This window comes from Amaranthus tricolor, chromosome 14 (genome assembly GCF_026212465.1).
Source record: "Amaranthus tricolor cultivar Red isolate AtriRed21 chromosome 14, ASM2621246v1, whole genome shotgun sequence".
Taxonomy (NCBI): domain Eukaryota; kingdom Viridiplantae; phylum Streptophyta; class Magnoliopsida; order Caryophyllales; family Amaranthaceae; genus Amaranthus; species Amaranthus tricolor.
Genome location: NC_080060.1, coordinates 4,344,420 through 4,455,822, shown reverse-complemented (window position 1 = coordinate 4,455,822; position 111,403 = coordinate 4,344,420). Strand labels below are relative to the sequence as shown.

The 111,403-nt window shown below is 33.0% G+C and overlaps 10 protein-coding genes, 3 non-coding genes and 1 pseudogene across 20 annotated transcripts; 7 read left to right on the top strand and 7 right to left on the bottom strand.

The window, feature by feature from the left end:
• The first annotated feature begins 3,891 nt into the window (after positions 1 to 3,891).
• Positions 3,892 to 8,729, top strand: LOC130800410 (heparanase-like protein 1). 2 transcript variants are annotated; one of them, XM_057663923.1, is made up of 10 exons: positions 3,892 to 4,148; positions 5,172 to 5,434; positions 5,531 to 5,567; positions 5,672 to 5,855; positions 6,090 to 6,238; positions 6,316 to 6,549; positions 6,941 to 7,130; positions 7,226 to 7,351; positions 7,435 to 7,534; positions 8,292 to 8,729. In XM_057663923.1, the coding sequence occupies exons 2-10, from the start codon at positions 5,222 to 5,224 to the stop codon at positions 8,682 to 8,684; spliced, it is 1,626 nt and encodes a 541-aa protein (XP_057519906.1). In that variant the 5' UTR covers positions 3,892 to 4,148; positions 5,172 to 5,221; the 3' UTR covers positions 8,685 to 8,729. The 2 variants fall into 2 exon arrangements, with proteins under 2 accessions (XP_057519906.1, XP_057519907.1); XM_057663924.1 differs by lacking the exon at positions 3,892 to 4,148 and adding an exon at positions 4,751 to 5,078.
• Positions 8,730 to 9,533: 804 nt separating this feature from the next.
• Positions 9,534 to 12,967, bottom strand: LOC130800409 (U3 small nucleolar RNA-associated protein 18 homolog). Its single transcript, XM_057663922.1, has 2 exons — positions 12,763 to 12,967; positions 9,534 to 11,575 (listed from the first exon to the last, which is right to left on the bottom strand). Exon 2 carries the CDS (start codon positions 11,544 to 11,546, stop codon positions 9,828 to 9,830), a length of 1,719 nt encoding a protein of 572 aa, XP_057519905.1. The 5' UTR covers positions 11,547 to 11,575; positions 12,763 to 12,967; the 3' UTR covers positions 9,534 to 9,827.
• A 460-nt stretch (positions 12,968 to 13,427) lies between these two features.
• LOC130800411 (SNAP25 homologous protein SNAP33-like) lies at positions 13,428 to 18,497 on the bottom strand (annotated as a pseudogene).
• Positions 18,498 to 18,641: 144 nt separating this feature from the next.
• Positions 18,642 to 25,627, bottom strand: LOC130800413 (uncharacterized). The gene is made up of 5 exons (XM_057663925.1): positions 25,346 to 25,627; positions 23,477 to 23,563; positions 21,261 to 21,320; positions 20,401 to 20,503; positions 18,642 to 19,556 (listed from the first exon to the last, which is right to left on the bottom strand). Exons 2-5 carry the CDS (start codon positions 23,561 to 23,563, stop codon positions 18,904 to 18,906), a joined length of 903 nt encoding a protein of 300 aa, XP_057519908.1. The 5' UTR covers positions 25,346 to 25,627; the 3' UTR covers positions 18,642 to 18,903.
• A 2,142-nt stretch (positions 25,628 to 27,769) lies between these two features.
• On the top strand, positions 27,770 to 32,309 carry LOC130800408 (uncharacterized). The gene is made up of 2 exons (XM_057663921.1): positions 27,770 to 27,909; positions 31,057 to 32,309. Exon 2 carries the CDS (start codon positions 31,140 to 31,142, stop codon positions 31,887 to 31,889), a length of 750 nt encoding a protein of 249 aa, XP_057519904.1. The 5' UTR covers positions 27,770 to 27,909; positions 31,057 to 31,139; the 3' UTR covers positions 31,890 to 32,309.
• Positions 32,310 to 33,408: 1,099 nt separating this feature from the next.
• LOC130799204 (uncharacterized) lies at positions 33,409 to 34,095 on the top strand. The gene has a single exon (XM_057662311.1). It carries the CDS (start codon positions 33,409 to 33,411, stop codon positions 34,093 to 34,095), a length of 687 nt encoding a protein of 228 aa, XP_057518294.1.
• Positions 34,096 to 40,609: 6,514 nt separating this feature from the next.
• Positions 40,610 to 44,792, top strand: LOC130800407 (uncharacterized). The gene is made up of 2 exons (XM_057663920.1): positions 40,610 to 40,886; positions 43,235 to 44,792. The coding sequence occupies exon 2, from the start codon at positions 43,238 to 43,240 to the stop codon at positions 44,243 to 44,245; it is 1,008 nt and encodes a 335-aa protein (XP_057519903.1). The 5' UTR covers positions 40,610 to 40,886; positions 43,235 to 43,237; the 3' UTR covers positions 44,246 to 44,792.
• A 5,891-nt stretch (positions 44,793 to 50,683) lies between these two features.
• Positions 50,684 to 67,241, top strand: LOC130800406 (iron-sulfur cluster assembly protein 1-like). 4 transcript variants are annotated; one of them, XM_057663916.1, is made up of 5 exons: positions 50,684 to 50,965; positions 57,386 to 57,516; positions 58,505 to 58,832; positions 66,463 to 66,517; positions 66,738 to 67,241. In XM_057663916.1, exons 3-5 carry the CDS (start codon positions 58,547 to 58,549, stop codon positions 66,898 to 66,900), a joined length of 504 nt encoding a protein of 167 aa, XP_057519899.1. In that variant the 5' UTR covers positions 50,684 to 50,965; positions 57,386 to 57,516; positions 58,505 to 58,546; the 3' UTR covers positions 66,901 to 67,241. The 4 variants fall into 4 exon arrangements, with proteins under 4 accessions (XP_057519899.1, XP_057519901.1, XP_057519902.1 ...); XM_057663918.1 differs by having other exon boundaries at positions 50,737 to 50,965; positions 58,508 to 58,832; XM_057663919.1 differs by lacking the exon at positions 57,386 to 57,516 and having other exon boundaries at positions 50,737 to 50,965; positions 58,508 to 58,832.
• Positions 53,779 to 53,868, bottom strand: LOC130800582 (small nucleolar RNA snoR128). The gene has a single exon (XR_009039458.1). It is a non-coding gene; the product is annotated as a small nucleolar RNA snoR128 (small nucleolar RNA).
• On the top strand, positions 56,101 to 56,194 carry LOC130800581 (small nucleolar RNA snoR128). Its single transcript, XR_009039457.1, has one exon. It is a non-coding gene; the product is annotated as a small nucleolar RNA snoR128 (small nucleolar RNA).
• An 8,381-nt stretch (positions 67,242 to 75,622) lies between the features above and the next one.
• LOC130800580 (small nucleolar RNA snoR128) lies at positions 75,623 to 75,716 on the bottom strand. Its single transcript, XR_009039456.1, has one exon. It is a non-coding gene; the product is annotated as a small nucleolar RNA snoR128 (small nucleolar RNA).
• Positions 75,717 to 80,224: 4,508 nt separating this feature from the next.
• Positions 80,225 to 89,237, top strand: LOC130800404 (uncharacterized). 4 transcript variants are annotated; one of them, XM_057663912.1, is made up of 10 exons: positions 80,225 to 80,557; positions 81,629 to 81,706; positions 83,783 to 84,093; positions 84,461 to 84,545; positions 85,439 to 85,480; positions 85,731 to 85,899; positions 86,736 to 86,788; positions 86,879 to 87,103; positions 88,232 to 88,278; positions 88,715 to 89,234. In XM_057663912.1, exons 3-10 carry the CDS (start codon positions 83,792 to 83,794, stop codon positions 88,767 to 88,769), a joined length of 978 nt encoding a protein of 325 aa, XP_057519895.1. In that variant the 5' UTR covers positions 80,225 to 80,557; positions 81,629 to 81,706; positions 83,783 to 83,791; the 3' UTR covers positions 88,770 to 89,234. The 4 variants fall into 4 exon arrangements, with proteins under 4 accessions (XP_057519895.1, XP_057519896.1, XP_057519894.1 ...); XM_057663913.1 differs by lacking the exon at positions 81,629 to 81,706 and having other exon boundaries at positions 80,231 to 80,557; XM_057663911.1 differs by lacking the exon at positions 81,629 to 81,706 and having other exon boundaries at positions 80,231 to 80,557; positions 83,674 to 84,093; positions 88,715 to 89,232.
• Positions 89,238 to 90,203: 966 nt separating this feature from the next.
• On the bottom strand, positions 90,204 to 103,389 carry LOC130800403 (uncharacterized). The gene is made up of 9 exons (XM_057663910.1): positions 103,212 to 103,389; positions 98,856 to 99,104; positions 96,219 to 98,722; positions 95,927 to 96,069; positions 93,329 to 95,182; positions 92,749 to 92,797; positions 92,419 to 92,660; positions 92,180 to 92,287; positions 90,204 to 91,036 (listed from the first exon to the last, which is right to left on the bottom strand). The coding sequence occupies exons 2-9, from the start codon at positions 99,046 to 99,048 to the stop codon at positions 90,802 to 90,804; spliced, it is 5,328 nt and encodes a 1,775-aa protein (XP_057519893.1). The 5' UTR covers positions 99,049 to 99,104; positions 103,212 to 103,389; the 3' UTR covers positions 90,204 to 90,801.
• A 1,524-nt stretch (positions 103,390 to 104,913) lies between these two features.
• LOC130799203 (uncharacterized) lies at positions 104,914 to 111,105 on the bottom strand. The gene is made up of 10 exons (XM_057662310.1): positions 111,066 to 111,105; positions 109,585 to 109,644; positions 109,061 to 109,180; positions 108,346 to 108,491; positions 107,672 to 107,819; positions 107,258 to 107,338; positions 106,721 to 106,833; positions 106,303 to 106,361; positions 105,785 to 105,875; positions 104,914 to 105,307 (listed from the first exon to the last, which is right to left on the bottom strand). The coding sequence occupies exons 1-10, from the start codon at positions 111,103 to 111,105 to the stop codon at positions 105,080 to 105,082; spliced, it is 1,086 nt and encodes a 361-aa protein (XP_057518293.1). The 3' UTR covers positions 104,914 to 105,079.
• Between the last annotated feature and the right edge of the window lie 298 nt (positions 111,106 to 111,403).

Genomic DNA, 111,403 nt, shown 5'->3' with positions numbered 1-111,403 from the left:
GACTCAATGTATATATTTTTTTAAAATGTTGTAAGTATGTATTAAGAATGATATAAGTAGACATTTAAGATATTGAAAAAAGACATTAAGAATACGATTGTAGGTGTTAATCCTTAGTGGGTTGGCTTGAGATACGTCTTTCAAAGAAACGGTCTCTCAAGAGAGTAGTTGATGATAAAATGGATGAATTTATAGAATTTGGGATGGATATTGAGACAAAAAACAGTTAAAATGAAGAGACAATATAAATTTATGGATAAAATTAAAAGGCGAAGAGTAAGATCGTTGCAACAAAATGGTGCAAAATCAATAGAATAAAATGAAATGAAGAGTGATGCAAAATAAGAGGAGGAGAGGGAGTATTTGTTATGTAAACACAGAAATATGAGAAAAATAAATAAAAATATACTATAATTTACAAAGACATGAGAAAAAGGTAAAAACATACTTTATTTTATGGGTAAATGGAAAAAATGTTATTATGAAATGAAAAATAAATAAATATAAGAATACGAATTGAAGAAATAGTGTGGATCTTAGTCAAAAATAGTAATATAATAAAACTCATAGGACAACCAAAAAAAAAATAATCTTAGAAAGGACTGCTCTTAGTGAGATAACTGTAAAATAAAGTTGATCTATATAATTCGAATATAAGGGTATGAGCTTATCTCATAATTACACCATCTCATAGGACATTTGTGAAAAGAATATTGCAAAACTCAAAATGTATAGAGAATAATTATTGTCGTGTGAAGTTTATCCAAATATATAGTACTCTCTCTGTCAAGGGGCAATTTTAATTTGTTTACCTATATTAAAAATATTTGTCATTTTAAAAAATACTCCTATTTTACCTAAAATATTTTTGGTTGGTTTTGAAAATTACAATTTTATTTTTAATTAATTTTTATAAATGTCATAATTCTTATTTGGTTTTAAATGTCCTCATCCTTTTTAAGGAAGTTTTGAAACTTTCTTTTCCTCTTCATCTCTCTTCAACTTTTCTACTTTTTATCATTCTAATATGTCTCTTCTTTATTAGTGCCATAATCATATGTCTCTAATTTTTTTAACGTTCTTAATAAAGTTCACATTTTTGTCTTTATTATTAAAAATTCTCATTAGTAATTGTTATATATTTAAATAATGAATTTCAAAAAAATTTCAAAAGCTAAATCTTTAAATTGTTTTATAATTTTTCAATTTCAAAAAACACCAAAAAAAGTAGTATTTTTAGCAACTGTACATTTAAAAAACGCACAGTTTATATTCTACATTTATAAAAACAAATATATCAAGTTATCTAGCCATATGAACCCGAACGTGATCGTAATGGAATAACTAGCACATTGTTATTAGTGTTTTACTCAACAGGTAAATAAATGAGTGTTTACAACATACTTATACAGTGACGAAATTTGAATAAAAATTTAGAAAACGGAATTAAAAAAAATATGAATTCAACTAAAAGATTGACTATATTAACACAACCAAAAATTATAATTAAATTTTAAATTAAAGTAAAACTTGACATTTTTTTTAGTTTTTTAAGACCATTTATAATCTCATTAAAACTATATTTTTGCTATTTATCTCTTAATTTATACTACAAAACTATCAGCAAGAAAATTACCACTTTCATTACCCAAAAGGCCCATTCGTTGAACTAATGATGATAACATTTTAGGTCAATCAAAACGCACAAACAATAAATAAGTATTTGAATATTAGATGATTATAGTAACTATATTATCTTTTGTACTCTCTTTGTCTAAAGATATAGCTCAAATATAAATGAGTGAAAATAAAAAATTTGGGTAAATAATCTAAATATAAATGAGTTAAAATTAGAAAAAGTGGTTTAAATGTTAAACTACGCATTTTTTTTATAAAAAAGTAAAAAAAATACGTCTTCTATTTTTTTATTTGCATCCAAACACCTTTTTACGTAGTTTAATACGTTTGTCGGGTTGCTATATTTAAAATTGCACTAAACTAAAAATTATAAAAAAATTTGATATTATAAAAGTATCCGACTAGACGAATAAATAATATCCCATATAATTGTTTTTTCTCATTTAACAGCCGCAATATATAAAATATTATTGAATGATGAATACTGTAAAAAATAATTTTGATGCAACTACATAAAAACGGAGAAAGTATGTAGATGGATAAAAAACTATTAAAAATATAAATTTAATGTATAAATGAAAATAAAAAAAAAAAAAATAACAGTCATAACTAAAAAATAGAACAGTCAGTAAATTAAATAAAGAAGTATATAAAGTAGATGAAACTAACATAAAATAATAAAAATGGTGGACCCAAGTGAATTTTACACGGCTCGTGGATTTCCGCATACTTGTTGGAAGTTGCTAAGCTAATCAAATCTCTCGAATTGCCAATTGGGTATGTCCGTATGTGTATTTCCATGTGCCCACCACCTTGGAATTTCTAAAGTTTTGGTAAGACATCAAGCATATCAGCATGTATGAAAACGTCTCACTGTGAGTTGAGATACAAATTAAAAATAATAAAATTTAAATTATACAAATAGTAGTTTTTATTTAAAAGACTTTTGGCCTACTAACAAAAAATTAGTGAATTATTATTTATTATCTTTACTATTTTTTTAATCTCAAACACTAATTTAATTTTTTTTATTTTTTATATAATTTATTTTCTTTCTTTATCTCTTATCATATTTCTCACAGTTTTACATACTTTTTCCAAAAAATTTACTCATTATTTTTTGATTCAATCTAAGTGTAAAAAAGGGAGTGAAAAAACTTTTCATTTACTATGCTCGAATATTTTTAAATAAACTAAATGATATGCAACTTTTAGTTATTTTGTGTTTTTTTGTTGGTTAAATTTTAATTTTTTTCTTTTATTTAAAGTTTTCTAATTAGTTAAGAAAATTAAGAAAGTATTTGCAAACACTTTAATGCCATATTTGATAACGATGATTTCATTTGTAAATTTAAAATTGACTCAAATTTATTGTTTAGTAACTCAAAATTATTCAAAAATTTGAATTTGAATCAAATTCCACAATTATTTTAAAAGTAGTTAAAGTTGAAAATTTGAGAATGACTAAACCTTATTATTTTCAAATTTTTCATTTATAATTTCATAATTAAAATCTGTAATTTAAAATAAAATACTTATTCCCAAACAATATTAAAAAACTTATTAAACAAAGAGTTGATAACGGTAAATGGAAAATCAGTAGACAGTACACTGACAACCAAAAACGTCGGCAGATAATTTTTAAAAAGATAAATAAAATAATAAAAAAAAGGATTGCCTCCAAACCCAATAAAAAGCAAAGAACCTAAAAAAGCAAAACACGAATCATCTGTCTGAACTTCCTTCCAAATAAGACTACTTTCTTTTTAAAGCTTATTTGATAGACTTAACTTGCGATCTTCAGCTGTATATAAATTAGACGATTTAAAGAACATCTCATTTAATTATATGTTTTTAACACATTATTCGCAAATCATAATATGGAGTACTAATAAGATTAAACGATAAATAGTATTAATAATTATAACGTAACAAGTATTTCAAAATGGATGAAGTATATATTTCTTTATTCATTTCAAAATAGTCGTAATTTGACTTTTTCATGCAATTCAATCTACTAATATAATCTTTAATATCTTTAATTATGTATCTTAAAAAATTATATTTCTTAAATTTAATATTTATAATCTTTCCAATAAGACAAATTAAACAATATTCCGCTTAATCATATTTAAAGTTATAAAGAAAAAACTAATCAAATTTTAAAAGTAATGAATAAATAATACAATATTTCTAATATTTCTAATAAATAATGCAATAAGATAATTCGTTCAAACTTTCGAACATCCGAATGTGTACCTCTACTGTCAATAGTTGTTACAGCTAGCTAGCTGCTCACAACAACCCTCTTCTAACTAAAACACTTGTGACTTGTGACTTTACTGTCACTCTCACTCCAATATCTGACACTCAGATCTATAAACCTCGCCATCATACAGCTGATTTACACTTTAATTTCCCAATTATAGAAAAGTTTCCATTTTTTTCATTCATGTACAGTTTTTTCTTAAGGAAAAATTATTGGTTTTGGAGAATAATGATGCAAAAGTGTAAGTTTTCTAAACCTTTTTGGCTGAATTTTTCATCTGGGTACCTTTTAATGTTGTTAAACTCAATTGGGTATAACCCCCATTTTTTAAATTTCTTCATTAGTAATTGAAAATTGTAAATTTTGAAGGTATAAGCAAAGTCAAGTTTTTTCTTAGTATTTTGTCTTGTTTATCTAAAATGAAGATTTATTGGTTTTTTTCCCAATGAATAATTTGCAGGGTTAATGAGAAAAAAGTTTAGCTTTATTGGTATAAGCACCGTCTGTTTTTTTGAATTTGCTATATTCTCACTTTGATTTCCGAAGTGTAACAAATTCGAATGGACAGAAGGAGTATAATATAGATCATGGGTTTTGGTTATGTGAAAACATTTTTCTTTGATTGATCATTATAGGATAAAGCTTTTAGAAAATGTTTGTTGAAGATTATGTTGTATTTGCTTCAAAGGAAAACAATGGAAAAAGAAATTTCTTTTTTGATGAATATGGTTCCTTAATAGGAAAGTTAGAGACAAGGAATAATAAAAATGGAGGCTAGGTGGAAATAGTGGTATTTGTTCCTTATAAAGGTATAATTCCAAACTTGTGTAGACATTTCCACCCTTTAGGCCTTTACAAATCAAAGTAAGAACAATGGAAATACAATTCTCCTACAAAAGTGATTGTCTTATTAGTTTGTATTGATCCTTACTTATAGTTCATTGTAGGATGTGCCTAAAAGATTAAATCTTTGAACTACTTTTGTGAGAGACTGTTTTTAGGTGAGACGATCTCAAAATAAGAAGCCCATATGCTATTTATTATAGTATTAATCGGGCTATTCAACCCATGTTTAAGGAACGTCTCTGGTGAGACTGTCTCACACAACAATTTGCGTAAATCTTTTGCTTATTCTATCTTGGTGGGTATTAGATCAAAATTCAGGATAGTAGTAAGAAACAATACTAAGCTTTCTCTGATTCAATTGAGTGAGGAATCCTTATGAAGTTTCTTTTTCTAATAATTTGATTCCTATATATTGCAGAAACTCTAAATCTTGTAGTATAAGGGGTGAGGTGAATCTCTAATTCACTAATGGGAGTACATAAGCTGGTTTTGTGTTTATTGCTGTTATGTTTTCCATCAATTTTGGCACAAGAAATCACCAGGGCCATTTTAGGTGTCCATGGGGGTCATATTGTAGCCGAGACAGACGAAAATTATGTTTGTGCTACTATCGATTGGTGGCCTCACAATAAGTGTGACTATAACCAATGTCCATGGGGATACTCTTCGATAATGAACTTGGTATAATATCACTACGATTCTTATCGTTGATGGAGTTTTGTTTTGATTGTTATGTGTAAATTACTCTTCTAATGAATAATGTGTTTACTTATGCAGAATTTATCACATTCACTTCTTGCAAAAGCAGTGCAAGGTTTGTGATCTGAACTCTAAACATGGTCGTACAATTCTTCATTCGTTGTTATACCTTTTGAACTGAAGCCTATTGGCATGACAATAATATTAATGACTTGATAGCGTTCACGCATTTGAGATTGAGACTTGGAGGTTCCTTGGAAGATCAAGTACTTTATGGTGTTCCAAGTTTGAAACATTCTTGTCATCCATTTTGGAAAGGAAATTATGGATTATTCGGCTTTTCAACCGGATGCTTGCGCTTGGGACGTTGGGATGCTCTTAATAACTTTTTTAGTAAGACGGGGTAAGCATTGAATATGTTTAGAGGTGTTTATTCGGGTTATCGAGTCGAAATCTGGTCAGGTGTTTAGGGTCTGTACAAAATTAGGTCTTGCATCTACATTAATTTTTACATTATTGCAAATTCATTTTTAAGTCGAATGAATATTGGGATATCGGGTCTGTTCTAAACACCTCCGAAGAATATTATGTGCAATGGATTCTCTAATTACATTATTGGATATTCCGTCTATTGCAGTGCAGTTATTACCTTTGGCATAAATGCGCTCTACGGAAGACAAAAATCCAAAGATGGTGCTTGGATCGGACCTTGGGACTCTAGCAATGCTTATGATTTTATCAAGTACACCGTCTCAAAGGGTTACAAGATTGATTCGTGGGAATTCGGTATGCATCTTGAAACAACTTTGTCTATCATACTATTGTTGTACATTATGCAGGTGAGCTAACCTTTGGCCTTTTAGGTAATGAACTGAGTGGAAGTGGGGTCGGTGCAAGGGTGGATGCTGCACGGTATGGGAATGACTTGAAAAAACTTAAGGGAATCATCGATGAATTGTACAAAAGCTCGCCCTCAAAACCTTCACTTCTAGCACCGGGAGGATTTTTCAGTGAGGATTGGTTTACTCGGCTTCTCCAGGTTACCGGGCCAGGAGTACTTAACGCTTTGACCCATCATATTTACAATTTGGGTGCAGGTGACTTCTTGTGTTCCATGTATTTGCAGCCTATTTTTTCCATGCTGCATTGAGATTTGATTGTCTAAAGATCAGCTTATTGAGTCATTAACTTAGTGAGTTGCTTTTCCACGAGGAAAAATATGTGAATGTGATAATCGGAGTTTTCTCCAAATCGAATATGATCACTTTTGAAATACGCCTACTTGATATAAACCTACTGCAGCCGAGAGTCTGATTGCCGCAACCTTATAAAAGGGTACGGTCTGCCGTCATTCAATCCTCTCTGGACCCTAATCATAACTTTTATCAGTGGGATATGTTGGGTATGATGATAATGACAATGATGTCTGCAGCATTTTCGTGTTGGTTTCTATCTTTACGGGATTTTAATTTCTTATGGTGGTTTCAGGTAATGATCCGAATCTTCCAAGTAAGATATTGGATCCTACTTTCTTGAGTAAAATATCAAAAACATTCGACGTTCTCAACAAAACAATCCATGAGTACGGTCCTTGGACTCATGCTTGGGTCGGTGAAGCTGGTGGTGCTTTCAACAGCGGAGGCCATCTTGTATCCGATGCCTTCATCGATGGATTTTGGTAATTTTACTAGTCCTCGACTCCTCGTACGTTTCTAACTTCTAACAACAACGATTAGAGATGTCTTATCAGTTTGTTTCACTTGTGATATTTAGGTACTTGGATCAGCTTGGACTAGCTGCTACATATAATACTAAAGTGTACTGTCGACAGACGTTGATCGGTGGCAATTATGGCCTCCTCGACAAAACTACCTTTGTGCCTAACCCTGACTACTATGGGCAAGAGATTCTACAACCTTCCTTTCGTTTAATCGACTATTATGTTCAAATGCTTATGTTTGATAAATGTTTCGTTTCTTCAGCGCACTTTTGTGGAATCGACTGATGGGGCGGAAGGTCCTTCAAGTTGATAATGTCGCTTCACCTTACTTGCGCTCGTATGCTCATTGCACTAAAGGAAGAGTATGTATTTCCTTTATTTAGTCTTTGTAGGTTTCATATGACCTGATTGCTTCTAACTTCAATCATTCGTGGTTAACTTTCTGTAAAAAAATGGGATACGGCTGCCTATTTATGCTCTAGGGCGTTTTCTGTCAGTCGGAACTTAGTTTTAAACCCAAATGAGAATAGCATTGTACGTTCCTTATGAGTTCTCCGGTTGACACTCGACTGATCCTAGACCTTTTGAACCCATAAGGATGAATCCAAGATAAAGGATTTAACACAAAAATAAAAATGTTTGAAAACGGATTGATAAATATTTGGAGTTAATCTACGCGAGTTAGCTAAGAGTTTATCATGTAGATCATTATAGTTAAATCTATGTTACTTGGACTCGGGTAGTGATGTTGGATACTGGTACGTGTCCAAGTGTCGGATACGTCTAAATATTCAATTTTACACCTAATGAAGTGTCTAAGTGCCATACCAATGTCCGAGCATCAAGGATTGGATACAGGTACATGAAGCAAAATGAAGAGTCCGAGTAACATAAGTTACAATTAAAAGGTGGGTGAGGCTTTAACTGTCGTGATTGAGAATTCAAGATTAGTATCAAGCATATTCTAACCAACGGAAATCTTAAGTAATGTTAGTCGGAAAAATATGAATCCAAAACGAAAAGAACATTAGATCTTGATGCTTTCGTGTCTTACGTACATTGTTTAAGATGTTAAAGCCAACTATTAGGCGTGCTCAATCGTGTGTCCTCTCTTAACAGGCGGGCATAACTCTACTACTGATCAATCTAAGCAAGCAGACCCGTTTCATAGTGAAACTGCAAAACACGATGAACAAAGACGTGCATATATCAAACGGTATTAACTCCGAAGGTTCATTCATGCGTGGCCTTAAGAAGACGGTATCTTGGGTTGGAAGCAAAGCCTCGGACGGACAATTGCATCGCGAGGAATACCATTTGACACCGAAAGAAGGGAACCTACAGAGCCAAACGATGGTACTAAATGGGATACCGTTACAGATAACAGAAGACGGAAACATTCCAAATATGGAACCTGTGCTTGTTCCTGTAAATTCTCCTCTATATATATCCCCCTTGTCTATTTCCTTCATTGTGTTTCCTAACTTTGATGCTCCAGTGTGTAAGTTATGATTCTTTGTTTAGTCTGGTCAATTAAGTGGCCTGATTTTAGCTGTATGATTCAGATTAGATCCTCTCTGATCTATTTCTGAACTGTTGTAATTTGTAATTATGGGTGAGCACATATACATTTTCAATCATAGCCGAGGGGCACTTAGGCTGCCTTCTCCTTTATGGGTATGGCGACTGTCTTCCTTCCCTTTCCGGACTTTGATCATAATTTATATGGGCGGGATACACTGGGTGGATATGATGATAATGACGACATATTAAATTTCAATAAGCACATTTTAGTATGGTGAAGGATCCTAATGATGTTTTCCATTTTTCATTTTTAATTAGTGTTATAAGAATAATGATAGAATATAGAAAAATAATAGTAACAAAGAATGAAAGAAATGATTTCTGGCTTCTCAACCTAAACTGTAATACAAACTATTTCTCCCAAAGTAGTGCTTTGGGATCAATTATGATGTGGCACCTATAAAAAAGAACAAAAAAGCGGTTATTTTCTTGTAAATGAACAATATGAAGCATGAACACTAATAACAAATACAAATGAGTAGCTAAATCTTCGGATTAACACGTCCTAAGTTCGAATATGCATCATTTGCATTAACCTGTGCGTATTTCAACTGAAAAATTGCATCAGAGTGTCCGTTCGAATTGGTCAAACTATATCGCTCGATCGAGTGGTCAAACTATATCGCTCGATCGAGCTAGTACCTATGCACTTTTTTGGAAATTCACGGAGCAAAAACTTGGGCAAACATGACTTTGTGCTCGGTTGAGCCTACGACACCTTAATATGTTGCAGAAAGCCAAGAATTACCAGCATGCTACATAGTGAACTGATACATAGCAAAATACAGTGTCATAAAATGATTATCATAAAGCTTTATCTTCAAAGCACTAAAGAAATACAAATACAAAGATGGAAAAAAATATGAATTGGAAATCATTCATCAATAGGTAGATATATTGTTTTAAGCTAATAATACACTGATAAGTCAACAGCCGAAGTTCTAGAGACTGCAACCAAAAAAGTCTAGAAAACTAAACATATAAAATTCTCACAATGACTATTTTTCTCTGTTCATCACCAGAGTTCCTATTACTTCAAACAAAATTGGTAACACAGCACATTCTATGATCTTATGCTTGCTGATAATGATGCAGCTTGTAGAGCAAAACGTTTCCCGATGCATTCCCCGCAGCCATGAAACCTCCAGCGGGACTAAAATCCAAACATCGAGGATATTGTAGAGTTCTGTTTCCTGGCGGCCAGTTAGAAAAGACGGTAAATGATGGAACATGAACCAGCTTTAGGCTGCTCTTCTGCATTCTCGAACAGATGGCTAATATTTGGGCATCGTGGTTGAACTTCATGAAATCTACTTCAGTGCGTAGATGCTCGAGAGTTTTAATGGGTTTTCTTTTGCCACCCAAAAACTCATCCCGGTTGTAAACATTTACTAATCCACTAGCTGATCCAGCTGCAAACAGATTCCCGATTGGTGCAGTACAAAGAGCAGTACCATTAATGGAGCCTTCGTCAATACCCTTATGGAGACATGTTCTCGTTCTTAAATCCCAGTGATATACATGTCCATCACCACCGGAACTTAACAATTGTTGTCCATCATCTGTAAAAGCTAGTGATCGAACTGTTCCGTTCATTTTAAGGGTGCCAATCAGTTCCTTAGTTTTCGCAGACACCAGTAAGATGTAACCTTCGTTTCCCAAAAAAGCTATAGTACGAGAATCAGGGGAAACCTCAAAAACTTCTAAGCTTTTTTCCTCTCTTCCAGTTAGTGGCCCGATTTTATCAACATTACCCTTGGATATGTCAATGCTATAAAAGAACTTTCTTCTTCCAGCAACGATAACTTGTGACCCATCAGGCAAGAAAGAAGCATTTCTAATAGGGCAATCTTCAATGAATATGGCATCCATCATTTTATTCCTCTTGCCATCGATTTGGAAAAATCTCAGCTTTCGATCTAGTCCAGCAGCAAGGAGCAACTGATGGTTTCGGTGAAACTGGACGGAGTTTATTGGACCATTAGAAGGATCTTCAGCATTGGCATCTACTAATTTTGAGTATTCGAGAATTCCGGGCAAAAGTTTTGCTCCTTTTTTCACAACAAGCTCTTCGTTTGTTTTAAGAATATCATCAACATTTTTATATCCAGACGCAACAACCGACCCATTTTCTACCTCAAACTCATCATCAGAATCATACCTTTTGATTTTCGAGTCAAAATTGGCCCAATCTGTTCCCGGGTACAACTTAGCATGATGAGCCCTCAACCTTGACACATACGCAGACCCTGATATAACAGTCTCATCTTCTTCCTTCCTTAACTTCCTCAACCTATTAACCTTTGAAATGTCAACGGTAGTCTCTTCTTCCTCGTCATCCAACCAAACAGGCTTCCGTTGCTTATCGCCATCTTCATCCATATTTTCAACATGATACCCTGAATTATCTTCATACACCGACATGGTATCATTACCAGACCGGTCCATTATAAACAATTCAGAGTCATCCAAAACTACTCCACCTAGCCCTTCCTCATCATGCTCCTTTCCAAATTCAACTGGAGAATGCAAAGAGCCAAACAAAAAGTTCCCCAACTTCTGCATTTCCATTTCTTCCTCAAGTAACATCTTCTTCACCTCTGTATCACTCCTTTTCTTTTTCTTCTTATAAGTTACACTCGCTTCAATATCTGAATCTTCCTTTTCTATAACCTCCTCTACACCTTCCAACAAGGAAGACTCTTCATCCTCATTATCCACACGCTTAGACTTCTTATTCTTCTTCTTGGCATTATCCTTAATAACCGCATTCTGAGAAATTAAACTCATCTCTACTGTGCAAGAATGTACTCTTCCAACTGCAAATAAAACTAAAAACATAAATATTCCGCTAAAAATGGAACACAACAAAATAAAACCCTAACAGCCCGTTTGATTAACGGTACTAATTGGTGGTAATGGGAATGACTTGTAGTATAAATTTTCATATGTATCATTTCATTCCCATGGTAATGAAAGTTTGATCATAAAAAAGTATTTTGTTCACAATTTTTCCATTACCACCTAATAACATATGTTCAAATGGTAATGTAATGAAATGAATTTTGTGAAGAAATAAGATTGTTAAAGGACAAAAAGCATGGCTTTAAATTTTGCCAACAGATATTCCTACCAAAATTAAGCTAATTTTCCCATTACCATTCCCACCATTTAGTATCGATTACCAAACAAGCCGTAAAAGCTTACAACAATCCAAGCTGAAAAAGCACATTGTCTACCTCAAGTGGTGTTTAGAAACATGTGCTTCATATCGAATGGCAATAAATTCAATTACAAAATCTTTAAAACTGCATTTATTTCCAAATTTGATACTTTCTCAATCACCAATTCATCCTAGACGTTGATTAATCCCCATCAACACAACAAATCAGCTTCAAATAATTGTAGGATAGAAACCATTGAAACATAGCTTTAAACTATACAATCAGCTTCAAATTTGATCTTTTTCAATCACAATCAATCAGTATTATAATGGGCAAGATTTACAAGGCATAAAAAAACTAAATTTGATTATCAGACAAAACCCTGAAAGTGGGGTGCAAAGTTTGAAAATCATAATAGGAAAACATGATTATAGAAGTAATAAGTAAACTGAAAAGCAATATGTCAAATTGAATGTTAAAATGAAGGAATGACCAAAGCAGTAAGAAGAATAAAAGGTTGAAAGAGAGAGGGAATTACCAATTCAATTGCTAATTGCTATTTACTAGAATCATCAAAAATCTCAAAAAATTGTTACTTGCTATTTGCTAGAATCATCAAAAACCCGAACAATAAGTTATCCTAATAAAATTGATATCTGCTAGAATTATCAAAAACCCCAAAAATCAATTGACCTAACACAATTGCTATTTACTAGAATCAACAAAAAAACAAAATAAAACAATGAAATATGACTCAAAAATAATGAATATCAGACAATAAATAAAAATTAAAGAAGAAAAAAACCCTAGATTCAAGATTGGTAGAACCGTAGAAATAGTACCTTCAATGAAGAAGCCGGTGTGGCGGCCGCAGACCGAAGCTGTGGAGGAATTGAGCCGGTGGGAGACTGGAGAGGGAGGCGGCACACTGCACAGTGGAGGACTTCTGTGTCTCCTTTTTAGGGTTGAAGGTTTGAGGTTTTTGCTTTGCTTGGTTAGTTCTTACAATGACAACATAATCAAACTAATGAAAAATAATACAACGATTTTCAAGAGGAAACCTATGATCTCTTATATTTTAAAGTAAATGTAAAAACATTAATTGATTTTAATTCTATATAAATATAAAATAAATACAAATATGATTTTGGGATTTTTATTAAGGAGTTTATTATTATACTACAATTTAGTAGCCCGCTCAGGCCGAAGGTTTGGAGTGTATTATGTCCAAGAAACGGAGATGTTTACGTGGACTCGACCGATCCTCACAGGCGCCTAGGTCCTAAGCTAACCCAACAATTGTTGAGATGAACGATCTTTTTAAAGGACAATTTCTTAGATCGACCCAAAAAGTAATTAGATTCAATTTACATGAAAAAACTTTAAACAATTTTTGCTTTATTTTTTCAGTTGTTTGTTTATCCTTCAACCTAAATTTGCATGTGATTTTTATTTTGTTCATTTTTGAATATTTTTTGTTTTGTCATAGTGCTTGAAGTTGGTGTCTATAAAGAGTGTAGGTTTTTTTATGAGTTAAAGTACGTGTTTATGGTATACATAAGTAGGAGTTTATGTACTATTAAGTAAGAGTTTATGGTATGAAGTAGGTGATTATGGTATATAAAGTAAGAGTTTTAAGGTATATGAATTAGGTGTTTATGGTATGAAAAGTAAGTGTTTAAGATATTTACAGTGTGTGGTTATAGTGTGATAAGTTGTTACTTGTTGGTTATAATACGTGAAGTAGGAGTTTATGGTATGTAAAAATAGGTATTTGTGATATGTAAAGTAGATGTTAATGATATTCAATAAAAATACATTTCTGGTCAACCACATTGAAAGGAAAGATATATAAAACCCAATTGAAAGGGAAGATATATAATAATTTTTATTTTGTACTCAATTAGAGAGGAAGAAATAGAGATTTTTGACTGTTTTTGAGAAATTAACTTATTAAAAGCATTAGTCCTTTCATCTTATTCATTCTTGATAATTTGGTTAGTTTTTTAGGAAATTTGACATATCATTGTGCGAAACATATATGTAAATGGGGATTTAATGTCGATAACTTTCATTTAGAGGAGTTTTAGGAATCAGTTATGCGTGAGGAAGGAAACCGTTTTCTTGAAAAATCGTGTATCATTTTCATTTAGTTGTTCAAATGGTCATCAACACTACAAACTTTACTTATTTTTGATTATTTAGCGCAAAAATAATACATCCTATGTTCCCTAGTATGTGCTAAACTTTCGTTTTTAATTTTTTTTTTACAATATTTGATTATTTGCTACGTAATTATATATGTAATAAAGTAATTTATAAATTATCTTATTTATCTTATTATTCCTACTACAAGTATGCATACATATTAACTTTTAAACTTTTGTCGTTATTATTATTATTATTATTTTGAAAATCTTTTGTCATTATTTAAGAACAAGTATTTTGCTATCAATCAATCATTTATTTAATACTTGTGTCAAGCTAAAATGGTACAAGTATTATAAAACTGAATATTATTTTCAATTGTCTAACCTTCAGTTGATTCAAAGTCAATAATCAATTTGCGGTAAGAATATGAAAAGAACAGAATACACTTAAAGAATACCCAAACCGATTTATGGGACTCGCAGATGAATGATCGAACACCCGAAAAACCAACTACAAACCTAGTTAACATCATCTTTGCCGAATTACTTTCATGGTGAACCTGACTATACATTACATTTTATAGACGAAAACAATTACATCTACCGAATTTGGCAATGAGATCTGTTTCCGAGTATTATTTGTTTGGTAACATCGAATACGTTACTCGGTGTAATACAACCCGCTCTTTCTCCTCCTAATTTACCAACTTTTAACTAACCCAATTACTCAAACATACATTCGATAACAGTAAATCTCATGTTAAATGGCTTGCCAAATACTTCAATCAGCAGTTATAACATTGTCATTTATTACAAGGGCGTATCAAGACTCGGGCAGGCATGGCCATGGCCCGGGTTATGAAAAATAAAGTAGTATTCGAAATCCATGACGTTCTATGCGCTTTGACAAAGGCGTTTCCAACTAATATTAGCCCATATAATAAATTTATTCTGGATTCGCTTCTGTACAGGAATAAATAGTAGTATAAGAAGATGAAAGGCTGGAAAAGGAAAAACTAACCGTTCGATCTCAGATCCTATATCCTGAGCCATAACCTTTAGCTCGCCTAAAAGATCACTCAAGTCTGACAGGGTAGTGTCTTGCTTCTCCTTTTCAACCTGTTACAGGAAATATAGCAATTAAACGCATCCATAAATCATATTCTCATGTATGCAGCTCGAAAGAAACTACAGAAAGTACCTGTCAACGACTAAAGGATGTGAATTTAGGGGTGTTTAATGGGCCGGATAAGGCCGGATTGGACTTAAGTAAATATGAGGCGAGTTGGATAAAGGCCTTTTAACTTAATATGGGGTTTAGTGGGCTGAGCTTTGAAAGCCCGGTCAGGCCCATTTTTATTTCTAAAAAAATATTTTAATCCCCATTTATCAATTTATAACAATTAAAATATCATCTATAATAATTAAATTGAAAAATTATTAATAATCCTTATTGACATTGTTATTTATAATATTTAAATTCTATGTTAATTATACTATTTACAAAGGCCCGTTTCCGACCCTTATTGAGCCCTTTTATAGCCCGCTTCATTTTAATTATAGTAAAGTCTATTTTCGGCATGGCCCATTTTCGGTCCTTACAAAACCCTTCTAAAAACGGGCAAGATAAGGGCTTAAAATGAGGGTCCGGCCCATTGAACAGCACTACACGTGATCAACAGTTTAAGCATGATTACAATGGCAAGGGAACAACCTTAAAGGGTGCTAGTAAGTTTTGTATCTGATAAAGATATACATACCTCGACTTTTTGCAGTGCATTAGTGGGTTCAGGTGGTGGAGTCCGAGATTTTGAGCACCCATTCGGCATAGACAACACAAGCCTCTCCCTCTGTTCCATATGATTACTCTTGCTCCAAACAGGATCATCTGTAGAAATTCAGATCTGAAACTGTAAGCGACTGATTCAAGTGTGTAGCTATCATTAGCTAAGAAGAAAAATCATACAAACCTCTCAACATAAAAGGACCTCTAACCGGAGCTGTCTTCTTTGGCTTCCAAGTCTTAGAAAAGAATCCCCCAAGACTTCCTAAAAGCTTCTCCCCCTGCAATAACAATTATACACTCTATTACTCATTGCTCCTTAAACTAAAGGAAATAGTAAATTCAAGGGAATTAGAGATAATTGAACCTACTACATAAATTTAGTAAAGAAGATATGCACGTTTTTCGACAATGATCAGATGAGCTTCCAAGTGAAGTTCATATGGGTGTGCAAATCACTACCTAATTTTCAAGTGTAACACCACAAAGAATGTAGGATAGTCAAGTGGGGTCATTTGATCCCTTCACAAAGAATATGCCTCAACTCACCCTTCCCCTCCCTTTCCCAACCACAACCAACAACAAGCTCACCCTTTCTATGCCCACCCTGCTGAAAACCTTTTGCCCATCCCATGCACATGGTCCCAACTCCCAACCAGCCCAAAAGCCTCCCCAACCCCTGTAATACCACACACCACCTACATGGTCATAACCAACCAAAAAATCCCCCCATCCCTTAACACCATCACCACCACGCCCATCAAATCACCCCTCCCCATATAACCACTTTTCTTCCCAAAAAACTACCCCCCCTTCATGCAAAACCCACCCTGCTTTGGTGAAGAAACAAACCTCTGGCCACAAAAAAGTCCCTTGAGCCCATAGTGTAAAAATAAGGCCGCATCGCATTGCATCAGTTGCGTCGTAAAGGTTTTTAAATAAACGAATTGATATTTTCCGCATTGCAAAGGTGTAAAAACCGCGTTTTGAGGTGTATCAAGGAATATCTTATGATTCAACAGATATTTCGGCGTTACGATAATCGCATCACTCCCCTTACCACATCACCGTTCCGTTACCACGATCGCGACTATTACTGCATTTTTACACCATGCTTGAGCCTCACAAAAACGCCCCAAAACAAGTAACAAATCAGCGGTGAGCGCAGGGGAGAGGAATAAGAATGAAGCTGTGATTTTCAGGGAAGGGGAAGTGTTTTTAGGAGAGGAGTAAGGTTGTCAGAGGAGGGAAAGGAGTGGCAGGCAGTTTCACAGTTGGAGAATGGTTATGATCACCAGGGAGAATAGGAGCTACGTTTCTCATAATCATAAATTTAAGCTGCCAAAAGCATGGCCAAGTAGCATTATGAGCTACGTTTCTGATAATCACGACATCAAAATGACAGTACCTACCTTACATCAAAAATTGTACTTGATGGTAAATTGATAAAGTAAAAGAACCATACCCGACATAGATCATATTCTATATTTACAGCCTCCTCATGGGTTCTTCTAATTTGTTCACCTTGCTGATGGAGAGTAACTAGCGTCTTAGTAGCATCTTGTCTTATACCCTCAGCAATCCTCAAACAGTTATCAACAGTCTTTGTCGTCTCCTCAGCTTTGTACGCAGCATAATTTCCTAATTTCTCCACACTTTGACTGTCCACACCTCCTGAGTCATAGAAATCGTTCTTGTACTTGTTCCTTTGCGCATAAGAGAAATTATACTTAGATGTGGATGAAGTCACTTCGGTTTCTCAATTCTCAATTTCATCATCAAAAGGGTTGGTCATCCTAAAATTAGGCAAATTCTTCGATGGTGCAGAAGAAGGCTTTGGAAGGGATCCTTGAGTAGGCTTCTTATCAGACTCATCATCAGAATCAAACGGAATATTGTTTGCCTTACTATAAACCTTCGGGCCAGCAGAGCTAGGCTTATGCAACGGTGAGTTCTTGGTACCAATCATTTTCAAAAATAAGCACACAATGGAAAAATTCTAAATTCACTACGCAAAACAACGGTACAACAGCTGCAAATTATCCGACAACAAATACGAAACCACATCTGCAAACTGCATAAGATGAACTAAGTGAACAATGAAATGACATATAAATCATAAATTCTTAATTACAAAGCATTAACATACAATTCCATAATCATAATACGAGTGACGAAAGCATTGACGGTTGTGCAAAAGATTGATAAATAACATATTCTTAACAAGATATCAATCACAAGAATAAGTAAGAATCTTCCAAGTTGGTCAAGACAAGATTTAAGGTTGAAAGGGGGCAAAAGCAATCAAGAAAAGATGAAACATAAAAGTATTCACTTTAAACTTCATTTTGAGTTTTGACAATTATATGTATTCCTCCTTGATTAATACTCCTTTTGTCCCTTTTATTTTGCACCGGTTTTCATTTTAATTTGTCACACTGATTTTGCACCCTTTTCTTTAATAATCCACTCTCATTCTTTATCTAATCTGATAATAAAAAAATTTTCACTTCAAGATTAATATTAATTAATTTTAGATAAGGTTATTATATGTGGGTTCATATTAGACAAATTTCATAGCGCGTTTACTTGATATCTAGTTCGTGCACTATGAGTAGGGGTACAATCGTACAAGTTATTAAGGAAAAATAGAAAGTTAATCCAAATCAAATTAAATTCGATATCAGATCAAGTCATTTGTAAATTGTAGGTCAAGTTTATGGTAATTCACATTAAATGCATAATGAATTGATATCGGGTCGGATCAACCAAACATGCCAAAAAAATATCACAAAACTGATCACTTTTCTTTCTAAAATCACAACTTTACATAAGCCCATCTAAATATTTGTCATCTCAAATGAGCTTTTACTCTTTCAAACTTACTACAATGGATATACGCAGCCTTACTCCAACCAAAGGACATAAGAGCACACTATACATCGTGCAAAAGAGGGGGATCGCACAAGATTTTCAAAACCCGGTTCGATTCCATCCTATGCGTCCACAAAATCTTACAAAGCAACATAGTAAAAAACTCAACAAAACTATTATGCTTCACAAATACTATACACATGACCAACATATCTCCTTTTCTCTTCCCGAAGCTGCGCTTCTAGCTTGGATATTCTCTGCAAAGACACTTGTTCGATGCAAGAACGACGTTTACGCTCTTCTTCTAGCAACTCCGTCAATTGGTATCTCAATTCCGCCATCTCTTGAGTGAGGTCTTCCGCTTCTTCTTTCGATCTTAATTTCTCTTTCTTAAGTTCTTCTTTAAGTTGTTTAACGAGTTCTTCGTATTTAACGAGTTCAGATGACATATCTTCTCCACTTCCCGGGAAAATTTTATATTCTTGACAATACTCGTTGGATTCCTTAGTCTTGAAGCAGCTCGGGTGTAAGTCCATCATTTCCAGCCTCATGCTCTCGATTTCACATTGGTACTCCAACGCAGAAGAAGCGATGGACTCTTCTAGTTTTTCTATTTGTAATCTTGATTGTTCTAGTTGTGTTTCCTTAGAGATTAGCTCCTCGCTCAAGAAATCACACGCGGAGTTTGATTTTTTCAGTTCCTCGCTTAATCTGACAACCTCCTCCTGCAGAAGGTTTAATTCATTCATGTTCATTTCTAAGGTTCCGACACGCTCTTCCAAATAATTAACGGTTGTATTCCTCGAGTTTAACTCGTCCTGCAAAAAGTCTGGAGTTGACACAATAATTTACTGAATGACTCAAAGATGATTTAAAAGCAGGCATAGCATTTAGCATAAATGTTCGGGCAATTGGAGGCAAGTTCTCGTAAGTGCAAAACATATAATTGAGTGAACTGATGAAGGACAGGTTAAACAAACTTAGTATTGAAGTAAGATTGCCACCTTAAACCACAAGCAAAGAAAAGCTTCTTGAAAAGGGTGATATAAAATCACTCGGTTATAGGAGTAGTTATTAGTTACCAAAGTAAGCATGTAAAAATCATTTCTACATCTTAGCATGCAAGAAAAAATATGGAGAAAGGAGATCATATTACGACTCGTCATAAAACAATCTAAGATCATATTCATGGCATAGGGACTTGTATATTCATGACATGAGCTCATCATAAAAGTACAACATTCCATTGCCCTAATAATACAAGTGGCTCCACTTAGGCAGAGTTTACAGGGTTAGATGTAAGCAATCTTATTCTTGTAATCATAGTGTAAAAATAACACGATCCCTGTAATGGAATGGTGATGCGTAAACGGGAGTGATGTGTTTATCGTAACACCTAAATATCGGTTGAAACCATAAAATATCCTTGATACGACTTAAAACGCGGTTTTTATTACCTAAATATCGTAACCCCACCAAAAGATCCTCTTAAAGACACTGATATGATGTTTTAATTAATGTTATAGGGTCAATATCTTAGTTCCTTTGAGCGGATAACCCATCACCAATCAAAACAAATAATATAGAAGAAACCTAAAATGCAGAAACAATGGAGATTAAAGAAAGACTAGTAAGCAAATCAAAACAATGACAGAAATCATAAAATTTATTACCTATTTCCTGATGGCAGTTATTCAATTCTTTCTTCAACTCCTGAATTTGCCTCTTATCATCTAAGCGGGCCTCATTCAATCTCCTTACATGCAGTTCCAGTCTCTGCATTGCACGAAACGTGATAAGAACATAATCAAGCATCACAATAACAGGTGGACTCATTGGATAACCGCATGCAGGAAACTTTATGTACAAAATGGTAAAAAAAATTAAAAAAATTAAAAAAAAAAACAGTATCCTTCCTGAAAGAAGAAATTCTTGTAAAATGATTTCATACAATGCAAGTGTCCTTGTAATTTGAAGTTTCGACACATACTGTATATCAACTACTGATATTGTCTAGTTCAATTCATCAAAGCATCTCGTTTTACTGTACTATTATAAAACAGGAAAAATAGAGGTGATAAATTTCTGTTGCAAAACATAATGACTGAGCTAAATAAACACAGGTATAAGGGTACAGTTGAAATAGCCATCTAAGATTCCTAGATATGCCTTGAACATTTTCGCCACTAGGCACACACTTTTCAATTTATTCATATTTTAATTAGAGGTGTTCATTCGAGTCATCGGTTGGGTTAGATGTTTCGGGTCGGTTTAAAATCGGGTCTTGTGTCTACATTGACTTTTACATAATTGTAAATCATTTTTTAAGTCAGGTCAAATCCGAGTTATAAGGTCAGGTAAATATCGAATCATCCGGTCTATTTTGAACACCTCTAATTTTAATCCATGCTTTAGGTTGAAAATGTGAGGAGTTTAGGATGGTAAAGAGCAAGAAACTACAGAAGTGCTGAAAAAATAAACAATGACATAGAAAATGTAAAATTAGATAGATCAGGTAAAAATAAGATATTACTTTGATCAGGTCAAAGCTTTGTGATTGCGTTTCTTTCAACAAATCCTTCTCTTTTCTTAACTGCAATTAAAAAAAAAGACAAGGAAGAAATCTATGAGTAACTTAGTATTGCAAAAGTAACCGCTGAATTATATGATAGACTGAACAATAGAATAAGGCAGAAACGGCCAGACAGATAATTAATATCAGATGACAACAAAACAAAAAGCTTTTTATTCCCTTCTGTTCTTCAATTCATGAAGATTCTAATGCAAGTTTGAATGCCAATTTGATCCCTCAACAGCTCATGACTAGAGCTAGAAAATGAACCAACACATTATTGAACTTGAAAGTATATTGAAGTTTTATTTATATAAATGAACAATTATATTTTGAACTCAGTAGTCTCAGTGAATAAACACACGTACAGAATCTGCAAACCCATAATGTTACAGTTACATTACATTCATGCAATCAAGTGACTCTAATAGGCTTCATACCTTGTAGTGGTCTAATCCATGATTTTAAATTACAGGTTACATTACAAGGTTTTGCGGAACGATAAGCTTAAAATCCGTCATTAAACTTCCATTATTTAACAAACCAATTTCATATTTAAACCATGTTGCGACCTTCCCTTTATAATAAGAAAAAGATTGTTTTTGATTGATCCTTAATTACAAACATCTTTTGCATTGCACATAAATAATAAGTGCATATGGTTTAAGGAGCCATTTACTATATTCCATTACAAGATTTCATACAATATAATATCTTTTATAAAAAAGTATGTAATCATTAGGAAATATAGTTAATGTTTTTCCATACTTGGTGAATAAAACTACAACTTTGTTGATTCAGACTCATGTATTTCGTATATTTGCAAATTTATTTTGAAAATCAGCAAATACTTTCTGATTTGAACTTTTTATAAAGAATTCCTAATAGCACCTGAACAAACAAGAGCTCAAACAGAGCTTAACAAAAGAGTCAAGAGCTTCACTAGGGTTTGACTCGACTTTAGTTCAATAAAATATAACGAAAACAAATATAAATGCTTCACCTCTCAATCCAACCCAAGTCTTTTCCAACATGGTCGTATTTCTTATTCAAAGTCCTAAGGCTAAATGCTCCCATTTTTCAAAGGAGCTTTTGTTCAGACCAAAAGCTATTAGTATTAAGGAAGAAAGCCAGCACCAGCAGGGGGATGTGTAAATTTGGAGAACCTAATGGTAAAATGCTGGTAACCGGTTGATCTTAATGCATAACAGGTTAATGCAATAAAGGAAAACGGTTATAGGTTACTCTTATAGCACCTCAACTGCACGAACACCTGTACTGCCAACAAAATGCTTATATTGATAGAAGGTAATGGAAATGAAGTAGCATGGACACATCTATGGACAATTTCAACACATCTACATCATCCATCTATATTACCTTTTTAGAAAAAAAGAAGCTTATAAGTAACAAACCGATTCTGCAAGCTGGTCGATAACAATGCTAATAGATATAGACAAATTTCGCTAGCCAACGGGAAGGTTGCATAGCTTCTTTCACAACCGTAGGCGTGGCAAATAGAAAATTAATACAAAAGACAGGCCAATGCAAGGATAACACATTGACAAATATCGTATGCCATAATTATATTAACACAAATTTCCTATGATCAAAGAAGCACCCATCATCATTGCAAAGCACAATCCAAATTGTTGCATCAAGTTCAACCAAAAAGTGTTGTGTCAATACAAACCTTTGATTCAAAATGATTTTACCACAAGCCTGAAGGGGCCAGTGCATAAGGTAGCAGGTAAAGCAATGAGAAGCATATAATAAGATATAATTTGATTTCAGGACATGCATAAACATTACATATTGTTTTGCTACTCTACCACAATTAAATCAATGAATCACTTTTTGTCAGAATACATTTCCATTAGATAGTTTCTTGAGAAGGGATCTTTTATCTTGACGGAAGGATGGTGTTAACTACTACTAGAATCCCTTGAATAGTACAGGTTACAACAAACAAGTTTGCAAAGACCAATAAGTCCACTGATTGAGTGAGATGAGATACTTGTCGCTACACTGTTGCTCAACTCACTAAAAGGCCCAAAGGCAACATATTATGTGCTTAATAGCTCAAACACAACACTTCAGGCATCATCTTTTTCTACGTCTATGTTGACATATGTTTCCATGACAAGAAAACCACAAAAAATAGTACTTAAAGGTACCTCTCTACATCTTGCTTCAATTTGTAATAGTTCCTCCACATCAAAAATGGAGTCATCAGTAGTATCACTCCTGGAACTCGTGGACATCTAAAACAACACAAAATGAAGAGTAAGAATTTAACCCATGGTAAATTTACCAAAAACATTACAAAATGTGTTGATACAAAGTTTTCAGTACGTTAAAAATGAAAACCTTACATAAGTAGATATAAAACTTTATACTCTGTCTGTACAAACAAAGAAAAAACTAGAAATGACGTCTTATTGGGTTGAATGATGGGCACACTCTTCAAATACGCATACCTCAACTTCAAGGGTAACATATTTATCGAAGTTCATTCCTATCTAACATGATCGTGATGCCTATGTTGAAATCATAGATGGAGGTACATTATGTCGAAGATAGGCCACAACCCACCCTCAAAAATCACCAGAAGTATAGTTTATATGGCGTAGTTGACCCAAAAATTACTTTAACTCTATGGTATAAGTCAAACTACCACTTCCTGTCAACATTAAAAAAAATGATCCATCCAAAATCTTCTTTGTGATGGTAATATAAAACTTTTTGCAAATATCACAAAATGACTCTCACCTCAACTTCCACTTAGGCAGGTCTTTGGGAATTGGATGTAAGCAATATTACCCTTGGAAAACAAATAGGTTGTTGCAAATATCATGTGCAACTTCACATTAATAGAATTGCACATACTTTAACGAGTCAATTTTACGGTACTCCATCAAACCAAAGAATTAAAAATCTTCAGCTCCATCAAGAATTAAAATTTACAACTGAAGTTAGGCGTTACTAAAATTGTTGGTAAGATAAATGAGAACCGACTTAGTTGCTTCAGGCATGTACAACAACGTCCGAAAGATGCTTATGCTAAATAATTGAGTTGGACAACTGATGATTACAAAATGTGGAGGTAGACTTAACTTGGATATAGGGAGTGGATAAGGATATGACTAAATTACATGCGTTGGAACATTAAATGTCCATGTAGCATTGAATGAACAGAAAAGAGATTTGTTATACACAATCTCTTAAAATCATAATATCTTGAGATTAAGAATTTAGCATTTTTTGTCTCGAGGCTGCCTCAAACTACTGATTACCAATTGGATACATCTCTTAGATATATCTAACAGAGGAACATCTGACATAGCACTCCCAGCCAACAATACCCAAATCATTTTGTAACACATAGACAACTCAAAACTCTACATCAAAGTTCTTCAGAAATAAGCTAACATAGCATAGATGTTAAAATATGAGTACTCTACGATTGGTTAAGAACAAGTATAAAGAGTTCTTATCATACAATTGAACATGTCCCTTATTTCCATGAGTCAGATTTATATGGTTCTTTGGTTCCCATTATAATGAAGTAAACTAAAACCACTCACTAATGTTGTACGCTTCTTATTTATGTGATGTTGATGGTATTTGCTACAAGGGTCAATCAAAATCAACCTATTTATCATCACTAGGCTAAGATTCTGTACATCCAAACCCAAAACCCACCATGTCCAGAGCCACTCAATGGCACTGGGTAATAGATGATGTGATGGAATGTTGTAATTGAAGGGAAAATCATAATATTCCATGCCGTCTGTGAAATGAACAATTTAAATCTCATCATATTGAGTAATAGAAGAAAATCCAACTATTTAATTCAATCTTAAACCTTTGAACTCGATGTAACAAAAGCCCAGCAATTAATTAAGCCAAAAATTTCCTATTTATGCAAAATCCAAAACCCACAACTCAAAAATCTAAAAATTAAATTCTTTTACCCAAAATACTCTTTCTTAAAACAAAAAGATAATCTAGAGCATAGTAATAGATGAATGATGAAAAAGTACCTTTGCTTGAATGATAAATTGCCCCCGTCAGTGATAAAGAAACGAACAGTTACCCCCAAATTGGAAAAGTTCTCGAATATTTGATTTTGATAATAACTGAAGATTTCAATTTCTTTGATCTGACAGTTAAATTCAAATATTTAAGGAATGAATTATTGAAAAGGGAGAGGAAAAGAAAAAAAAAAGGGGGAGATTGGTACCCTAGAAATAATTTGAAAGGATGAAGAAGAAAAAGGTATTTCTTCAGTACCCTAGAATGGGAGAATCTTGCAAGTCAAAAATGAGGGTCAAATTTACTGTTTTTATTAATGATCTAATATTCAAAAATAAATAATCAGCGAATTATGTACTCCATGATAATTCAACTCAAAAAAAAATGTACTCCATGATAATTCTTTTAAAAATAATTTCTAAAGAATGATCAATTAATAATAAAATATTAGTTTAATTTTTGAATTACATTGAATTTATTACTTTTTAAAATTACAGCCTTAATGCTTATTTTTTTTTTAATTATAGCAACCAAAGTATTACTAAAATCTATGGGTTCAAGCCAAAACACAATAATTCGACTATCAAGAATGGTGGAGTTCTGTGTTTTTGTCTCGAACTTGTAAACTGTAATACTTAGGTGACCGTAATTCGCAAAGATAAACATTAATACTGTAATTCACAAAAATACTTAACTTTAAAGTGATAATTCGCAAATAATCTAATATAATAATAATAATAATAATAATAATAATAATAATAATTCGTAAAAGTGCCTCCCGTGAGATCGCAATTTGGTTTGGGACATGCTTTTTGGACATCTATTGTAAAGTCGGGATCTCAGTCCGTAAGGAGACACCAATGGGATTTTCCTTGGATACAAGGAAAGATCTTAGGCCAACGGATATCCTATTGTTTAATTGACTCCATGGCAAAGATGTTTGTCTGGATGTAATTGGAAATTCACCACTTGCGAGCACATGGGTCTCCTCATGGACCCCTGATGTCTTAGCCAATGTTGAAGAAAGAAAGAGGAAGAAATACATTACTAAATGTGAGAAGAATGATTACAAATTTATCCCCTTTACTTTCTCCACTTTTTGAGAGCTAGACGACAATGCGCTCGATATCTTACAAATAGAGTTGTTCATGGGCGGGTAGCGGACCGGGTATTTGCTATAAAATCTACCCGCGGGCACAAATATACAAAACCGCGCCCGCATTTGAAGGCATAATTTTTTGTCGCTACCCGCCCATTTTTAAAGCGGGCGGGACCCGCAGGTAGGCGGGTATTTATTACATAAATATCAAAAATATAATACAAAATATAAAGTTGGGTTTTGATAATAATTAAAATACAATACATCGTCCAAAATACTCCAAATATATAAAAAGTCTCAAAATACTCGAATTACATGTATATAAACATACATAAAAAGTTTCAAAAAAACTTAGTCAATAGTAACACAATCGTCATCTTCATCCTCCTCTTTATCTTCTTCTAATTATGAGAGTGTCCGTTCGAATTGGTCAAACTATATTGCTCGATCGAGTGGTCAAACTATATCGCTCGATCGAGCCAGTATCTATGCACTTTTTTGGAAATTCACGGAGCAAAAACTTGGGCAAACATGACTTTGTGCTCGGTTGAGCCTACGACACCTTAATATGTTGCAGAAAGCCAAGAATTACCAGCATGCTACATTGTGAACTGATACATAGCAAAATACAGTGTCATAAAATGATTATCATAAAGCTTTATCTTCAAATCACTAAAAAAATACAAATACAAACATGGAAAAAAATATGAATTGGAAATCATTCATCAATAGGTAGATATATTTCTAAACATGGCTCACCATAATTAAACATATTCGATGTACCTTGAGAAAGTACCCATATAATAATAATAATTAATAATAATAATAATAATAATAATAATATTTAAAATATATTCAACTTTTGATAATAAAGAATAACAAAAAGTATTTTTTCTTTTGGGTAACTTAATATAATTGATTATTAAAAATTTAATATATATTAAACTAAGCGGGCGGGCGGGTATACCCGCGGGTATTTTTTTGTGTCGCTACCCGCCCATTTATCTTGGCGGGTGGATATTACCCGTCCAAACTTAAATTTTTTTTAAAAAACGTTGCCCATGCCCGCCCGTTTTTCGAGCCGGGTGGATCGGGCCTGGCGGATCGGGTCTAGCGGATCGGGCCTGGCGGGTAGCCCGCCAATAAACAGCTCTACTTACAAATCATAATTATTAAAAACAAAATAATAATAATAAATAAAAACATAAAAAGAAAAAAAAATTCCCTAACCTAAAAGATTGAGAAGGGGAAACGCAAAAGAGAGGAAGAGAATGAAAGAAGAGAGAGAAAACCAAATCATCCCACGCACCGCCTGAGACAGCCCCCTCCTAACGCCAGATTCAGCTCCGGTCCAGCCACGAACGCCAGAGGATAGCCGTGCGCCACCGTGTCTCCGTATTGCAGTTAGTCTTCTTCACGCAGCAGCCGCCCTGAGTGAGCCAACCACCACCTTGGCCGCCACCATTTAAATGGGTAACATTCAATTACTTTCCTCCTTGTGATACCTCAATTATTTTGGTTTAATACATGTTGATTTTATTAGCCCCGTGTCACGTAATCTTACCGTGGCTTAGCCGTGTGGGCTCAGATTCAAACCCACGGTCAAGAGCGTTTGACTTGCACATAAGTTCATTGTTTCTTAAAAACATATGGCAGTAGAAAAGCTCAACCAATATACATGTAAGTCGACAACCTACTTATCTATGTTAAGTATTTCTAACACTCCCCCTCACATGTGAGCCGCATCATATCAAGAACCACCTTTGGCCGTGATAATTTGTAGCATAATCTCACCGTGGCCCAGTAGACACGGGACACCAGTGGGTTTGGGCCCACAAATCTACGGGTCAAGAGCGTTGACTTGCACATACACTTGGTGAGGTCCATTGTTTCTAAAATAATATGGTATTAGGAAGGTTAGCTTGACCATTATATATATGCAAGTCAACAACCCACTATTTTATCAATATGAGATCTTGTCTCACATGTGAAGTATTTCCAACAAATTTAGTTTGCTTTGTACTCACATTGAAGATGAATAGATGATTTAGTTGAAGATGCAAATGAAACTATCCATTGCTGCTAAATTTAAAGATCGAATAGTTTGAGGTACACGTCTTATAATTAAATTTCTTTTTACCTAACTTAGAAGTACGGGAAATGTGATCTTGACTTGGTTTTCTTTTGATTTTAGAGACATTCTTGAAATTAGGTTTTGAATATGAATTGTTAAATTGTGTTGTTACATGTGGAGTTCATGAGAAATGATTGTAGATCTTAGTGTAATGGTGATAATTCTTGTTGTATGTTCGTTGATTGCTATGAATCAAAGTACGGGGTACTTTGGTTAGTTCTTGATTAATTGAGGATTTGATAATTCTAGTTAACTATTAGTATAGTTGTGGGAAGTTCCTGTTTTGAAATGGGTATGAAATGCAAGGGTTTTGAGGGTTTGATGAAGAACAAATGGGTTAGAAAGACACAAAAACAGAGCAACAACTATATAGAACAAACAACAAAGATTAATGAGGTATCTAAGGATACCTCCCCCCAAATCAAGTTTTCTTTCATTAATGAATCAACATACATCAATGACTAAACTCACGCAAGCCTTGAGAACACTCTCTCAAGGTAAAAGACCTCACCTTCAATGGTGATCTCTCACAAACACACTAATACAAGGAAGAAGAAACTATAATGGTGATAATCCTGGTTGCCTCTATTGTATTAGTCTCTCTACTGATTTTCGAAACCTATTTGCGCCTTTATATAGCTCACAATATATTAGGTAAACCCTAGGACAAATAACCTTGATGCCCAAGTATACGTCGCAAAGAACATAAAACTGCAAATGGGACTGCTGCCCAGCCGCTCGAACAAGCTCCTTGACTACTCGAACGAGTGGTTGCCACAGTGAGTTACCATTTGCTTGTGCTGCTGCCTTGTTTGAGCAATGTCTTCCTTGAGCCTTGCCTCATTCTAGGCACAACTCCAACCCTTTCGTGAGTACTCCCTTGCCTTGTTCAAGGCACACCAAGTCATCTCCAATGATCACTTCATCAATGGTCCAAAGCTTATCCTCCCATACCCCATTGCATACACATCATCACTCTCAAGTGTGCATACCATTGAGTATGCTACTAGGTGATAAAAGTCACCTCCAATATTATGGGAGTTGGCTCTTGCTCTAACAATGTAAATTATGTGGTCTCCCTAAAAGTATATACGGGATAGAAATAAGTGGATCTTTAAGGAGGGAGAGTGGAGCATTGGAGGCGTCACGTAATTGCCGCTGGTCAACATTTGGGCATTTGGGGCAGCTGGCTTGTTTGTTTTTGAGTTTACAGGCATGATTACTATTTCGGGTCGAATTTGGATGTGGGAATTAGTTTAAGTATTGTAATTATGGTTTTTTGATGAATAGATTATGAAATTGGTATTTTAAGTATAATTATGAGAATAGCATTACAAAGTGATTGTAATCTTAGCGGTATAGGTTGACTTTAGGATGAAAATAAAGCTTTTTTTAAATTCACTTGGTAGATGGATATTTCCACATGTGTGTGGCATCGAACGGCTTTGGATACCGACGCTTGTGTTGTTGGATAGTTGTGGAAGCTTTTTGTTTGAAATTTCTAGTTGACTTTTAAGTCTTTAAATTTTAGAGATGTTTGTTTGACAAAGGAAATTTTGCTGAAATTTCCGCGGAAACTTATTTATTTTTAAATGTTTAACTCTATTAAACTAAATTCTTTTGAATTATTTCTCTCTGCTAGTGCCTAGTAATGTTCTTAGTAGTTCTTTACTGATAATATAGTGTTAGGTGATTTGTCTATTTTATCGAAGTAATAGTTTGCAATTTGTATTTGACTTCTGCATTAGTTAAATTAAGATAAGCACTTGAAATTTTCAGCTGTTACAGGTGTAGTTTAGTTGGTACTTGGTTAGGTCTAATTTTATTAAGTCTGGACTTGATTTTGCTGCTAGCTTAGACTTCATGGGTGATGGGTGTAATGAGGTACCTCTTGGTTTCATAAGTTTTTGCTCTGTTCATTATGACAAATACATGATTACCAAATAAAAGAAGAGAAAATGATTGTGAATGGTAAATATAGTGGGTAGTGAAAGGCTAAAACATAGAAGATGAACAAAGTGGTTGTAAATCTAACTATAGTTGAACTATGGCATTGGACTTTGTGTTTGTAATTGGCCCATTTTGAATTTTGTATTTGATTTAGAATTAGTCCGCCTTTTCATATTCTAAACAATGTTTTTTTGCTTGAGGAGTATTTTTTTCCTGAGGTCTTTCTACCATTGGCTGGCACTACTACATGCTCTAGCTGAAGCTTGTTGCCTCTAGCTACCTCTAGATTTTATTTTTAGATTTAGGCAAAACTATTATGAGTGTTACAATGGGCCAGTAGATTAACATGCTTTATCCATCCATAAATTGTTCTTTGGCTTGGCTGTTTGCTGCTCATTGTCCAGCCAAACTCTTTTTTTTTTCAAGTTTTAAGATATCCCTTGATTACGATTTTTTTGGCGTAACTATGTTACAGTTCTCTTTAGATATTATCATATAATAGTCTGATTATGTAAAACTATCTGGCTACTTTATAGGAAACAGTAAAATCAAAGAAGAATCGCTTTGCAGCCTTAGATGTGAAAATCGACATTAATGTTATTGGAAAAGCTCTTCCAAAATGACAGTTGATTCAGATTCGCCTTCACGTGATACATGGGTTATAGTCAAGAAGCAGAGAGTTAACATTTTGATTCCTCGTCTTTCCTGTACTGAGCAGTCTATAGTGCCTGATCTTGAAGGTCAGGTGGATAAAGATATGTCTATCCATACGATTAATACTCATGAGGTTCTGCAGGAGACAACCTCAAAGGCTCATTTTAGTGAGAATATAAACAATGTGTCGACGCATTGCTCTCCAAAATCATATACTCGATCTAGTCCCGATGCTTGTCCTTCCCGTGCAGATGATACAACTCCAGAGCCAAGGAAGTCAACTTCAAAAAGAATGGCTGCAGAAGATCTGGCAGGTACTTCCAAACCCTTGCTTAGGAAAACCAAATTTCTGAAATTCCATAAAGAATCTCAGAACCTTCTGAGGCCTTCATATCATAACTTGTCATCTTCTACCGTAACTCTCAATCTCACTTATAAGATGCGGGCGTTAAATCTCGAGAAAACCATAGTAAGTGCTGGTGGATTGGGTAAGTGGCTATTCTCTCTTGGACTGGGGCGATTTGAGGGGATTTTTCGTACAAAAAATGTGAATAAATTTGAGTTGGTAAACATGTCTATGAAGAAGCTTAAGGAAATGGGTGCTCATGCTGTTGGCCCAAGAAGAAAGTTAATTCATGCAATAGAGTGTGCTTGTTGTAAGCCATATTGTTTTGAACCCCATATGATCTTCAGCATCAAACATAGTGAATCATAATCCTTGTCTTGTACTTGTGTTATGTGTATGGTCTTCAAGTGGAGAAAGATGTAGTTGTAGTAGAAGCATGAAATATAGTGCATGTTATATATGATAATATATGTAGAGAATTATTGACATTGATTTTCTTAATTGTAGATTAGTATTGGATAAGGTAAAATAAAGGTATAGGGTTTTTATGATACTAAATGTTAGTTGAAGCTATTGACTGAGTTGGTCAGTTGAAAGTTTTGACTGATAAGTCAACTGTTAAGGAAATGTTTGGTAAAAATTGTTAAAAAGCTCAATGTTTGGTAAAAATTGTTAAAAAGCTCAAAGTCTACCCAAAAAAACTACAAATTGTAGAGTAGCTTTGAAAGACATTTTTCCACATCAATTGTCTTGCTTTGTGTAATTGGCCATTATTGTTTAGATTAATGCGTTTATTTACATTATTGTGTTTTGTGTTATGATCTAGTATATTTTTATTTTCTTCACATAATACTGTTTATTTTACTTATCCTAAAAATAGACATTATATTGTGAATATCAATTTTTAGATGTTACCATAATTTTCATCTTGCTTCACATAATTCAAATACCTTGTAAAATCCTATTTCTTTTTTTCTCTCTTAATAACTTTAGATTTTTTCCTTAAATTTCAACTTCCCACAAGCTAATTAGTGAGAGAAACATTAATATTTAGAGAGAACAAATACTTCATTCGTTTGTTCATTTCAAATATATTTTAAACCTAAAAATTATAAAAGTTGTAAATTAAAATTCTTTAAATTGAGATGGATGTAACAAAATTGTATATAAATACTTTAAATTTCAAATTCATACATATTCACAAAAAATCACATTTAAATTTTTTAAAAAATTGTTCTGAATAATCCACTTATTGCCTAAATGTTGTGTATAACTTATACTATTGATGTTTTCTATATTTCTTTTTGACGCATTTTAACCTACCACTAAAGAGGAGTATTATTCACATTAAATGTGCAATAGGTGAGATTATTAAGGATATTTTTTCTTAAATTTTTTTTTCTAATATGGGAAAATCTTTAAAGACGGGAGTAGAAGTGTTCAAAACAGACTTGATGACCCGATATTCACCCAACCTTATAAACAAACCCTATTTAACTCGACATAAAAATGAATTTATAATAATTATGTAAAAATTAATAAAGACACAAAACTCAATTTTAAAATGAACCTAAATATTTGATTTAAAGTCGACCCATAACTCGAATAAACACGTCTAGACTGCACTATAAATTTTTACTAATAAAAAAAAGCTTTTTTTTAATAGGTAGTTGATAATTACTCTGTACTTAACCTTGCTCAAAAACAGCAACTTCCCACTCCTACTTTCACCTTTTCCAAAGTACAAACCCTCAACTTTATTTTAAAAACAATAGGAGTATATTTCACTTCTTTCATCATTTCCCCTGTTTCTTCTAACAATCTTTAATCTACTATCAATCCTCCAATAATCTCCTTTTTGCAAAACACAATTCCAAGTTCTTCATCAATGGAAGTGAAAGCTTTCAAGCATGTTTGCAAGTTTTGCAACAAAAGATTCCCTTGTGGAAGATCACTTGGAGGTCATATAAGGTCCCATTTGCCTAAACCAGGGTATGAACTTAAAGAAAATCTAAAGAAGACATCTTTGGATTCGTCATTAACTGAAACTGAAAACCCAAAATTGAGTAAAATGGATCAAAATCAGTGCAAAAAATCCAGTTTTGTTAGAAATAATGAAGATTCATACTCATACTCCTCTGTTTCTGAAGTAGTTGAGGAAGAACAGAAAGAAGTTGTTGCAATGTGTTTGATCATGCTTTCTCAAGATGTGGGATCTTGGGGAAATGAAATTTCTTCTTCTTTTGTTAATGATTCTGAATTTATTGAGAATGATTCATTTTTAATGGGTAAAAACTACAAGAAAATAAGGAAAAGGAAAATTCAGGGGAATGACTCTGTTTCTGGTGCAAAAATCAAAGAAATCAAAGTTTCTGGTAATGGGTTTTTACTAAATGATGAAAAAACACAATTTACTGATAGTAAGAGAAAAATTGGTCAAATTACAGCTTCTGGGTATTTCAAAATGAATGAATTTGAAGATTCAGAAAATGGGTTATCATTAAATGATGAAAAAAAAAGCAATTTACTAAGTGTAAGAGAAAAAATGGTCAAATTACAGCTTCTGGGTATGTAAAAATGGATGAAATTATAGATTCAGAAAATGGGTTATTTTTAAATGATGAAAAAAGACTATTTACTGATTGTAAGAGAAAAAATGGGTATGTCAAAGTGGATGAATTTGAAGATTTAGAAAATGGGTTATTATTAAATAATGATAAAAAGGAATTTACTGATTGTAAGGGAAAAATTGGTGAAATTACAGCTTCTGGGTATGTCAAAATGGATGGATTTGAAGTATTAGAAGATGGGATTTGTTCCTGTTTGGTTTTGTAAGATAATTAATTAAGAACTTAATTTTCTGATTTATGATTAATCAAGAGTCTATACAATATACTAATGAAGAAACGATTAGGACACATGTCGACTTCACAATTAAAATTTTTCCGTTCTTTTCATGTTCTTATTATCAGGCAAATATTTTTGTTAGCATATCATGTAGTATCTTTCTGATTAGATTTGTTTAATAGATTAGTAAAAAAGATTTTAAAACTATCTCTTATTTACTAATTTTTACCATATACAATCAATTAAGATATGTAGTATCTTTTGATTACAATGGGTAATTATCGGATAACATATTTATTATTTATGTAAAAAATTTATTTTCACTAAAATATTTTTGTAATAAATTAAGAAAAGAAATAATTATGAAATAGTTTTTTTATAGATAATCATATACACTACTTACAAGGCTATATTTAAAAAACTACACAAATTAAATAGATTATACATTAGTTATTTAAGTAAATAATAAGAAAAAGATGTTGGTGAAATAAATTTCATATGATAATTCTATCACCTATGTTTGACAAAGTTATAACACATAAATAAATAAATAAATTAGGGCATAAGTTGATTATTATAGTAAAATAATACTCCCTTCGTTTCTTAATGAAGTTCACACAAGGAATGTTCACGGGAATTAAGAAAAATAGAATCTTTTAAATATTAATAGACATAATATTTTATTAAATAATAAATTTAATGGAGGAAAAGTGAAGATCATAAACATTAAAAAACATTAAATAAAAGTTAGTGGAAAAAATATGGGAATCATAACTAATAAAAATATTTTTATAAAGTTAGTGAAAAATATATAGGGACCATAAAAAATATAAAAGTGTTAATGTGAAGTTAATGGAAAATATGTGGGGACTATAGTATTATTGAAACATTAAATTAGACTGAATAAAATTATTTTTGTTCAAAATTTGTGACATATACAAAAAGATTCTTTATGGGAACAACTAATGAAACACCTAAAATGGCAAATGGTGGGAACTTCTTTAAGGATTGGAGGGAGTATGTTCTTTAGGCCGAAAACTTATTTTAAGGTTTTACAAATACATTAAACATTTAAATTATTATTTATATTATTTTTTTATGTGTTGAAATTTTCCATTATTTTTATGTAATTACTTATAATCTACATTGTTTAGTGCATGATCTTATGATTATGTTTTATATATATTAGTAATATATATCTCAATTTAATAGTAATACTTTTACAGCTTTTTAAAACAAATCAATTTATAATTTCTTTAGGATTCAAGAGTCATTTAATAACTTAGTTACTTATATAAAATTAGTAACTTTTTATTTAAATAATTCATAAACCGTGCTTAGCACGGGAATCTATCTAGTTAAATACTGATGGAAGTTTGTCTTAGCTATCTAACCATACTATGCAGTAAGATCACCTCTGAGAAGATGGTTGTGCCTGTAAAATGCAACACGGAATTAGAAGGGCCCAGAATTTTTTTTCGGGGACCCACTCCGACGGGTTAACAAGACTTAGAATGTTTTTTGGGACCCACTCTGACGCCCAAGTCAGTATCCGTCTAAGACAAATTGCTTAATAAGTCATTCCAGAAGCACTGTGGCTACACGGTGGAATGCTACTTAGAACTTATTTAGACGTGAGGTCTTGGTGATTAATGTCTGACAAATGTTCTTTTGAAGATTAATTAGCACAATTGTAATTACTCTCTTAGATTTATGATTGTGCTATCAATATTCTTCTGAAAATCAATACGGGTCCTTAAAATTCAGTTGTAATAACTCTTTAGCAATAAATTACTTAGAATTCTTTGTATCTCTCTCTATAGTAGAATTTAGTTACCTCATTCATGTGCTCCTTGGTGTGTATTTATAATCCATTGTGCATGTAAAACATTCCTTCTGTTATTTCATCAATCCCTAAAATTCTCTTGCATGTCATTGTTATTGTCCTTGACGTGTCAAGTTCTCCTTTACTTAAGTTATTCTTCCTTTATTTTATATAGTGCTCTTTACTTCTTCTATTAACACATATCCTACTAATTTGTAATGATCATCAACAATGGACAAGTGTCTTCCAATCGCACATAACCTCCCTATACACTAATACTCCTAAAGCATGTTCAATGCTTATTCAATTCTCTCAGATAAATGCTACCAGATCTCCTTCTAACCTTATTAATTTCTCCCAGATTAACGTTAATTTGATCCCCCAAATTACTTCATGGCTGAATTATTTATGACTAATATTTTACATATACAAGATTTTTTCATATAATCAAAAGAATTATGATCAAGATCAAATTATTTTGAATTAGTCAATAATATCTGCAAAATAAATTCCAATAAAAAGAGAAAATTTGAGTGCAATTACATGTAACAAGGTATTTCATTCTTATCAAGCTCTAGGAGGCCATAAAGCTAGTCATAAGAAGTTGATTAGTGTGAATAATCATACTCATATGATACAAGATGATCAAAAAAAACTTCCATTACTAGTAACATCTAAAACTGATCTTAATTTCGAAAGATTGAGATCAGCTAGTAAAATTGTTCCTGAATTGAAGATCGGCTTATCATCATCTAAGAAAGTAATACAAAGACATGAGTGTCTAATTTCTTTTAGAGTTTTTCCATCAGGGCAAGCACTTGAAGGGCCCAAGAGATCACATTTACTAGTAATATCTAAAATTAATATTAATCCTGAAAGATTGAGATTGTCTAGTATAACTGTTGAAGTGTTCGAAAGATTATCAAGTTTTGACACTCAAAACATGTTTGATCTCAATTTTCCTCTTGCACCTAATCAAGATGAGACTACTATAGTCTACAACTACTCTTGTTGAATTCATTAAGCCATATTGGTGCCATTATTGGGTTTAATCTCCAATCGATTGGTAAAAATTCATATAGTATCAAAAGTTTTAATGACTTATATTCATGATTATACAGATTTCTGATATATTTTTGTCATTCTGGTTCATTTATTTTTCATGTTTCAACTACAAAAAAATATTCCAAGGATGCCTTAGTGTTATACTTTTTGTTTTTGATTTAATCTATGTTGTCCTTGTACTTGTTGATCATGTGAAAATGACTATGAATTGCAATTAATGATATTTTTAGCTACTTGTGAGTGTGATACAATAAGAAATGTGTTTTATGTTATTTAATTAATTTTACATAGTAATATGTAAATGTCCTTATTAATGTAAAGAGTTTAGATCCTTTACATCTAAAGTTTCTAACATCTACTACACCACGTACTAAGGACCTTACACTTAGGTGGGATAGCAGGTAGTATTCAATTTAAGTTTTTAGTTACTTTACTTTGTATCAAATTCTCGCTTAATAATGTAAGGGAAGTTACATAGTTTAATAAAGAGGATTTAAACTCGATATAACGGTCATGGATTACTTAATGCATTAGATATATACTTGGTGAATGAATAAGTATAGGTGTTATGAGTTCATTGAAGATGCTTGTTGAGGTAATAATACAAACTTAGCATAAAAGATAATTGAGTCAAATCCTTAAAGTTGTATAAGATGGATAAAACATGAGAAAAAGAAAACAAAGAAAAAGTAGGAGTAGATGTAATGGTAGAGAAAGGGAGAAGATGAGAAGCAAGAAGCAAAGTACTCCTATTTTCCAATAGTTATCGGAGTAGTTTAGTAGTGTACACAAAGATTGCATGTAAGTTTAGGGTTAGTTGTCTAGTCATTACCTACCTTATACATGACAATCCATCTCACTTGATCCTCCTTATTCCTTTCCCCTCTTTAACTTACTCATCTTTTTAAGAAACTATGTTTATATTCCGTTGTTTTTTTAATTAGTGGGAGTAAGTGGGAGAAAAAGACAAAAAATGAGCAGGTAAAAGAATAAATGAAAAAAGTTTTGAAATTTGTGGATAAAATGAAAAGAAATTATTAAATTATTAAATTACTGTAATTTATCTAAAACAAATTCTTTTAATAAATAAAATAAATTTAGTGAGACAGAAAGAGTAACAGTTTTAACATGTAAAGTATGCTAAGAGTTTTTGTTAACCAAGATTAGGGAAAGATCTCTTTTCCTTAGAGGAGCACTACTCTTACACTTATGAGCTCTTGATCACTTATAATGAGGTTTGACAAGCTAACACCTAATCACACTTAATCATATTCAACTTCTTCTCTCTTATAATTGATTAGTCTCCCAATCCAAGTTAACCTCCTTTAGCTATGAACTAGATTGCAAGTTATGTGATCACATTGGATGGGAAGTTTTAACTTTATTAATGACAATTTGCTTGGTGTCCGATTAAGGATATTAATAATTGTAAGTCTTAAGATTAGTTCTAGTGTAATAAAAGATGTGATTAAGGACTCATAACTCGGGAATCATATAACTAAGGTTTTTTCTTTCACCCTTGTGATATGAGTTTGATTTCAATCCTTCATAAATGATTAATTATCCCGCCCCTTGCTTATAGAGATTTTCTAACCTTACTTAGAATAAAAACGACTAATCGCTACTACAAGTACTAAGTATACTATATTTTATTATTAATTAGCATAGATTTATTGTTTAGTAATACCATTGTCCTTAAATCCTTAAAATCAGATAAGCAAATAGAATTTCCAACCAAAGTTAGATGGCAATTAGGCAAAGTGGTTGCTTCACTTGCTCTCTATTTGCTAGTAGAATTGGATAGTGGTTTCTAATTTCAATCTTTATTTATGGCTCTATTTATGTTTGCTTTTGTTTAAAAAAGTTTATAAAGAAGAGTAAGAGAGTTGTTTAAATGGAATCTCATAGATCTAAGATCAAGAACACAATCTAAGTTACGAAATTGAGATATTGCGGTTGAGGTATTGGGTTAAAGTAAAGTTATAATTTTATAAATAGTATTTTATATTTTATGTGACAATATCGTGAGTTCAGGTAATGGGTCCTTTCTAGCTTCAAACACTAGATAAATGCCTACTTTGCCTAGGATTAGTGACGACCATAATTGTTAATAAAAAATGCAATTCGAAGACACATAAAAAGCTTTTTAATATTCGATATATAAATTTTGTTCACAAATTCTTGTGAGAGACGATCTCTTTGAGAGATCATCTCTAATTGGACCGGCCCATTGTACATTTTAAAAATTTTATAAGTAGACAGTAAAAATGATGTAATTAGACATTTAATATATTAAAAGTAGGCATTAAGGATATGATAAGTAAGCATTAAGAATGATGTAAGTAGACATTAAGAATACCATAAACATACATTAATTTTTAATGAGTTGAGCTTGAGATACGTCTCTCAAGAGACTAACTGAATTTTGTTTAATTAAGTTTAGCACAATGTAGACAAAATATTAAATGTTGATCAATTTAATTTCAATTTGATTATAAAAAATAAATTAATTTCCTTTAAATCAACGTAAGCATATTGTTGATAAAGCTAAAATCAATCAATTACTTTTAATTATTTTAGAAGATAATATTAATTTTATTTTAATTAACGTAACCACTATGTAGGCACAAGCTCATTTTATTATCTATATATCATTTGTTTTTTATTCCCTAGTTTAATTTTCCCTTTTCACTAATTTGCCCCCGAAAAAAACCATGTGGAGGGTGAAATGTGAAGCAACAACCAGAAGAGACCCAAATTGTACTTTTCAAAAGCCGTTCAACGACAGTCGTCTTTGGCTTTGCTATACCCTTCTCCCACCTTCCTTTCTCGGGTAAATTCTCCAATGCTAATTCTTAATTTCATGTTTCGATTATTTTTAATTTTACAATCTCAACTTGTATTTCTATTGTATCTATTTGAATTTTTTGATTTAGGTTTTCAATTGACCCCTAATTTTATTTTGAAATTGTTAAGATAAATTAGGGTGAAAGCTAGGAGTGGTGGAAAATTTAATTGTTTGTTTCGGTTTGTAATTGTCGTCACAATTTCTGCCTAAATTTGAAAATCTAATTCTCAGCAAACTTGTTAAATTGATGTTGATGCTCATGTTTAATTTACATTTTTTTTATTTTTAAGTATATATTTTTTGATAATTTGTTTTTTAAAATGGTATTGCATTGAATTTGACATTGCTCTTTTGGTATAAATTCGATTATGGATTTTGATGAATTGATTTGTGCATACTTATCGGGGGCGGATCTACATATGGGCCTTCTCGGGCACTTGCCCCGGGCGAATTTTAAAAAAAAATTAAAAGAAAATTATTTTCTTCGAATTCTAGGGAGTCAAAACACGATTTTCAAAATAGCAATGAACTTCAAAACACTACATTACTCCCCTGCCGCTAAAAAAATTCTACTCTACAGCTGTCATTCGGCCCCTGCCGCCTGCCACCCTCACCGTCACTGCCTGCCGCCGGTGGTTCAGACGCTGCTGTCTGGCGCTGCTCATGCTCGCTCCTGCTTACGCCTCACTTCCTTAGTCGAAAGTCGAGGGTCGACTGTCCTCTACTCCTCTTCTACTCCTCTTTACAAAAACCCTAAAAATCAAATTTTTGATTTTTTTAGGTATTTCACTGTTAATCGTAATCTTAATCATAATCTTAAATTCTTAATCTTGTTGTTCGAATCTTTATTCTTAATTTTGATTCTTGAATTTTATTAGAATGTTGTTTCTTGATTTTTTTTTGTTTATGTTTTTTGAGTGATTGTATCTTTGTTATTGTTAATGTGTTTGTTAATGTATTTGTTTATCTTGAATAGTTGAATTATTGAATATTTCTTGATTTTAGATATATGTGCTTCGAGCCATATCCAGAAGATAATTTGGAGTTTATTGAGAATAATGAAATTAAGCATTACTAATTAAGAATTTCTAAACCATTGTTGTACTGTTGTTGTTTCTTAATGGAAAAAGATCATATGCTTTTTTTTTTTGAGTGGAAGATCATATGCTTAAGTTAATAAATGTAAGGAGTGCTTGATAATCTGAGAAGTTGGAGTGCTTCATAATCAAGACAGAAATCATTCACAATCAATTAATAATTAATAATCATCCACAATCAAGCACTCCTTACATTTATAATCAAGAAAAAATTTCTAAACCATTATCTTGATTTATGATTTCCAAATGCTCAGTTCTGTTTTCGTTAAGAGGTTGGAGTGATTGTGGATGATTGGCCTAAGTCCTGGTTTTGATTCAGAGATGTGATTTACATAAGTAATAAAGGCAATTCGATTTTCAAGCTGGTTCTTGGATCTTGGTTTACAAAATGACAATAATAATGTGATCTTGAGTTATGATCTGTCCTTGTGATCTTGATTTATGATTTTTGAGGAATCATTGAAATATTTTATTAGTGATGTGAGGAAACGACGAGCGATTCTTAGATATAAAGACTCTTAATGAACTTTCCATAAAACTTTTTGAGACAAGGACATTTTGTCAATTTTACAACTAAAATTCTATAGAAATTTCGTCCATTTGTTAGTGGTCCCCAGGGGACTTTGAATCCTAGATCCGCCACTGATACTTGTATAAATAGTTTCTACTAATCCATTATTAGTTTACTAGTGAAGTGTATGTAACTTGTGAGTATATTGGTAATTTTCTGAATTTGAGGCTATGATAGGCATTAAGATGATTGGTAACCTGTGAATTCTTTAGTAGGTGTGTGAATTTGTGGATGAGAGTTTAACATACAACTTTTTTGAGTTGGTGGATTAGGGTTTAGGGAATGATCTCCCAAACTTCTTTGAAGTATGTCTCTTATTTCCATGGAGCCAATGATTTTTAGTTATTTGCTTTCAGATTATAATGGACTAAAGTATAATGAATCAATTCACGTGCACTTTTATTTATGTGAAGGTGTACATTATATTTGCTACCAACGATAAATGAAAACAACTTCTGTGTTAGTCTTGTCACTAACAAGGGTAAAGTTACATACATCCGACCCGCAAATGGCATTCTAGGTGTGGCATCTTAGGTGGGAGTCCCTTAATGGCATTGGGTTTTGTAATGTTGTTATGTTGTGATTAGAATTTATTAGAAGTCTAAAGTAAAACTAAATTGCATTAAACTTAATAGAAATCATTCGATAGTGGTGATGTCGGCATTAAACTTATGAGCAAAACTTTAGTGTACTTATTAAAACTGAACTGAGCTTGTTAGAATTGAAATCAGCTTTAGTTAACTTTATTAAAACTTGTTGGGTAGTTAAAAAAAGTGATTGAAGGTGATGCGTAAAACTTATTGGAGGTAAGCTGAATTTAACTTGCTGGAACATATTAGAACTGAATTGGATCAAACTTGATGACTTGAAACTAGGTTTAGGAATACATAGGACATTTGGATCATGCATGCGTCCTGAATTTTATCTCTACTGGCTCAAAGTGATGGTCTTCGACTAGGGTTGGACCAAGATTTAGGAGCATCTCTAGCAAAAAGTTTTTTAAATATTTAAGGTTAATGAGGGGAATGTTGTCATAAACTAATATAAACTTACCAATTTCAGATTGTGTTGAAAGTAACTGAGAACACCTATACATGGAAACTGTTGCATTCATTTAAGACCGGAGGAAGTATGTTAACATGTCGTACGAACAGTGATTGTAAAACTATGTTGCAAATAAGTTCTAAAAGCAAAACAACTCTATCTGCATCCTTACTTACAGGAACTTTTTTATTGCCTTTTTAATATTGTTTTGGTGTTCTTCCGGTATTGGGGGAAATGCATGTTGCTTAATCTGGAGGAGAAAATTGATTACTATTTGTGTTGTTTCTCATTTTGATAGGTTGTGGTGAAATACTTGTATTTGGTTTTAACTCTTATGATTTTTCACTAATTCTCTTAGTTGGCTGCCAGCCTTTTGTGATTACATCTCTTGAATGTTTTCTACCTCCTCTGTCCCAGAAAATGAAGCAAGAAGAAGTAAATTGTTGCCAGATTCAAGAATGGTATCCAAAGTTTAAAGCTGTCTCTATAAAGACGGTTATCCATGAACTTCCAGAACCTTTTATTCAGTATCTAGTTGAAGATGCTGGCCCCTTTCTTCTCCCTGTTTCTGTCTCAAATGAGGATGCATTTCCCAATAGGATTCATAAGCCTGAAGACGAGGAGGACTATCAAGTGTCTGAAGGATCCGAAGATGAATCAGAGCAACCACTTCCACCCCCTTCTTTCCCAGAACTTGAATTGAAGATCAAGGAATCAATTGAAACCCTTGGTGGTGCCGTATTTCCTAAGCTAAACTGGAGTTCACCGAAAGACAGTGCTTGGATTAGCCCCACAGGAACCCTTAAATGTACGTCTTTCAGCGACATAGCGCTTTTACTCAAATCGTCTGATTCTGTGATCCATGATTTATGCCATGCATATGATTCATGTAGTGATAAGAGTTTGTTAAGACCGTCTCATTTCTATCTCGCCCTTCGGAAATGGTACCCCTCCCTTAGACCAGAGATGGAATTCCGTTGCTTTGTCTACGCTCAACAACTTGTGGGAATTTCTCAACGTGAAGTCACAACTCTATATCCTACTCTACAGGACAGGAAAAACGAGCTTAAAGATCTTATCCATGATTTTTTCATGGATAATATTCATGGGAGATTCATTTCTGAAAATTTCACGTTTGATGTTTATGTTACAAAAGATACGAGGATCAAGTTAATTGATTTTAACCCTTGGTGTGCGTCTACATTGCCACTACTGTTTACTTGGGAGGAATTAGAGCGAGATGGAATGGCTGGCCAAGACGTTGATTTCAGAATAGTAGAAAGCCAGCTTACAGTGCGGCCAGGTTTGAAAACTGCAGTTCCATACGATTATATAGATATGAGACCTGGGAGTGGTTGGGATCAATTTTTAAGAAATGCAGACGAGGAGTTGCAGCAGCAGACGAGATCTTCAGAAGCCAGTGTATGAGCAACTGGTGCGTTGATGTGATAATTTTTGGAGCTTCAGTGCAATATTTTTCCAATCCGTTCATCGGTTGATAGAAAGTCGTTTTTTCTTCGTTATTTTGGCACCGAGATGGTCATTTGCTATTGAGAGTTGAGACGAACCATATAGGCTTGTAACTTGGAAGAAGCAGTACCTAAATAGAAGCCTCCTTGTGATAGTACTGGTAACTAAAGGATTCTAGAGGAAAATGTACTTTCAAAGGTATGGTGTGGATGTATAAGTTATGAAAGATTATATTAGCATTTCACCTAGATGGTACCCACCCATGCAGTGCTAATTGGTACCTGTGTGATGTACGATTTTATTATTGTTTAAAAATAAATCAATTTTAAGTATAAATTGTTATGCTATTAAAATTTTCTTGATCCAACAAATATATCTTGTTTCTGTAAATGTATTAAATGTATTGATGTCCTAGGGTTTTGATAAAAGGAATGTATTTTGTTATTTCTATACTATATAGGTCGATGATGATGTCATCATATCAATTTGAAGGCAATAGCACCATGAGCGATGGACCTATTTTAAAAAGAGTTATAATATTTTTACATAGACGAAATAAGTGATCATATAATCAATGGTAATGATTTTTTTATAATTGATGGTTATTTGTGATCTTGTGAATGATTAGTTGTTTGATTTTGGTTTATTGATTGGTGGATATAATTGGGTATTTTTTTCGTTGATAACCATTGTATTTAAGTTAGTAATAACATTTTTAATTTAGTATTTTTTAGGTTAATAGGTTAATTGACCATATTAATTTTATCTAATCGATAAAACTATAAAAAATCAGAATTCAGTGTAGAATGAAATGCGTTACATTTCAAAAAAAAAAGTGAGACATTTGCCTCCTTTAGAAAATCAGAATTATCTCTCTTTCGCTGTAAAAGATAAAACCCTAAAAAACAAGAACCTAAAACTGCCGCCACCACAACCCTGCCATTACCGTCTGCCGCCTTCACCTGCCCCATCATTAAACCGCCTGTCCGATTTCCAGCTTCTGTGTCGCTTCTTATCTCATAAAACAAAAATCCTAAAAGTTTTGCAATGAATTTGAGATTTTAAATTTTCAACTATTGATGTTCTCCATTCTCACATCTCATCTATTACGTTTTTTTTTTTTTTTTGATGTTCTTGTATTTCTAGTGTTTTTCCTTGTCTTCTCACCTTTTCCTAGTCTTGCCAACCTTCTTCGGTTGACTGTTCTTGAGGGCTAGGCTACCCTCATCACACATATGCCCGAGGACCTGGCATATTAATACTTAGCCCATTTTACACTGTCATTGGAATTCTATGTAACAGATCCAATTCCCCATTTTCAAATTCAATATTTGCCAAACATAGTATTTTGGTCAATTCATCATTTGAAAATGACTTTCAAGTTGCCAAATATGCCATAAGTTCATATTGTCGATGGAATTTTTTCTTATAGTTTGATCATGCGAGTTGATTTTGTTAATCAAAGTAAATCATTGCGTGTCAGTTTAGGCTTGGCCTATCTCATCTGCACCTAGGAATAGGATCATGTTTGATTAACTTTGGTGAACATAAGTAGAGGAGGAGAAACTACAATAATATTGTTATTTAATGTTTGGTTTGTATTATTAATATGCATTCAACTATTGCACTGATTTTACATCATTTAGGAGTAATAGCTTTCACATCGTAATTCGAAATGATTCAAAATGAGTGCATCAGAGGACTTGCTTATGTTGAAGGGAACCAACTAAACTGGTTAGTGTCCTATTTTTCCAGAGCTATGTGATGGTAGAGATGGAGGCAAATAGTTCATCAGTGGGTATGATTTCACAATGTCCCTCCTCCTACTCAACTTCCAATTCCAGTCCTACTCCAACCCCTACACATTTGCATTCTTGTCTTCATCCTCAAACACCCAAGACCCCAAAAGTGTTTATGCCAATGCTAAGACTTTGGAGGCCACAAGCTCAGAGAAATGTCCGAAATCAGTGGTCCAAATTATCTTCTTTGAGACAACAATGGTACCCTTCTTATTCTTCCGGCCGATCTCACGCTACCTCTCTTGTTAACTCTTACCTCTCTCACAGGTAGTGTAATTCCCCTCTTTTCCCTCCCTTTTCAATTTACTTTTTGGAAGCTACATTTTACTGAATTGAATTGAATTCTAAATGTGTTTTAAATAGGTACATGGATGCTATGGATTTGGGTGTTTTCAGTGATATGCCAAATATTTGAAAATAAGCCTGTGTTAAATTGCTTAAGCAGCTGGTTAGTAGGTTAAACAATATTTATCCTTGCTTTCTTTCAGAAAAAGAAAAAAAATTTCTTGTTGATAAGTTGAGCTTTTTCATGGGTTAAATAATATATTTTTTTTGTTTCTCCTTGAAGACACATGAGTTTGAGTATCAAAGGAGAAAATTATTATTCCCAAGTCCTTTGAGTTTTGTATTTCATTGAGACATGATATATCATTCATACATAAATCGCTAACTTTATATTAAAGTGGATAGTTAAAGAATAATCATCATAAACAAATTTGCGTGTTAAGGGCCTAAAGATTGATTCGAGGGAGCACTATTGAGTTAAGACTGATAATTTTGTCTTATTAAATGTTTATATGGAGTGATAAATGTTTTAATCGGATGATAATGTGAAGAAAAATCGTGACGATTTTAAAGCGTTAGCTAGATAGAATGATATTTGAAATTAAAAAGGAATCAATGATATTATAATTTTTTTTTTCTCATGGCCTTCTGGGCAGTTACAAGACATAAGGATAAAATAATTTGATGATGAGGTGAAATGAGCAATTTTGTGCACATAAGATACAGTTAAATATTTTGAGTATTTTAGAGTATCTCATTGATCACCAATTTAATAATTCTGCCAGTGTATTGAAATGATAAGACTTAGATTAGATTCCAAATGAAGCTGACTTTACATAGGTTACTGTTTTAATAATGATTGACGTGATACGTGATAAATTAAGTTTGGAGAGTTATTGAAGATAATGTGGTCCTAATAAAAGTCAAAAGGAGTTTTAAAATCTAAACATTGAAGAAACGACAATGAATATGCAAATAGGTATAATTTGAGAGATGAATCGAGATAATGTGTAACATCCAGAAATATCGGGGTGTTACATAATGGATTATGTCTTAAAAGATTATTATACAAAATCATTATTATGCGATAAATAGAGTTAAATAATATTAGCACTTGTGTTAAGAAGAGTTTTGATTTGATGTTACTAAATCATTGGATCGTAATAAGCATTTGATGAAAAGAGTTTTGAAATTTTGACGTGTTTTTGATACAAACATTTATGTTATAGTTGTTAGTTCTAAGTTTCGCATCTTAAGTCGAAGGGTGATTGAATCCCACTTGATTGCGAAGGAATAATTGTGATGCATAATCTCAAGTGTTGCGTTATCTTGTTAGCTTTGTGTTGTTGTACTTTAGTATAGTGTTAGGATTGTTAATGTAACAGTCATATGGTTGCGATAACGGTGTTATAGTTAGTTAAAGGTAGTGTTGTGATGAAAATGTTATGGTGTAGATTAGATATTGTGAAATTTGTGTTGGTATCACAACTTTATAAAAATGTATGATATGACTACTTTGCTATTGATATTGGAAATTGTGGTGATGTAGGTGTGTTTCATCAGTTATTTTTCATTTTGCATATTTTTATGTATACATAAAATGTCATCTTTGTTGATCATCACTATTATTATTACTCTATTAGTACCATTAGTACTGTTGTTATTTATGTACATGATGCATTACTTTAGTCATATATTAGTTCGTGATCTTAATTGATATAAATTCTATACTTTTAACATATCTAGTTGTATGGTAAATGAATAGCTGAAAATTGTTGGTGACCTTTGACATTGCCCTCCATGATTCTAAATCATCCTCATATTGTCGTTATTAGAAGTTGATGTTATAATGGATAAAAGATGTTATTGTTAAACAACTACGATATGTGTATTAGTATCATGGCTGTGAACGTATAATTAATAACTACAGTAACTTGCTAAAATGTGGTATATTGTAACGTCCCGAGATTTTCTGACATCATTAATTAATATTTTAATAACTTTTGTGGATTTTATAATTATGTTAAACTAATTTAGAAGTAAAAAAAGTTTTAAAAGGCTAAAAAACGTAAATTCGCACGTAATTTCAAGTACATGTCTATTTTTGTAATTATAAACATTTTAATACAATAATATATTCCAAATAGTGTTGTGTGTTAAGTTTTATGCCTAAGAAACCAAGTTTGAACTACTTAAGCGAGTAAGTGACAAAAAAGTTTTAAAAGGCTAAAAAACGCAACTACGCACGTAATTTCAAGTACATGTTTTTTTTTCAATTCTAACCATTTCAAAACAATAATATATACCATATAGTGTTCTGTGCTAAGTTTAATTCCAAAAAAATAAGTTTACTTTAAGCGAGTAAGTGCCAAAAAAAATTTTAAAACGCTAATAAACGCAATTACGCACGTAATTTCAAGTATATGACTATTGTTTTCAATTCTAACAATTTCAAAAAAATAATATATACCAAATAGTTTTTGTGCCAAGTTTTAGGTGTTTTGAAGTTGTTTCCTGCATTTTTTTCTCTCTATTGTTGTATTTATTGCACTACAATTTGTTGTTAGACTTAGAATGGTAATGCAATTTCTCCCTGCGTAAGATTCATCAACATATATTTTTTTTCTTTTTTCCATATATTATATATATTAATTTAGTTATTTTCATGGGTTAAATTTGGAGATTTAAGCCATGGATGAAAAAAAAATGGAAAGAAGACAAGGGTTAAAACGAAATTTCACAACTTAGCGTATAATTTAACGTTTTTTTAGGCATTGGTGTTACGGCAGTTTAAATTCCCAAAGTACAATACTCTTTTATGGAATTTATTTAAGATTAGCTAACACTAGCTTTTCACAAAAGTTCGTCGCTACCATGTAGGATATCTCTTAATTTTAGTTAGTTGGGAGTGTAAAATTATATTAGTTAGAAAAGAAAAATAAATATAGAGTGATTATTAAAATAGACATTTAGATGATTGTCTTATTGCTAAAAATAGAATTATAGCAAGTACTATAAAATTGACAAAAATAGAAAATGTAACAAGTAATATGAAACAGAAGAAATAATAAACAATAAGAAACAATTTACCACGTAATTTAAATTTAAAAATCCTTCTAAAGAATCAAATTTAACCTCACTGACAACATGTACTATATTCTTTAATGTCGTATTTGGGAACTAAGATTTTATTTGGATATTTAAAATTGGCAAAATTTAGTGTTTGATAAATAAATAAAAATTTAAATTTAAATTTGAACCAATTTCATCTTTACCTAGTTATAGTTGAGAATCAAAAACAACTATCTAAACCATGTATTTTTAAATTCTTCATTTCTTATTTTTTATTAAAATTTATAATCTATGATTTAAAATAAATTAATTATCTCCCAATAAAAGGTAGAAGAAATTTGAGATTAATAGTTGTTATCAACTGATTTTCTATCCTATAACCGAAAAAAGTAATAATAATAAAAAAATTTCTATCTATAATCTATAAAAATTACTAATGAAAAAACAGGACTGACATGTGTCAGACTCTCAGCGAAAATTTTCCCGCTCATTTTTATATTGATGTAATAGGCGAATTTGTAGTGAAAACCATTTCCTAATATAGTACAATTTAACGTGCATAAGAAGATTTGGTGAGTAGTATTATTTCCAAGGTATTTACCTTGGTAAAAGAGAATAACTTCTTGATATGACAAAATGAAACATGACTAAATTTGTAAACCAATATTATTTTCCAATATTATTTCTAATATTACTTCCATAATAAAAGAGAATAATATATTAATATAGGAAAATTATTAATCAAGATTATTTACGAGCTGTAGAATAATTATATCCTCATAATTGTACTGACACACAAATTCATGTAAATGCTACTTATCAACTTCATGATTCTATTTGTTTAACAAATTACTTTTATTTATAAATGGGTCTTTTCACCTATAAAATTAATTTTTTTAAGAAAATAATTAGACGAATAGTAATATTTTTTCAAAATCTTTAAAATGAGACTAGATTTTTAATATTTTAAACTCTTTTTAAAAAAAATTCAAAAAAACATTCGGTTATTCAATAAAATTAAGCTTTAATATAAAAAAAATAAATTTATATTAATTTATAAAAAACTTTAAAGCAAATTTTATTCATAGAAAATATATTTATGAAAAAAATAAATATAACCTTCTTCAAAACACTAACAAATAACCTTCTTTATAATCTTTAAAATATATATAATTTTTAAAACAAATATTATACAAATATAAAATTAACTCAAAATTTTTTTTTTCAATCTTCGTGTTCACGAAAATCTATTTAGTTCCGATTATATGGGCAACACAATGACATGTGCAAAATTTCTATCCATAAACCGACTTACAAGACTCTTTTCCCGTTTCGCATTTCCCAATTTCTAATTTCTTTATGTACACAAACCCTAGAAACTTTCGAAGGTGAGGTTCTCTCTTGCTGGCCATTTTCATTTTGCCCCAGCGTTACGGGTATTAGTGCTGAACACCGAGTGCTCGCCGCCATCAACCTTGCTCTCCGCCAGCCTCCTTCTCTGCCATCAACCGCTAGGCATCAGGTATGTTTACTTTGTTCTCTTTTCTTCTTCCCTTCTCTCTCAATCTCTTTCCTTGCTCTAATTTTTATCTTTTTTCCTTCACTTGAAGTATGTAATTACGAGTATATTATATTTCTCTTATAGAATTTGTATCTTTTGTGAATGATTGATCTTTTTTATTGTTGTTGAACTTTAGAGCTGATTAGCTTTGAAATATTGGAATCTTTGGTGTCTACAAATCAATTCTGCAGTTCATTAATAAGCGCAGATTGTAAATTACTGGTCTTTTATAAATTTTATCATAAGTGAGATTTAATTGGTACTTTGTGTCATTCAGTTTATATTGTTGGTTGGTGAAGGAATCATGAAAGGGATAGAAGTTATTTTATCATAAGTTACCCGACCCGTCGACCCGCCATTCTGCATCTTAAATGGCGGGTCAAAAAATAAAAAATATTATAAATTACGGGTTGGTTTCCCGACCCGCTTTAAACGGTTCGGGTCGGGTCAAAATATTATAAAAATCTTATATTAATACAATTATTACTCTATAAAATAAGTAGCACTAGCAATTTTCTGTACAAAAAGTCCAACAATTCCTTAAAACAATAAAGCACACCATAGTTCGCATGTGAGAATTTGTCTTCAAAAATCCTATCCTTTCGTTGATAAAGTTCCTATAAGAAATGTTCGCGGAATTAAGAAAAATAGAATCTTTTAGGTTGTGGAGATATTATTTTATTAAATGATAAATTTGATGGAAGAAAAAAGGAAACCGTAAATATTAAAAAAATTAAAAGAAAGTTGGTGGAAAAAAATGGGGACTACAACTAAAAAAATGTTTTTATAAGTTAATGAAAAACATAAGGGGACCATAAGGTTTTATAAAATGTTAAAATAAAGTTAGTGGAAGATATATGGGGACCTTAAGCATTATTAAAATATGAAAGTGAGGATGAGTAAGACTATATTTGTCCAAAATTGATAATATAAGTGAAAGAATTTGTTATGAGAACAACAAATAAAAGGCCTGAAAATGAAAAGTGAAAACTTTTTTAAGGGACTACTTCTTTTTTGCTCGCTATTCGTGGCCTAAATTCTTTCCGGGTTAAGATACCAACTGCACTGCAACTCTTTGGCTTTAACATCTGCCGCACACGAACTTCATCACAGACAAAACTCCATAGCTCAACACAAACTCGAGAAATTCATAAGATTCTTTGTTACATCTCTCTGTATTCTCGTTAGTCCTTCTGCATAATCCACTGCTAAAACTAAAAGGTTAGTATTTTTATTTTTGATTAAAAATTTGCTGTTCGATATCGAGTTTTTCCCTTAAAATTTTAGTTGATTTGCTCTTGCTAGTATTTTAATGACTGCCAATATCTATTAATTTGTATTTTGATTAGTCTAGATTAGGTGAAATTCAGGATTACATTTGTTAAATTGTAAGTATTTTATGAAGCTTGCTCGTATCGGTAAAACCAAATTTAACCTATTTATGCGTCGATTTTGGTCTTCGACTGTCAATTTGTTTTTGAATCGAACATTTCTTTCGGTTAGGCTATGTGTTGGATGAATGGTTTTTCCGAGGGCGGATCCAAGGAGTATCTGGCTAGGCTAATGACAACATGTTACAAATGGAGAGAGTACAACTGAGAATGAATAGAATTATTCTTATTATTGAATCGATTAAATTATCTGATACAACAGGACATATATATGTAAGAGGTGCATCACAATCATCAGGCATCTCTTAGGCTTTTACCACATAAAAACCAACAAGAAAAACTAATTTATGTATAGAACATCTTCAACAAGTCCTAGGCATACTCCTAATCAGATCAAGCAATGGTATGTTCGCTTCACATTTCCTAAATACCTAAGGATTCGAAAAACGGAGGTGGCTTTGGAAGTTCTAGTCCAAAAGGCGAACCAAGAGGAACACTTAAGCATCGTTAACGTGCCTGCACATTCATCATTAAGAACAAAAGGTGCGCGCCCTAGCACAGTAGAAGATTTGGAGATTTCTGTAGATGCGCATCCTCTATCCGGTTGGGCACCCACACACCTATTGGTTGCTGAATCTTTGTTTTCCTCGATTTTAGTACAAATATCTTCAATGTACATAGAGATGTTCAAAACAGATTTGACGTCCTGATGTTTATCCGACCTTGTAACCAACCCGACTTAAGACCCAACTTCAAAATGAGGTTAAAACTATATAAACAACAATGTAGACGCAAATCCTAATTTCAAAACACGACTCGAAAATAACCTAATGACCAAAATGAACACCTATAGTACAGATAATCAAAATTTCCTGAATAAAATTTAGAATTTTGATTATCAAAATCACAATTTATGTTTAGTTGAATTTCTCTACTTAATATTTCTCTACTGAAAGCAACCACAAAGAAACAAGTACCACCACTCCACCACCATATAGAAGAAATGACTGTATTTCAACATCAAACAGCAAAAAAATTTGGACAATTTCTTGATTATCAGAAAACACAAGTTCATGCTACACGTTTTAGCAATGTTTATGCTTAAAAGTTGGCCATTGAATAATTCAAAACAGACCCAAGCAACGATTCGAAATTTACCCGACCTTATAACCAATTCGACTTTGACCCAACTTCAAAATAGATTCACAATTATGTAAAAAAAAATAAATAAAAAATAAATAAAAAAAATAAAAATTATACACAACACCTGACTCGAAATCGACTAATTCGCTCGAATGAAACGGAGAGGGGCAAAGTGCCAAGCATACGATAGAAAATGGGGTGAAATTATTACATCCCAGACAAAGAAAAATTACACCTATGCTGCTCAGTTGACCGCTCAGGATTGACATCATTGTTAATCGAACATCAAGCATTAGGTGCTTTCATTAATGTATCAATGAATCTCGGCAGCATCCAACTCAAGAACGAGAAAGCTCAACGCTTTGCTTGGATTAAGAGGAATTGGAGATACGGGGTTGGAAAAAGGAAAGGGGAGGAGATGGAAGGATCCATAAGCCTCCATTTATTTCTACTCTTTCTCTCACACTCTTCATATCCCTTTGATCCAAACAAAGTGTAAATCCAAAGTAACACCAAGCATTTTGAATTTGGAAGGATGTGAAGATTTGTTCATTAGAAAGGTGATTATCAATTTTGAGGAAAAAAGAGCCTTATGGGCACCATAATTAGAGCCAAATCAATAAGGGTGTATAATCTACTTTATGCCCCCATACTTTCATACAACATGATGAAGAAAACAAGATTTAGACAAACAAGATCACATGATACAAAATACTTTAAAAAAAGGCACAATGTTGCTCAAATAACCGCTCAAATTTGGAAGAAAAACACTCAATAAGCTGTGCAGACAGCATAGCAACAAAACTGTGTGTAATGAACTATCCCAATGAAGAAAGGTTTGAAAAAGAATAGAGCAAGGAAACTGCATATGCTAAAATTGTAAAAGCTATACACATGAGAATTATGTTGCTTCTCTAAATATAAGAATATATAAAGAATAATTTGTAAATTACAGCGTTTAGCATTTTTGCAAACTACAGCCACTCAAGTATCAAAGTCTATCGCGTTCAGGCTAAATCACAGAATTCCGACCATTTTGGTGGTCAGAGTTTTATGTTAAGTGGTCGAAATTCTATGTTTTGGCCTGAACGCTATAGACATTGATATTTTGGTCTATATTAAGGTTTTAACTCGTAAAAATACTTGGGCTTGAAATGCGTCTCTCAAGAGACTAGCTGTTATGAGAATATACACTCCTTACTTGAGATTTATGAATAGTTCTAACTAAAAGTCCTTTTTAGTAGGCCAAACTGGTCACAAACTAGCCCATTCTCTCATCCCATCATTTCGAGAATATTCTCAATATCCAATTCAAAGCCCAAGTAACTTCACATAAACAATCGAAGTTGAAATAGAAACCCTAATACGTTCTCTTTGCCACCTTCCTTAATATAATACCACCATTTCATTCTACCTCCTCAAAAGCTTTCCAATTTCTCAGGTTCGCTTCTTTTCTCTTTTTATTTTATTTACTTTTCATTCTTTATATGTTCCAATTTATCTTATTATTATTGGAGCTTGCATTTCCATAAACTTGTTTTATTTTTATTTTTATGATTATGTATTTTGTATAATAAATATAAATATACTTTCTTGAGGATCTTGGGTGAAATAATTTTCAATTTTTAATGTAATGGGTATTTTTTAATTTCATTTCGTTGCTGAATATTGTTGGTTAAAAGTTTTCTTTTCATGATTGTTTATGATGTTGGAATTATAAATTCACTTTGAATTTGATTTTTCATTTGCCAAATTTCCAAAATAATGCTATAATTGGAACTTGGATTTCAATTGAATTGAAAAAACTGAAAAAATTTACAATTTTATCGTAATGGGTTTATTTTTGAGGTTTTGTTTCTAATGAGCTTATTCAACTTTTTCTAGGCATCTTTTGCCATGATTTATCATAACATGAACATATTACATACAACAGATCAAGTTAGGTTCTGATTTTTGATCCAATTTACTAAACGGGTTATGTTCGGGTCAAGGTTTTTGTGATCCGTTTATATATAACTCGAACATGAACCCGACCTGATCTAGCTACCTAGGTGGGAGCCACTTTTGGCATTGTTGGACAGACATTGACATTGTCTTGTTTTGTTGATGCTGTCTGATGTTGTTGCCTATCTTTTTCTCTCGATTTTTCATTTGGATACTTTATTTTTTAGAAAAATTGTCGAAAATAATCCTTTTTTTACTTATCCGCTATTGGTTATTTTCTATTAATCTCTTCTTTAACATGTATTTGCTCTCTACATACTCTATGGGCTAGGGTAGGGGTGCGGTTGTGGTGGATGAGGGATGAGGTTATGGTGGTTTAGGCACTGGGTATGCTAGGAGAAAAAACATAGCAAAGGTTGAATTATTAGAATATAATTCAAAGGTGATATTATTTGTAGCGGATGAGTTAAGGTTGGATTATTTTCGATACTTTCTTATTTTTTAGTTCTTAATTATTAAACAACTGTATTTTTAGCACTTTATCTCAATTATCATATGCTGCTGGTTTTTAACTTTCCTTCCTTCTTTTATTTACTTCTTTCATTTGCTAAGATGATGTTGCCATGATGATAATGAAAGTGATGAAAAGCTTTGTACAAATGCTTCATGATAATTCGGCTTAAAAGGCCGACCTGAGCGGTTACCTGAGCAACATGGCTTTTCTTTCTCCATCATTATTGTTTATATATGAATAATTTGCGAATTACATCTTTAAGTTTTTGATTTTTACGAGTTAAAACCTTAATGTACACCAAAATATCAATGTCTATAGCGTTCAGGCCAAAACATAGAATTTCGACCACTTAACATAAAACTCTGACCACCAAAATGGTCGGAATTCTGTGATTTAGCCTGAACGCGATAGACTTTGATACTTGAGTGGCTGTAGTTTGCAAAAATGCTAAACGCTGTAATTTATAAATTATTCTTTGTTTATTCTTATATTTAGAGAAGCAACATAATTCTCATGTGGATAGCTTTTACAATTTTAGCATATGCAGTTTCCTTGCTCTATTCTTTTTCAAATCTTTCTTCATTGTGATAGTTCATTACACACAGTTTTGTTGCTATGCTGTCTGCACAGCTTATTGTGTGTTTTTCTTCCAAATCTGAGCGATTACTTGAGCAACATTGTGCCTTTTTTTTAAAGTATTTTGTATCATGTGATCTTGTTTGTCTAAATCTTGTTTTCTTCATCATGTTGTATGAAAGTATGGGGGCATAAAGTTGATTATACACCCTTATTGATTTGGCTCTAATTATGGTGCCCATAAGGCTCTTTTTTCCTTAAAATTGATAATCACCTTTCAATAATTACCTTATTGATTATACACCCTTAGCTAAATTTAATTTTTTTAGGATATATATATATATATATATATATATATATATATATTAAATTAGGGCGTTTGAAATTTGTGTTATTTTGATGATTATAGATAGAGAATATATATATATATATATATATATATATATATATATATATATATATATATATATATATATATATATATTAGGGGTGTCCAAAAATATCCGGTTTGAAAAACCCAATTTGGATTACCCGGTATTCGATTTTTAAAACCGGGTAAATTACCCGATTTACTAAATTCGGATTATTTGGGTCGGGTACCCGGTTTTAAAACCGGGTATTCGGGTCGGATACGGATCGCAAACTTTGGGAAACTGGGTTCCCGGTATCCGGTTTGTATTATTATTATTTTTTTTTAATTTATTTTCAAAACCCTAAATTGGCTAAATGACCTTGGGCCTTTTGAAATACCGTCTTCATTGATTCATTCTTGCTCGCTGCTGCTTCCTGCTTGCTTCTTCAAATTAATTCCAGACGGTGAGACGTCATCTTCTTCAATCTTCAGTTCTTCACACCGTCATCTTGCTTCTTCTTCACCATTCACGTTGAGACGTCGACAGGAATCCAGACCACTGCCATTCTTCTTCTTCACCGTTTTTAACTGGGTAAGTTTCTTTCAGTTCATCACCATTCTTTTAGTCTATCACCATTCTTCTTCTTCTCAAGATCTTCTTAATCCGAAACAAACCTGATTTTTGGTACTTAGTCAATTTTTTTTTGCCATTTTCGAATTTGTTAGCCATTTTCGCATTTTCACCATTTTTTCATAGATTTAGCCATTTTGGTACTTATTTAATTTAAGTTGGATTTTCTTCATTAGTTAGATTTTCTCAAGTCTGTATGTTCTCAAGTCAATATCTTCTCAAGTCTGTATGTTCTTCATTAGTTAGATTTTCCCCGTTTTTTGGATTTTGCCATTGAATCTGTTTGAATGGATGATATATATTGAATATTGATATATAAATTATGCAAAAAAGGAAGTCTGTATTAGTTTGCAAGGTGATTGATGAAAGTGAACTCCTATTGCTTGTAATCTTGATTGAATTCTGATATTTATGTTTAATGTTTTGAAGTTGAATTTTGATATTTATGTTTAATATTTTGAAGTTAAAATCTTGATGAAAGTATGATATTTGTTAAAGAAGTTTTTAACAAAATCAGGTATCCGGTTTCCGATCCGGTTTAAACCAGATCGGAACCGGATCAGAATTTTAAGTATCCGAAAATTCGGGTATTTCGGATCCGGGTCGACCCGGTATTCGGTTTTGAACACCCCTAATATATATATATATATATATATATATATATATATATATATATATATATATATATATATATATATATATATATATATATATATATATATATATATATATATATATATATATATATAATAGAATTATTATACAAATTAGATGATGTAATGATTAAATAATATTCAATTAATTTTTGAATGGTGATTAATTGGTTTGATGGTTCAAAAGTAGTATTATAGTTGTATTCAAATTTTTTTAGGGTAAATTTAATTTTTTCACGCACTTGAATGTATTTTTTCGACATAACTTATTATTTTTATGGTTTCACCCCTGCTAGAAGTACTCGTCTTTTCTCCATACATCTATCTGATTGACAACAATGTTGCGTCAAAGCTGTAAGAAGTTAATCGGTCAAACCCAATTTCAATTTCAAGGATCACTGACTCGTCTTTACCACGAGAGGGTAGTAGACCATTATGATAACCCAAGAAATGTGGGCTCTTTTGATAAGAATGATCCAGATGTGGGAACGGGGCTTGTAGGTGCTCCAGCTTGTGGGGATGTGATGAAACTTCAGATTAAAGTTGATGATAAAACTGGAAAGATTGTTGATGCTCGTTTTAAAACCTTTGGTTGTGGTTCTGCTATTGCTTCTTCTTCTGTTGGTAAGTTAATCTTTTTTTTTCTTTTATTATTGTGTGTTTTGGCTTTTGAGTTTCGTTGATTAGGTTTGCTTCTTCTGGATGTAGTTGATTTTTTTCTTTGTTGTAAATTTTTAATGGGTTGATGGTTGGTTTTGAGATTTTATGTATTTTTTAGCTCATGCAGCTTGTGTGAAATTGTTGGAAATTGGTTTTTGTTTGGCTATCATTTCTATATTTCAGATTGGGGTTATATTATAATCTCCTAATTCCCTAATCGAAATGTGATATTTTTAGCTAATTTTGGAACATTTGTGTACTTTATTTTGAATTCATACTACAAATTAGGTAATACTAGCTTTTGATGGTGGCTTAGACTTTTTGTGAGATTCCAATACTTTGATTAGCATTATCAGGTTTAATATGGAACTATTATGGCTACAAGAATTTATGTTTGTGAGGTTATTTAATGCAAAGATTGGCAAATTGTATAACTACTAAGCACTTGGCTTGTAGTGTTGTTGCGGAGTTTTTTGTTCGGCTATCATTAGGTATGGTTGCTTCTATGTGACCTTGGTTTTGAGTAACAATAGGTGTACTGTGATGAAATGTTACATTTGTTAAGACATGGCTTTTGAGGACTTAGTAGTTTCCTTAAAACTAGTAGAGATTTTAATTGAAAATTTTGATTGTTAAGATAAAGAATGTGGAAGTCAGGATTGGATTTTAAGTGTGTGAAATGAGATTCTTGAGCTTATAGAGATTTTGAAGATTTATATTACTTTTTGGTGTAACCTATAGAACAACCTCATATTTAAGGAGAATTTTTTGGCGTTGTTTAGAGCTGTTGAGAAAGTACTTGTTATTAGGGGATATTGACGTGTTGCTCTTACACAACAATATTTTAGTTATGGAGCTGTATATTTGGGTATGGAGATAATATTATTGGTCTTAAATGGTTTAGGTACTCATATTTTTTTTTTTATTTGTCAAAAGTACTTATATTCATCTTGATTATTGTTCTTTGATGATGTTCTTTGAAGCATTTATGATCAATCCAAGTATATAATGGAACATATATGTACTTTGGTTTCGCTCACTAGTATATGCCTTAGCTCACTAGTATGTGGCTTGTGTACTTGCTTGCTTTTGTATTGTGGATTGGAGGTGGACTTGATACTATAATTGTTTTAGCAATCTGGTGGTCAGCATACCCTTTTGGTTTGAAAACAAAGGGAATCCTAATGATCTTCTTCTCAAGTTTTTCCTTTATAAAATGTCTATCGATCTTAACATGCTTGATGAGGTCATGTTGAATTGGGTTTTCAGAGATACTGATTGCTGCATTATCATTAAAGAATTTGCAAGCCTTCTTCTGTAGGAAGTGTAGTTCAAGTAAGAGCTTCTGTATCCATATGTTCTCAGTTCTTCCTTTGGCAATACCATGAAACTCTGCCTTTGCACTTGATAGAGTAACCACTTTTTGCTTTGTTATTTAACCAGATTTCATAGCATCTCGATCTCCTGCCCAGTTTGGATTTGTATAAGCCACAAAGTCTAAGTGATCATTTTTCTTGAATCCTTCAGGTACCTCAAAATCCTCATAACTGCTATCATATGGTATATTTGGGGTTTATGCATAAACCTGCTTCATACTCCAACTGCATATGCAATGTCTGGAAGAGTGTGAGAGATATAGAAAAAGTCTACCAACAATTCTCTGTATTGTCCTTAATGGGTGTCTATGCAGGCTTACAATCGACTATGTCTGTGTCTGCTAGCCATTGAAGAACATACTTCCTTCGGCCAATGAAGATGTCTCCTTTCGACCTCAAAACCTCAATGCCAAGAAAATACTTAAGTTGTCCCAATTTTTTCATTTCAAATTCACGAGACAACTGTTCAAAGTATGGTCAGGGTTGCTTTGTTGGTAGCCAATTTTTGTCATTGATGCGGTGAATCTTCTAAAACCATGCCCTTGGAGATTGTTTTAGGCCATAGAGAGCTTTGTTCAACTTGCATCCTTTTCTGGATTATAATCACTGGAGAAACCTAAAGGAGCCTTCATATACATCTCTTCTTCAATTGTCCCATGTAAGAAGGCGTTCTTCACATCAAATTAGTGTAGTGACCAATCCGTGTTTGTAGCAATAGAGAATAGAATCCGAATTGTGTCAATTTTGGCCACTGAAAAGAAAGTTTCAGAGTAATTCACCCCATAAGTTTGAGTATATCTTTGTGCTACTAATCTGGCTTTGTACCGCTCAATAGTACCATCACCTATATATTTGATGGTGTATACCCATCTGCATCCAACAGTCTTCTTTCCCTTTGGCAACATACAATTTTCTCATGTTCCATTTTTGTCAAGAGTCGAGATCTCTTCCATTGTCTTTTTCTAGTTGGGATCCTTAAGAGCTTCTTCAACATTATTAGACACAACACTAGAATAAAGAGAATTATTGAAGCCCAATATTGTTTGTTAAAGAGCCTCAATATTCTCTCTATTTACTGGATATCTAGACCTTTGTGCCTCAAATTCAGGATCTTATCTCCTAGGAGGAATCCCCCTTGTACTTCTAGGTGGTAACTAATATCTGTTCAGTTTCTCAACACTGGGCATATCATTTAGCACATCATTAATCAATAGCACATCATCAGAAATTCATCAGTTTACACCATACAAGACATAGCATTAACAAATAGTTCAGGTTCAGGTGTTACCTCTGGCTCATTAGGATGCTCATCAGATAGGACTGGAGTGATATGAGACGAAGATATTATGTGGTTGGTAGCGGTGTCAGCGGACCTGCTTCGGAGGGTCCATCGTTACTTGGTATGTCAGCTAGCTTAGGTCATTACCAACACTTTCTCTCTGAGGACCAAGTTGGGAAAAATAGTACGACTTTTCAAAGAATTCACAGTTTATTGTGATGTACATCTTATTATGAACTGGGTCAAAACACCGATGTCCTTTCTGAGTAACCTCATCCCACAAAGAAACATTTAACAGCTCGAGGTTCAAGTTTGTTGGGGAAATGAACATAAACAACACATCCAAAAACTTGGGGAGGTAAAGAGTGGAAGAAATGAGGGTGTAAGTTTAGAGAGTATGTAGAAGGGTTTGGAAGTTCAGAGTTTTTGTGGGAAGACAGTTGGTCAAGTAAGTGGCAGTAACAATGGCTTCTTGCAAAAAATGAGAGGGAACATGTGATTTAAACAAAAAAACTCATGTAATTTCGAGAAGGATTTGATTTTTCCGTTCATCAACCTCGTTTGTTGAGGGGTATCAGAACAAGTGGTTTGGTGAATTAAGCTATTGTAAGAAATAAATTTTTTTATGTTTAGGTTAACATACTCACCCCTATTGTCAGACCGGAGTATTTGTGGTTGAGTTTGAAAATGAAGAAGTATTATGTGATAAAATTTGACAAGCACATCAAAGACTTCAGACTTGGGTTTCAAAAAATAGACACAACTCATCCAAGTATAATCCTCCACAAGCAAAACACGAAAAACAATCCTCCACAAGCAAGACACGAAAAACCCTGCGTATCACATTCGAGAGCAGGACTCCAAACATCCGAATGTTAAAACAAAGGGTTTTATACTATGAGTCAAATAAGGGGGCATATGAGTGTTTATGGCTTTTGGCTTAGACATAAGATTCAAAGTTCAAGGATTCATTGCAATTAAAAAGAGAAGGAAAAAGACGTTTTACGTATTCTAAGGATGAGCTAGACATCAGTGCCATCCATAATTGATGATTAGGAAACCCATGAGCAAACGAAGTGTGACCTTTTTGAACCGCTTTGTCCACATAGTATAATCCCCTTTTCTCAGTACCACGTCCAATGATTGTCCCAGTCTGAGCAACTTGCACAACACAATCAGCAGAAGACAGTAGAATACATAAGAACAGTGCAATTAAGCTCTTTAGTCAACTGACTAACAGATAAAAGTTTATTAGATAAGCTAGAGATGAGGGGACAAATTTTTCGTGTATCGCTGGGGAAATATTAATACTTCCCGTCTTAGTTACACTAATACACTCCCCATTAGCAGTTTGAATGTGGGTGCGAGTGGTAGGAACATCGGAAATAATATCAAAGGAGACAAACGTCATTTTGTTTGTCGCCCCTCAATCAATGATTCAAGATTGTTAGTGTGGTTTGCAAATAAGGCCTAATCCTTCTACATTGGGGTTTTTTGTTTGGGTTGTTTGGGTTTGTAGGGTTACTGTTTTGATTTGTGTTTTGGCTTCCATGTACAAAAAAACGGCTACAACCCTTCCTTCCCTTTCCCTTATTTTCGGTGGATCTTCCCTTATCCACACAGTTGGTACACTTTCTTCCCTTTCCCTTACTGTACTACTTATAGCTTTCAATTTCTCACTCCTCTGAAATCGGGTTTCGAGCCTTACAGCCCTGAAGTCCTGTATTTTTCACCAGCGGACGATGTCGTTACAAAAAAAGCCTTGTCGCCAGTCTGAATTTTCAGATTCTCGGTGGCGGTTCTCAAGTGACGAGTGTCACAGTGGGAATGACTTGAGAGAAAAGAAAAAAGGTTGGAGTAAAAGAGGAGAGGGATGCGATAAGTATTATGCGTGTTTCTTCGATGGTCTGAATTGGGTTTTAGGGGTTCTAGGTTTGGCTTTGATTATTAATACAGGGAATTTGATGATGGAGACTCCTCTGTTAGTGTTTAGTCATTGTCGTTGCGACAAAGGAGTCGGTGACATTGGATAAATTTCGATTTCCATTGCATGTAAAAGGTGTTTAAGGTAGATGATGAACACTGATATGGTAGACCGGTTATAGATCGCTAGAAAACACCATCATAACATGATGGAAAATAAATGCGGAAATTGGGTTATTTGGCTAGTTTTTGTATTAATTAATCAAAGAAATAATAGTTCCTATTTATACAAGAATTTGAGAATTAATCTAGGAAATAAAATAAATTACATCTAAAAATGATAGTTTATTTTAAAAATTTATTACGGAATGTCTTTTATGAGATTCAATTTTATTCATGTAATAAGTATTTCAAAACATAATATTTGACATGATAAATGACATGATTCATGATTAAAGGATTTTTTAAATTAAATAAATTTAATTAGAATGATGCTATCACTACTATTCTGTGAATTTATTTCAAAACGTTTTGCAAATAATATGCCTAATTAATAGTATCTTTAGTTGTAAAAGAATTTTTCTAAATTATATAGGCAATATCTTTTGCAAATTGTGTTTGTAGCAGTAAATAAAAATCTTAACATTGCTTTTTAAAATCAGTTTATCATGTTTGTAATTTTTGAAGATATATCAATAGAAATCATTAAAATTGCATTAATCTATATATATCTTTACGCTAACAACTCCGTGCATTGCACAGGTTTTATCTAGTATAGAATAATTACAGATTAATATTATTTCCTGAATATATATTTTCCTATATGTTTCTTGTCAAGAAAGGGAAATTTTATGTGTATTTGTTTGTTGTATGTCACAATTTACGGTTTTATTTATAGGATACCAGTAGCAAGGGTCTCAAAGTGTGACATTTTATCGACATGCCTTTGATTTGATTAACATAATAAACTTGAGAAGTATCCTACGTCTCTTGAAATGCACACCATAGCTTAATTTTTTTAAAAAATACTTGCGTGAAAAGAGAGAATGTATTGTAGTTAATGCTAACAAGGACACGAGTGTTCTTGTTGACTATCGAGTAAGCATAATTGGAGTAAAGTTGGAGGTATATGCATGAGACTGAAAATTAAGTAAAGTTGCAAGAATTTGATGAGCATATTTGAATAAATGTGAAAATTACGAGATATAATAGGGTTTTTGGTTTTTTGTTTGTGGATTGGTACGTGTCTACTCTATTTTTTTTTATTTCTATTTGGTTAATTTAAAAATTTTAAATTTGATAGTAGTAAAGATAGCGTTATCCGCCCTTTGAGATAGTGGATCCTAGAAGCGGTTTTGCTTGTGTAGGTGCTTGGGCTAGTGGTAATTGTTGGCTTATAGAAAATGGTTAGAACAACTTCACGATTCCATATTTTCCTCCCTTTCCTTCCTTTCCTTCTCCTGTTGTTGGATGTAAATACCTCAATTGTTACATGTTATATGCTTCCATTCACAAGTTTCCTGGAGGAACATGAACTGCTTATTGGTATGGTGTACTTGGATTGTTGAAGAAATAAGGACTTTTGCTATAGATCTAGTCCTTTAGTGATATTAAGTCACATTGTGCCTTCTGTTTTCATATTAATGGATATTGATCATTATTTTTAATGTATCATGAATCCATGAGTGTGTAGTGTGTAATGTGTAGTGTGTAGTTGGATGATTGGCATCGACCAAAACCATGCATATATCTTTGGTACTCAATCTCTAGAAGATTGCTTCAGTTTCCATTTTAGGCTATATGTAAGAGAGCTTTATTGTATTTTAGAAAAGCTTTTAAAATTTTGCATACCTTACGCTTCTTTGTGTCTTGTGTGTCATGAGCTTAGGCTCAGATGAAGGCACCTTGGCTAGGTGAGGTAAAGTTCGCTATAAGAGGTGTGCGTCCTTGTGCGCCTCTATATGTTTTTCACCCCTTGCGTCCGGTGCGCCTCTATATGTTTTTCGCCCCTTGCACGCGATATGCCTCCTCGTTGGGCTGAGCCAAAGCTTGTTTGTTTTAAAAGGAAATAAAACTCGAAAACCAAATTCACTTGAATATGAAGTTTGAGAAACTGTTTTTTCCATAAAAAAGTTGGTGAAGAAGAAAGAAACTTTGGGTATCCTTCATTTTCTCATGTAAATAGTTATGTGCTTGAGTACTGTTTACTTGTTGATAATGAATGTTTTCAAGCTTTTTGCTATTTCAATATGAATGTCATATTGTTTCAAGTAATATATATGTTTTGAAATTGATTTTAAAGCTTTTTAGCAAAAAATTATGCCTTGCCTACAAAAATCCGGACGTTTGCCTTGTGCTTTGCACCTAGGTTCGAAGGACCTTTAGATCTAGTCGCGTACACTTGCCTTGTTAATGCATTGTTTTGGATGTGAGAAATGGAGTGAACAAAAAGGAAGGTATGGGAGGATGGTGCTTCCTTTTCTTAGATAACAATTAGGAAGGGCCAAAAAATGTGGAGAATGGAATTGGAGAGATGGAGACTTTTTATTTTATACAAGACATATTACTCCAAAACTTTGGAAGGAGAACTTATCACTCTCTCCCCTCCTCTTCTCCCCCCTCCCCCCCTCTGTATTCCCCTCCCCTACCTTACCCTTACTTTCCTTCCTCAAGTGTTATCCATTGTAAGAAGCAGAGACTAAAGTAATTGAAGCAAATGGAGCAATATTATATAGACTAGAGAGTTCCTATGTATTAGTTTGAAACTTGCAAGTATCACCAAAATGACTTTCTTCAGTTCAGTGTACATTTAATTGCTTATTTATATTTTAGTTTAGTGAATGATGGTTTTGAGTGTAGTGCATGTTTATTTTGAACAACTTTGAGCCTTGTAGATCCCCATGAATTTTTGTTTGCGCCTTGTTGTCTCTATTGGTTACTGTTGTTCATTTAAAAATCTCTCTTAAACTCCAGCATGTTTCTTCAATTCCTAAATTATTGTCTTGTTTTTCTTCAGCTACCGAGTGGGTGAAAGGGAAACAAATGGAGGAGGTGCTGACCATTAAAAACACGTAAGTTTGCTTTTTATGTATGCTCTTGTTTAGATATTATCCATTAATTTTCATGGATATGAGGTTCTGGTCTCAATATGTTGATTCTTAATGTGAGTTATGAGTATTATACTCACATACTCTTTTCATGTTGAGAGTATTATATACTCTACTATATAGGTGTATATAGGTGTGGATTCTGAGTCATTCATTGATGAATTTTATCCTCTAATGATTACAGGGAAATTGCAAAGCATTTGTCACTCCCGCCTGTGAAACTGCATTGCAGTATGCTTGCCGAGGATGCAATCAAAGCAGCTGTTAAAGACTATGAAAGAAAACGTGTGAAGAAAAACGGTAGCAGCTCGGTATCTGCATCTTCCAATACGGCTGTTGAGCTTTGAAGCAGGATACAATCAACTGATGTGATGGAAGACTGGGGTTAGCGGAAACTAATGCTAGTATTGTGGTTTGGCTCCTTGTACAAACAAATAAATTGTTCCACCTGACATTACTTGTATGGTTTGGGGAATGTTGTCTTTGAAATAGGATTTTAACCCTCTGTATTAGTATGTATATTAAATTTTGCTGGTATTAACGTTTTGTTTTATCCTTCTGATGATAATGAAGAAAACAGGTTTGTATCACCATTGACCCCTCACAAATCTTGGTTTTTCCTAGGATATTGCTTGTGGACAAAGCTATGAGAGTATTGCTTAATGTGTAATGTGTTGGCTTATCATCCCTTTGAATTTTGTCTCTTTTTTTAAGGTTGGATCAAAAGTAATGTGATTTATCAAAACTTTGAATTTTTTTGATTGCTTCCACTTTGCAAAATATAGTTTCCTATAATTTAAATATATACGTTGGATAATCAGACACACTCAAAAATTTTAATGATATATTGGTCGAATTGAATTTGGGTTTGGTGTTAGGTTTAAATTAGACAATTTCACTTTTATAATTAAAATTACCTATGTATAAAACCTTTTATAGTTTTTGTTTTAAAATAATGGAAATATTATCTTGAATAATACAATCTTTAATTGATTTTTTTATAATAATACGAACTTTTGATTAACCGTGAATAATACAAACTTTAATGTGTGTCTTCCACTAACATGTATTTTAACTCATTGTCTGAATAATAGGTCAATTTTACCCAAAGAAAATAAATTAAATTAAATTAAAAAAATCTCACCCCTCCCTTTCTTCTCACATGTGCACCACCCTAACCAATACCCTAGCACAACCCCACCTATCCTCCCACTACCACCCCACCATTTCTTTCCCTCCTTCATCACCACAGCCATCATCTCCGTCTTTCTACCATTATTGCTATGAACACCACCATCAGCTGGAACTCGCATAAACTTCCACCTACCAGCTCAACACCCTTGGAATTTCCTCCCCTTTAAACCTCCACCATATTATTGATTACAAGTATTTCTAAAAATAGCAACTTTTTGATCTATTTAGTTCCAGAGATTATTATTTGCAAACTGTATTTAAATAATGGAAGCTATAGTGAATTAGTGATTGATAATTGTATATCATGTTATTTATGAGTACTTCTTTTTGTGTATCACCTTTGAATATAAGTCATATGCTACCAAGATTACCTCTGGGATCTAAAACCAATTTGTCAGTTGGCTTTGTTTGATTTTTCACATTTGTATAAGAATAATCAATTTTGTATTTTAATTTTTCCTTGATGAACTGCATTTCGCAGACCATGATAAGGAAAATTTTCAAATTGTTGTCTTTGAAGAGTTAGTGCGCAGCCACACACGAGATGAGGGTGGGGGAGTTAAGTTTGGTGGTAGGCTTTGGTGAAGGTGGTGGTGTGGCCGAAGATGGGTGGGAATTGGTGGCAGTGGCAGTGGGTGGGTATGGTGGCAGAGGTGAGGGATGTGGGTCGGGCAAGGGACGGGGGCTGGGAGCTGGGGTGAGGAATCAATTACCATACTCCTTATTTCTTTTTTTAAGTTGCATTTACTTTTTTTTCTATTATTATTTTTTCAAGTTGATCTATAATTGCAGGTTTCCGACAAGTAAAGGATGCTAGAGGAAAAAATGCACACCAAAGTTAGTATTATTTATGATTAATCAAAAGCTCGTATTATTGTAGAGAAATTTATAAGGTCGTATTATTCACGGTAATTTTTCCTAAAATTAATTCATAATATATTATGTCATCATATATCTTTTTATACATGAATATTAGAAACATAAAAATTTTGATTTTAATTTCTTACAAGGTTGATGGAAGAGGCTCCTACTTATGGGAAGTTAGGGCTGACCAATCTGCTGGAACTAAGTGAGGAGTGCTTAAGGGAATTCCAGTTTACTGATGCATATAGAAGCATAAAACAAATTGAAGGTACTCACATTAATTCATGCTTCCTTCTTTTGTGCCTTGGCTTTTTGAGGTAGTCGATGATATATTTGGAGATCAATGTGAGAGGCACTGATTACTAGTAGAAAAAAACCTAAATTGCTGCGGTTTTTTGCCCATCATATGTTACGATTTAAAATCGCAGCACAAAATCAAACTTGTTGCAGATCTTGGAAAACCGCAGCAAATAGTGTGCTTTTTTTTTATAAATTAAATCTCACTATTTGTTGCGGTTCCCCAAGAACCGCATCATATATCTAGGTACTTTTTTTGTATTTTTTTTCGTTTTACTAATATACCATTGTATAATAATCATCACTAATATACACAATTGAAATCACCTTATAATCACCATAAAATCACCAATCATCACACTCGAAGAATTATAGTATACAAATATATGTATCATAAAAAATAAATAAATAAATAAATAAATATATATATATATATATATATATATATATATATATATATATATATATATATATATATATATATATATATGTATATATATGCGCGCGCGCGCACACATATATATATATATAGAGAGAGAGAGAGGGGATCAAATAAGTTGGATTTTAAAATGAGAAGGGTGAGAAAGATTTTTGTTTGATTTTGTTTGGTTACTATATATACAAAAATGGATACTATGTTATAAATTAAGAACATTTTAAAAATTATTTCATAGTTGCTTTCTTTGTAACATAGTTACTTTTACAATTATGAGTTTTTGGCTCAATTGTGACCATAGATTTTTTTTATTTTAGTGAAATCAAGGGTGTAGAGTCCTTCTTACCCTTCTCATTTTCAACCCCTTCTCAATGGATCCTTCCCCTATATATATATACATATATATATATATATATATACACACACCAAATAATGTTGTGTGCCAAGTTTAATGCCAAGGAAACCAAATTTGCACTACTTTAAGCAAGTAAGTGCTAAAAAAGCTTTAAAAGGCTAAAAACGCATTTTCGCATGTAATTTCAAGTACATGTCGATTTTTTCAATTCTAACAATTTCAAAACAATAATATATACCATATAGTGTTTTGTGCCAATTTTCATGCCAAACAAACCAAGTTTGAACTACTTTAAGCGAGTAAGTGCCAAAAAAGTTTAAAAAGGCTAAAAAACGCAATTACGGACGTAATTTCAAGCATATAACTATTGTTTTCAATTCTAACCATCACAAAATATAATATATATACAAAATAGGGATGTGTGCCAAGTTTCATGGCAAAGAAACTAAGTTTGCACTATTTTAAGCAAGTGCAAAAAAAAAGCTTTAAAGGCTAAACAAACGTGACTTCTCACATAATTTCAAACATATGACTATTATTTTCCATTCTAACCATTTCAATAAAATAATATATTGCCAAATAGTGTTTTGTGCCAAGTTTGTCAAACAAACCTAATTTGAACTAACTTAAGCAAAATAAGTGCCAAAAAAGCTTAAAAAGCCTAAAAAAGCAACTTCGCACGTAATTTCAAGTACATGTCTATTTTTTTAATTATACAAAGTTCAATACAATAATATATTCTAAATAGTGTTGTGTGTTATGTTTCATGCCAAACAAATCAAGTTTGAACTACTTTAAACGAGCAAGTGCCAAAAAAGCAAAAACATGCTAAAAAATGCAATTTAGTACGTAATTTCAAGCATATGACTATTGTTTTCAATTCTAACAATTTCAAAACAGTAATATATACCATACAATGTTTTGTGCCAAGTTTCATGCCAAACAAACCAAGTTTGAACTACTTTAAGCGAGTAAGTGCCAAAAAAGTATTAAAAGGCAAAAAACGCAAATACGGACGTAATTTCAAGGATATAACTATTGTTTTCAATTCTAACCATTACAAAATAATAATATATACAAAATAGTGCTGTGTGCCAAGTTTCATGCCAAAGAAACCAAGTTTGCACTACTTTAAGCGAGTAAGTGCACAAAAAGTTTAAATAATAGTGTTGTGTGACTTCTCATGTAATTTCAAACGTGACTTCTCAATTCTAACCATTACAAAATAATAATATAAAAAAACGTGACTTCTCACGTAATTTCAAACATATGACTATTATTTTCCATTCTAACCATTTCAATACAATAACATATACCAAATAGTGTAGTGTGCCAAGTTTGCCAAACGAACCTAATTTGAACTAATTTAAGCAAGTAAGTGACAAAAAAGTTTAAACAGGCTAAAAAATGGAACTTCGCATGTAATTTCAAGTACATGTTTTTTTTCAATTCTAACCATTTCAAAACAATAATATAAACCATATAGTGTTTTGTGTCAAGTTTCATGCTAAAAACACCAAGTTTGAACTACTTTAAGCGAGGAAGTGACAAAAAAGTTTAAACATGCTAAAAAAAGCAATTTAGCACGTAATTTCATGTACATGTCTATTTTTCAATTCTAACCATTTCAAAACAAATATATATATATATATCAAATAGTGTTGTGTCCCATTTTTTTGCCAAAAAAACCAAATTTAGAACTAGCTCAAGCGAGCAAGTACCAAAAAAGTTTTAAAAGGCTAAAAAACGCAAATTCGCACGTAATTTCCAGTACATGTCTATTTTTTTAATTATAAACATTTCAATACAATAATATATTCCAAATAGTGTTGTGTGTTAAGTTTCATGCCTAAGAAACCAAGTTTGAACTAGTTAAGCGAGTAAGTGACAAAAAACTTTTAAAAGGCTAAAAAACGCAACTACGCACGTAATTTCAAGTACATGTTTTTTTTTTTCAATTATAACCATTTCAAAACAATAATATATACCATATAGTGTTCTGTGCCAAGTTTAATGCCAAAAAAACTAAGTTTACTTTAAGCGAGTAAGTGCCAAAAAAATTTATAAAAGCTAATAAACGCAACTACGCACGTAATTTCAAGTTAGTTGGAAGGGGTGATTTTTAAGGGTAGCAATGGACGGTGTAGATCAAATATCAAAACGTAATGATGGTTCAGATTGCTCTCAGAATTAATAGAGTTTGTTGGAAATGAAGTTAGTTGGAAGAGTAAATGAGGAGATTAATTTTAGGGATATTCTACATGGTAGCAATGAACTTTTGTGAAATGCTAGTGGTAGCAAATTATAAAAATATTTCACAAAACAGCATTGTACTTTTGGAATTTAAGTTGTCGTAACATTAATGTCCAAAAACTGTTACATTATACGTTAACTTGTTACCCTTGTCTTCTTTCCATCTTCTTCTTCTATTCATCTTCTTTCACCAATGGCCTAGGACCCCAAATATTTCATCTTAGATAATGAATTGAACAATAGATTGCAAAATCCGACATAATGAATTGAACAATAGGTTGCAAACATTCTCAGATTCTAAGATTCCCTTTCTTTGTTCTTCTGCAAATTCTAATAAATTAAGTTCTATTTTTCAGTTTACCCATTGTTTAAGAGTACTAAATGCCCGTGGAAACTTTATTTCTTGAGAAAACTCTATCTTGATATCTCAATTTAGTTTTTCTTTGATTAAACTAAAGGTTTAATTTTTCTTTAGTGATTTAGGTGTTTTGTAGTTGTTTCCTGCATTTTTTTCTCTCTATTGTTGTATTTATTGCACTACAATTTGTTGTTAGACTTAGAGTGATAATGCAACTTCTCCCTGCATAAGATTCATTAACATATATTTTTTTCCTTTTTTCCATATATTATATATATTAATTTAGTTATTGTCATGGGTTAAATTTGGAGATTTAAGCCATGGATGAAAAAAAAATGGAAAGAAGACAAGGGTTAAAACGAAATTTCACAACTTAACGTATAATTTAACGTTTTTTTAGGCATTGGTGTTACAACAGTTTAAATTCCCAAAGTACAATACTCTTTTATGGAATTTATTTTAAGATTAGCTAACACTAGCCTTTCACAAAAGTTCGTCGCTACCATGTAGGATATCCCTTAATTTTAGTTAGTTGGGAGTGTAAAATTATGTTAGTTAGAAAAGAAAAATAAATATAGAGAGATTATTAATTTTAGTTGGGAATATATTAAGATTAAATAATTATAGACATAAAAGTTAATGAAGTATAAAGTAAGATAATAATAAGGGTAAAATAGACATTTAAATGATTGTTTTATTGCTAAAAATAGAAATGTAGCAAGCACTATAAAATTGACAAAAATAGAAAATGTAACAAGTAATATGAAATTTAACCTCAGTGACAACATGTACTATATTCTTTAATGTCGTATTTGGGAACTAAGATTTTATTTGGATATTTAAAATTGGCAAATTTAGTGTTTGATAAATAAATAAAAATTCAAATTTAAATTTGAACCAATTTCATCTTTACCTAGTTATAGTTGAGAATCAAAAACAACTATTTAAACCATGTATTTTTAAATTCTTCATTTCTTATTTTTTATTAAAATTTATAATCTATGATTTAAAATAAATTAATCATCTCCCAATAAAAGGTAGAAGAAATTTGAGATTAATAGTTGTTATCAACTGATTTTCTATCCTATAACCGAAAAAAGTAATAATAATAAAAAAATTTCTATCTATAAAAACTACTAATGAAAAAACAGGACTGACATGTGTCAGACTCTCAGCAAAAATTTTCCCGCTCATTTTTATATTGACATAATAGGCAAATTTATAGTGAAAACCATTTCCTAATATAGTACAATTTAACGTGCATAAGAAGATTTGGTAAGTAGAATTATTTCCAAGGTATTTACCTTGGTAAAAGAGAATAACTTCTTGATATGACAAAATGAAACATGACTAAATTTGTAAACCAATATTATGTTCCAATATTATTTCTAATATTATTTCCATAATAAAAGAGAATAATATCTTGATATAGGAAAATTATTAATCAAGATTATTTACCAGCTGAAGAATAATTATATCCTCATAATTATACTGACACGCAAATTCATGTAAATGCTACTTACCAACTTCATGATTCTATTTGCTTAACAAATTACTTTTATTTATAAATGGGTCTTTTCACCTATAAAATTAACTTTTTTAAGAAAATAATTAGACGAATAGTAATATTTTTTCAAAATCTTTAAAATGATACCAAATTTGTAATATTTTAAACTCTTTAAAAAAAATTCAAAAAAACATTCGGTTATTCAATAAAATTAAGCTTTAATATAAAAAAAAATAAATTTATATTAATTTATAAAAAACTTTAAAGCAAATTTATTCATAGAAAATATATTTATGAAAAAAATAAATAGAACCTTCTTCAAAACACTAACAAATAACCTTCTTTATAATCTTTAAAGTATATATAATCTTTAAAACAAATATTATACAAGTATAAAATTAACTCAAAAACTTTTTTTTCAATCTTCGTGCATGACACGAGAATCTATCTAGTTCCAATTATATGGGCAACACAATGACATGTGTAAAATTTCTATCTTGTTGTCTTCCATATCCATAAACCGACTTACAAGACTCTTTTGCCGTTTCCCATTTCCCAATTTCTAATTTCTTTATGTACACAAACCCTAGAAACTTTTGAAGGTGAGGTTCTCTCTTGCTCGCCATTTTCATATTGCCCCATCGTTACGGGTATTACTGCCGAACACCGAGTGCTCGCCGCCATCAACCCTGCTCTCCGCCAGCCTCCTTCTCTGCCATCAACCGCTAGGCATCAGATATATATGTTTGCACGTGAGAATTTGTCTTCAAAAATCCTATCCTTCCGTTCCTTGATAAAGTTTCCATAAGAAATGTTCACGGAATTAAGAAAAATAGAATCTTTTAGATTGTGGAGATATTATTTTATTAAATGATAAATTTGATGGAGGAAAAGAGGAAACCATAAATATTAAAAAAATATTAAAAGAAAATTAGTGGAAAAAAATAGGGACTACAACTAATAAAAAATGTTTTTATAAGGTGATACGGGGTTGGAAAAAGGAAAGGGGAGGAGATGGAAGGATCCATAAGCCTCCATTTATTTCTACTCTTCCTTTCACACTCTTCATATCCCTTTGATCCAAACAAAGTGTAAATCCAAAGTAACACCTAGCATTTTGAATTTGGAAGGATGTGAAGATTTGTTCATTAGAAAGGTGATTATCAATTTTGAGGAAAAAAGAGCCTTATGGGCACCATAATTAGAGCCAAATCAATAAGGGTGTAAATCAACTTTATGCCCCCATACTTTCATACAACATGATGAAGAAAACAGGATTTAGACAAACAAGATCACATGATACAAAATACTTTTAAAAAGGCACAATGTTGCTCAAGTAACCGCTCAGATTTGGAAGAAAAACGCTCAATAAGCTGTGCAGACAGCATAGCAACAAAACTGTATGTAATGAACTATCACAATGAAGAAAGGTTTGAAAAAGAATAGAGCAAGGAAACAACATATGCTAAAATTGCAAAAGCTATATACATGAGAATTATGTTGCTTCTCTAAATATAAGAATATATAAAGAATAATTTGTAAATTACAGCGTTTAGCATTTTTGCAAACTACAGCCACTCAAGTATCAAAGTCTATTACGTTCAGGCTAAATCATAGAATTCCGACCATTTTGGTGGTCAGAGTTTTATGTTAAATGGTCGAAATTCTATGTTTTGGCCTGAACTCTATAGACATTGATATTTTGGTGTACATTAAGGTTTTAACTCGTAAAAATCAAAAAGTTAAAGATGTAATTCGCAAATTATTCATATATAAACAATAATGATGGAGAAAGAAAAGCCATGTTGCTCAGGTAACCGCTCAGGTCGACCTTTTAAGCCGAATTATCATGAAGCATTTGTACAAAGCTTTTCATTACTTTCGCTATCATCATGGCAACATCATCTTAGCAAATGAAAGAAGTAAATAAAAGAAGGAAGGAAATTTAAAAACCAGCAGCAGATGATAATTGAGATGAAGTGCTAAAAATACAGTTGTTTAAGAATTAAGAACTAAAAATAAGAAAGTATCGAAAATAATCCAACCTTAACTCATCCGCTACAAATAATATCACCTTTTAATTATTTTCTAATTATCCAACCTTTGCTATGTTTTTTCTCCTAGCATACCCAGTGCCTGAACCACCATAACCTCATCCCTCATCCACCACAACCGCACCCCTACCCTAGCCCATAGAGTATGTAGAGAGCAAATACATGTTAAAGAAGAGATTAATAGAAAATAATCAATAGCGGATAAGTAAAAAAAGGATTATTTTCGACAATTTTTCTAAAAAATAAAGTATCCAACTGAAAAATCGAGAGAAAAAGATAGGCAACAACATCAGACAGCATCAACAAAACAAGACAATGTCAATGTCCGTCCAACAATGCCATTAGTGGCTCCCACCTAGGTAGCCAGATCAGGTCGGGTTCATGTTCGAGTTATATATAACGGATCACAAAAACCTTGACCCAAACATAACCCGTTTAGTAAATTGGATCAAAAATCAGAACCTAACCTGATCTGTTGTATGTAATATGTTCATGTTATGATAAATCATGATTCAAATCAAAATAATTATTTTATTAAAATGTGTGAGCACTTGAGGGTGAGTTTTCCTAGTTAGGCCTTTCAAGAAGATGAACCTAGGTAAACAAATAAATAAATAAGTGTATAAATAAAATAAATAGGATGAGTTAGGGTTTAAAGTGGGTATTACTCCCTCCCTCACTCAATTCACACGCCGTCACTTCCCCTCTCTTCTCTTCTCTCTTTCTCTCACTCCCTTCTCCCTCACTGTCCATCTGCAGCCACGAGAATCACCTGCAGCAGGCGGCCTAGCAGCAGCAACCAGCCGCGTTCCTTCCCTCCCTACTAGCAACCGTCTGGTGCACCTGAACCCCAGCAGCTAGGCTGCGTTATGCAACCAGTAGGCAGCAGCAAGCTATTGCGTTGGACCCTTCATCCACCACGACAGCCTCGGTTCACCACCACCACAACCTTCACTTACCTCTTCACCATTTTTACTAGTTCTCCTTTGTGTCCATTTTGTAAGAGGAAAGTAGAGCCTTAGTCGGGTGATTTTGTGACTTTTGATCGTGCAGTGACGCTTACAGGTATGTATACGTAGTAATTAACCCTTATATGCAATTTGCTTTAAGAAATTATTGTTTATTGTGATAATATACATTGCATTGAAACTATGAGATACTAGTGAGTACACTTTATATGAAGAGCTATCGATTATGAAATCCTTACGCTTAGAATAGCTATAGAGAATGAGAGTGTTAGTAGGAGGCGGGGACTACTTCCTTATTTATCTAAGAATTGGATTATGCCTTACTTGGAGTTAAAATGACTCCTTTAGAGGTGAATTTCATATTTTGATGAGTGGCTCAGTGGGTTTTGGTGTGCTGCTATCTCAGGGCGCTCATTATTAGTCGAAAGTGGAAGTTATTCCCATCTGATAAAGTATTAGATTATGATTAGCTGGCGTGAATCAACTGAATTATGTCTGGTTGATTTAGTAGTCCCCTAGGTGAGGTTCGACGAGACCACCGTAAAGGGAGTATGAGTATGCTTGGGTCACTGGGCGCCGGATGGCCGATACTGCCCCTTGACCGAGGTTTACCACGTGGGCCTTGCAAACCCCAATATGGTGGCCTCTTCACTGGTTTAGAACCCCAGTGTGTTAATTTTTCCCGAAGGTAGGACCCGAGAGGGTCAGCTGGCCAGGGGGCATGAGCTCATACTTTCCCATGGGCGTCGGATGGCCGATGACGCCCTTGGCCGTGTCACTATGCCAGGAAGTAGAGAAAGATCCACTGATAGAAAGTTATTCAGTGATAGGAAATTTATTCATTGAGCGAAAGTTATTTAATGATAGAAAGTTCATTCTTTGATAGAAAGCTTACACAATGGTAGAACGTTTACTTTTTGATAGAATATTTACTCATTGATAGAACATCTACTTATTGATAGAATAGTTTATGCTAGTGAGAAGTGTGCGTAAGTTAAGTTACCTTAAGGGTATTACAGACTATGATCACACTTACCTTAAGATAGACAAGCTCTACAAGGTCATGTGTTAGGTATTTTGTTAATGCCTTGGTCGAGTTGATACTATACGTGTTTTTCAAGAGTTTATGTTTGAAAAGAGGAGCGTGAAGACCTGCATTCTACCCAAGAACACATGGTTCGGGTTGGAAAGCACGTAATGAAATTAACAATGGCCGATAAATGGTTATTATCTGTGCTTGCGTTTTATGAAATTATCTTATGTTGTTTTATAATATAATGCTATCTAGTAGTTGGCCTTATTATATTTGATGCTAGTTACTAACGTGTACGTATTTGTGTTTATGTTTGATTGTTGATGACTTTCTATGATTGTCCTGGTATGACACATTGGCCTTTGGTCTAATGTCGAGCAGCAGGAGGATCATAGACAGACGTAGCAGGCATTGGAGCTTCTTTTGCAATGCATTGGGGGAGAGTGATGAGGGCGAAGCATAACCTGTGTCATACCGCTATCTTTCGATTTTGTAGCTCTTGTTATCTTTTGCAAACTTTGGTTGTATGTGTTTTGTTATGAGGCCTGGTGTCCTCCCTTGTATATTTGTATTTCCGCTGCGTAGTTTATAACTCTGTATGGTTTTAAGGAGTTAAGTCTTTTTAAAACGCAAACGTCAATACTAGAACCACGATCCATGCTTGGCATGTTGATTTGAGAAGTCGGCGACAAATCATTCCGCTGTAGTGTGAGATTTTAAAGGCAATGATGCCTTAGATTAGTTTAATGTTTTTATATTTCTAAATGCTCTACCACATGTTCGATTTTTAGAAGAGATGCTGCCGAAATTTCTACGCACCTTTTTAAAGTTCATATTTAATGTTTATTCAAATTCTTTTCCTTTTCTTTTACGTAACACCCGAATTTTCTCCTGCCTTTTACGATTTTGGTTTCGTTAAGGGGTCGGAAATTCTAGGGTGTTACATATATATACTTGGATTATATACTTGAAACATGTATTATGTTCTGAGTTGTTAATTTGAGTTGTTAATTTACTAATCGAGTCTTGATGTATGATTTAATGTTATAAAATGATTTGATCATATATGATTAATGAAAAGAGCATTTCATGTTAAGTAAAAGGTTAGGATTATGTTAAGATAAGTAAAGTTAGCGGTGGATCAATTTGGGGGTTTATAACCAACGAGTTTTGTAAGATTCATGTATCCTTAGTTCTTGGGTGTCTAATTGTAATACGAGTTAAGTGTTGAGCAACTTCGTGCACTTTACTTTTAGGACTTTGTTGTTTTGATATTTTACCACCATTTATGGTTTAAATTACATTAGTTAAACCTTTCGTACATTGCAAGATTATCACAAAGTACGACCTTAGGTGGTCACGTAGAAGTGGAAAAGTTGTTTAAAGAATTACATTAGATAACAAGACATTTCGTGTTGTTACGAGCTCAAGTGATACACTTTTTATAAGTCACATGTGCTAGATCCTTTACTTTTGCAAATATTGAGGAGAGTTGTCTTACTAAAAGAACATATTGAGACCTAGATACTAAGGTGTGTAGTACTAAGATCGGAGATATTAAATAATTAGAGTTCCATGGTCTAACCACACTATCCTTGCCGATGTTTCGAGGTTAGTGAGTTACAGGGTCGTAACTAAGTTTTAAGGGGTAGAATGCGATAGAATGTCGCGCGTTTACACGCATTTTTTCCTGCGTTTTCAAGCATTTTTGCCTATATGATAACAACCTATTACAAACTTACATGCTTTTGATTGATTGTTTGAATCAATTGGTGTGATATTTACATGCTTTTGATTAGTTGTTTGAGCCAATTTAGGTGATTATTATTGCCCGAAATGAGATATGTATGAATATTCTAATAGATTGAGTATCCTTTTGTTAATAGTGTCAATAAAGTCGCGATCCTTGAGTCAATTATTTAGCTTAAAATAGTTAAAACACCTTCTCGAGTTATTAGAAATACAAATTTTCATGATTTATACTCTTGTTATTCCAGTTTCGGGGACGAAACTTCTTTCAAGGGGGTAGTCTGTAACACCCTGAGATTTTCTGACGTCATTAATTAATATTTTAATAAATTTTGGGTAATTTATAATTATATTAAATTAATTTTGAAGTAGTTTTAATAAATTCTTTTCATATACGATTTTAAATATTAACATATATTTATATTAAAAATACAATTATGATTTCAAAAATAAAGAGTTCGAATCAAATTATTATTTTTATTAAAATGTACGAGCATACAAAAGTGAGTTTTTTAGTTGGGTTTCGCAAGAAAATAAATTCAGTTAAATAAATAAATAAATAAGTAAACGAATAAAATAAAAAGGAGGGATTAAGCCATTAAGGTTTTAAATGAGACAACCTTGCCTCAACAACTCTCTTTCTTCCTTTCTCTCTGTGAAGACTCACGGCTCACTCACGGCACCACTCACGGCACACAGCAACGGGCTGCTCCTCAGTCCTCACATACAACCGGCAGCACCACCGTCTCCCTCAACGAGCAGTAACCAGCCTTCCCCTCCCTCCTAGCGGCAGCAGCAGCTGCGTTTTGCCCCAACAACAGCAGCAAGCTGCTGTGACGCCAACTGCAGCAGCCCACGCAGCCTTACTCCACCATTTTCGTGCTCCACACCACCACAACCACCACCTATACCCTCACCCTTTACTAGTCCCCCATTGTAAGCCATCTCTTCTATTTTCTCTAATTAATTTTCTAGTTTTATTTGGAGTTTTATTAAGTGTATTGAGTTTGATGTTGGTTTTGTGTTAAGTTCATTGAATCTTTTTGTGGATAAGAGTTTGATGGATGAATCGAACATATTTATGGTTTAGGGTTTGAAGTGTGATTAGAAATTATGGGTTGTGTGTTGATTGCGTGTTAGTTTCTTCAAATCTTACTATGAGTAACAATTAGAGGTGTTATCTTTGAAATTAGTAATGGTGTGGGCTTTTATGTTACATTTTGGTGGTGTATTAGTTTATTGATTCTTGTGATGGATGATGGTTAAAAGTATTAACTTTGAACATGAAATGACTAGCGTTTGGATTTAGAAATGAAATTACTAATGATGTGTGTTTTATGCTATATTTTGGTGATGATTGATTAAATAACCTTAAAAGTTGTTTTAAGACTTAGTTGATTGATTATTGTTGTGATAATTAGCAATGGTGATGATTTTAGTTGACTATGGAAGTGATTTTGGCTGTTAAATTGGGAATAATAGTTGCTAATTGTTGTAGTTTGATTGTTACTAATTACAAGTACTCTTATTAGGTTGTTATTAAAGTCATAATGCATAATGTTAGTAAGCCAAGAGCATAATGTCAACTTATCGTCGATGGTTGCTAAAGTTACTTGTCGTGTTGTTTTGATTATAGTTCTTTCTAGCTTTGGAGAATGTAACAAATGATATCGCGATTCGATAACTCTAAGATTTGCCTTATCGTTGTATAAGTGTTATATTAAAATTGTAAGGCTTAGTCGTGATTAGTTATTTTTGGGTAACGCGAATCGATATACTCAAAATTAGTTGATGAAAAGGAACGATTCACATATGCTTTTACTTTTAAATTGGTGAAAAGACTTATGCTGTGTTGAGTTAATGATTTTGACTTGTATTGAATGAGTTGTGTGCGTGCTAGGGTAATCGAAAACTCATGTTGAATGGATGATAGTGGTTACTTGGGAATTTAGCTGGTATGACAAAGTAGTTAAGGGAACTTATTAGTTGTATTCCTAACTTGTATAGGTTCCCAGTTCATAAGAGGAAAGTAGGACCTTAGTTGGGTTATTTTTGTAACTTTTGGTCGTGCAGTGACGCTTGCTGGTACGTACACGCAATTATTAACCCTTACATGCATCTTGCATTGTATCTTTATCGATATTGAATTGTTTTAACACATATGTTGTACACTATCTATGAATCGTCGAATGAAATATCGAAGTTATTGATTACATGATTTTCAAGTTTACTGATGGAGAATGGTACTAGTATGCCAAATGCTGATAATGATTTAATATGAGAACGATTCTCTTGTTATTGAGATTAATTATTATTTGTTTAAAAGAGAGCAAGTCCTTTATTAATGATATTGTTTATTGTTAGTTTGAATAGTGAATGGTTTCCTTATTGATGAGATTGATTATTGCTAGTTTGAATGGGAATGACTCCCTTATTGATGAGTTTGACTTACGTTAGTTTGAATGGGAATGAGTCCCTTAGTGATGGAGCAAGAAAGTTGTTGGTTGTAATGGGAATGAGTCCCTTATTGATGAGATTCATATCAGACTTGTTTGGTTATTGTGACTCCACTGGATAGGGTACCCCAGTGGGTTTAATTCTCGGAGGTAGGACCATCTGTATATGGTCGCTGTACGGGGGTATGTTCATACTTTACCATTTGGCGCCGGTATGGCTCGTCACCGCCCTTGGTTGAGGTGTTGCCATGTGGGTCTTGCAAACCCCAATATGGAATATGGTGGCCTCTAGTCACATACGTTTAGGTATTGTGGCTCCACTGGTTTGGTACCTCAGTGGGTTTAGTTCCCGGAGGTAGGACCATCTGTATATGGTCGCTGTACGGGGGTATGATCATACTTTACAATTGGATGCCGGTATGGCCTGTCACCGCCCTTGGTTGAGGTGTTGCCATGTGGGTCTTGCAAACCCCAATATGGTGGCCTCTAGTCACATATATAGATGGATATTTGAAAGTGGTTAAGCGCTTGGCTCAAGTAATACCGAGAAGTTATGAAGTCGAAAAGAAGTGAAGAAGATGGAAATGACAGTGAGAAGTAGGAATTGATGTTTAGTGGTTATGATTAGCACCTGGAGTGTTGTGAAATCACCCTCATATTATGACATACTCTATTGATACTAATTATGCCTTATTATGACATGATGTTAGTTTCTGACGTGTACATGTTTGATTTATTTGAAATGGCTCTTTCTATGGCCCTGTGATGATACATTTGATATTTCCGTCTTACGTTGAGCAGCAGGGAGATCATAGATAGACTTAAACAGGTTATGGAGTCTCTTGTGCATTGCATATGGGGGATCGAGCGCGTAACTTATGTTTATGATAATGTTTTCAAGGGTTTTAACCCCAAAGTTTTATTTTGTTAGGTTGTATATGTTTGAGAGGCATGCGACCTCCATTTGTATAAGTTTATTTTCGCTGCATAATTTTCTAGTTTGTATGTTTTATTTTTTTTAAGTTTTGTCTTTTGAAACTCAAGCGTTTACATTGGAACACGATCCATGCTTGACATGATCTTTAGAGAAGCCGGCGATGAGTCATTCCGCCGTGATATAGTTTTGATAGGCCGTTGATGCCTTTACTTTATTAGATTCTAAATAACCTTTATTTTTCTACAAAGGCGCACAGTTTTAGGGCAGATGCTGCCGAAATGTCCACTGACATTTTAAAAGTTTATTATTATTATTTTATTTTTTTTTGTTTTAATGTAATACCCAAATTTCCCCCCATCCTTTACGGTTTTGGTTTCGTACAAGGATCGGAAATTCAGGGGTGTTACATGTTGATGGACGTTGTTTTCTGAATTTTTTCTTATAGTTTGATCATGTGAGTTGATTTTGTTAATCAAAGTAAATCATTGTGTGTCAGTTTAGGCTTGGCCTATCTCATCTGCACCTAGGAATAGGATCATGTTTGATTAATTTTGGTGAACATAAGTAGAGGAGGAGAAACTACAGTAATATTGTTATCTAATGTTTGGTTTGTATTATTAATATGCATTCAACTGTTGCACTGATTTTACATCATTTAGGAGTAATAGCTTTCACATCCTAATTCGAAATGACTCAAAATGAGTGCATCAGAGGACTTGCTTATGTTGAAGGGAACCAACTAAACTGGTTAGTGTCCTATTTTTCCAGAGCTATGTGATGGTAGAGATGGAGGCAAATAGTTCATCCGTGGGTATGATGTCACCTTGTCCCTCCTCCTACTCAACTTCCAATTCCAGTCCTACTCCAACCCCCACACATTTGTATTCTTGTCTTCATCCTCAAACACCCAAGACTCCAAAAGTGTTTATGCCAATGCTCAGACTTTGGAGGCCACAAGCTCAGAGAAATGTCCGAAATCAGTGGTCCAAATTATCTTCTTTGAGACAACAATGGTACCCTTCTTATTCTTCCGGCCGATCTCATGCTACCTCTCTTGTTAACTCTTACCTCTCTCACAGGTATTGTAATTCCCCTCTTTTCCCTCCCTTTTCACTTTACTTTTTGGAAGCTACATTTTACTGAATTGAATTGAATTCTAATAGTGAAAATTAGGAGGGAAAAATTTAATGATTTATTAGATCTTAATTAATGAAATTGTGAAATTTATCAAACTATGTTGATGGAGAGACATCACCCTAGCTAACATGAGAAATACAGTTGATATTTTTGTATTAATATATATATTTGACGTTGAAATATAGTTGGTCGATATCGAAATTTTTTTATTCAAAATTCATATTTTAAAGCTTTTTTATGTAATAGTTCTCTTGAATTGTGTCTGCATTTTATCCTTTTCTTCTCTTATTCTAAATGTGTTTTAAACAGGTACATGGATGCTATGGATTTGGGTGTTTTGAGTGATATGCCAAATATTCGAAAAAAAGCCTGTGTTAAATTGCTTAAGCAGCTGGTTAGTAGGTTAAACAATATTTTCCTTTCTTTCTTTTAGAAAAAGAAAAAAAATTTCCTGTTGATAAGTTGAGATTCTTCGTGAGTTCTAGACTAACAATGTTGTAAATGGAATGATTTTGTTTTTTGTAAGATATATAATAATTTTAGCTACGAGTATGGTTACATTAGAGGTTTTCCAAACTTGTTTTCTGTTCTTGAATCAAATGCTGGAAGGAAAAAGTATGTGATATAGTTCTTTTGGAATCCGCTACAAACTAAAATTGTCTGTTATTTGCGTTGGAAGTATTTCTAACTGCCAAGTTGTGACTTAATGAACCCTCTTTAACCATTACTTATGGTACTATGGAGCTTGAGTGTGTTCGGGATGTGTTTTGAGACTGAATCTGAGTGGTCAAATGTGTTCTTGCTGGTGGATGGTGAATCTGATATTTTTTTGCTTGGGCACCGCTGCTTGTATGAGCACCTTGCTTGCTTGGACAAGCACACAACTTAATGACATTTTGCCTCAATCTGATTTGTTAACATGTACTCAGACAAGCACACTTGAGTCCCTATGTCAGGAAAAGAGAGAAAAAACTGGGGTTTTTTTGTGTGTATAAATACTAAAAGTCAATGATTACATTCTTTGAGAGAATGGAGAGCCTGAAAAAGCTAGGGCTTAGAGAGAGGAAATCACGTGGTTTGCTTTTGGGATTTAGTGAGAAATTCTTGTCTTGTGATTTCTTGTAAATACAAGCTAATCATCAACACAACATTCTTTGGATGGGTATTCGAGTGGATTTCATAAAGGATTTTCCCACCTCCCGAAATACGTTTCTCTTTCTATCTTAGCTAATTACTGTAATCATCACAAATTGCTCTAACACTAACTTCATTTCCAATTTTTTTTAGGAGTCCCAATGCAGCCTACTTATATCTTCTTACAAGGCTATGGTATGTTTTTGAGACTGATATGTCTACACCCTAGATAATCTTTTAGTAATAACAATGACCAATGACTTAAGTGCTTAATAGGAGTAACTTCCCATACCCTTTGCATTAGTATGGATTGCCTCTTGTCGCTAGAGTATTATTGGTCGACTGCAGGGATTATGAATCCTTCTGTGGAAATGTGATCAAGAATAATGCCTACATGATACGATATTAACAATTAGTGATGGATCATGGATGACATATTCTATAGGTTTCTATTGTTGTTGACATGACGAATGCCAGCAAATCAATGAGATGCTTCTTGATAACAACTAGTGGAAGCTCCATTCAACAATTTTCTAATAGTTCAGAGAATGGCAATGATGCTGGAGATGGTGGAGGAGCTCCAGTTGTCACATTCTTGTCCATCTCAGCATTTGGTATGTTGCTAATAGCTGGTTTTCTAGGCAAGCTCTATTGGCTGTTAATTACTTTCTGCATGACTAGTTGATGAATACCTTGATGCTTGCCTGTTTCTATTTCTATGGATCTTATTAAACAAGTAATAGTCTCAAACTATGCTTTATTCATGATCCTAATGTGTATGTTGTATGTTAAGCTTTGAACTTTGAGGCACATCATTGACATGGTTAGTATAGCTATTTTCTAAATATGATGATATTATCCTTTTGTCAATGCTTTAGCTCAGTTAGATGATGTTATTGAGATACATCTGTTTTTAGCAAAGGTAATGAGCATATACATCAAAAAGGGCAAGGGTATGTCACCTATTTACGAAGGAGGTTTAAACTACAAGCTAGCCAACTGCTTGTTGAACAAGCTTTTTGCTTTTAAGATCTTAGGTTTCTGACTTTTTTCAAGTTTGTTTGACTGAGAGATTCTCAAGATGAAATCATCCCATTATTGATATTGTAGTGTTAAAGCATAAAGAGATCTCATAGACTGTAGACTAGTACATGTCTTTTGAAGTCCACTTATCTCCTACGGATTAACTCTTTGTGCTGTAATTTAAGATCACTGTTGCTTTTGCCATGAGAAGCTGTAATAGGAGGCATTGATACTGTTGGCTTCTTTGGATTCTCTTTGTCCATTAAAATTAACAATTTTTGTTTGGTTTTTAGTTTCTCTACTCGAGGCCTCTCTTTTTATTGTGCTCTAGTTTTATGAAAATTATAGAATTTTCCTCTAGTCCATGTTAAATGTAGAAGTTGGATGAAATGTTTTCACTGTGCAATCTGCTTTTGATTTTTTCTAGAAACGTTGGCTGAGGAACTTGTTGAAATGTACAAGCAGGAACTTATTTTAAAGGTATTTGGCAGTTGATATAACTATGCACATATCATCTTTCTTGTCAGCATTCGAACGCCATTCCTTCATTGTTCTAACTTGTGTCAGCAGCGTTTGCTTGTAGTTGAGTTATTCTCCAAAGTTTGTAAAGAGATGGAACAATTCAATCATATGTCTTGGGGAGAGGAACTTTATCATGGAGAAGCTGATGACTTGATCATGTGCAACTTGTACGCAGAAGATAAAGCTGAGCCAATACTTCCCGATATTAGTGGCTGGAAATCGAAATCTTCCTATGTTGAGTCTGACATAAATCCAAACCATGATGTTTTGCAGGTATGGTGGTACCAATATGGCATATTAATATATACTTATAATGCTGCTATGACAATTTACGTGTGAGCTAATCTTTTTAAAATATCTTGAGTGAATCAAATTTGCATTATCTATGTTTAAGTTCTTAACCCATCTTTCGTGCATTTACCACTATACTTAGCCTCGATGTGTTTGGCAAGATATTTTTTACGGTATTCTTTAGTAAGAAGCTTTGTGCAGCTGAATTGAACTCTGAAACATCTTGTTACCTTTGAACTCTCCTTTATCCAAATAAACACCAATTTTGTAAGCTTCACCCGGTGAACAAAATTATAAAAAGTATCTTGGTGCCTTAGTATATAAGAAATTTAGGGAGGCTTGTGGTGGTTTTAGAGAACTCAGATAACGATTTCCCTATCAACTTTTCCGATATAGCCTAACACTCATGATTCTTGGTGTAGATTAGTGGATGGACATAATGGGTGATACATCAAAACATTCTCATCCACATCCAACCTACCCTTCACCCACTTCATCTCCTTGTTTCTTTTATTTTTCACCCTCTTAAGTGGGCTATGAGGGTGGATTTTCCGCACATCCATTGATAATGACATTGTCAGCCTTAATAGATCCATAATATGATCAATAAAAGAAAATCTCTAAGTACTTGCGCGTTAATTATCGCCTGAATGTTTTACTATTAATATGCTCATTATGGAGGATCGGGTCTTGTCTCAAATTGAGCATGTACCGATTTCCTCATGTAAGATCTTGGGTTCGATGCTCGCAGTCTGCATTGCTTCGGTCTGCCCTGTACTCAAAAAAAAAAAAAACTCATAATGAATAACCATTGGGCATTGGGTGCTCCTCTATATAAGCAACTCCGGTATTTGGAGAAAAGAAAGGTGTGCTCTTTGGGTTTAGTCTTTGAGTATGGTTTATGACCAAAGGTAAACACTGAGATTTTGCAATTTTCATGCTGTCCTATGTATTAAGACACATTCTATGTTGTCTGGCCGTTGTGAACTCAAAGAACTTTGTAGTTCCTATAGGAAGTGATATGCTATAATAGCCACATATTTCTTTCCTAGGTACATCTTTCCCCTTGATACTTCTGTGCCTTGTTTGTAATTTTCATCTTTGTAACAGGTATATATCACAACATGGCTTGCAGAGGTCAGTATAGATGCATTCAGGTACATTTTGAAACTACTTGAAATAGAACAAGAAGGAACAAAATGAAAACCTAGAAGAATCGAGTTTAATTGCAATTGAAGCATGTACCACTTTCCTCATGAGGAACCTGAGTTTGATTTTCAATACCCCTAAATGACCCTTCTCCTTCCCTCAGCCTACCTTGTACCCAAAAAAAAAAACGAAAACCTAGACGGTATACAGCCAAAATCATTGTTGCTTCTCATAACATGGTTTCAAGGCTAAAGAAAAACTTTTAGGCATAGTAATGTTCAATACAACTACAAAGCTATTAGAGTTTGAGTTAAAAGGGAGAAAAGAGTGAAAGCAATTCTATTAGTATTTTCAAACGTACGAGTGTCCTATTGAATTCTTTCACATGTGTATTTTGTAGCTTATAGAATTTTCCTTCCTGAGGTTTATCGTGTTTCTTATTAGGGTGGAAGAAATATTTTCAACTGTAGGAGAAGAACTACGAATGAGCTTTACGTGAGCTTTCATGATACCGTGAGGTATTGTTTGTTGTTAGTTCATAGGTTCATATTTAGGTACTTCCAAGTACTCCATTAATGTTGTTTAGAGGTAAAGCTTGAAAGAAGTGTCTTGTTACTTCTAATTTGTAATAATCTTAAAAATTAAAGCTTTATCATTGTTCTTTTAAAAATATGAATGCCTTTTTGGTGTCAAATTTGACCTTGCACTTCTTGTTAAATGGAAGTTGGAATCTGATGTAGATGTTGGTATGTTATTGATTATCTACAGAATTATTATTTTTAGATTTTTGTATCACCTTTATGATATTATTAAATTTATCAAATAAGATCTCATTTGATTATATTTTAACTTATAAATCATTAATAATCAATGAATTAGAACAATAATAATGAATTGAAGGTTTTTGTAGTTTTATTTGGAAAGACAAATGACACTTTCCAAGGTGACAATGACAGTTTTTCATTGGCGGAAATTTGTATATATCATAAATTTACTGATAAGAGTAACTTAAATATCTTTATTTGATTGAGAATATTAATAAATTAGGACACTTATATTGATATGAAAAAATCAGAAATCTGTAAATAAATTATTAAAATGTCGATTTTAAAATGAATATCTTATATTGTCTCCTATTCATTTTGCTTGTTCCATTTACTTTTTTACACTTGTCAAGATAATATTTTCACTTTTAATATCTCTAATTGTCCTTAATTAAAAATTATAAAAAGTTAATATTAATAACCATTGAATTGAGACGAATAAGAGAAGACGAATAAAATACAAATTAAAAGAGATAGTGATAAGTTAATGAGACAAGTAAAATGAATAGGAGGAAGTACCCTATTTGACTATATTTTAATTTATAAATTAAAAATAAAATACAAATTGAAAGAGATTGGTGAATAGTGACAAAAATAAATTGAATAAGTAAAACGAATAGGAGGAAGTAATAAATAAATTATTATGTCAATATATTTTAAAATGAATGTCGTAAAAATGACTTATTTATTGTTTTACTTTATTTTAATCAAAGATTTAATCAATGAAAAATATTTTTTTCATTAATCGAAAATTAGGGATTCCTTATGAGTTGGAACAAGAACAATTAAACAAGTGAATCAGAATTGCTAGTCAGTTTTAATAATTTAGATTTGTATATAATGAAACTCATACACGCATAGTGGGTTGTATGTTGAAAATTGAGTTATACAAACTATCATATTTAGTCATAAATTATTCATTTCAAATAACTCTAAAATCTCAATTGTTATCTCATGCTGAGTTGTTTGTTGCTTTCTGTTTGCATTCATCACAAATTGGTGTCACATGTTGTAGAGTCATATTATGTGACTAGAAATTAGAATTGTAAAATATGACATTGAACACAGAATACGATATAAAAGAAAAATGTAAAAAAATGGCTATAAAAGAACAAGAAAATGCAAATAAATGTTATACTATAATGGCAATTCATCTTTAAATTCTTTACATATAGGCTATAGCAACATGAATGTTGCAAATCCCGATTTTTATCTACAGAACCGATTTCCCTCCAACCCGCCTTCTTCCTAACCCTCCTTCCCCAACCTAACCTTTTCGTCGGAATAAAATTGTAGCATCTGCAAATCTAGTCTATCATACACAAGGATCCGGAAAAAAAAATTATAAATGGAAGAAAAAATAGAAACATTTATGTAAGGGGATGAATCGAAAATAAATCTCTAGTTCACGGTGAACTGACCAAGAAATTTTCAAGGCACCAGAGCAAGCATAAATATCAATTTGCTAACCTTATGGTACCCCTACTTTTTAAACACTTCTAACAGCCACGACACACATTTGTTTTCCCGATATTATGTATAAAAACACTGGTGGGAGCAATTTAACGTAAGAATAACATAATTACCTTAGATTTGATAAGATAAAGCAGCCTCGCTTTCGCAAAGGAGACCATCTTTTGATTGAAATTAGGGGATGTGGAGACAATAGACCCAATTTGGGAAGAAAATCAATTAAATTAATGATGATCAAAGTGAAAGACATTCTACACCCTCAGGGACATTCCTAGGCATGGGACGAGCAGAAACATATCTCAGTGGGCTAGGTTTAAGAAATGTTACAGCTGCATCTAAGGGCGATGAGGTCTCGGCCCATTCAACTTGACCTCGACCGTGGAACCTTTCAAAACGACAATTGACAGAAAACCTCTCTAGATCTTGAGTTTCCAGCCTAATGTCCAAAATTGATGCACGCTTGTCCAATCTGAGCAGTTGTAAATCAATACAAGTCATGAGCACAAAAGCATAACAACAAAACACACAACAATGATCCTAAAATAATTGGGACATAGGCATGTAAAAAAGCAGAACATGACAACACATTAAACACAACAATGATCCTAACACAATTGGGACATAGGCATGTAAATAAGCTTCATACTTGCAGCCCATATGGTCACGAAAAACAAAGACATGAAAAATGAAGAGCCATGGAAGCCAAGGCTTATAGACAACCATGTATATTGTTTGGGATCAAAGATGTCAAAAAAATAACTCACAAATCAACCCACAACCAAGAAAAAGATTAGGTCTTCAGCACAATTTATTACCCATCCCTAAAATTCACCAAATCCTAACCTCAAGATCGAAGATGGCCAAAGTTCAGCCAATCAAGCAATACAATTTCAATAAGTTCACCATGGTCACAATTCTGAAACTGTGGAAAAAGGCATTCCTAGTCCAGAGGGAAAAAACAAAACTTTCAGGCCAACCAACCTGTTTGATAAGTCCACTGGACATCTTATGGACATCTTCATAGCCTCTAGGTCTCAAATCACTTTCCATTAAAAAACAAATATTAGATTTTTAATTAGTTTTTATTTAACTTTATTCTTAATTGTATCAATCATCTGAAGATATTCTTTTGCTTTAGGCGGCCATCTGACAATAAAATTTTGATAGTTTATCGGTCCTCTGAAAATAATTTTTGTTAGTGTATCGGTCCTCTGAAAATAATTTTTGTTAGTGTATCGGTCACCCGGCTACAATTGTTTCGGTAGGGTATCCGTCATAATTTTTTGCTAGCGTATCGCCCATTATAATTCTTTATTGGTATTTCGGTCACTAGACTATAATTTTGTTCTAAGGTTCCCGTCATTTGAATACGGCTTTAAGCTAGTGTTTTCGGCTATTTGACTCCCCAAGTTAAAATTCCAGGCTTCGCCCCAGCACATAAAGCCAACTTACTGCCTTATGGAATGTAATAAACTCTGATGATTGATCAACTTCATTGAGGTTGCAAACAATGTTAATATGCCATCCAGAAAATACAAAATATATAAACCATAATCATAATAAGTAAACAGAAAAAGTTAAGTGTAAAGCACAGAGAACCCAAAAATGTTACCTTAGTATATCAATTTCCAGCTCCTTCTCCCTACTAGCAAAATCTTCCACAGCTTTTGTGAAGTACTGATCGCGAATCCTCTCTGATGTTTGGACTTCCCCACAAAGGCTATAAGAACATTCATGGTAACAAAAACTCAAATTTAGCAGAATTACATGTTTAGAAACAGTTCTAGAACCTAGGAGTAGTAAAACAGTAGAAGTAAAAAAAAGTACTAAGAATTCACAAGCAAAGCTTACAGGTTTCCACTTTCAACAGGTGTACTACCATCCACACCACTAGTTAGGCTGCATGCATCACCTAATACAGATCTTGAAAGAGAATATACAATAGCTTCGTAGTTGGAACTTGCATCAAGTGAGAGGACTCCTGCTGAAGGGGTTTGAAACACTTGCTGCATAAGTTGAGTTGTTTTGAGAAGCCTTCTCTTTGGTCTAATCATTGGCAATAGATCTTCACTGTTGTCAGTTCCATCTTCAACCTGTACCAAAATAAAGATGTCACTTCCCAGGTGAAGATGAAAAGTGCAAAAGATTACACTATAGACACCATCCCTGGAATATGCACACCTTTTCCATTAATCGAGTTGATGATTGTGCCCAGTCTACTTCTGCTGAACTACAAATAAGAAAATTCAAGAAATGTCAATGAACTGAACAGTGCTTTAAAAACAAACAATAACTCTTAAGGTTTCTAAAAATTTTCACCACAAAGAGCTTCCTAAATAAACAAAATAAAGCCTGCACATTAGATGATACAAAACCAATATCAAAATTGAGGAATTACAAGAAAGAGGACTAATTATACAAACTTCATTCCAAGAAAAATTATTACTATAATAGGCAGCACAGTGGTTGGGGATGTATGCAACCTCATTCTCGTAAAAACAAATAGGTTATTTGACTATTAATCATCATCCCTTAATTGCAAAAAGGATCTACAATTTCACATAAATACGAAGAAAAGTGAATTAATGAGCCATCTCAAAGAAAAGGATCTATTATAAAACAACTGAGAAAAACTATTAATCTTTGGCTCCTATGAGAATGGACACATGTAGTACAAAAAGGAAAATGTTTTCAGATTGCTTAACTAGAAAGAACACTATTTAAATGATATTATGAAACACGAATTAGCAACAGCACACACCTTATGTTCTGAAGCCGCTTGAGACAGTATTCTATCTCTTTATTCCATGGAAGAAGATCAGATGTAGCAGTCTTCCGTTTCTTGGGCGCCGCAGATTCTGAACATGTAGCTGAGACATGGGGGACCAATGCATGCAGAGAAGAAACACGCTCACTTGGAATACATGCATTTACTTCTTGACAAGTATTAACAATCTGAGCAGCATCTGTTACAGTAGCAGTTGACTGCGCTGAATTGTGCATCGCTAAATTTTTCGGAGGTTTTCCACTGATGAACTGCTGTTCAACATTCTGCACCATTGGAAGTCTAGGCGCATTATGTCCACCTAACAATTGCCCATGTTTGACGGTTCCATACTGCTCAAACCAGGATGGGCCCATCTGTGGACTTATGCCAGTTTCCTCAGATTGACAAGGAAATTTACCAGATCCAAATTTCTGAGGATCACTATGACCGATTGAGAAGAGATCCTGGGAAGCAAAAGTTCCATGCAGTAACTGAAAAGACTTATTTCGATTACCTAGATGAGGCGAAAAGCCTAACATCTTGGCATCTTCAACAGAAACTGTAGTCTGGTTCATTGACGGTTCTCTGACCATACTATTCATACTGCCTGCGACAGGCCCCTCTAACTGTTCCGCTACCTGTTGACGATTAAGATCATCATCTTGTCCCTTCAATCTTTTTGATTCCCGATGGCTTGGGTCAGAAGCCACATTCCTTATGTTTTGCATTTGATGCGGCAAAATATAGCTATTATGCGCATTATTATAAGGTCTTACAAAATTATGATATGGTTCAATACCTTTTTGGTTGATGGCAGAACTTGAAGGAGACGCACTCCGTAGATGCCTCATAGAAGGTTCTTCCAGAGATGTATCAAATGTCTTTACAGAAGATCGTGCTTCTTCTGTTTCGGACTCCCCACCTACGGTTACCAACGAACTAAAAGCATCAACTCTATTGGGAACATCTTTCCCATCTTTCATCGGTTGGGAAGAAGACATTTTCGAAGCATCAGATAATTGAAATTGAGACTTGATCTCAGGAGCTTTACAAGCAGCAGAACCCAATAATTGTTGCTGAGAAGTCCATAGATTAGATCCTAGAGGTGGCAGGCTATCCTTCCGAGGCATCCCAAACATATCAGAATGGAGGGAGACAGGCATCTGGCGGGTCAAATCACTCAAACCTGATTGATTGATATCCCTTCCAGGCACCACATTGTTTTGTGGATTACAGACAGACTGATTGATCATAGCCGAAGGTTGCAATTCATTTGACTGGTCGTGGTACGCATGCCTGTTAAAAGACACAGTAGCAGATTGCTCACTTGTAGTATTTCCTCCAGGCGCAGTCCACAGCTGATTCTGAAGTGGACTTCTCATATTGGGAACCGATGAGAAAGAATCAGATATATTCTCCTTAAAATTGGAAGCTAAAACATCGGAACCCTTATTTTCCAGCCTTCCAGATTCATTCCCTGATTCCAGTTGAGTTGGTTGATGAGAAGGAGGTAAACAGTGAGCAGAAGATCCTGAAGTGGAAGCCCACCATGGATAAGTTTCATCTCCTTTCTCAGTAGGTACATGATCCGAACTGGGAGATTCAGCAGTTCTAGAGGAGCTTTGAACAGCATCACTTAGATTTGAAGGAGCAATTCCTTGAGATGGTGGAGCTAGTTGTAAACCAAAACCATGAGATGAGAAACACTGACCCTGTCTAGGTCCAGCCAGTCCACTAGCAGATATCTCAGAAAACCTATTGTAATCAGTAGAATTGAGGTGTGACTGTGAGGCAGTATTTTGCTCCTTGGATTGATCAACCTTGTCAAAAAGCTCGAGCATGTTCTGGCTGCAACAAATTATCAAGGTTTATAGATGACAAACTAATAAGAAACATAAATATAAATAATATGTGAGTTGCATGACTACAAAAAAATCTCAACACAACCACCTTTGGCAACAAACTTTTTGTTTAATTGGACACAAATCACATGGGAGGTTGAAATCCTAGGGAAAACATGGGAGAAGTGTTGATTGGTTGGCACTAAAAAAGATAAATGGAGGAAAATAGGATTTTTTGCAAGTTCAATGGAAAGGGAAATTCCATATTGCCAAACACTTTAAAAATACTTCCCAGGAAGTTTTAGGAGAAATAAGTTTCCTTTAAGTGGAACTCTGAATGAAATTGAATTCTTTCTAGAACCAAACAAATGTTTTTTACTTGTAAGAGGATAACATAGAGCAAGCACAAATATTTATGAAACTGGACAAGTTTCCTACAGCTACATAGCAATTTACTATTTGGAACATACAAATGTGTCAAAAAGAACTAAACCAACCCAAAAAAAATTGAAAAAGACAAACAGAAACAATATAAACCATTTCCTGACACAGACAAAAGATACAGAGTCATTAACTTGATCAGGTACACAACCTCAAAGGATCGCATATAAAAGAACACCTAGAAATTAAATTATATATACACTTAATTAAAGTAATGAAATCAAGGGAGATGAGCTATATCAAAGGCCCAAAGATTTCCCTAAACCAAGATAGAAGAGATGAAATGAGTATTCAAAAAATAATAATTTACCTGGATGATATATGTTGGTTTGGTGAGGCAATTCCACTGCATGTGATGAAAGGAGCAGACATATTAGGTAAGTAGCCAGGATGAACCCCACCAGATGATACTCCACGTGCGGCATTAACAGGTCCATTGAAAAATACCCTACCCTGCATCAGAAGAAAATAAACCCTCGCTGTTTATTTAAATTCATAATGTAAATAAATTTCTGTGGATGGAGGTATGCATGTGCACATGAAGCGAGTAAGGGAAAGAGGGACAAGGGGAGGAGAATTCCAAACAAAAATCCATATCTAACCTTCTCCATATCAGTGACATTAGTGTTCAATGAACTAAGAAATCTTGGGTTTAATTCTTGGCCTTTAACTCCCGTGGAAAGCTTCTGAGACATGGATTGCGAATGCAAAACGTTTTTTGCTGCATAAGAAGAATCCAAATCCATATTCACATCTGCCATGGGATGATACTGGAATTTCTGCTCTACTGGGCCTCGTTTTGCAGTTTGACTGGAAGACCTCTCTTGGCCTCCAGGTAAACTACGCCCATCAGCATAATCTGACCACATATTCTCTCTCAAACCACCAATTGAAGCACTTTGAGGAAAACTATTGCGGTGGCTATCACTGGAACTCTCCCTCCGATCAATGTTTTCTGTCTCACGCATCTCAACAGCTCCACCATCAGGGCTATTATGTGAAGACTCCAATATAAGAGGTCCCTTATTCAAATTATGATGGTCTCTACTACAACTCTGTAATCCATACTTTCCAGATGAATTGACCGATTTCCACAAATCATGATGATCATTATTATGAAGTTTGCTAGATTCAAAATTGATCTTCATTTTACTCAAACCCGGTGCAACAGCATCATCTTTTGAAATGAAATGCCCACTTCCCATTTTCATATCAGAATTTGGAACAGGTTCAAGCCTCGAAGCAGAACCATGACCTGTATCCATGTACATCTTAAAGTTATGATCTTTATCGGGCAAGTTATTTTGGTTACTAGAGGCTAAAGCTCCATTAGTTGGCGTAGATCCAAAGAAATTTGAAGGGTTTGGTCGATTGGATTGTTGAACATTGTTGTCAGGCAAAAATGTATTCTGCTGATGGCTCCAAAAGCCAGCATCTGTACTCAAGCAGTCCCTAGAAGAATTAGATTTTCCCCGCATGTGCTTCTCTTCAACATGTGACTTATGCTGACTGCTGTCTACCCACCTTCTTCCTTCACGCGGACTTTCTGTTTGTTGATATTCTTTTCTTTGATTCAGAAACGGCTGCTGTTTCATAGAACTATTCATACGATTTGCATTCAAAGTTGCATCATGGGTGCTAACATTATTGGTACCATGTTGGGAACCCAGTGAGCTTCTCTGGAAGCTGTCAACAAAATTCAGTTGTGATGTCTCATTACTATTAATAACTGAAGGATGCTGGTTGCCAGACTGCAATCTAGAGTTTTGAGAACCTAGGCCACTCCAATCATCCTGCATCCCTGCATCAGTATTGGAGGTTTCTGCAACAGCAGACTGCATAAGAGCACTCCAGGTACCACCTTGCAGCGAGGGAATGCTACTGGGCAGATCTGTGGCATCTCCACTTCCTGTAAGTGATGCCTCACCAAATGCTTCCCAAATAGAAGTATTTTCGTCATTACCAAACAAAATCTTTTCTTCAGTTGGATCTAAACCATTAGCAGTCTGCGTAGAAGCAGACTGTGAAGAGGACTGAGTTACAGGTTTTTCAGGAAACAATTCTGAACACTCACCAAGACCTTGTCCACCACCTTTTGATATTGGCACATTCCTCTGCTGCGCCTTTGTGAATTCCCCGAGATTCACATTTGCTAAACATTGACTGGATGCCTGTTCATATGAACTTCTCCCTTCTGATCCATATCTGGAAACCATATTTCCATCCTTTGCATTGACCTGCTCTCCAACTGAACCGTATTGATTTCCAGGAAAAGAACTACTTGGAGTTGGAACCTGAAGCATTCCAGGTTTATCCATGTTGCTCTGAGAAAATGCATTGGCCCTTCGTGAACTAGAAACGGGAACCCCATACAGAGATTGTGAAGTTTGCTGAGGTTCCAATCCCATAAACTGCATTGCATGCCCTTGATCTGGGGTATTCACAAATCCATTAGAATATCCTTGCGCAGAAGACAGCCCTCGCTGCTGCCAGTTTGTGTTGCCAACCATGGCTTGAGGGGGCCATATATGATTAGATGTATCACGCATAGGATTGCCATTAACAGCTTGTGGATGTCCTGCTGCCGAATTTCCGAAGGATAAAATGTCGTTTGCCGTACTTTTTTGCATTGCTTCCAGTTGTTGAAGCTGATGATGCCTCTGTAGCTCTTGCATTTGTTTAAGCATGATTTGCTGCTGCAACTGAGTATCGTTGTTAACAGGCTGTTGCCGAGGAAAGGATTGCAGCATTCCTGGTTGCTGCCCATTAATTCGCTGTTGGCCACCAAGAAAGTTGAAATTCATTGGTGATTCTAAGCCTCCAAAACTTGCCACATTAGAGTGCTGTGAACCACTCCTCTGATGTGATTCAAGAACAGATGGACTTCTTCTCGTCATATTGTGTCGATCAGGTTCTCTATCCACTCCCAAAAAGTTACCCTCATTCTGTCTTGTATGTCCAACTTGAGATGCATGCATAAATCCATTTAAATTTAACTGCTGAAGCTGTGATGGGCTTTTGGAAAATTCAGGTCTCAAACTTGGCCGAATAAAGTTAACCCCATGAGGACTCGGTGAGAACTGATTGCCTTGTCCCCTCTCAATGTCTACATCTCACAGAAACACAAGGGACAAGTCACATGAAGAATGAATGGACAAATACGATTTAAAAAATAACTAGGGCACGCACTATCAAACTTTGACGAAAGCGAAGAAAAGAGAAACTCAAATCTTCGTTACCTGATTGTTGTGCACTGTAATTAACGTATCCAGAATTCAAAGGCCCACCAATCTGTCTCTCGCTTGCATTCCATATATTGTTATCTAATAAGGGCCAGTTCGCCCCAACAAGTTGTGTATGGCGTTGGTCCTGCGACAAGCTACCTTGGTCAAGAAAATTGTGGACCCTATCACCAACGTCGTTTCCAGGCATAGATTATTCCAACTGCAATTCTTCAGAAGCTTATACACGTGTCAAAACAAGGCTACCTGATCCAGATTTTAAAAACCCAATCAATTTTCAGCAATACCACTTTACCAATAGCAGATGAAAGTTTAATTCCAATAGAAAGATCATGTGAAAGAAAAAGAGCTAGTTTGGTGACATTATGATTGAAAGAAAAACCGTTAGACCCAAATCAGTAAAATAATCAAATAAAAAGAATATAAAAAACTACTGAAATCTATCATCCAACAAAATGTGAACCAAGGCAAAACAGGCGTAAAATTCAAACTTGTCCAACTACATAAGCAATTTATGGATGACATGAGATCATGAGTCACACTGGAAAACCCTTCCAAAATAATTTAAATGAATGCTTGGCAATCTAGGTCTTGTCAAAAACAAATAAGATTTTACGGAAAACTCTGAACCAAAAAACAGAAACAACATAAGTGGCTTTTAAGGGTCGGATGTACGTAACCTTACGCTGATAGAAACAAAGAGGTTGTATCTTATTGATCCTTAGTAGTCAAACCAAATAAAGAAAGATGTAACATAATATTCTTGCCAAACAAAGCTGCGAGACCGTAGAAGATCAGTAAAAGAGTAACCATCACAGGAAAAGCCAACTGGATTTGAGGATGGGGAATGGCGGCTGCTGCACATCAGCCATTCTCTCTCCTTCCTCCTCCAACTTCCCTTTTTCTTTCTAAGGTTTGTATCATATGAGGAAAGAATCTCAATCTCAAGGGGTACCAAGGGTTTAAAAACAAGGAATTTGGAAGGAGATAGAGTCTATCATGTATCAAGTTCCAGCCTAAAAACCCCTAACCGTATACTAGAATGGATTAAACTACATTCCAACAATGTGGTGAACCAAACACCCCTTACATTCCTTCTTAACCTATTTTAAATTGTTTCAAGAAAAAAACCACACGATAGATTATCGACAATATGGAAGCAAACTTCTCTAAGTCTATCCTGAATAATAATATATTCTTTCAAATAGAGGTGTTAATGGACGAGTTTGGTTTGAGACAAAGCATACATAGAAAAATGTGCCCGCGGGCTCAATTTTTCAAAAGTCTGCTCGCCATTGCATACCTTAATTTTTTGCCGCTACACGTAATAACAAGAACTCCCCTGAATTCTGATAATTAATTCCAACAGGACACTTCACATTAAACTAGTTATTTACCATCTCTAACACAGGAATTAGTTACGTTCCCTCCATTGGAAATTAGATCCTATGCCAAACCACTCATCATATAGTAGTTTCATGTTTCCATCACAATTTCATCTCTATAACTAGTCCTTTCGACCCCCTCCCCCCCCAAACGAAAAAAACAAAAAGAAAAAAAACAAAAGGGAGCCATTATAGGAACTTTACCATAGTTTCTTTTTGTATTTCCAATGTGACAACTTTTATGAGATGTAGTAATTATTATCAGAGAGAATTATTTATGTACAAAGTAAATAACATTTTATGGATTTGCTGTAATTGGAAATTTCAAGCAACATTACTATGTGGGTGCTCTATCTAACAATATTTCTACTTCAATGTCACAAGAGAAATACATATTAATAGACACCTGACACAAACCACTTGTTTACTGGCCAAAACAAAGGCAAACAAATCAATATTTCATTGGAAGTTCACAAGAACATTTCCAAATGAATTTTTGACATTGTCACTTACTTTGAGCAACATGAAAAAAATACTAATATGCGACTAAAGAGCATTCACCAATGCACAAAAGGCAGGAGCTAACATTCTCATGCAATAAACTGTCATGACCAATCAAACCACAAAATCAAGAAAAAAAAAAAAACCTCCAACCATTAAGCTAAAAGCACCGAGAAAAAAGAACATAAATAATATGACAATAATTCTAACTCCAGATATATCTACAACTATTAACGAACAACTAAAATGTTTTATGATACAAATAATGATTCCTACATATACTACAATTATTAGTGACAACAAACTTAAATTATTTCACAAGGAATATAAATACTCCTAAATGCCAACTTAAACTATAGTATCCTAGTAGTAAGAAACATGAGAAAATAGATAACTCCACCTCCATATAAGCACTCCGACACAAGAGAGATCATCCAACCTCCATGGCTCCATCTAAGCACTCTATAGATTATTTTAGTAAGGACAAGAGCATATTGCTGACTCTAAGTAGGAAGCATAGTGCAAAATGCGATAATGATCGTGGATCGCAGTAATAACAATAATGTGGTAATGAGAGTGATATTGGCCTTTAAACGGCCCAAAACGCAGTTTTTACATCTTTACAACGCAAGAAATATCAATTTGTTTTTTATGAAAACCTTTACAACGTGACCAATGAGATGTGGTCATAATTTTGCACTATGGCAAGAAGACTAGAAAATATATAGAAAATGAAAGAATACAATAATGCAATAATGCTAGTTACAATCATTTTGATGAGAAGACGATAGTGTAAGGAAAAATGGAAAATATGAAGAGGACAATCATTTGATGTATTGCATGTAATAATTATTTCTAGTTCACAATAGGAAGTTATTTACATTGAACTTCTTTCAAATTTAGAGTTACACATAATCATGCAAATGATGCACCCCACACCTTCATTCACACAAGTCACAACAAACACATTAATGTTAATGACTATCAAAAGAAATCTAAAAAAACAAAATTCTTTAAGACACTATATCCATGCAGATAAAAGATACTTCTCTTGCACGGTATGATATAAGTGAATTATGTCATAAGCGTCATTCAAAATATCAGTCGCATTGTGACCACATAATAAAGGTTTATAAGGTTGTCACGACCACAATATAGGCTTCGAAACCATCCATATTAACCGCAAATGTGATTTCACTGTTGTTAATGTGCGCATCAAAGATTTTGCAATATGGTATTAACTTCAAATTTTCATCCTAGTACAACAGTGCTATCTATAAAATATTTTACATCAACTAACATTCCTTGTAAAATATATCACATGTCATAGAGTATTTATTTAAAATGCTTGTCTTCTAAACCCATATTAAAAGCTCAATCATCCCAATACAATACCCAGAAAAAGTAAAGTATGAAAATCGCTCCCATGGACTCAACTCATAGTCACAAAGTATACTAACCGTAACAACATACCCTCCATCGCCAAAAAAATTGAAATAATGATTATCAACTAATGCCCGTTAAGACATGACCCCAAGAAGGCGATAAAAACCTTGGTAACTCACCCTCAATGTCAATTGCACAAGTACAGCAAAGCAGAAAACCCAATCCACACTAGTGCTAGCTATACATCCCATAGTGTAATAATGCGGTAACGGTCGCAATCACAGTGACGAAATGTTGATGCGGTAACGGGAGTGATGCGGTTATCATAGCACCTAAATATTAGTCGAAACCATAAGATATCCCTTAATATGGCCAAAACGCGATTTTTTTACAATTTAACAGCACGGGAAATATCAGTTCGTTTATTTTAAAAACCTTTACAACGCGCTTGATGCAATGCGATGCGCCTTATTTTTACTCTATCATACATCCATATAAAGAGGCTAACATGTCACAGAAATACACACAGTAACAAAAGATATCATCAATTACGCAAAGATTAGAAGCACAAAATTGCCCTAAGTAAACACTTTATAGCTACTTTCATCTTCTTGTGTTTTTCATCATAGTCAAACGAAGCTTCTACCAAATCCAACAGTAAACCAACTACACCCATAATGCATTGGAAAGAAACACATTTATCAGAAAGATGCTCGATTTTATAAACGCACAATTTAAATTCCGCTTCATTCCTCAGAATTCAGACGATAATACTACAAGAACGCGTGCCCAGAATAATATAACTACCCGATGCTTCACAAAAACCCTAATTCGATAATTGTTTGTTATGCTGATTCGATTTAAAATCCCTAACAGAAAACACCGAGTAAAAATTGCAAAAAGCAGGCAACAATTCCTCCACAATTGAGCAACCATTCGAACCCCAGATAACCCCGAAATCATCAAATTATCAAAAGAATCAAATTGAATAAAAAAGAAAACATCGCCAAAGATGAACACAACACAAACAATGTTTGAAAAAATTGAAACCCTAAAAGGTAAGAAACTAGGAAGAACTAACCATTGAGAGAAGCAGAAAGATCGAACGGAACGAGATGACAGTAGTATAGAAGAGAGGATGAGGGTGTATCTTCATTGCTGTACTTCTGTGTTTCAAACCCAAAAACCAAAACTACAACAAATTAAAAATAATTTCTAATTTCTATTCTTTCTATTTTTGTTAATTTTTTCAATCTATTGTCTGCCTACAAGTAGGCATCCTAATTATAGAAAGTGTCAATATAAAATATTTATTAATCTAACAAAAACATTAAAATAATATATGGACTATAATCATTAAAGGTTCGATTTGGTCAAAAAAAAATACACCTTTTAAAACAATGTTTTAGTGTAGATTTCGGATTAAATAAAAGGTAAAAATGAGTAATTTAAATTTAAAATAAGAAAATAATAAAATTAATGTACAATATTTTAATGTGGACTTAAGTCCTCATAACACTTACTCTGATAATTGTTAATTATTCGATAGATCTATAAATTTTGCAAACCTAGAATAATTCGACCTTTACTTAATTTCTCTATAATAATCTCAACTATTGATTAACCATAATTAATCTAAACTATTAGGTTATTTACCCAAAAATGATGTTAATATGACCTGTTTTTGTAGGCAAAATAACAGAAAAAAATGATAAAATAAAATAAAATAACAAAAAAATTTAAAAATTAAAATACCATTCCCTCCCCCCACGCACTGCCACCTTTTCTGTGTATCCTCTTTCATTTTCTTGACCTTCCCTGTATTTCTTAACTATTTTCAATTTACAAGAGCAGGCAGAAATTCAGGTCCATCATTGTTGATGAAGAACTTATCACGTGGCGAAGCTCCACTTATGCCTCAAGAACTTCCATTTGGTTGAATCCGTCGAAATTTGGGTCCAATGCCTCACCCTGCAATATTATTATTAAGGAATACTTTTAAATGTATCAGAAATCAAGATTATGTAGTATTCCTTTTGTTGTAGAATTAATACTAGGTGGTTTACCTTATCTAGGATGTTCAACCATTATTGGCAAAATCAGAGATCAAAATTAGAATCAAAATCCAAAAGTAGTACTAGCTACATTTCCATGGAGAAGGATAAGGAGATCAGAAATTTGCTTGAGAAGGATGCTAAATTCGAGACGGATCTTCAAGCAGGGGATGCCATGAAAGGTTAATGCAGGTTCAAGCGGAGGAAAGAAGATGAACAATTAATTTTTTTTTCTTTCGGTTTTTTTAACTAAGTTTTTTATTTTATAAGATTTTGTTTTAATTTAACTTTTTTTTCCGTAAAATTACCTATTGTATAGGTTACAAGTCACTATAGTGTATTTTTGGCAAATATCTCTCAAAGTTCGGATTATTCATAGTTAATCAATAGTTGGAATTATTGTAAGAAAATCGATGTTACTGACCAAAGCTATTAGAGTGTCCATTTATTATTTATATGTGAGTTGTCCTATATTCGAAAAAAAGAAAAATATATATCACTTTATAAACTTAAAGATTAATACCAATTGATTTTAGTAGTAAATAAAGTCTATTATACCAAGTATTTTTATTGATTATCAACATACATAAGTAAATAATCAAAAACTCCATTATATGAATTATAATCAATCAATGATGGATCATAATAAACATATAATTTGTATATGAAAAAAAAGAAAATGAGAACTTTCCCTATCAATAAAGAACTACATTTCTCCTATTTGTGATAATGAAATTTTCAAAAATCTATAAAATTAATTACAATTCAAGCTATATTTTACTAAATTAAATCGTAAAAATATATAATCGTATTCTGATCCCACCATGTAAAACAAATTAAGATGGTAAATCCTAATAATATTTCTATCCTACTTATACTATAAAACGCTCGCTTGTTATCTAAAGTTTGATATGTCAAAAACATGTGCAATACCATCTTCTGAAGCGGAAACAAGAAAATTGTTACAAGTAGAGACATCAAGTTCTGAGATTTTCTTTGAGTGGGTCTGGAAAATTTTTACACTTTCTTCTGTGCGAGAATCACATATTATTATCTGCCCATCAGAAAATCCCAAAGCCACAAAGTGTGAATCACCAAGCCATTTTAAGCAGCTTATTTCAGCCTGCATAATGTTCAAGATTCAAACACATTATTAAAATAAAGATCATTAAACCATATTATTAAATAGGACCCGCACAAAAAGAGAATTAACTGCACACAAGTCCGATGAGACTCTATATACTAAGCTAATTGGTAATAGAAGAAGTTGTTCATCAGAAAAATGGGACAAAAGGGAGGTCATGTGTCGTTGCCATTTGGACGTTAAATAGACAGTGCGACAACCTATGAGATCGACGCTCTAAGATTGGACTCTAAAAGAAAAACAAACACCAAAGCATTACCCCTGTTGCTATGAACTGGGGACGACTCGGGCGACCATACCGCTCGTCGCCACTTCTACTCAGAAATGAGCAACGATATACCCCCTTGCCAAGACTATATATATGAATCAATCTCTCTCTAATTTTTCAATTTGAGATTAAATATGAGTTATTTTTCCAAGATGAAACTCTATTAATAATAAGATGTTCAAACCTACTTGATATTGGATGATGCTGCGATCTGCAAAATGATTCATATCCCAGATAATAAGTTTATCATCTGCTCCTCCAGTTGCTGCCCAAGGCTTGCTGTCATTCAAATGTGTTTAAATCTTAGTAAAACTGACTTGTACCATTAGAATCTCTTTGGAACATAATAAACAATAATGTCATTTCTGATATTTTATGAATCTTAGGCAAAAAAAAATACTTTCTCTATAAAGAGTTTATTTTATTTTAATTAGTATTTGACAAAATAAAAGAGATCAACCTTATAATTATAATTATCGTTATAAATATAAATATGTTATATTTATATAAAAAACTAACCTATAAAAAATGCGTTGAGTTGTGATATGGGCTAAAAATGTCCTTTCTAACTCTGAACAATAGATAAATGTCTATCTTGTATAGAGTCATGAACAACCCTAATAATTTCTATTCAACATAATTCTAAAAACATGGAATATATTTACAATCATAAAAAACACTTGAGATAAAAGGCAAAATGCTTTACCTTGATGAAAGTCCAGTACAATGAATTGAACTTGAATGAAGCGACAACGTTTTGATAACCTATCCAAGTAATATATAAAAACTATCATAATTATAATTTCACATCATATATACAATCTCACAAGCCATGAAGCCAAGTTCATGTAATAAACTCTAATAATAATAATAATAATAATAATAATGATAATTTTTAAATTAATTTATTATTCCATATTATTCCAGTCTGACTTAGTTTACAGCGAGGACTAAAAACGACTATATATGATATGTTTATTCACTTTTTAGAATTACACAATTAAGTACAATTATCGAGAAATATTTGCTATTGTAAGGTTGATGCTTATAATTTTTAACATGCACCAAATTCATATTAGACTTTTTTTCGGAAAATAAGGAGATAAGAAAGAAATTAGCCGAACCTTCTTACTTGAGATCTTTACAACACTAAAGAAACCTTTTTCTGATCCTGTAAGGGCATGGGTTGAATCAGAGGTATATGTCAAGCATGTCAATGCAGAAGCCTTTCTATGCCCTAAAGATCAAATACATTTAAACATAAGATTAATGAAGAACATCATATAAAAACAATGAAAAAGCTAGCTAGGTGATAATGTATCGTAAAAACAACTCAACTAAAAGGTTAAACTAATAGTTGAATCCTCAATATACGTTTTGTATATCTTCGATCATATCCCTAATACGAGAACCTTTTAAGCTAGAATTGTGAATACAACACAAACATTCCTCGTAATTTCACTTGTATGGAGAGGTGGATAAAGGATTTGTTTGGCAATTAATAATTATTGACTGATATGACCAGCTAGAAGTATTAACTGATAAGATAAGCCAATTATTAAAGCTATCTCTTTAAGCAAATTATTATGAACATATTTAGTAAAAATTACTTATTAGTTGTTGACTGCTTAAAAGTATATCATACATCATCAAGTACTTACCTCTAACAACACTACTTTCACCGGTTCTTGGATTCCATATTCTAAAGGTGCCATCCACAGAGCCAGTACAAATTGATTTTCCTTCACAAACCACTTATGATAAGAACAAATACATTACCACCAGAGCGTTAATTCTAAAAAATTAAAATCTGCCAAAGACCATATAATCACTAAACACCACAAAATCTTACAAGTAGAGGTGTTCAAAACAGATTCGATGACCCAAAATTTACCAAACCTTGTAACTAAATCCGATTTGACCCAACTTTAAAAATGATTTACAATTATATAAAAAACAATATGGACGCAATACCTGATTTCAAACCGACCCAAAACACTTAACTCGAAATCAATCCGATAACCCAAATGAACACCTTTACTTACAAGCATGATAAAGGATTGATAAGTACATACCATTAGGAGTAAAGTCACCACAAGTGACAGCACCACAATGACCACTGAATACCCCAAGAACAGCACTTTTATCAGCATTCAACATCCATACAGTTGCATCAGTACATCCAGCCAACACTAGATGAGCATTTGGGTGCCATTTTACCCACTGCAAACATGTTCAGCAGAGTGATACATTATCATACAGAGCAAAAACGAGGTCATCGATTGTGGGTTACGGGAACGGATAAATCGTTTATCGCAGAACGGATTGCGATATAGTTTTATAGAAGATCATCATCATCAACTCAATATCTCATCTGTAAACAGGGTCTGGGTGAGGGAAGATGACAGACACTTCATGCCTGTCATTCCTTCAAAGAGAGGACTAAAGGAATACGGTCAATTTTACCAAAAAGAGTTTTGTAGGAGGTGATTTTGATATTTAATAACTATATGTACATTTTAATTAAAAATATTAAAATATTAATTATATTAAATAATGCAATTGAACCTTATATTCTAGTATTAAAAAATATTAAATGACTCCCATCTAAATTGAATTTGTGAGGGTTTGACATACACAACTAGATGTTTGTTAGTGACACAAAGAGGTTGTGTTTAATTGAACCTTAGTAACAAATATCATCTGCAACTTCAAATAAATAAGAATAAATCGGATTTTATTTCACAACCTCAAATTCCTTCCCTGCTGAGCCATCAAATGTGCACTTGATATTACCGGACATGTCCCATATCTTAATGCATGAATCAACTCCGCCAGAAGCAAGCAACTGACCATCCTTGCTAAAGGCTACACTAGAAATGCTATCCTTATGACCTACAACAAATGTAATTATCAGAGTTGATTTTGGATATGTGCAATCAAGGCCCAGATAAATTTATATTGTAATTATAGTGCAAAAATATGATTTTAATGATGATCATAAAACTGTCAAGAAATCAACTCAACCAAAAGCTTAACCTGATTGGTTAATGCCCCATGATATGTTATATACTCTAACATCCCTACACGAGAACCTTTGAACTAGAAGCATGGATGCAGTATAGGCCATTCTCATATATGACGCTAAATATTCCACTTTAAATGAGGTGTGATTGAGATTCGCACCCGTAACTTCTTGTCACGCTAGCTTCTAATATCACGTCAATGAATCAACTCAACCAAAAGTTTAAGCTGATAGTTGAGGCTCCAAAATATGTTAATATACTCTAACAAAAACAAAATAAATGCAAATAATTTTACCGCCAATACAATGATCGTTGTAAACCCAATAACTTTTACAATACGATTATAATGGGTGATGTTCACTTATTTTTGCACTATCTTGCAATTGAACCACAAATATAGCAAACAAATACAAAAAATTAATTCAATGAAAGACATACCTACAAACTTATTTACACTATTTCCACAACCAATTCTCCATAGGGAAACCAAATTATCTCTACCCCCACATGCCACTAATCCAGTATCTGTTGGACTACAAGCAATTGTGTAAAGAGGTCCTGTCATAGTCAAAAAACAAAGAATATTAAGATAATTTCATTTAGCACAATTTGACAGCATGTATGATTAAATACCCAAATCTTTTCACATGATTCCCAATCAAATCATCTTTAATTTTTATTTAATTATGTAAAGTTGCAGATGCTATTTATTATTAAGAACACATTGAAAATATCTTTGCTATAATTAATAAAGTAAAAGTTGTATAAATATCTTTACTATCACTAATTTATAGACATCTGAATGCCAAAAAACCCAATAAATAAAAGTAATATCGTGGTGATGAGTTATTGTACGTTGTTGATTTGTTGATTCTAGAATCTAGATCAAGCAACGGTAGCATCATAATTCAATTGTTCTTCTGTTAATTTATTTATAAATTTTTGAAAAAACTATTTCTTACCCGAGTGATAGTCGTGTACGTAAATAACATCATCTTCAGTAAACATCTTTGCACAAGAACCTGAAATTCATAAGACATACTCTTTAAACAGAAACGTAGATACATATATACTTTAACCATAAACAATGATGAATATTAAAGGTGGATATAATTCAAATCACATTGAAATAATGTGCATTTTTCATTTAAAGAGAAAAATTAAGCAATTTAAATAAAAATAAAAAAGAATTAAAAAATAAACACTATTTTAATGTCAATTAAGACATTACTAAACATACTTAAAAAAAATAATTTTAGAATTATCAATAATGCACTAGTACTTAAAGATTTTCGATATGTGATAGTAGTTTTTCAATATATATAATTTCAGTCTTTCAAAAGTTAAATAAAATAGGTTCCTTTAAACTTGCAATTTTAGTAACAATATTTTTTATTAGAATATACTTTTCATAATATATCTTGTTTTCTGTTTCCTTAATTATTTAATTCTATTTATTTACAAATAATTGTATTAAAATATTGCAGTGTTAGTAGATACAATTAAAAAAAAAGCAAATACTTATTACGATTAATATTAGTGTATATTAAATCTATATTAGAATTTTTACTATTTAACTTAAATTGCGTTTATTTGTTAACTCAACGAAATTAAGCTAATAAAAATCTCACCGAAACATTTTATCATTTTAAATGTACTTAAAAATCATTTACCTTAATCGGTTAACCATTTAAACAATCATTAGGTAAAAAGCCAAAAATCAACAACAAATTTTTAAAAAAAGCCTAAAGAAAATTCAACAATTATACAATTAACTAAAAGGATTGGAAAATTCTATGTGGCATTTTTACAAAAATTTGCCACATCATACAATTAATTAAAAAGATTGAAAAATTTTATGTGGCATTACAAAAATTAGCGACATGAAATAATCAAATTGTTTAATTATTATATTTATTGAACTAAATATTATACAATTAACTTAGAAAATTTTTCTTTACAAAGATTTGCCACATGTAATTATCAATTTGTTGATTTTATTATATTACATTGCATAAATTATTATTATTTCTTTTTCATTCAAATATCCCATTTGTTTTTAACGCATTTGCCAATGCACATGACTAAAAATAAAATACAAAATAAGAGTGATTAATGAATATAAACCCAAAAGTAGATGAGACATTTAAAAAAAACGGAGAAAATATATTTCTATTAGAACAGTCAAACAACTTACTTTCTCTTTGCGAATAATTTAAACTTTAAACAGAAAAGAAAAAAAATAGCTAATTTATTTATGTGATAGCAGCTTCTCAATATATATATAATTCCAACTAGTTCTTTTAAAGTTAAAAAAAAAAAAGGTTTTTTCAAACTTGTAATTTTAGGAACAATACTTGTAATAAGAATATAATTTTAAAAATATATCTCTTTTCTGTTTCCTTAATTATGTAATTCTTTTATTCACAAATTAGGTAATTACCTAATTCTGTTTCTTTAAAATCAAGATTGATGTATATCATTGTAGTGTATATCAAACTTTTTACTAGTTAGATTAATATGTGTTGATTATTGACGACTTGGTAAAATTTATTATTAGCTATTTAGTTGTTTTATTAATAAAGATTATACTATTATTTTTATTTTTTTTTTCATTTGTCCTTAAAATATATAATCTTCATTTCCTCTATTATTTTTATTTTCTTAGTCTACTTTATAAATCCAAATAAATAAAATAATTTAAAACATAAAATTCTTTTTCACCATAACCAAGCCAAAAAATCAAACTAATAATAAAATCTCAGAAAAACATTTTCTTAT

Excerpts from the sequence above, each read along its gene's own strand:
- LOC130800410 (XM_057663923.1), top strand. The coding sequence starts at position 5,222 with ATGGGAGTACATAAGCTGGTTTTGTGTTTATTGCTGTTATGTTTTCCA. Across the intron at positions 5,435-5,530 it reads ACTCTTCGATAATGAACTTG|AATTTATCACATTCACTTCT; the intron begins GTATAATATCAC and ends TTACTTATGCAG. Across the intron at positions 7,352-7,434 it reads CCTAACCCTGACTACTATGG|CGCACTTTTGTGGAATCGAC; the intron begins GCAAGAGATTCT and ends TCGTTTCTTCAG.
- LOC130800409 (XM_057663922.1), bottom strand. The coding sequence starts at position 11,546 with ATGAGTTTAATTTCTCAGAATGCGGTTATTAAGGATAATGCCAAGAAG.
- LOC130800413 (XM_057663925.1), bottom strand. The coding sequence starts at position 23,563 with ATGTCCACGAGTTCCAGGAGTGATACTACTGATGACTCCATTTTTGAT. Across the intron at positions 21,321-23,476 it reads TTGAAGCAAGATGTAGAGAG|TTAAGAAAAGAGAAGGATTT; the intron begins GTACCTTTAAGT and ends TTTTAATTGCAG. Across the intron at positions 20,504-21,260 it reads AAAGCTTTGACCTGATCAAA|AGACTGGAACTGCATGTAAG; the intron begins GTAATATCTTAT and ends CGTGCAATGCAG.
- LOC130800408 (XM_057663921.1), top strand. The coding sequence starts at position 31,140 with ATGACAGTTGATTCAGATTCGCCTTCACGTGATACATGGGTTATAGTC.
- LOC130799204 (XM_057662311.1), top strand. The coding sequence starts at position 33,409 with ATGGAAGTGAAAGCTTTCAAGCATGTTTGCAAGTTTTGCAACAAAAGA.
- LOC130800407 (XM_057663920.1), top strand. The coding sequence starts at position 43,238 with ATGAAGCAAGAAGAAGTAAATTGTTGCCAGATTCAAGAATGGTATCCA.
- LOC130800406 (XM_057663916.1), top strand. The coding sequence starts at position 58,547 with ATGTTGCGTCAAAGCTGTAAGAAGTTAATCGGTCAAACCCAATTTCAA. Across the intron at positions 58,833-66,462 it reads TATTGCTTCTTCTTCTGTTG|CTACCGAGTGGGTGAAAGGG; the intron begins GTAAGTTAATCT and ends GTTTTTCTTCAG. Across the intron at positions 66,518-66,737 it reads GTGCTGACCATTAAAAACAC|GGAAATTGCAAAGCATTTGT; the intron begins GTAAGTTTGCTT and ends TAATGATTACAG.
- LOC130800404 (XM_057663912.1), top strand. The coding sequence starts at position 83,792 with ATGGTAGAGATGGAGGCAAATAGTTCATCCGTGGGTATGATGTCACCT. Across the intron at positions 84,546-85,438 it reads TTAAATTGCTTAAGCAGCTG|GAGTCCCAATGCAGCCTACT; the intron begins GTTAGTAGGTTA and ends AATTTTTTTTAG. Across the intron at positions 85,481-85,730 it reads TATCTTCTTACAAGGCTATG|GTTTCTATTGTTGTTGACAT; the intron begins GTATGTTTTTGA and ends CATATTCTATAG.
- LOC130800403 (XM_057663910.1), bottom strand. The coding sequence starts at position 99,048 with ATGCCTGGAAACGACGTTGGTGATAGGGTCCACAATTTTCTTGACCAA. Across the intron at positions 96,070-96,218 it reads ATGTCACTGATATGGAGAAG|GGTAGGGTATTTTTCAATGG; the intron begins GTTAGATATGGA and ends CTTCTGATGCAG. Across the intron at positions 95,183-95,926 it reads AACCAACATATATCATCCAG|CCAGAACATGCTCGAGCTTT; the intron begins GTAAATTATTAT and ends AATTTGTTGCAG.
- LOC130799203 (XM_057662310.1), bottom strand. The coding sequence starts at position 111,105 with ATGATATACATCAATCTTGATTTTAAAGAAACAGAATTAG. Across the intron at positions 109,645-111,065 it reads TTTTAAAGAAACAGAATTAG|GTTCTTGTGCAAAGATGTTT; the intron begins GTAATTACCTAA and ends TATGAATTTCAG. Across the intron at positions 105,876-106,302 it reads TGTACTGGACTTTCATCAAG|CAAGCCTTGGGCAGCAACTG; the intron begins GTAAAGCATTTT and ends TTTGAATGACAG.